The sequence below is a fragment of the Oncorhynchus mykiss genome, chromosome 18 (assembly GCF_013265735.2).
Source record: "Oncorhynchus mykiss isolate Arlee chromosome 18, USDA_OmykA_1.1, whole genome shotgun sequence".
In the NCBI taxonomy this organism is placed as follows: Eukaryota; Metazoa; Chordata; class Actinopteri; order Salmoniformes; family Salmonidae; genus Oncorhynchus; species Oncorhynchus mykiss.
Genome location: NC_048582.1, coordinates 41,973,941 through 42,095,836, shown reverse-complemented (window position 1 = coordinate 42,095,836; position 121,896 = coordinate 41,973,941). Strand labels below are relative to the sequence as shown.

Here is a 121,896-nt window from a genome sequence, read left to right as displayed (position 1 = left end):
GCTGGCAAGGTTGGTAGACTTTAGAAAAGCAAGCAATAACTAAATGTACTGAATAACTCACAATCCTCTCAATCTTTTACCCAGATTTGAGCAGATAGCAGACATTTTTTGTTTCTTTAAAAAAAGAGACACCAGAAAACTCAAAGAGGCATGCTTAGATAGGCAGAAAAATCAAAAACATTTTTTTTACATAGAATTAAGCATAATGATTATGGCTCTAGAGTGCAGGAATCAGCTATTTCCAGTGTAATTCTCCAAATTCCAGACAGCGGATGACCCTCCAGCCTCACACTTAGTCCCCCCTCAGATTTTTGGGGTGCATGACGCCCCTGAAATCAACTGTAAAGACTCAGTTCAACTTTAAATGTTACCAAGTGCAGGAGTTTATATATATATATAGCATGTACCACTGTGCATAGACTGGGTTTGGACAATAAAGGCATTTAGTGTTATCTCAAGCGGATGACTCGCTTTCACTCTGCGCTGCGGTCGCGTGATATTCCTGTGATGGTACAGTACATTCGGAAAGTATTCAGACCCCTTGACTTTTTCCACATTTTGTTACATTACAGCCTTATAAATAAAAAAAAATCCCATCATCAAGCAACACACAATACCTCATAATGACAAAGCAAAAACTGTTTTTTTTAATTTTTTTTAAATGTATTAAAAATATGACATTTACATAATTATTCAGACCCTGTGTGCTTAGGGTCCTTGTCCTGTTGGAAGGTGAACCTTCGCCCCAGTCTGAGGTACTGAGCTCTCTGGAGAAGGTTTTCATCAAGGATCTCTCTGTACTTCGCTCCGTTCATCTTTCTCTTGATCCTGACAAGTCTCCCAGTCCCTGCTGCTGAAAAACATCCCCACAGCATGATGCTGCCACCACCATGCTTCACCGTAGGGATGGTGCCAGGTTTCATCCAGACGTGACTCTTGGCATTCAGGCCAAAGAGTTCAATCTTGGTTTCATCAGACCAGAGAATCTTGTTTCTCATGATCTGAAAGTCCTTAAGGTGCATTTTGGCAAACTCTAAGCGGGCTGTTATGTGCCCTTCCTGAAGAGTGACTTCTGTCTGGCACTCTACCATAAAGGCCTGATTGGTTGTGTGTTGCAGAGATGGTTGTCCTTCTGGAAGGTACTCCCATCTCCACAGAGGAACTCTGGAGCTCTGTCAGAGTGACCATTGATTTCTTGGTCACCTCCCAGTTTGGCAGCACGGCCAGCTCTAGAAAGAATCTTGCTGGTTCCAAACATTTTCCATTTAAGAATAATGGAGGCCACAGTGTTCTTGGGGACCTTCAATGCTGCAGAAATGTTTTGGTACAATCCTGTCTCTGAGCTCTATGGACAACTTGTCCTCATGCCTTGGTTTTTGCTCTGACATGCACTGTCAACTGTGGGACCTTATCTAGACACGTGTGTGCCTTTCCAAATCATGTCCAATCAATTGAATGTAGCAACATGTGGAAAAAGTCAAGGGGTCTGAATACTTTCCGAATGCTCTGTATATGTTGCGACGCCTCGTGCTGTGGCGGGTGGGTCAATATAATCCTGGTATCGACACATATAGGCTATGTACCAGCGGTAAAAACCTGTACTTGCCTTTAACTAGGAATTTACAGGCGAGGGGTTTAGAAAAATGACTCAAATGAGATGATTGCTTTGCCTGTGGGTCACAGTGGGTGGAATTAGAAGAAATTATGTTTTGATTGGAATTTTCGGTGTATTTTGAAAATTAAACATGAAAGCCTTTTTGTAAGAGAGCGACGTTTATTATTAGGCCAAAAATATATATGAATCATTCTTCAACGATATTGTATTAAGAGAGATTTTTTTTCACACAAGGTGTCTGAAAAAAACAAATAAGTAACTCAAGTGTGATAATGTTGTGCCGAGACATTCATTTCTGATTTATTCACCATCATGAATCATGAATGATTATGCTTGTCCAGATGATTGTCCTTCTATTTCTCTCTATGATAACAGCTTGCCTTCTGAACTGCGACTCTTTTGTCTGAAGGGAAAATTGGAAAATCTGGGTTATAGACTAGACGATTTTTTTGTAAACTAGAACGGAAACCTAAGCAATCAAAAACCAAAAAAAAACGAAAATGTAGGCAAATCATTACAACCTGGCTGTAATGCTGTCTAATCTATGCTATGCGAGATCCTGGCTTCGCCTGGCTGCGCAACCTTTATGCAGGGAAATACCAGAACGGATTAGAAAAGGAGAAACGTGAAAACATTTTCATAACGACAACATAACTCTGTGGTTGTGAAACTTGCAGTGAAGCACAGTGTCAGAAAAAAATCATCTTTTATGATTTAAAGAAACTTGAAGAAACCAAAATGCCATTATTTTTATAGTCACATTTCAATTGCCTTCACTGAAACCTGTAGGCAAGTGCTTTTGTGATTTAAAAAAAAACTATGTGTATGCTTATTCTCTACATTTATTCACCCCTTGAAACCTGAAGTGTAATTAAATCAATTAGATCCGTTGGTTAGTGTGAGAAAGACCATCGGTGTGTGTGTGTGTTCAGGGAACCAGCCACCCATGAAACAAACTCACCACCGGGGTCATGAGGCATGTGACCGCCGTGCCAGAGATGGGGGGAGGGCGGGTGTGGGAGGAGAAGTCAAGTAAGAGCCGCGGGGACTCTGACATGGCTGGACTACTAGGCACATGTGTTTCCCCTTCTCTCACTTCTACTTACCAACTCCTCTCTCCATTACTATCAAGACACATCACCGGGCTGGTGTGTGTGACAGGACCGGACGGGACGGGACAGGTGTGATGTATTGCGATGCCGCTCCTTCTCATCCACGGTGTGTTTTTCCTCCAGTGTTTGCGGTTCTCCCAGCAGCAGTTTCCCAGGCTCTGCGCCACAACGGAGGCCCTGCTCTCTAAAGAGTGCTGCCCGGTCTGGGAAGGGGATGGTTCGGCCTGCGGGGCCAGCTCTGGCAGGGGGTTCTGCCGGGACGTGGAGGTATCGGATCTCCCCAACGGGCTGAATTACCCCTTCTCCGGCTTGGACGACAGAGAGAGGTGGCCTCTGGTATTTTATAACCGGACCTGCCAGTGCGCTTCCAACTACATGGGGTTCAACTGCGGAGAGTGCCAGTTCGGACTGTTTGGGGCTAACTGCGAGGAGAGGAGAGAGTCCGTGCGGCGGAACGTGTTTCACCTGTCGGCAGCGGAACGGCGGAAACTCATCTCTTACCTCAACCTGGCCAAGCACACCGTTAGCCAGGATTATGTCATAGCCACCGGGACCTACCGGGAGATGAATAACGGGAGCACCCCGCTGTTCTCTGACGTCTCGACCTATGACGTGTTTGTGTGGATGCACTACTATGTCTCCAGGAATGCTCTTCTCGGTGGACCGGGGAATGTCTGGACCGATGTGGACTTCGCCCACTGGGCTCCCGCCTTTCTGCCGTGGCACCGTGTGTACCTGCTGCACTGGGAGCGCGAGATCCGAAAACTGACCGGGGACTTTGAGTTCTCCATCCCGTACTGGGACTGGCGGGACGCGCAGGGCTGTGACATCTGCACCGAAGACCTGATGGGCGCCCAGAGCCCGCGAGATCCCAACCTCATCAGCCCTGCTTCAGTGTTCTCTTCTTGGAGGGTGAGACACCTTTCATCCTCTTCCTGTCTCTTCCATCATCTTCCTCTCTCATTTATCTTCACTCCTCCTCCTCTTTTCTCCTCCCTTCATCTCACTCTCACTGTCACCTTGACATTGTTCTTAGAAGTTCACAATAGTCTCCAAAGTGTTGCATTTTAATTCATGGTTAGGGGAGGTCTGGAGAGGAGGAGTCCACTATACAGGTTTGATTATATACGGTATTAATAGTCACAGTAGTCCAAACTGCTCCATGAACAGCAACCAAAGAGTGATCCAATTAAGAGCCTACATCTGTATGTATCACATCAACATGTGTGCCAGTTCAAATTGAACTCAAATTTAAACTTGAACTTAAACTAATGACACAGAGGCTCAAAGTCCCAGAAAACAAGTTAGAGTGTTGTTTCGTGGTATATTTGCTTGGTGCCTTATGCAAATCTCTGTCTATCTATATCTATGTATAGGCCCTTGACTTGGTCAAGGAGAAGAGACTATCGAGATGTAATCAACCACACAGTGTATGCTTCTCAACTCACAAAACGTGAAGAGACATTTTCATAATTTAACTTTTCTTCATTACTTTCCATGTGAGGACTTGAATGAATACTGTGATGATATACTATCATTGTTGAGCTCCGCTGTAACCTAGATAGGAGGGAGGAGGGGTGGAGGATAGGAGAGGACTGGGGAGAGGAGAGGAGAGGACTGGGGAGAGGAGATGAGAGGAGGAAAGAGGAGAGGACTGGGGAGAGGAGATGAGAGAGGAGAGGACTGGGGAGATGAGATGAGAGGGGAGGAGAAGAGAGTGGGGTGAGGAGAGGAAGTGAGGAGAGGGAAGGAGAGGAGAAAAGAGGAGAGAAGACGGGTAGAGGAGGGTGGTGATCAGGAGAATGTCTGACAACCTTATGTTTCTGCCAGAGGCCATGTTCTGTGAATAACACACAAAAAGTGAGATTTTTTTTAAAGTGAGATATTCACTGAACAGTTACTTCAATGCTTTGGCCTAGGCTTTAGCTTAGCAGGCTAACACAATCATGTGGCATGCAGTCGTCCTGATTAAATTATTTTGTGTGTGTGTGTTTGTGTAGGTGATGTGTTCACGGGCGGAAGACTACAGTGTGAGGGGGGTTCTGTGTGACGGTAACGACGAGGGGCCGTTGCTGCGTAACCCTGGCAACCACGACCATAACTTGGTTGCGCGGTTGCCGACGGCAGCAGAGGTGGAGTTCACGGTCAGTCTCCGTGACTACGACACGGGAGCCATGGACCGCTCCGCTAACTTCAGCTTCAGAAACACACTAGAAGGTAAGTAGGGGTGTATGTGTGTGTGTTTGTGTTTGTGTTATTAGTTCTAGACCTCTAGAAAGTCAGTAGTTCTAGAACACTCTAGAGAGCATTGTTCTAACCCTAACTCTGGTGTTGTATTCTGACCTCTAACCCTTGACTTCTAACCTATGACCTCTAGGTTTCGGCAGCCCTGTGACAGGCCTGGGTAACAGTGTGGTGATGGGGATGACATCTAACCTCTAACCCCTGACCTATAGGTTTTGGGAACCCTCAGACAGGCCTGGGTAACAGTAGGGTGGTCGGGATGACATCTAACCTCTAACCCCTGACCTATAGGTTGTGGGAACCCTCAGACAGGCCTGGGTAACAGTAGGGTGATCGGGATGACATCTAACCTCTAACCCCTGACCTATAGGTTTTGGGAACCCTCAAACAGGCCTGGGTAACAGTAGGGTGTTGGGGATGCACGCCTCTCTTCATATCTTCATGAACGGCTCAATGTCTTCAGTCCAGGGGTCAGCTAACGACCCTATTTTCCTACTGCACCACGCCTACGTAGACAGGTACGCATACACACACCTCTCCCACACCCTGTTTCTCTTTCTCTATATCTCTCTTTCTATTTCTCTCTGGCTCACTCTCTCTCTCTCTCTCTCTCTCTCTCTCTCTCTCTCTCTCTCTCTCTCCCAACACACACCCTCCCTGCCCCTCACTCCCTCTCTTTCTCTCTCGCTTACTCTCCCCAAAACACACCTCTCTCTCTCTCTCTCTCTCTCTCTCTCTCTCTCTCTCTTTCTCTCTCTCTCTCTCTCTCTCTCTCTCTCTCTCTCTCTCTCTCTCTCGGTCTCTCTCTCTGTTTTCAGTATCTATGAGCAGTGGTTGAGGAGACATGCTCCAGAGCAGACCCACTACCCAGAGTTCAATGCTCCCATTGGCCACAATAGGCAGTACCACATGGTGCCCTTCATACCTCTACACAGAAACATAGAATACTTTACCTCCAGCAAAGAACTGGGGTACCAATACTCCTACATGCTCAACTCAGGTAAGTACAGTGTGTGAGTGTCAGCGTGGGTATGTGTTGTTTGACTGACTAATTTAGTAATATGCATGTTTTAATCGTGAACAGCTGAATGATTTTAAAGGACTCCTCCCTCTCCCCTCCTCTACCCTTCTCTCCTCTCTTCCCCTCTCCTTCTCCTCTCCTCTCATCCCTTGCTCCTCCCCTCCAGATCAGAGGATATCGGAGGTTCTCAGTCCTTACCTGGAGCTAATGATGGAGGCGTGGCCCTGGTTGCTAGGGGCGTTGGTCCTGGGGGCGCTGGTTACCATGACTGTGGCTGCAGTAGCTGCGACTATGACCCGGATGTGTTGGAGTGCGTGGCCATGGCAACTCGGGGAGAAGAGTTCAGTATTCCACCTACCAGAGAGGGAACCGCTCATCATCAGCAGTGATAGTGATACCCCCAACTACCACACTATTTAGTCCCAACTACCACACTGTTTAGTCCCAACTACCACACTGTTTAGTCCCAACTACCCCAACTACCACACTGTTTAGTCCCAACTACCACACTGTTTAGTCCCAACTACCCCAACTACCACACTGTTTAGTCCCAACTACCCCAACTACCACACTGTTTAGCCCCAACTACCCCAACTACCACACTGTTTAGTCCCAACTATCACACTGTTTAGCCCCAACTACCCCAACTACCACACTGTTTAGCCCCATTTACCCCAACGAGCACACTGTTTAGCCCCAACTACCACACTATTTAGCCCCAACTACCACACTGTTTAGCCCCATTTACCCCAACGAGCACACTGTTTAGCCCCAACTACCACACTATTTAGCCCCAACTACCACACTGTTTAGCCCCATTTACCCCAACTACCACACTGTTTAGCCCCAACTACCACACTATTTAGCCCCAACTACCACACTGTTTAGCCCCATTTAGCCCAATGAGCAAGGAGAGTGTGCGACTCTCTTTGTTTTTCTAGCTTCCAGTTTATTCTCCGTTAGTCAGCACCTCAACACTAAATCATGTACTCTGGGGGTGCTCCAGCTCATACTTTTTATTGGGCTATGTTAGGAGTTGTGCCATGAACATATGTTATACTTATATTTTACAGTGCTATGTCAACTCACACTGCCTTTGACTTTAGTAGGAATATAGAGGAATGAAATATTGAAAAAGGAGTATTGCATTGGACGGCTCATAATGATGGCTGGAACGGAGCCAATGGAATGGCATCAAACATTAGGAGACCATGTGTTTGTATTTGATACCATTCCACCAATTCCACTCCAGCCATTACCACAAGCCCATTCACCCCAATTAAGGTGCCACCAACCTCCTGTGGTAAACATATACAATAAAAAGACACCCTTTTACAGTAGATGTGCTTGATTTACATCGGATTGTGCATTCTTGGGTCATTCTGTTGGCTCCAAAGCGGGATCTCTGTCTACCGGCACACCGCCCGAGCTCAACCAAGCGCACCAATTGATTGACAAGCACACAAATCAGGAGGAGCATGTGTCGGGTGCGTCACTTGAATCACCGGCAACGAGATGTGTTCTGGCACATGTGGAATGTTAGTTTTAGATTCCTCCCCCGTTAGTCTAAAAAGTGTGCAAGAGTTCATGGAGTCTCTCTCTCTCAAAAGGTCATAACTATGTTAAATGATTATGATATTAATAAAGAAAAAAGGCTAAAAAATAACTGTGGTGTGGAGATATAGTCTTATGTAATGTGTTTGACTATTATCTTGAAATAAGAGATTGAATGTTACATGTTGAGGTTGTTGATTCAGGTTGAGCTTACACACTGAAGTGGTATTACAACAGCGAGGACTAGAGTTCACAATTACACTAACAAGAGTTCCCTTCGCTCAGAGATGTTGTTCTCTTGTAGTGAAACAACATTCCCCCTCCCGGTTCAGTGATTTCATTTTAAGTGGATCGAGATTTTTTTTTAAAAACCCAACAACGATAGGATTGAATGGGGCATGCAGACCAAGTTTAACATTTCTGGCCAAATCATTTCAAAGTGGTAAACTTGGTCTGCATGCCCCATTCACTCCAATTGTTTCCATTGTTGTCTTATTCCACTCGATACGAAATCGCTGAACTGGGACCTGTTAATGTTGTTTCACTGCATGAGAATAACATAGCCTGCAATTGTGAACTTGATCCAAAAGCCCCATTCATTCCAACTTCCTGGTTAGAAGTGGCTTCAGTTGGCTTAATGGCTAGATGATAGCTTCTCCTGGCCCAATACACTACTTTCAGGTTAAATAGGAAAATAGAGATACATTAAGTCTAAAAAAAGAGTAAAGATGTCCTTTAACACATTCAAATCTAAGGATCAGTGAGTAAAAACACCAGACAATCAGTCTTCATTTATTGAAATCCATAGTAAAAAATTCATAATAAAAAAATATAGCAGCACAGTAGTTGTTACTCATTTATATCAAAGTGAGAATACATGGAGATGAATGGGAATGTACAAGACTGAAACATTGACTAAACATCAAGATATCGTCTTAAATCATAGAATGCAATAACTGCACAGGGTTAAAGTACATGATAAAGCACATCCAGTAAGGCAACCTCTACAACTTACACAGCTCTGCGGTATCTCCAAAATAACCAAAGCCAAACCCAGGATAGAGGGGCTGAGTGAATGTGGTCTGGACTCTGTGGAGGAGGCTCATTGTACCAGAAACACTGTAGAAGGACAGAGAACCTGCCTTGTGATCCAGGTACACTCCTACTCTGGATGACAGAGGGCCTGATACTTGAGTGGCAACATTATTGTGTCTGAAATGATAACCACCATGATGATGCCGTAAACTCCAGGACTTGTCATTGAGTCCTAATACTGAGTCCTGTTCTAATACCTGTTCTCTTAATATCTTTATATGAGGCTGCTATAGAAACACCGTTAACACTCCTCTCCACCTCCCAGTAACATCGTCCAGACAGACCCTCACTGCACAGCACCTGGCAGCGGTCAGTGAATCTGTCTGGATGGTCAAGATATGAATGGCCTGGTTTAGCTGTTATCTTTTTGTTCCCATCAGACAGAGATAGGTTGTGATGTGCTGTGTTTAGGCCCAGAGTCAGCTGACAGGAATCTGGAAGAAGAACAGAGTCCAATGAGGGGAGAATAATACTATAATATTATACTGTACCCTGGCCTGTACCCTGTGTTTGATTAGTGCAGAGCAGAGATCCAATCGGTGCAGGAGTCAGATAGCTACCTCGTTTTTGACTACATCTACCATTGCTGCATAATTCAATACGAGGGTGTGTGAGAAGTGTAAGATTGTAAGTTACGTCAGGATGAAGAGACTCACATTGTAAGAACTGTTCTCTGGTCTTGGGCTCAGGAGGTAATAGAACATCCACTGTATTCACTAGACACAAACATGTTCACAGAGAGAGGGGGAATGTTACCATCCCATCTACAATATTACACATGTATAACGTTAAGTCTGGGACCTTTGGTCTAAAGTTGAATGTTTTGACGACGTGTATTATTTCTGTATTGTTTAACCCACCTGCGCTGGAGATCTTGGTCCGTTGTCCTTTAAGGAAGCCTTGTAGTTTCTCCCTCAGCTCAGACACAGCCTCGCTCACGTCTCCAAAGAACTGATGAGGACTAGCAACGATAGCGGGTAAGTCTGAAGAAGATACACTAGGATTGGAGTAAGACTGAGAGAAGACAGAGACAGACACAGAGAGAACATGAAATAAATGAACGTAGAAACATTCTCAAGTATAGAACGTACTGTATTATCTGTCTTTTCTGAAATGATTTTTTTTTAAAAACACTGCAGACACAAGAAACAAAAGCCATCACTATTCTAAAAAACCTCAGACTTTCCTGTTGTCTTGTAGAGGAATAAATTATTAACAATGGCCTACAGGTTAATGCACTGACACATCAACGGAATATTCAACCCACAGCCCTGAAGTACAGTAATAGTTCAGAAGAGAAGAATCACAGACTTTAGTGAAGAACGTTTTGCCTTCAGCTTTTTCCGGAGGATTCTTAGGTGTTAGATGTTTGATGGCCTATGACCCCTGGGCTTGCCTCCCTTGCCTTGTTACGGGAAGTGTGCGACCGAGCAAGGGCATGCTGTATGTGGACAATCCAAATGTTACTTGCGAGCAGACATTTACATTCAGAAATGGACATTAGGCCTATGCTCCAAAGTACACAAGTAAAAATGAGTCCGAGCGAGAGAGAGACAGAGAGAGAGAGAGAAACACATAGTCGAAAGGTCATTGACAGAATTGGTTATTCCTTTTAACAAGGCAAATTGCAATATAGTTACTTGGAGGAAATTGATGTGATCCTCTGTGTGTGAGAGCTGCTCCAGCTCAGTGTCTTTCCTCTTTAGCTCAGTTATCTCCTGCTCCAGTTGCTCCAGGAGTCCTTCAGCACGACTCACTTGAGCTTTCGCCTGGGCTTTTATCAGCTCCTTCCGCCTCGGTGTGCAGTTTCTCCAGGGAGCGGATCAGCTCTGTAAAGATCCTCTCATTGTCCTCTGCAGCTTCCTGTGCAGAGCGCTGTTAGGACACACAGACAGAGAAGAGAAGGCTCCATGTTAAGCAGCATGCTGTATTCCCTAGCTAACTGGGAGCCAAGACAGCCTGTTCCCCACAGTGGTGCTCAGGGGGACTGAATCGTCGTCTCTCACTGGCTGACTGGAAGAAGGAAGTGACACGGTGCATCTCTTTTGGTCAACAATAATGTACTTGCCTTGAGAGACTCCACAGCCTGTTGGAGCTCCTTCAACTCCTTCTCTCTCCTCTGGACTCTCTGCTGGACTTTCTGCTGACTCATCCCCAGCTGTGTCTGTGGAGAAAAAGTGGAGCTACAGTGAACTATCCCTTTAAACTAAATGTGGACTCATAAAATATTATCTAGATTAGTTTAGAGTGCACATCACTGCACTCTATACTCCTCTCTGTAAACTGGTGATCTCTGTATACCCGTCGCAAGACCCACTGGTTGATGCTTATTTATAAAACCCTCTTAGGCCTCACTCCCCCCTATCTGAGAAATCTACTGCAACTGCCATCCTTCACATACAACACTCGTTCTGCCAGTCACATTCTGTTAAAGGTCCCCAAAGCGCACACACCCTTGGGTCGCTCATCTTTTCAATTCGCTGCAGCTAGCGACTGGAACGAGCTGCAACAAAACACTCAAACTGGACAGTTATCTCTTCATTCAGAGACTCAATCATGGACACTCCTGGCTGCTTCGCGTGATGTGTTGTCTTTACCTTCTTGCCCTTTGTGCTGTTGTCTGTGCCCAATAATGCTTGTACCAATTTTTGTGCTGCTAACATGTTGTGCTGCTACCATTCTGTGTTGTCATGTGTTGCTGCCATGCTGTTGTTTTCTTAGGTCTCTCTTTATGTAGTGTTGTCTCTCTTGTCGTGATGTGTGTTTTGTCCTATATTTATTTTTAATCCTAGCCCCCATACCCGCAGGAGGTATTTCACCTTTTGTTAGGCCGTCATTGTAAATAAGAATGTGTTCTTAACTGACTTGCCCAGTTAAATAAAAATAATAGCAATGGCTTTTGACTTTGTAAAATTGTGATACATTTGGAGAATCTAGGTTAAAATCGACATGCATTCAAGGTTTGAGGTTGGTAAATAGTATTAACCCAGCCAGGGCTGATTAGATGTTCATCAGAGATTCACCAACAGGTTGATCTGTTTCTCAGTCCTCTCTGCTGCTACTGACAGTGTATCATGGCCTTTATGTTCATCCATACACAGCACACAGATACACTTCTGGTCGGTACGACAGTAAACCTCCAGCAGTTTGTCATGATGAGAGCAGATCTTTTCCTGTAGTTGCGCAGTGGCTTTTACCAGCGTGTGCTTCTTTAGGCCAAGAATATCATAGTGAGGTTGGAGGTGAGTCTCACAGTAAGACACCAAACACACCAGACAGGACATGAGGGATTTCTGCTTTCTGGTCCCAGTGCAGAGATCCCACGCCACATCTCCAGGTCCAGCATAGCACAAAACAGGTGGAGCAGCCTGGAGTCCTGTCTTCTTCAGTTTCTCCACCACCTCAGCCAACATGCCATTTTTCCTCAGAGCAGGTCTTGGAGTGAAGGTCTGTCTGAACTGGGGGCAGCTGTAGACGCCCCTCTGGTCATCCTGATCACAGCAGCCCTCAATACAGCTCCTACAGTAACTGTGTCCACAGCCAGTAGTTACCGGCTCCTTTAGTAGATCCAGACAGACCGAACAACAGAACTGAACCTGGTCAAGCAGAACTCCCTGTTGAGCCATTTGGACTGCTTTTCACTCACAAAGACAGACTCGAATCAGTTTCTCTTTCAAAACGGAAAGGGGGGGGGGGGGGGGGGGGGGGGTTGTAGGAGCGACTTCCTGGTTCTGCCAGAGGGGTGGGGTTAGAAAGAGCAAGCAACTGAAAGACATAGGGGGTTTAATTAGGTGTAAGGCCTTTTAACATTAAGTAAACATGGAAACATTCTCAAATATAAATCATTAGAATGTATATCGGTCCTTTCTGAAAGGACTCAAAGCAGACATACTATTTGGCACTGCGCAGCCATGGAAGAACAATCAGTGATATAAAAACCTAAGACTTTCCTGTTAGTGGGGCAAAAAAGTATTTAGTCAGCCACCAATTGTGCAAGTTCTCCCACTTAAAAATGAATTTTCATCATAGGTACACTTCAACTATGACAGATAAAATGAGAAAAAAAAATCCAGAAAATCACATTGTAGGATTTTTAATGAATTTATTTGCAAATTATGGTGGAAAATAAGTATTTGGTCACCTACAAACAAGCAAGATTTGTGGCTCTCACAGACCTGTAACTTCTTCTTTAAGAGGCTCCTCTGTCCTCCACTTGTTACCTGTATTAATGGCACCTGTTTGAACTTATCAGTATAAAAGGCACCTGTCCACAACCTCAAACAGTCACACTCCAAACTCCACTATGGCCAAGACCAAAGAGCTGTCAAAGGACACCAGAAACAAAATGGTAGACCTGCACCAGGCTGGGAAGACTGAATCTGCAATAGGTAAGCAGCTTGGTTTGAAGAAATCAACTGTGGGAGCAAATATTAGGAAATGGAAGACGTACAAGACCACTGATAATCTCCCTCGATCTGGGGCTCCACGCAAGATCTCACCCCGTGGGGTCAAAATGATCACAACAACTGTGAGCAAAAATCCCAGAACCACACAGGGGGACCTAGTGAATGACCTGCAGAGGGCTGGGACCAAAGTAACAAAGCCTACCATCAGTAACACACTACGCCGCCAGGGACTCAAATCCTGCAGTGCCAGACGTGTCCCCCTGCTTAAGCCAGTACATGTCCAGGCCCGTCTGAAGTTTGCTAGAGAGCATTTGGATGATCCAGAAGAAGATTGGGAGAATGTCATCTGGTCAGATGAAACCAAAATGGAACTTTTTGGTAAAAACTCAACTCGTCGTGTTTGGAGGACAAAGAATGCTGAGTTGCATCCAAAGAACACCATACCTACTGTGAAGCATGGGGGTGGAAACATCATGCTTTGGGGCTGCTTTTCTGCAAAGGGACCAGGACGACTGATCCGTGTAAAGGAAAGAATGAATGGGGCCATGTATCGTGAGATTTTGAGTGAAAACCTCCTTCCATCAGCAAGGGCATTGAAGATGAAACGTGGCTGGGTCTTTCAGCATGACAATGATCCCAAACACACCGCCCGGGCAACGAAGGAGTGGCTTCGTCAGAAGCATTTCAAGGTCCTGGAATGGCCTAGCCAGTCTCCAGATCTCAACCCCATAGAAAATCTTTGGAGGGAGTTGAAAGTCTGTGTTGCCCAGCAACAGCCCCAAAACATCACTGCTCTAGAGGAGATCTGCATGGAGGAATGGGCCAAAATACCAGCAACAGTGTGTGGAAACCTTGTGAAGACTTACAGAAAACATTTGACCTCTGTCATTGCCAAAGGGTATATAAAAGTATTGAGAAACTTGTTATTGACCGAATACTTATTTTCCACCATAATTTGCAAATAAATTCATTTAAAAAAATCCTACAATGTGATTTTCTGGATTTCTTTTTCTTCTCATTTTGTCTGTCATAGTTGAAGTGTACCTATGATGAAAATTACAGGCCTCTCATCTTAAGTGGGAGAACTTGCACAATTGGTGGCTGACTAAATACTTTTTTGCCCCACTGTATGTAGATGAATAAATTGTTTTATAAATGGTTAAAACAGAATATGATACTCAACCCACAGCTCTGAAATAGAGTTCTACTTTAGAAGGCATTTTTTTGTGTCTTCACAGGGATAATTTAAATAAGACTCTGAAAAACACTTCAGCTTTTTCCATGGGATTCTTATAAGTTAGCCTATGGCCCCTGGGCTTGCCTCATTATTGGAAATGAGCAAGGGCATGCTGTATGTCGACAAGCCAAAGTTACTTTCAAATATTGACAATAGGCCTATACGCCAAAGATGAAAGTAGACACTAAAAACTAGTCTTAATGGAAAGATGAGACACGTATTAAAATAAATTTATTTTGACAAAGCTCACAAAAATGACATACATTTGGATTGAAACAAATTGGACTGGCACCGTTGTAGCAAAATGGGCCCCTAGCTCTCCTACGACCATCCATGGGCTTTGACCTGGTCCTTCCGTCTACGCACTGGTGTTAAGGCTTTCAAAGCAGCGAGAGGTTTGGTGAACAGTACCTGTAGACCAGCCACTCTACCGGTCTTCTCCTTCTGTTCAGATTCTGAAGGGGCTGCCGTGCTTGGGGGCACGTCAGCCAGGTTGGAGTTGGTGCTTGTGGTCCTGCGCTGGTCTCCAAGGTCTACAGAAGAACTCGGACAAGTTGTGCGAGAGAGACAGTCCATGTTGGTTTCAAAGGAAAGTCCTGTGGCCGTCGCACCCTTGTGGAATAGCGATTCCCTTCGCCGCGTACATGGACTCTGGGCGAGCGCACGGAAGCCGTATGAGGTGGTGACTTTGTCAACGTGTGGCAGGGACATTGCAGCTCGGGTGGATGGGTCAGATAGGTCCTCTCCAGGTGAGAGGTTCCGGTGAAGCTTGGCCCTCATAGTTGGTGTCGATGGTAGTCGAGGGAGCCGAGAGGACGGAGTAGATGTGGACAGGTGTTGGTTGGGGCTAATCGGGGACATCAGTCTTGACTGATCCGTTTCTGAATCTAGCTGTGCACGGGGATATCGCAGCCTTGAGGGAATTATAAAGGTAGGAATCCTTTCAGGAGTTAGAGCAATGTTACGCAGAGACACACCTGCCTTTGATGCTTGCATGGTCAGAAAGCTTCGATAGTTGGTGTGCGTAACGTTCAACTTAAGCTGGTAAAACAATGTGCGACAGACTTCGAGCCAAACCTACTTGTATATTTTCAAACAAAGACCTTTCTAAAAATGTCGTAATGACCGTAGTATTCAATTGGGCAACCCACCTGGTGTTTTCATAGCCTATGCTAATGGAGCACCAGGTGAATTTAATTAACCAATGACCTAAACTAATTAGACAATTTCACAGGTTCTGTTAATTGACCGAAGTCTGGCCAAGGCATTCCAAACGTTTCTGTAAAAAACAAATCTACGATCACACCGACAGTGTCATTGCATTTTGGTACACCGGACGGTACACTTATTTCCAATGGAACGCTGAGTTTGCCTTGCAGCATTGCGTTGTAGTGCGTTCTGTGTGGTGCATTCGTTGGATTTATCGAACATGTGCGTCAAACTGTATGCGTAGACGGCTTGACAGAAATGGTAGCAGAAGGTGACTGTTGAATTGTTGTTGCACACATATCCAGATGATGCTGCTTACTATTTTGCCCAATGAACCTCTCGGTATTTGTGATGCTCTGGGTACCAGCTCATGTGGGAGTAGAGGGGAATGAGGAGGTGGATGTTATCACCAAGCAGGCTCTTTTTAAACATCCTAATGTTGACATGGAATTGTCCATCAGTAAAGCAGAAGCCAAGGGGTTGATGATAGCAGAGGTTAAAAATAAATGGCAAGAGTTGTGGAAAGGGGAAGGTGCCTGTATAAGATCCAGGAAAAGGTGGGGGCAGCGAGGTCATCAGGTCAAGAGAGAAGGGAGGAAAGTGTGAGACTGAGACTGGAACGTACAAGGCTCAGTGGGGACCCATCATTCAGGGCACCTGTTTTGAGCCCCACCTGTTTAGCAACATAAATAAATAATAATAATACATTGTTTTGCATGGTATTTTGCCATTAATACATGTCACATATCAGTTTGCAAACCATGTAACAAAAAAAAAGAATACATCTTTGAATTAATAAAGCTGCATACAAACATGGTCTCTTTTTTTTGTTGCTTTCTTGAGTAAGGCAGCTCCAAAGGGCAGGTGTTTTAGCCTAGCTCAGTGCTTTCTGTGGTGGTGGGTCAGCCATCCAGCAAATACGGAGCATAGGGGTTGATGATGTTCTCTAGTTGCGCCGTGACTGGCTCAGTGTTCTGTCACACATGGGGACACTACGTCCCCGCAGAATCTAGAGGGAGAGCTCGACAATTCAAGCCCCTTGGGTGCTGCCATAGAGTTACATTAGAAGTGCCCATCCAAGAAGTCTCGAGGTCATTGGCCACAGATAGAAGGATGTCAAATCACATTATATCTACCGTAGCTTTGATTGGGCTGATCATGTCGGCATCATACTTTCAATCTTACATCAATCTTAGCTAGCTAAGCTGGACAAGCAGTCATCATCATGAACCAAGTTGACAATCTACTGGCAAATCCATTTCAATCCTTGTCATATGAAGAGAAATGATAGATAAAATGTATCCGTGCTCATCGGCCATTGTACATAAACATTACACAACAAGTTGGAAATTGCAAATTCAACAATGAGTGGTTTGAAAGGAATCAGTGGCTAACTGCAAGCGTTGCAAAGCAATCACTAGCCTGTTATTTTGTGTAGTGGGTGTGTGGTCCAAATGTGGGTTTAAGGGTCTCTTTTCCAAGCTGAAAAATATAAACATTCAACACCATGGACCAGAAAAGATTGAATACATTGGCCATGCTGTCAATTCAGCATGACTTCTGCCGCGTTCAAAAAACTAGAAACTCGGAACTGGGAAATCTCAGACTTCAGTGAAGACAAGACAACTGGGAACTTGGGGAGAAAACTAGCTCCGACTGGGAAAAAAAGTTTTGAACGGTCATCCAACTCGGAATTCCAAGTCGGGAACTCTGGCCTCTTTTTAAAGCATCGACCTGAAGATCACTGACGTCATGATTCGACCCAGTTGTCTTGAATGCACCATAAATCCAGAGAATGACAGACTTTGATGAAAGTTTGATGAAAAAATATTCACAAAAGGTCAGTCCAAAAATGTATTGTATGCTGCTGCATAAATGATGTAATATGCCAGGGAGATATGTAGACTGTAGCTATTAAGTATGTTGCGTAGTAAGCTGTTAGTTGCCCATGTGCATTTTATGAGTGTTACACCAATGCCATGATTACTGTGTATATATGTGATAACCTTTGTATGCTTGCACTGCGCAATGATGGAAAAGTACTGGGCAAATGGAGATGTACTGCTTTAGTTCTCAGGTTGAGAATTGTCTGCACCTGCTGATAGTCACGCAGCCTCAAGGCCTGAGATAGTAGAGTGACAAACCAAAGTCTAGACATGTTTTTCTCATCTTAGATACTTTGTATCTAATCCAATGCAATGCAAATAGTCTGGGTAGCCATTTGATTAGATGTTCAGGAGTCTTATGGGTTGGGGGTAAAAGCTGTTTAGAAGCCTCTTGGACCTAGACTTGGCGCTCCGGTACCACTTGCTGTGCGGTAGCAGAGAGAACAGTCTATGACTAGGGTGGCTGGAGTCTTTGACAATTTTTTATTTGTATTTGTATTATTCTTTTTCTCCCCAATTTCGTGGAATCCAATTGTTAGTAGTTACTATCTTGTCTCATCGCTACAACTCCCGTACGGGCTCGGGAGAGACGAAGATCGAGAGCCATGCGTCCTCTGAAACACAACCCAACCAAGCCGCACTGCTTCTTAATAAAGCGCGCATCCAACCCGGAAGCCAGCCGCACCAATGTGTCGGAGGAAACACTGTGCACCTAGCGACCTGGTCAGCGTGCACTGCGCCCGGCCCGCCACAGGAGTCGCTAGTGCGCGATGAGACAAGGATATCCCTACCGGCCAAACCCTCCCTAACTCGGACGACGCTAGGCCAATTGCCCCATGGACCTCCCGGTCGCGGCCGGCAGCGACAGAGCCTGGGCTCGAACCCAGAGTCTCTGGTGGCACAGCTAGCACTGTGATGCAGTGCCTTAGATCACTGCGCCACCCGGGAGGCCTCTTTGACAATTTTTAGGGCCTTCCTCTGACACCACCTGGTATAGAGGTCCTGGATGGCAGGAAGCTTGGCCCTGGTGATGTACTGGGCCGTACGCATTACCCTCTGTAGTGCCTTGCGGTCAAAGGCTGAGCAGTTGCCATACCAGGCAGTGATGCAACCAGTCAGGATGCTCTTGATGGTGCAGCTGTCGAACCTTTTGAGGATCTGAGGACCCATGCCAAATCTTTTCAGTCTCCTGAGGGGAAATAGTTTTTGTTGTGCCCTCTTCCCGACTGTCTTGGTGTGCTTGGACCATGTTAGTTTGTTGGTAATGTGGACACCAAGGAATTTGAAGCTGTCAACCTGCTCCACTACAGCCCATTTGATGAGAATGGGGGCGTGCTCAGTCCTCCTTTTCCTCCTTCTCCTGTAGAGCGGCCCGTCAGGAAGTCCAGGATCCAGTTGCAGAGGGAGGTGTTAGTCCCAGGGTCCTTAGCTTTTTGTTTGATGAGCTTTGAGGGCACTATGGTGTTGAACGCTGAGCTGTAGTCAATGAATAGCATTCTCACATAGGTGTTCCTTTTGTCCAGGTGGGAAAGGGCAGTGTGGAGTGCAATAGAGATTGCATCATCTGTGAATCTGTTTTGGCGGTATGCAAATTGGAGTGGGCTAGGGTTTCTGGGATAACGGTGTTGTGAGCCATGACCAGCCTGATCCTAAGAGGATCCTTGTGAGTAGGCTGAGACCAATAGAGAGAGATAGGAATAACATGTGCTTCAAGGAGGTTGTTTGTTTTGGCGTTCGTGGCCATGGTTGTCAACTGTAGTGCAGGAATGGGACGTAAATCACAGATGATAGATGATGTGGTGGCAGCTGATTTTAGAAAAGTAGGCTGATACACAGCCAATACAGTAGGTGGCAGCATACACCTATAACAATTGTTTGAGGACCACCATTCTATAGAAGAATAAGAAGGAGAAGAAGCAGCAGCAGCATTGTATGGCACTTTATGGGGTGGGAACAGAGATATTAGATCAAGGAGGAGATAGAAATCCCATTGGCCAATAAATGAAGGAACGTATAACGCCCAACACAGCAGACTGTCGACCAATCGTGTTCACCTTGTCATGTTGCGTTGTGGTTGCTAATTTAATCATCATGCAATAGAGTACCACAGTATGAGTCATAATACCCATACAACCTAGCAGTCAAACAGGGAAATGGTTCCAATCGTTTTCCCACCATTCATTTTTCCCATAAGGGATTTTAGAAACACTTCAAATAAGGGCTGTAGTTTGATTACCGTGTAAATCTCTCTAGATAAGGTGACTTATCAATATATTCGCTTACCCCCCAAAATGAAATGCTAATTAGCTGCTAATGTGGCTATGATAAAGAACTACAAATGCTATAATGATCTGGACGAGACTGCCGAATAGAGGCAAAAGTAAGAATCTCTGTATTAACCATCTAATATTAACTAAATGTAGTAATAAAAAAATTGGCAACATTTCTTTAAATGGACAATTCTGTGAACTGTCTTGTGCAAGTTTTAAATGGTCACAATACCTGTTAGCAAAGGTGTCAGCTAGAGATGACGTGCAGGAGCTTGCAGGGATTATGTCTACTTTGATGCTAATTAGCATTTTCGAATCTGAGAGTAAATAGAACCGAATAAATTTATAAAAGTCATCTTGTCCTAGAGAGATTTACATGGTTATCAAAACGTCACGCCAGGGTAAGCCTACACAAAACACTACCCTTATTTTAAGTGTTTCTTAAATGGTGGGAAAAAAATGTGGACCATTTCCCTTTTTTGGGGGTATAATGACACCACTGTGGGACTCTATTCCTTCTCAGTGTATGAGTCAAGAAAGTGCCTATATTCCTATATACGATATTACATATAGCAAGTCAATTATCTCACATCTCTGAAAATATTTGTAATGTTGTACTTCTTGTTGACGAAATTCATGCTAATGTTGGGTTTTCGAGCTAGCGCTCAATAGACTCCCATTCCCTCTTTGAAGGAGAGCTCTCCTTGTCACATAATCGCCCAGAATGCACCGCGCGGCCCATTGACCTCGCATGGGCAACGGACACAATGGGAGTTAATACGATTTGAAATTGAGTTTCCCATCTCCTCAAAAGTGTATCTGACAGGAATTAACTCAGTGTTGCACCCGGAAACATAATGTTAGTTGTAGTTTTCTGCGTTTACTGCTGATGGAGCTAGCGGTTTTGTGGCGGGTAAGATGAAGTGTTGTTTTGAAAACTCCTATTCATCAATTAATTTGAACATAGTAACGTTATTCGTTTGTTTAAATGTTGTTCTGTTGAGAATAACTTCCAAGCTAGTATCAAAGGCAGTTTGTTAGCTACTTAGCTAGCTAGCTTAGGTTGCTAGCCGTCATACCATCACAACTGGCACTATGAGGATGCCATTGCCACTGATTGATGCCATGGCCAACACCACTCACTCAATGAGAGCTAACATTTCTCAACTAAAGCTAACTGTATGCAAACGTGTTCATATACATACCACCTCTAGCTAGCTAACGTAAGTACTTTACAGAAGGAGCTGGGCAGATAAGTATTTACATTTAGATTTGAGTGTTAGATAATACTAGTAGGAGTAACGTTAGCTAACACTAGTGCCCATATGTGTACAAAACATAGTGTGCGTCTCATTTAAACCAATCTTAGCTGACAACTGGACAGGTAAAATCGAATTATCTGTACTTACAAGCTAGGATATTCTATTCTGCCATATGGCTTCCCCCCATCTTGTCAGACCAGTGCAGATCAAAGGTTCCAGAGGACACAAGGATGGGGAGATACTCGAGACTAGTTGTACATGCACACCATAAACTCTTTCCATGGTTGTTCTCAATCAATCTCACAGATGGTACTACACAATGAGTCTGGTCCGCAAACGCAAGTCCAGCTCTCTCAAAGGCGGCCCTGCCAAGTCTATTAGGACAGGGAAACTACAGTCTACTAGAACACCAGCATCCTACAATGCATCATCACCACTCACAACAGAGGCCAGTGCCATCGTTACCATTTCCACGGAGGAGAGAGTCCCGGAGATCCATGGGACATCATCGCCATGGAGACGGTCTCCCAGGTTCAAGAGTCATGGCCTGATTGGCCAGGTTCCCAGCTCAGACCTTTTAGTTGCTGAGGGTAAGTAGAGGAAAGGGAGATGGGCAAAGGAAAGTAGTTCTCACTTCACATTTAGCTTTTAATGATACGTTTTATCTATATTTTGTGCCTCCTACCTAAGCAATTGATATATAGGTAAATATGTGAGGCTCTTGGCTTTGCAGGATCTCCAGGTCAGGTAGAGAATGAAGAGGAGGCAGGCCAATGCAGCCCTGCACAGTGCCCCCCTCAGACAGAAGAGGAAACAGACCTGGTCATCACAATGGGTGAGGAGAACCTATATCTATTAACTATTTGCAACTAATACTGAAACAGTACTCACATCTTGTATACAACATGAACAAGATAAGGAACGGTGCACAAGGACCTTAACCACAATCGATCCTGAAGTTATCTCAGCTAACCATTTTCCTTTTATAGTATGAGTAAAGCATACTGTAGGAAGGCAAGACTGATTGACTCTCTCTCCTTCTCTGTCAGATGACAGGCAGGGCGGGGGACACAAAGGCAGCAGGAAGAAGGGAGGGGTAAAGAGGAAGAAGAGAGCTGCGGACGGAGAGGTGGGGGGCGGAGAGCAGGAAGGGGCCAGTCCAGAGCTGGAGATTGACAGGGAGCTGGACCGTGACCTAGAGAACAAGTCCAGACAACACAACTTGACCACGGCCAACGTCCGCAACATCATTCATGTGAGTGCAGAGAGGGACCACTCACTACGACCCTACCACTAACTCACTCATAGCTGCAACCTTGCCAATGTTCCTTATGCAGCTAGTGTGGACTGTGGAAACGTTGATTTCCTACAAAAACAATTTGCCTACAACCTCACATACTGACAGACAAATACAGACAGACTGATTGTATGCCTGGTTTTTGACCTTTGACCCACAGGAAGTGATCACCAATGAGCATGTGGTGGCTATGATGAAAGCCGCAATCAATGAGACGGAGGCCGTGCCTGTCTTTGTGAGTGTCAACCATTGCATTTCCATGTCCCAAATGAAGACTTCTTCAGTTGGTTTCAGTTGAGAATTGACACGTTCAAGTCTCTGTGTGCACTTACATTTAACATCTTTCTCATCTACCTCTTAGGAACCCAAGATGACACGTTCCAAATTCAAGGAAGTGGTAGAAAAAGGAGTGGTGAGTTCACTGCCTCTAGTGTGTGCGTTTTAGCATATATATAGATTTGCCATGTTAAGCTATTGAGCCTCTTGAAATTCAATCTTTGTGTAATTTCAGGTAATTCCCACTTGGAACATCTCACCCATTAAAAAGGTCAATAAAGAGAAGGTAAGGGGATACCTAGTCAGTTGCACAACTGAATCCATTTAACCCAACACAATCAGAGAGGTGCGGGGTGCTGCATTATTCGACATCCAGGTCATCGGCGCCTGGGGACAGTTGTTGGTTAACTGCCTTGCTCAAGGGCGGAACGGCAGATCTTTCCACCTTGCCTTCTCAGGGATTCGAACCAGCGACCTTTCGTTTACTGGCCCAATGCTCTTACCCTCTAGGCGACCTGCCACCACCAATGAAAATCAATCAATCGTCCTGCTAATGCTGTTAAAGTTTAGTATCAAACACTTAATACCTGACTGGAAAGTATGGCACCGTACTAGAAAAGGCTGAAGTGCTTGTCCATTTTCAGGCCCCACAGTTTGTTGACATTCAACTAGCGGAGGAAGACTCCTCTGATGAAGAGTACTGCCCAGACGAAGAGGAGGAGGACGAGACAGCGGAAGATGTAAGAGATTCATAGGATTTGTCTGTGTCTTGTTGTGAGCTTGTGGCCTGAAAATGTTAGTTTTTTTAATGCATTGTAAGGCATTCATCATGCTTACGGAGTCATTGTTGTAGTTAAATAACCTATACAAAGTGGTTCCACTGTATCACCTTTAGAATGCCATAGATACGTTATGATTGTATATTTCAGTTCTTTAAATAGAAAATATTTCAGTTCTTTAAATAGAAAATGTGTTATTTCTATCTTGCTCTCTCTCTCTCTATATATATATATATATATTTATTTATTTAAGTGACTGTATTGAACTTTGTGTGTGTTGTAGACATTTCAGGAGAGTGACATGGAGAGCATGGCCTTGTCTCCTAGAGGAATCAGAGGAGGCTTCTACAGGGGAATACACACACAGTGGGACGACGACAGGAGCGTCAGCCCCATGCAGGTGACACACTCTAAAATACAATTTTAAAGATTTTTTTATTTGTAAAAATATTTCTTTTTTTATGTCAAATTTAATAAAATCCAGAATATTGCTTTTTGTAAATAGCATAATATGCTCTTGTTATTCTATTCTTGTGAGATATGTTTATGGAACTCCTCCTTTCCTCTTAGGTACAACGCAGCAGGTCCAGACACCTGACGGTGGAGGTAGTCCCCATGGGCCCTCCCCCTCCCCCCCAACCTTCCTCCTCCCATGGCCCCCAGGGTCCTTCTACCACCAGGGCCCCTCCAGACTTCAGCTTCCTGGAGAAGCTCCATGCCGTCGAGGAGGAGCTAGCCATCAGTCCAGTCTGCCTGGAGCCCTACCAGGTACCAGGGTGATTCCACGCCATGATAGGGTGAAAATATTTGCGCTGTCTCAGATTGTTCGGGCAATTCTCACATAGAAACTTAATTGGGAGGAATGATATTTCACATGCTTTTTTACATTTGTATCACCATTTTTTTTGTTGGGAAAATCTTAATTTTAGGTTACTTTTTAGACCTATACTGTACATGCCTCCTGTAAAACCCTATGATTTGTCAACCGAACATGATACATACAAACTCTTGGTGTCATTATCCTCCTTATATTGTGCTCTAAAATGTCAAAAAAATTCACATTCATTTATTCAGCATTTATAATTATTAATATCTCAAATACCCTAATTGATTTTGTTTATTGTAAGACATATTGCTGAGGACAATATACTCTATCACATTTACAGTGGGGGCTTTCTGCTAATTCTGACGGTATGATTTGATCTGGTAACCTCCTGCTTTTGCTCTCCCAACCCCGTCCACCTCTCCATTTTGTCTTTCCTATGTCTGTTCCCTCCCTATTCCTCTCCCTCCACCACCCTCTGTCTCCCTCCCCCTATCACAGCCACCCATGGCGGACGGTCTGATGGCGTGTCGTACTCGCTCCAAGAGGCCCCTCCGGGACGTCCCCATGGGCCAGCTGGAGGCAGAGCTCTGCGCCCCCGACATCACGCCTGACATGTACGGGTGTGGCTCCGCCCCCGAGGACCTTGAGTGGACCCACTGGCTTCAGGGCATCATGACCTCTGACATGTACAATGATGGTGAGTGGGTGGAGCGTGTGTGCGCTGCTCAATTCCAAATCCACTCCAAACTACTATTCTCGGCAGCTAGTGAAGATGGGACATTCTCACGAAGCTGTCAAAAAACAAAACCAATTCTCAAGTGTCATTTTTCACAAAATGTCCTCTTGAATCACTGCGATTAGGATCTGTACTTATCTATTTCATAATTTATTATAGTTTTTTTATCATATGTGTTTTACCAACATTTTCACAAAATTCGCATTATCCTATAAGTCCAAAAATAGCAAACCAATATTCCTAAGAATTTTTACATTGCTCCCCTAATGAGTTAAACATAACACTGAAAATAAAATTGAAGTTTTTCCCAATTTGAGCTCTTCAGCCAGTTCTGTAATGAGAAGGACAAGTGGGGTAAAAGGGGTGTTTTGAAAATATAAACCTAATTCTGAAGACCTATAAGCAAATAAGTTAACTTATGCAGGTGGCAGGTAGCCTAGTGGTTAGAGCATTGGGCCAGTAACTGAAAGGTTGCTGGATCGAATCCCCAAGCGGACAAGGTTAAAACCCTGTCATTGTAAATAAGAATTTGTTCTTAGCTGACTTGCCTAATTAAATAAAGGCGAAATAAACTTTGGGAAACAATTACCCAGATGTGAAAGGACTGGATATAAGCACTATGACAATTCTATTCTATCTATAATCAAATCCAACTTTATTAATACAGTACATTTCAGACAGGAACAAGGAAAAAACAAATGAAAATAAAAGCGGAAATATTTACAAACATAAAATAAAAAAATATTGAACAAAAATATAAATGCAACATGATTTTACTGAGTTACAGTTCATAGAAGGAAATCAGTCAATTGGAATAAATAAATTAGGTCCTAATCTATGAAATTCACATGACTGGGCAGGGGTGGGTGGAGCCAGGTCCAGCCAATCAGAATGAGTTTTTTTTCCACAAAAAGGCTTTATTACAGACATACTCCTCAGCACCCGGATGTCGTCCTTGTCTGGCATGGTTACACATGGCCTGCGGTTGTGAGGCCGGTTGGATGTACTGCCAAATACTCTAAAATTATGTTGAAGAGAAATAGTAGAGAAATTAACATTCAAATCTCTGGCAGCAGCTCTGGTTGACATACCCGCAGTCTCCCTCAAAACTTGTGTTGTATGACAAAACTGCACATTTTAATGGCCTTTTATTGTCCCCAGAACTTTAATCAGCTTCTTGATATGCCACGCCTGTCAGGTGGATGGATTATCTTGGCAAAGGAAAAATGCTCACTAACAGGAATGTAAACACATTTGTGCATTTGAGAGAAATACGTTTTTTGTGTGTATGGAACATTTCTGGGAGTTTTTTTTATTTCAGCTCATGACACATGGGACCAATATATATTTTTGTTCAGTAGTTGAATAGCCCTGTCATAGCTCAGTATATATCAGGGATGGGCAACAGTCCTCAGGGGCCTGATTGGTGACATACTTTTGCCCCTGCTAACACTCCTGACGCCAAGAATTAACTAATGCAATTTGTTTAATCAGTTGTGTTAGTTATAGGGCTGAGGAAAAATTGACACCAATCAGACGAACGAGGACTGGAGTTGTCCATCTCTGATCTATATAATATATAGTGTTACTACTGTAGTGGAAATTTCCTGTATTTACCAAATCATGAGAGCAAACCACACACAAGTCAGAGTTATCATAAAGTCCATCTTTAATTATATGAGCTCCATCACAACCCTGTGACTCTCAGATCAATTCAGTGTCTATAAATGAATTCTCTGTGAGTCCTTACACATTGCAACTGAGATCCTTTATAGCAATGACACACATAGCAAGACAGCATTGGCTATAAATTATCGTTCATCTTTGTCTCCTAAACTATGTTCTTATCTCGCTCTCAGGACCATAAAACAAAACCTCATCAACAGGCATATATCAAATACACCCCTCCTGGACAAGATCACAGAGACACAGTGACTGGCACACAGACATTGTGGAGCCAAGAGATAATTGGTTTAAAAGATATGTTTACATATGAAGACAAGCTTGACCTCTCCCCTCTCTGCGACCCAAGTAACTGAAACCTGACAGAGAACAGATAACTGCAACCGGCCAACAGTATTATCCAAAAATAGACATTCTAATGACATATCTCACATAAGCCTGCAATAAAAATAATAAAGCATATCTATAAATGTTACCTAAATAATTCTGATTCCGCCACGACACTACTCTCTGACTTACTGACTCTTGCACACAAACTCTTGCACTCTGTTCCTCTTTCTCAAATGTCTTTTCTCTTATTCTTTTCAGAGGAAGGCGACGATGACGACGACCCGGAGTATAACTTCCTGGCAGAGATTGACGAACCCGACGTGGAGGATTATCGTAACGACCGAGCCGTCCGCATCCCCAGTGAGTTACCATGGGGACCCTAGGGACGGAGCTGCCTAGCAGCCAAGAGATGGAGTCAACTCATCTAGGCTGTGACCATGTTGGGCGCTGACCCTCATCTCCCATTCTTCGTAATTATTTTTCAGAAAAGGAAGTGAACCAGTTGATGGAGGAGTTGTTTGAGACCGTAAGAGATTCTGTGTTATGTTGTTTCGTTAGTCTCTTTCTTTACCCCTGTGTTTCTGTTGTGTGGTTGTCTATGTGTTTCTGTTGTGTGGTTGTCTATGTGTTTATGTTGTCTGTGTGGTTGTCTATGTGTGGTGTATTTATCTCTCTCTGTGTGTTCCAGTTCCAGGATGAGCTCACTGCTCAGGAGCAAGATGAGGAAGGACACGAGGAAGAGGAGGAGAGGGAGGAAGAGGCGCCTGCCCTGGGGAAGCCCGCCTTCAGTACCCCGCCAGATATCCCGTTAGTATACCCGCACACTTGTGCACGTCATATACACACTGTTCTGCTGTTGTTTTTGTTACGGTGTCATCTTCACAAGTACACTCTGCTGCAGGAAGTTTTGGGGTCAATTGAATTCCATTTCTCAAATCACATTTTTAATTGTGTAGACTAACAGTAAAATGCTTACTTACGGGTCATTTTCTAACAATGCCGTGTTAAAGAAGCAACAAAAATAAAACAGAAATAGTGACACAAGGAATAAATACACAGTGAATAACAAATTCATAGTCGGTTCAAAATGTAATTCTGAATATTCATGTCAACCTCTAATCTCAACCTTCAACTCACCCACCAACCTTTATACCTTCAACTCACCCACCCAGTGACATTTTTTCAATCTCCAATCACAACCTTCATACTTCTGAGTGACAACTTTCAACCTCGTCTGATTTGACCGCTGTATAGCTGACCCAGTTTGACCTTTGATCTCTAGGTTGGGGGACCCCATGGCGGTGGTGACAGCAGGGCGCTACCGTACGGTGAAGGAGCAGCTGGCCGCCATCCGGCATCACCGGGCCCTGCTGGAGAGCCAGGGCCTTTTGGCCCCCAGGGCCCTTGTCACCAAGCCCCGTGAGCCCCCACCTCCATTCACACCCACCCTCTCCCACTGCCAGAGACTCCAACTGCAGCAGCAAGTCCAGCAGGTCTGTGGTCCTTGTCTTTGTTTTGGGGTTAATTCCACAAATTCAATTCTACTTAAATTCCCTGTAAATTAATTGAATTCAATTCAAATTCCAGGTCAGTCTTTGAATTCAGAGATGATTCAATTCCTCTCAATTCCAATGTTAGGTAAATTCCAAGAATTCTATTCCCAATTAAATATTATCCCAAACAATTACACAAGTATGAATTAAATAGCCTCAGGCTTTCGGGCTGATTATGTCACTGTTTAGACAGCCTAGCTATACTGGAAATATAGGAATACATGTTGAAATAATTGCAGTCAATTGTTTTATACTAAGTGCATTAATTCCATTAACTGGGAAATTTACAAATATTTAATTTCAATTCTAAATTCCAATTGAATCCAAATTCGAATCCAAATTCTGCAATTGCAATTTAAAATTAAATTGGAATTGACCTGAACCCTGCGTTGGTTACAGTTGAAGTGGGAAGTTTACATACACTTAGGTTGGAGTCATTAAAACTCGCTTTTTAACCACTCCACACATTTCTTGTTAACAAACTATAGTTTTGGCAAGCCGGTTAGGACATCTACTTTGTGCATGACACGTGTAATTTTTCCAACAATTGTTTACAGACAGATTATTTAACTTATAATTCACTGTATCACAATTCCAGTGGGTCAGAAGTTTACATACACTAAGTTGACTGTGCCTTTAAACAGCTTGGAAATTCTAGAAAATTATGTCTTGGCTTTAAAAGTTTCTGATAGGCTAATTTACATAATTTGAGTCAATTGGAGGTGTACCTGTGCATATATTTCAAGGCCTACCTTCAAACTCAGTGCCTCTTTGCTTGACAACATGGGAAAATCAATAGAAATCAGCCATGACTTCAGAAAAAAAATTGTAGACCTCCACAAGTCTGGTTCATCCTTGGAAGCAATTTCCAAACACCTGAAGGTACCACGTTCATCTGTACAAACAACAGTATGCAAGTATAAACTTCATGGGACCACGCAGCCGTCATACCACTCAGGAAGGAGACCCGTTCTGTCTCCTAGAGATTAACGTACTTTGGTGCGAAAAGTGCAAATCAATCCCAGAATAACAGCAAAGGACCTTCTGAAGATGCTGGAGGAAACAGGTACAAAATTATCTATATCCACAGTAAAACGAGTCCTATATCGACATAACCTGAAAGGCCGCACAGCAAGGAAGAAGGCACTGCTCCAAAACTGCCATAAAAAAGCCAGACTACGGTTTGCAACTGCACATGGTGACAAAGATCATACTTTTTGGAGAAATGTCCTCTGGTCTGATGAAACAAAAATATAACTTTTTGGCCATAATGACCATTTGTTATGTTTAGAGGAAAGGGGAGGCTTGCAAGCTGAAGAACACCATCCCAACCGTGAAGCACGGGGGTAGCAGCATCATGTTGTGGGGGTGCTTTGCTGCAGGAGGGACTGGTGCACTTCACAAAATAGATGGCTTCATGAGGATGGAAAATTATATGGATATATTGAAGCAACATCAAGACATAAGTCAGGAAGTTAAAGCTTGGTTGAAAATGGGTCTTCCAAATGGACAATGACCCCAAGCATACTTCCGAAGTTGTGGTAAAATGGCTTAAGAACAACAAAGTCAAGGTATTGGAGTGGCCATCACAAAGCCCTGACCTCAATCCTATAGAAAATTTGTGGGCAGAACTGAAAAAGTGTGTGCGAGCAATGAGGCCTAGAAACCTGACTCCGTTACACCAGCTCTGTCAGGAGGAATGGGCCAAAATTCACCCAACTTATTGTGGGAAGCTTGTGGAAGGCTACCCAAAACATTTGACCCAAGTTAAACAATTTTAAAGGCAATACACTCAATTAGTATTTGGTAGCATGTAAACTTCTGGCCCACAGGGAATGTGATGAAAGAAATTAAAGCTGAAATAAATCATTCTCTCTACTATTATTCTGACATTTCACATTCTTAAAAATAAAGTTGTGATCCTAACTGACCTAAAACGGGGAATTTTTACTAGGATTAAATGTCAGGAATTGGGAAAACTGAGTTTAAATTTATTTGGCTAAGGTGTAAACAACAACAAAAATATCTAAATCAACCTACGTAGTAAAATCCTGGAATCACAATGAAGATAACCTTTGTTTGTTTCTTGATCAGTAATGACTGTATTTTCCTCTGTCTGCAGCACGTCCAGCTCTTAACCCAGGTCCAAATGTTGACCAGCCCAGTGGCTGCACTGCAGAGCGAAGCTGCCACCACCAAGCAGTTCCTGGTGAGAGAAACATACTGACAAACACACTTTCACTGGTGCCTTTAGCTGCACCAACTTATAAACATACTCTCATTCTCTCGCTGATACTCCCACCATATCTCCCCCCTTTTCATCTCTCTCAAAATATATATATAATAGTTAATGTACTCCTTCCCTACCTCTTCCTCAGATGGAGTTACAGATGTTTGCCCAGCGTGGGGAGTTGACCCGGGGCCCAGTGGAGCCAGGCTTCACCAGTGTGTTCAACGCCTGTAACCTACAGGGGGCACTGTCACTGCTAGAGGAGCTCTCACTGTCCCCAATCCCTTACCAAGAAGCCCCTAACGAGCCACGAACACGCAGGAGAGGTAAGCGATCGCGAGAGCAATGGCGACTTCTGACAAACATATACTGTTTCATTACAACATACCCGTCTCAATTGAAAATATTTGGACTCACTTAGGATGTTGGGCCTAATTCATGTTTGTTTTAATCTTTCTCACACTAACTGGTTCATTGTGTGTTACCAGTCCGGAAGCATCCGTCGATGCCCCCCCAGCTGGCATGGCTGTTTGCCACGCGGCCCGTGTTCCTGTACCCCGAGCTGCTGCCCCACGTCAGCCTGGACCCAGCCCTGCATTCTGCTCGCTCCGTCAGCATGTTCACCGCAGGAGAGGACTGGTAAGAATCACCTATTAAATATAATGACTAAACGTTATACCCGCCTAGAATGCCATATTACACTGTATATGCTCTGTTATATGCACACCGTCCTAAACCAATTTGTTTCCATAGTCCGTAAACTTGGAATCTAAATTAATTTGATTTCTGTATGCTTTTTTGTGTTAACAACTCTGAGAAATAAACTAAGTCCGTAGGCTGAGTCTTTTGCTCTTCGCCATTTTGTTTTTCCAGCCTGATCGTCCTGGGCCTGAGGAACCTGGAGGAGACCCTCCAGCCCAAGGAGCTGCTGTGTCACTACCTGCTCCGTGCCAAGAAGGTCTCTCAGCTCCGTGACCACATTTTGGAGAAGTGTAAACCCACCCATGCCAACAACGTCATCAAGGTAGAACCTGGATCTACAAATTCTATACAGTATTACTAAAGTAAGTGTTAGTGGGACTATTTATTGTTTGGGGTAGTGCACACATTTTTCTAAATGACTTGTTTCTAGTTAGTTAGTTTGCCAGTTTCTTTAACTTGGACCTGTTCTATAGGCCAGGAGAGATTACAATCTACACTCTAGATTTCTTCACATAGACATACAGTGGCAAGAAAAAGTATGTGAACCCTTTGGAATTACTTGGATTTCTGCATAAATTGGTCATAAAATTCGCAACAATAGACAAACACAGTCTGCTTAATCTAATAACACACAAACAATTATACTTTTTCATGTCTTTGTTGAACACACCATGTAAAAATTCACAGTGCAAGGTGGAAGAAGTATGTTGAACCCTTGGATTTAATAGTTAAATTAAAATAACTGGTTGACCCTCCTTTGACAGCAATAACCCACTCCAGAAGGCGTATTTTCTTCTGTTGAAGCCATTCTGTTGTTGATTTACTTCTGTGTTTTGCATCGTTGTCCTGTTGCATCACCCAACTTTTGTTGAGCTTCAATTGGTGGACAGATAGCCTTACATTCTCCTGCAAAATGTCTTGATAAACTTGGGAATTCATTTTTCTGTCGATGATAGCAAGCTGTCCAGGCCCTGAGGCAGCAAATCAGCCCCAAACCATCTTTCTCCACCATATTTTACAGTTGGTTTTTATGTTGGTGTGCTGTGCCTTTTTTTCTCCACACATAGTGTTGTGTGTTCCTTCCAAACAACCGAACTTCAGTTTCATCTGTCCACAGAATATTTTGCCAGTAGCGCTGTGGAACATCCAGGTGCACTTTTGCGAACTTCAGACGTGCAGAAATGTATTTTTTTGGACAGCAGTGGCTTCTTCTGGGGTGTCCTCCAATGAACACCATTCTTGTTTAGTGTTTTACGTATCGTAGACTCGTCAACAGAGATGTTAGCATGTTCCAGAGATTTCTGTAAGTCTTTAGCCGACAGTAGGATTCTTCTTAACCTCATTGAGCATTCTGCGCTGTGCTCTTGCAGTCATCTTTGCAGGAAAGCCACTCTTAGGGAGAGTAGCAACAGTGCTATCTCCATTTATAGACAATTGGTCTTACTGTGGACTGGCTTTTAGAGATACTTTAGTAACCCTTTCCAGCTTTATGCAAGTCAACAATTCTTAGTCTTCTGAGATCTATTTTGTTCGAGGCATGGTTCACATCAGGCAATGCTTCTTGTGAATAGCAAACTCAAATGTTTAGTGTTTTTATAGGGCAGGACAGCTCTAACCAACATCTCCAATCTCGTCTCATTGATTGGACCACAGGTTAGTTGACTCCTGACTCCAATTAGCTTTTGGAGAAGTCATTAGCCTAGGGGTTCACATACTTTTCCCAACCTACACTGTGAATGTTTAAATGATGTACTCAATAGAGACAAGAAAAATACAATAATTTGTGTGTTGGTAGCTTAAGCACACTGTGCTTGTCTATTGTTGTGATGAAGATCAGATCAAATTTGACGACCAATTTATGCAGAAATCCAGGTAATTCCAAAGGGTTGACATACTTTCTCTTGCCACTGCATCCACTACCATGAACTAATACTCAACTAAATGTTAGCGTTGACCATCAACAATACGAAAGAATGGGCTTCAAAAAGTGCCTCTCCCTACGTCTTTTTCAGGCCTACCGGCTCCAGAAGGTGGTTCAGCCCATGCCAGTGGCCTGTGAACGAGTGAACCCGGGTGACCTGCGCCCCTCAGTGGAGAGAGAGGAGAGAGCCATGCCCGGATGGCTGGGGGTACCAACCAACATTAGAAACTATATTGTTGGCTATCTAGCATTCCAATTTTCTTAGGGGAGCTTCCACCGTATTGCAAACACTTATTGTCTGCTAACAATAAAGGTTGTTTCGGACTGAAAGTTTGTTTGTATCAGTTAAGATAAAAGTCAACTTTGTTTGGATATTTGGATAACTAAATAGTTCATATTGATTTAAATACATGTTCTATTCCTACAGAGAAGTTTGCCTTATATCTACGAGGCAATCGAAGATCTCAACAGCTCGCCAGATACAGAAACCATGTCGGCTTGTCAATCAAAGAAAGCCCCACTCAACACGCTTCTCTTCAGTTCTTCCAGGACCTTGGACTACAGCTTCCCACCCGCGACTCGCTACCCGCCCCAACTCCCCGACAGCCTTTCATTCCAGCGCTGTGGCTTCAGGCGCTGTCACCCTCCACCAGACTGTGACCTCTCGCTGTCCCTTGCTGTATCGCACAGTGCCCCCCACAGTCTGAAAAGTGGAACTACACGCTCAGAAAATAATTTGCAGACGGGTGCTGTGATTCAGCACGAACTGCAACCCATCCACCCTGCAACATCCAAACCTCCTCCTCTTCAGCATCCCACCAAGCCTCATCTGAAACATCCCCTCAGGCCTCAACCCAAACCTTCCCAGAAGCCCCTGCAAGTCATTCTCAATTTGCCTGCCCCAGTGGCTGCAGCTGTCCTTTGTCCCGCTCATTCCGCCAGGGTATTGGCCTCCCGATTGTCCCATTCCGCTCCATTGGCCGAAGACCAGGTTGCTGGGAAGTTCAGCACGTTCGCCAACCTCCGCAGGCTGCCCAGGCTGCTGCCAGCTCCTCCACCCAACAACAAGAACCCTCCACAAACAAACCTGAATACTGTGACCCCTAACAGTGGCGCAAACCTCCTTTGGTTTTCACATATGAATAGTAGAACCGCCTCCACTAGTACCGAAACCCAAACGTCTGTCTCTACTACGAGTCCCATCGAACAATTCAAGGACAAATCCACCAGGACCAGCCGGCGGGTGACGAAGGAACTCAAAAGCAGCCTGAAGAGTGAGGGTCAGCCCCAGCCTTCAGCCTCCCCGGAACCCCCTGCCCTGGACCAGGCTCTGACCCCTGACGACTATGTCACAGCTGTAATGGAGGAAGAGGGGAGAGATGAAGAGAAAGAGGACTGTGGCAGGGAAGAGGAGGAAGGGGATGATTTTGGAATGACCCTCCTGGCCCTGTCTGAGTCCTCGGCCAGTCCCCTGGGGAGCGTTGATTGCATTAACCCCATGGAGGAGTCAGAGGAGGTGCAGGAGATAACGCTGACCCTATCACCTAGACCGTCGGGCATGGGGGACGGAGGGAGAGAGGGTGACGAGGGGATGGGAGATCAGGAGGTAGAGGAAGCGGTATCACCAGCCTCCGAGGTGTCCACGTTGTCCGTGCCAGAGCTGCAAGTGAGTGAGATCATGCGACACGTTGATATTACAACATATTAATAAATTGTAAGTTCTTTACACGTATATCACACGCCTCATAGTTTTGGTTTGTGTGTTATCTTACCTTTTAGGAGACGATGGAGAAACTGTCATGGCTGGCGTCGGGGGGGAGGTCAGAGGACTCGGAAGAAGGCGAACGATCAGGCACACCCTCAGGTTAGCGTCCCGCCAATCTTTAAAAACCACAACATGTAGGGGGAGACACACAGTTTTTCCACTAGGGTTTTTTTCAGCAGCAGTGTCAAAGTTAGCAAGGGAGGCGGATGCGCTCTTCCTGGGGCATATAGGTCTCCATTATAAATATTATACATTTTTTGCAGTATAGGCCACAATTTGCAGATGCAGCCGCTGCTAAATGTGTATAGGGGGGAACACTTCACATAGAATTGAATAGGATTATGAAATATATCAATGCTATCAGATTTCTACAAAGTCCTAGGGGTCTGTTTGGAATTAGGGGGGAGTCTTTCTCTTCTCCCATCTAACCACACCTGCTGGATTTGATGTCCTTCCCAGGCTGCTGTAGTAACACCCTCAACCCTCCCAGCTCAAAGCACGAGCAGCATCACACGGGAGAAGTTGGCAGCGAGGGCATGTCCAAAATCCCACCATTCCTCTGTGACTATGACGACGTACTCGACAGCGACCCCCTGAGGGAGAAGAAGGAAATGGCTTTCGCTCAGAATTATCTCAACAGGGTAAATAATAATTAATTTTATTTATAAAGCTCATTTCTCGCACCCAAAGTGCTTAAAAGGCTTTGGGCTACAATTTCTGTCTGATTAACACCCCTAGCATTGAGCGAAGTTGGCCAAAATAACCATTTGAAATGGACTGGGGTAGCATTCAATCCGATATTACATCGGAATAAGGCAGCTTGCGATTGCATGCAGTGTATCACTTGCAATACGTTGTTGCACTATTTACAGTTATAGCCACCCTCTCATCAACATCATTTAGATTTCTGTCTAAATAGACATACCCAAACGTGATTATTTTTCCTGAGATGGCTGTTAACAACTGTTGCGTAGTTTCAGAAAGGTCTGGAACTCACCTTTCTGGTAAAAAAAAGTTAGAGTTATAAATTGCTGAGGTGTACTCACTTTGAGGACACAAGTTCAAGTACGTTGCACTAATATCAGATTTTTCATAATGATTTCTAAATATAGAAACAATCCAATTTTAAGCGACTTACTATAAGATTTCACCTTAGAACAGTGAATGATCCTACTTAGTGACAGTACAATATTGGCACAGGTTCATATAACTGACGAGAGACCTTTCTCCTAAACGTCCACTGAGCGGCGTAGAGACGCCATTCAAATGTGTGCAGATTTGTTACAACTGCAGCTTTAAGCAGGAATTAATTTCGGCCATCTGTGACCCAAGAGAAAGTGGTCTTGTTTAAATTCTATGAAATGTAGTATTTTCCTGTTGAGAGCTGTCAATCTGACTGAGAATATCACAGTGAAATGAAACCTCAACTGTTGTATTCGCTAGACTGTCCCCTTTCATATACCGTCTCCCAGGCTGGGCTCAGTCACTCAGAGGAAGAACAAATCGATTATTTGTCTGAATAGGCCAGAAAATCACTCCTTATGCAAATGTGGGGTCTAAAACCTGACACTTCAAGTCAGCGCCGCTGAGAGAGTGGTAGCACAGAGCAGACAGATTGGGGTTTCTGGCACTAGAAGGAACAGGACCTTATGACATTCACAGAGCACTTTGTACACCAGAATGTCAGTCGGAACCAGTCCAGAACCGCCCAAAATCTCCTATATAGGAGACTTGACAGCTAAGAGGTTAAGAAATCCTTAATCCTACAGCAAATATAACTCTCTTGCTCTTTATGACCAGGTGTGCCATGCCCTGCAGGAGGTGCCGGGGCGTGTGAAGGAGTTTCTGGAGGTACTTTATGAGTTTGAGCAGGACGGAGATGAGCACACCTCTGTGGAACTCTTCACCAGGCTAAAGCCTGTTCTGAATGAGTGGCCGGAGCTGCTCCGAGACTTTGCTGCCTTCCTCCATCTCGAACAAGCCCAGGAGTGTGGACTTGTATGTGCTGGCTTGGCCTTCTATTCACTTTGTAAATACACACTTTGAAACTTGTCGTGTGTGTGTAATTTCATCAAAACTAAAGCCCACTGGTCTGTTATTTGTGTGTGACAGACAGTGGTCAGTGTTAATATTCCTTCTCCTCCACCTGCCGTAGCTCGCAGAACAGCAGGCATTTGAGCGGAGCCGGCGCTTCCTGCGACAACTGGAGCTGAGCTTTGGGGAAACCTCCTCGCACTACTGCAAGATAGTGAGCGTCCTTCAAGGAGGCCCTACTCTCAGCCCTGCTGGCATCAAGGAGGTGTGCTGGGGGGTGCTACATTGATTTCACATGAGCAGCAAGTTCTGCTTTTTGTCTTGGAAAACGGCAATATAACATAATATCAAAGCTAGCGAAGCAGACGGGAGTGAAATATCATAGTGGAGGAGGGTCCATTTATTCATCAGATTCGAAAGGTAGTTTATTAGGACATTAGATGTCTCTTTCTCTATCTTTCAGATGAAAGCTCAGGTGGCCACCCTTCTCCAAGGTCACACCCACCTGCAGGGTGAGTTCTGGGGTTTTTTCAACGAGCTCCACATACGGCCCTCGCCACAGTGTCAGACTGAGAACAGAGGCTGTGGTGATGTGACCAACACAAACTCCACTTCCCAGAGGTCATCAGCAGCAAATGCCAAGAGATGCCAAGGTCCTAAAACCCCAAAAGCCAAACGAGTAAGGGAGGATGAAGCGGACGAGGAGAAAGAAGGGGATCGCTCTAACCGCCCAGTCTGTGCTAAAAACATCTTGCTTACACCCAGTGGAGAGAAAGTCATCCTCTGGACCAGGTTAGAGCCATTGTCCTCCTGTTGTATGCTCGTTTTAAGGTGTGGGGTGCAAAGTGTGTTCTACCATTCTGGTGGATTGTCAAATAGATGCTTCGCAATAGAAATAATTGTATTAAATATGGTTTCATTATTGTTATGTTTTAACAGGGAGGCGGACCGTGCCATCTTGACCGCCTGCCAACAGAAGGGAGCTAATAAAAGCACCTTTCAGGCTGTCTCCACCCAACTTGACAACAAGACAGCCAATGAGGTGAGCGAGAACCACACCCACTTCTATTTCTACCCCATAGCACTTCCCATAGCCCCACTATGGGGCTGAAAGAACAGGATAGAACCATAACCATGTTACTTCCTATTTAGATCTGTGAAGGGCCAGCAGCTAGACCAATGGGTACTAAAATGGAATTGGGTCTGTGTGTGATTTTTAAGATGTTTCCTTTGAGGAGGTGGCCATTTTACCCTTTTATCCCTTTACTGTAACTTCCCTAAACATGTCTCCTCTAGGTTGGCGCCCGTTTCCAGGACCTCATGCGCCTGTTCCGTTTCTCCACGCAACGGGTCTTCTCCGATGAGGACGTTAGTGACACAGAGCAGCCAACCAGCAGCAGAGAGCCAGAACTGGACTGAACCGGACCCAACACCAAGGCTGCGATCAGCGGGGAAAAATGTGGAACGTTCAAATGGACATATACTGAGCGTGGCCCAGGGGAGGAGTACTGTTATAACAGTCAGCTGGACTGACCTGGGAGCAGTCCAAGCTACAGAAAAGGAGGAGCACTTGATTTAACAATCTCTGAATACTTGGCTGGGACTGTATAAGAATCTCTGACTCAACACTATAGGGGACTGCAAAGACATGTCTCCCTTTGATGGCACTATATGGGTCCACTAATGAGATGATTTTTTACTATTATGTGCATGAGTGCCATGTGCAGGCCACATGAGGTTCCTGGTGCTATGAACCATGTAGGTGGGAGGAGGTGCAGCAAATGTGAAGTACAATTGTCTTGATTGTATAAAAAAGGCCGATTGCAGAATGTGTTAATTTGGTCGTGGCTCCACATAATATTTAGTTTGCTGTTGAGGGGATTTAAATGAAAACGGACACATATACAGTAGCACAATCATGTTGAAATGATCAGCTGAAATATATATGTAATATTTTGTTAAAGGGGAAAACGGGTCATTGATTTCCAACAACCAGGTCAGGCCCCATGCATAAGCGACATATTCGGTCGCCTTGGGATCTCAACTTACTGTTACTTAAACTTACTGTTGAGTTAGAATAGTAGAATACACAAGGTGCAATTTCGAAATTTGGTTGTGCATCAGCAGTTTTTCTCATATCAGTTACTGACAGTCACTAAATTAGCTATGTCAGCTAACCATTTTTAGATTGGGTTGGGGGGGGCTGGCAAGACTAATTTACCATTCTTGCCTAGGGCAGCCCTTTTTCCAATTGTACAGTTTGCCATTGTGTTTTGTAATGAATCTACTGGTATTGAGTGGGCAATTGTGTATATTTGAATAAAATATGCACATTTGTTTTACAGTGGTGCCTTCCAGTTTATTGTTGTGTTGAAATAAAACATGAATGTGATTCTTACTTATACTATTTGATGTCTGTAAATTGATGGCGTATATTTGGGACAGGTGCTCTGTACTTGAACTGTATGAAGCCTGTCATTTGGTCATGTGTGATGATATGGACCTTGGTTGCACTATGATTGACATCAAAGTGGACCGATGTACTACTTACATCGCATCAATGTATGTACTCATCGACCAATGACAAGGTCAGTTTCCTTCATATTCCGTTTATGTCCCGCCTTTCAATTGTCCACTCGTCTTTTTACGGAAAGAGGAGCCGCAGGGTGACAGCAAGGGTCCTCTTTTTCCACAACATATGTGCTCTTTGTTTCTGTATTTTATTTGATAATCCTGTTCACTTGAAGGATTTAGAAATATGGCTTCCTTTTTGTCGCTCATCTCTGCTTTCATGTTATCGGTTGTAATATTTTCTGGCGCGGTAGTCGCACGGGGTGATGTGCTAGAGCTAGGGGACGCGGATTTCGATTACCTGGCAGCGGAGCACGAGACGATGTTAGTGAAATTCTACGCTCCGTGGTGAGAAATAGAAACGTTCCCTTATGTCTATATCCATTGTCATTTATAGACGTGCAATGTAATTTAAGGCAAATATGTAGTACATTATCTACTCTAGGCAACTGTCCAAGACGTGTTCCGTTAGCCAGCTAACTATATTCTTTGTTTCAGCTGTCAAACTCAAGGCAAGTAACTACTGTATCAACGCAAGCTAGCTAGTAGCATGTTGGCCGCTCTGTGCAAATAGTATCAGCTATTGATATGTTTTCAAAATTGGTAATATTATGTCTTTATAACCCCAATTTGCTTATGAGTTTTACAGGTATAACACATTTATACCCACGCATAACTATGGTAACATTTGTATTGCCTGTCAGTTCATATTCAGTTCCTTGGATTATATCTCCAGTAATCTATTTGATCATTATTTGCTTCGCAGGTGTGGACATTGTAAGAAACTAGCCCCAGATTTTGAGACCGCAGCCAGTCGACTGAAAGGGACAGTGCCACTTGCTAAGGTATGATAAAGCTACCACACCACTTTGTCAGAATAGTTACCAATTTATTTTGTTTGCCAATTTGTGGTACAGTTGCTATTTATATAACCCAGGCACATTATATGAAAGGGGCTAATGTACTTTATATAGACCCCTTTCCAGTGCACGACACAGTGACGTCGACGTTCACGCACAGATGCACCCTACTCTTGGCTGCAGTAAAAAAGGCATCGACGTATGCGCCCATGAAACATCATGTATTTACGTTTTTATTACTTCTAAACAAAATCACTATTCGGGGTTCTCATACGCTTACAATGATGTTTCGATTCTTGCTTGAAAAGTTGCTACGTTTCTGTTTGGTTTTGATCTTTGCAAAATAACTTGGATGCAGCAGTTGTTTTGCTACATAGGCTGTAGCTAAAGCTAGCCAAAGAGCAATCTTTCTGGTTGAAGTGTTTAAAAAAAAAAAGAGTATAATGCAGTTTATTTGCGATGATGACACTATATTATTAAGCAGGACATTCACGCGAGCCTTAAAATATAATTGTAATCCAAAAGTAGTGTGAAATGCACTCCAAAATAGAGCCTTTCCCCCAAAAAAGAACTCCAATGTGTTTTGCCACCAACTTGTGCATATCGCCCTCCTGCAGCAATGTTTGAAAACACAGATGGGTCTATTGCCATTGGCATCTCCCTATCGTTTTCTTTCTCCCACATTTTCTCACTCCTCCTTTGCTTTCTATAATTGTTTTACTCTGACTATCTATCCCTTTCTCTCTCTCTACCTCCCCATCTTCTGTATCTCTTCTGTCCATCTCACTCTCTCACCCCTCAGGTGGATTGCACAGCGAGCCCAGACACATGCGGGCGTTTCGGAGTCACAGGGTACCCCACGCTCAAGATATTCAGAAACGGAGAAGACTCCTCGTCCTATGACGGACCACGCTCAGCAGGTGTGTGTGATTTTAAGCGTTATTTAAAGTACACTAATCACGTAGGCCTACTAATGCATTTGTCTGCATACAAACAGATGGGATTGTCCACTACATGAAGAAGCAGGCTGGGCCCAACTCGGTTACCCTGCGTAGCGAGGCAGATGTCGAGGCCTTTGTCAACCACTTTGACGCCAGTGTAGTGGGTACGTCATACTCTAGAAGAGTATAGTTACCTGTTTGTTCTTAACTGAATCTTTGGTTCCCTGAATCTGTACTTTTCACATTGGCCATCATTTAATTGATGTCCACTGCTCTGAAAAGCCTTGTGAGAGGTGAATGCAACATGGTGGAAGCTAACACTGGCAGTGTTGGAATGGGCTAATGTACTTTCTCTCCATACTTATCTCTCTCCTCCCAGGTTTCTTCTCTGGGCCTGACAGTGCTCAGCTGGCAGAGTTTCTGAAGGCGGCCGGCGTCATGAGGGACCACTTCCGCTTCGCCCACACCATCAACATGACCCTGGGCCTCAAACACGGGGTGGACACTGAGTGAGTGAGTGAGTGAGTGGGAGGAAGGTGTAGAGAGATGGGGAAGGGATAGGAAGAGAATGGGAAGAAGTGAGCGTGATAGAGAGTGAGATCAAGATAACCCCGTTGAGGTAAATCAGGTGTCTTAGTGCTGGGCTATAGCAAAATTGTGTACACCCAGGAATGGACGTAGAAACACTGCTCTAGTGTGACTGTACAAGGTGTTACCAACAGACTGATCAACTACCGTCTTATCGCTCTCCCCTGCGTCTCTCCAGGAGTGTTCTGCTGTTCAGGCCTCCAAGGCTGAGCGGTAAGTTTGAGGAGAGCGTGCTGCGCTTTACAGAGACCATCACCACCCACACACTGCGCCGCTTCATCAGAGACAACATGTAAGACTACTGCTCCTGTCTGTTTACTCTAAATCCATCACCTGAATGTCTGTTACATTAGTGTCTCTATCTCTCTATCATATCACTCTCTCTTTTTCATATCCCCATCTCTCTTTCCCTCTCTACCTCTACTTGAGTGTCTAACGTTATTGGTCTTCCTGTTTCCTTTTGTCAGTTTCGGAATGTGCCCCCATCTGACCAATGAGAACAGAGATAAGCTGAAGGGGCAGGACTTGTTGACTGCGTACTATGATTTGGACTACCTTCGGAACCCCAAAGGCTCCAACTATTGGAGGAACAGGTTGGTACACCTCCAATACCACAACACTTTAACACTTTAAACCACACTAATATTAGATGACCCACACTTAATAGCAACTTTCTCTTTTAGTTCAGTTCTGTTTTTAATTTGATACTGAATTCATAGTAGGTATGTTATTATTGTATTGGTTACAATTGTTACACAATTTTTTTTATTTTTATGGGATGATATTGAGAGACTATTATTACCTTACATGGTCATTGGGCAACGTAAAGTGTGACCAAGTAGTAATGTAGATATGTATTTTGATTTTATCCTACATACAGTACATATAATACCTGAATTCCAAATATTGTATACAAGGTGGTATATAAGTCTCTTATCATTATTATTAAATGTCGTTCATTTTCTCTTCTCAGAGTGATGAAGGTGGGTTATCAGTTTGCGTCCCAGGGCCTGAGTTTTGCCGTGGCCAATCGCAGGGACTTTGTGGATGAGCTAGAGGAGGAGTTTGGTCTGGGTGCATCGGACGGAGGAGATCTGCCCTTCGTAACCATCAGAACACAGCAGGGCTTCAAGTACACCATGAGGGAGGAGTTCACGTGAGTTAGACATATACTCAGCAAAAAAAAGAAATGTCCCTTTTTCGGGACCCTGTCTTTCAAAGATAATTTGTAAAAATCCAAATAACTTCACAGATCTTCATTGTAAAGGGTTTAAACACTGTTTTCCATGCTTGTTCAATGAACCATAAACAATTAATGAACATGCACCTGTGGAACGATCGTTAAGACAATAACAGCTTACAGATGGTAGGCAATTAAGGTCACAGTTATGAAAACTTAGGACACTAAAGAGGCCTTTCTACTGACTCTGAAAAACACAAAAATAAAGATGCCCAGGGTCCCTGCTCATATGTGTGAACGTGCCTTGGGCATGCTGCAAGGAGGCAATAGGACTGCAGATGTGGCCAGGGCAATAAATTGCAATGTCCGTACTGTGAGACGCCTAAGACAGCGCTACAGAGAGACAGGACGGACAGCTGATCATCCTCGCAGTGGCAGACCACGTGTAACAACACCTGCACAGGATTGGTACATCTGAACATCACACCTGCGGGACAGGTACAGGATGGCAACAACAACCGCTCGAGTTACACCAGGAACGCACTATCCCTCCATTAGTGCTCAGCCTGTCCGCAATAGGCTGAGAGAGGCTGGACTGAGGTCTTGTAGACCTGTTGTAAGGCAGGTCCTTGCCAGACATCACCGGCAACAGTGTCACTTATGGGCACAAACCCACAGTTGCTGGACCAGACAGGACTGGCAAAAAGTGCTTTTCACTGACAAGTTGTGGTTTTGTCTCATCAGAATTGATGGTCGGATTTGCGTTTATCGTAGAAGAAATTAGCGTTACACCGAGGCCTGTACTCTGGAACGGGATTGATTTGGAGGTGGAGGGTCCGTCATGGTCTGGGGCGGTGTGTCACAGCATCATCGGACTGAGCTTGTTGTCATTGCAGGCAATCTCAGTGCTGTGCGTTACAGGGAAGACATCCTCCTCCCTCATGTGGTACCCTTCCTGCAGGCTCATCCTGACATGACCATCCAGCATGACAATGCCACCAGCCATACTACTCGTTCTGTGCGTGATTTCCTGCAAGACAGGAATGTCAGTGTTCTGCCATGGCCAGCGAAGAGCCCGGATCTCAATCCCATTGAGCACGTCTGGGACCTGTTGGATCGGAGGGTGAGGGCTAGGGACATTCCCCCCCAGAAATGTCCGGGAACTTGCAGGTGCCTTGGTGGAAGAGTGGGGTAACGTCTCACAGCAAGAACTTGAAAATCTGGTGCAGTCCATGAGGAGGAGATGCACTGCAGTACTTAATGCAGCTGGTGGCCACACCAGATACTGACTGTTACTTCTGATTTTGACCCCCTCCCCCCATTGTTCAGGGACACATTATTCAATTTCTATTAGTCACATGTCTGTGGAACTTGTTCAGTTTATGTCTCAGTTGTTGAATCTTGTTATGTTCCTACAAATATTTACACATGTTAAATTTGCTGAAAATAAAGGCAGTTGACAGTGAGAGGACGTTTCTTTTTTTGCTGAGTTTAGTTGAGGTTCTAAGTCTAACCTTTAAGTTCCACCACGTACAACCCTACTAATTATGTTTGTTGTTGAATCTATTTAACAGGAGAGATGGGAAGTCCCTGGAAAGATTCCTGGAGGATTACTTTGCTGGACGACTAAAACGTTACATCAAGTCGGAGCCCATCCCTGAGAAAAACAAGGGTCCCGTCAAGGTATGTTTGTTTGTCTATGTGAACGAGTGTCTGTATTTCTGTGTTATTATTCAATACTCAATCACAGTACATTTGTGTTTCTGATTTTGTTGTCGTGACAATTCACATTAATTGTGTGTGTGTGTGTGCGCGCCCACTCCCAGGTAGTGGTAGCAGAGTCATTTGAGGAGATTGTGAATGACCCTGAGAAGGATGTGCTGATTGAGTTCTATGCCCCCTGGTGTGGTCACTGTAAGAGCCTGGAGCCCAAGTACAAGGAGTTGGCAGAACAGGTGAGAAAGACTACATACACAGACCCACCAATGCCACATTTTAAGTAATTTAAATATAGAACAGAATATTTTATTTACTGCCACTGTTTACTATTATGGCTTTCCTCAGAACAATTGTATGCATTAAAAATTGTGATTTGTCAGTAAACTAAGGAAAAGAGCTAAAGCCAAGTAACCCTTTTGTTCTCATTGGTTATTTCTTCTGTTTTCTTCTCAGCTCTACTCTGACCCTAATATTGTCATTGCCAAGATGGATGCTACAGCCAATGATGTTCCACAAGGCTTTGATGTGCAAGGGTGAGACACCACACTTTATCACCTGGTTATCCTTTCCCTTCTATTAGCTCTCACTTATCTTTCCATTCATTTTCACCCTGTCTCTGGTCATTCATTCATTGTGTTTCTCTCACTCTCTCATGTGTTGTTCTGTAGGTTTCCCACCATCTACTTTGCTCGGGCAGACAAGAAGGACCAACCCAAACGATATGAGGTGAAATCTCCCAAAACTGTTATTTCCATTTTACATAAGCAGACACAAACTAGTCATATACCAGTGTTTCCCCTATATTCATTTAGCAGTGGCGGCCCACCACTCCCCAAAAATATATTTAAAAGATTTATATATATATATAATATTTATTTTTATTTATATATATATATATATATAGAGATATTTTTTTGCATCTATAGATATTTCTGCCGAAACGTGCTTTTAAAGGGATAGTGCACGATTTTCGCAATGAATCCCTTTTTGTACTTACCGAGTCAAATAAACTAATGGATACCATTTTTATGTCTGTGTGCAGTTTGAAGGAAGTTGCTAACTGGCGTTAGCGCAATGACTGAAAGCAATGGCTCACAAAACTACTTCACCCACTAGATTTGCCACCGCTGCTGAAAAAAATCCTAGGGGAAACACTGCATATACTGATGTATCAAAGATTGTATATGTCGGGTTACAAAGGGAGCTTAAAATGTTTTCCTCTGTAATTCCAGGGAGCCCGTGAAGTGAAGGACTTCATCAAGTACTTGAAGAGAGAAGCCTCGCACATCCCCGTTGTCAGCGGCGTGAGAGAAGACTTGTGAACAGAAGTTAGGCGATGGCAGGGGTGTATGATGGGAAATGTAGCTTGAGACCCCTGGAATTGCGATTGTGGATACGCTGTTCCTGAAGAGTCACAACTTCTGCTGAGATTCTTTATTTCTGATGAAATAACACTCCAGAAACTCTACCCACAAAGTTTTTTTCCCTTGAAACAACAGATTTGAAGGAAATCCAAGTTACATGTTTGACTCTCCAGGAACAGAGCTTCTTGTAATTGATCAGGAGGAGGAATAGCATTTCTACAGAAGAAGAGAAACAATGAGTGAGGACTGAAGGCTTCTAATGTCAAGTGACCTGGAAGAGAGATGAGGCTGATTTTCTTGTCATAAGACTGAACCAAACCTTCCCAATTTCCATTCGTATAAAGGCTAAATCAAAATTTACATCAACGGCATGAACTCACCAAGGATCAGTGTGTTGCAGGTTTGTCATGCATCAAATACAGTGAGATTAATATATGCTGTATAATGATACTGTAATAACATCTATTTCTATATAGATCTTGACTTATCGTCTCTCCTCTATCTCAGAACCATCCGTCTTCCTTACCATCGTAAGCCATACCATCCATTCCACCAATGATGCTTACTTGTGTAAAATACTCTGAAATGGCTCCATATTTCCTAGTTCTAAAAAAAAAAAGTTCAGACGGGTATATACCCGCTGGTCTTTTTATATGTGCGCTTGAGCTACTGAGTTGGTGTCATTCCAGACAGCACCAACAACCAACCAACCAACCACTTCACTCCTGATCTGCCTCCTGACTGCATACAAAACCCAAAACATCCCAACCCATTCTCCTTCTTTTTTTTTCCCATGCCAATATCAAATTAACCATATTGGAAATACTGTAAAGGCAATATTCAGATTGGCAAAAATTACAAGTACCACCATGGTGTTCTTGAAAACAAATGTTTGCACCCTATGTTTTTGAATATTCAGGTTTCTATTTATGTTTCTATCATTATATGCCATTTTGCCAGGAATTTTTAGAGCAACTAACTTCTGAAAGGCCTATACGATGTCTGGATGTGGCTATGAAGGACAGGTGTGTGTGTGTGTGTGTGTGTGTGTAGTCGTCATATTTATTGAATAGAGTATACAGGAAGCAACATACTTTGTACATAATGTGTGAAAACGAAGGATATTTGCTATCTTAATTGTCTCTTTTTGGACAGAGCCTTATAATTTATTGATGTATATGTTGCTAGAGTTTTCCACTCAGAGGACCCATTATCCTTAGTATATTTATTTTTGATCTGCTAAGAAATTGAGATATGTCTTTGGCGTTTTCTCACTTAAAAGATTCTGGTACCATTTTTTAAAAATCGGTCTTTGTTGTTTCTTTGACTTTCTTCTGGAAAACAGTCAGACAATAGTCTACTGTCGTACAACGTAGTAAGACAGTTACCATACTTACCATCAGTGAATACATATTTTGTTTTCTGGACACAGTGCAGCGTTCCCCAACTGGCGAGCCCCCCCCCCCCCCCCCCCCCCCCCAAAAAAAAGATATATTTAAACAAACATGTTTTTTTGTGTTGGACATACTCATTGTCGGATATACTCTGAACAAAAATATAAACGCGTCATGTAAAGTGTTGGTCCCATGTTTCATGAGCTGAAATAAAAGATCCCCGAAATGTTCCATACGCACAAATTTCGCTCAAATTTTGTATTTCTCCTTTGCCAAGATAATCCATCCACCTGACAGGTGTCATATTAAGAAGCTGATTAAACAGCATGATCATTACACAGGGGCACCTTGTGCTTTGGACAATAAAGGCAACTCTAAAATGTGCAGTTTTGTCACACAACGCAATGACACTGATGTTGAAGGAGCGTGCAATTGGAATGCTGACTGAAGGAATGTCCACCAGAGCTGTTGCCAGATAATTTAATGTTACTTTCTCTACAATAAGCCACCTCCAAAGTCGTTTTAGAACATTTGGCTTTCTGTCTAACTGGCCTCACAACCGCAGACCACGTGTATGGCGTTGTGTGGGCAAGTGGTTTGCTGATGTCAACATTGTGAACAAAGTGACCCATGCTGGTGGTGTGATTATGGTATGGGCATGCATAATCTACAGACAACGAACACAATTGAATACAATTGCATTTTATCGATGGCAATTTGAATGCACAAAATACCATGAAGAGATCCCGAGGCCCATTTTTTAAGGTATATTTGACCAACAGATGCATATCTGTATTCCAATTCATGTGAAATCCATAGATTAGGGTCTGGTGAATTTATTTCAGTTGACTGATTTCCTCATATGAACTGAAACTCAGTAAAATCAATGAAATTGTTGCATGTTGCGTTTATATTTTTGTTCAGTATAAAAAACTAAAAACACTAGGAAATCAGCTCAAAGTTATTTTAATTTTAAGAAATCTGTTCCGAAGTGTTCCCACACATAATAGAGAGACGTGATCGTATAGAAATGTAAGGAAGGTCTGAAATGATTGTTTTAGACAAATATATGTTTGGGCTTCTTGCGGTCAATTTGCAGTCTACAAATTATTTGTAATTATGTTTCGCTCCAGAAAAAATGGCTTGCTTCTGAATCTAGTTGATCCCAGCATTAGTAGGGCGGCGCACAATTGGCCTAGCGTCGTCCGGTTTAGGCGGTCATTGTAAATAAGAATTTGTTCTTAACTGACTTGCCTAGTTAAATAAAGGTCAAATAAATACAACATAGTGGTTTGGTATTGTCATTATATAAAAAAAAAATATTCAATAAAATAACAAGAAGCGAAACATCCTGTAATACAGGTATCCTTGAATTTCAGAAAAGGTCTAGCCAATATTGGATTACTGAATATGGAGTTGCTTGGTTTTGTACAGGGCAATGAATATATGGTACAGGGTGTGTCTCACAATGATGCCTGTACATACTCGCCTCCCCTTTAATCCTGTTGCGTTTACCCCGGTTCCCCAACTGGTGGAAGTCACAGTACATTATGATTTGCTCGAAGGTTATTGGTTAACACACTGGAAGAAATCCGCCCCGCATCTGGATCTTCTTCCTCTTGTGCTGCCCAGAAGGTTCCAGGCCGTTGTCCCACACACACTGTCACGATGATGGGCCAACAGGTTCTCGTGCTGAGTAAGTTGATAGAAAAATCATAAGCAACGACAAATGTAACATCTTAAATTTGATTTCGGTGGAAATGTGACGCATTTGGATGTTTTTGTCGTTTGTAATATCCTGACAAGCGGCCAGTACCGGCTACACAGGTAGCCAGCAACAAAGCATGTGTTTCTGCTTCCTTGCCGACCACTGACAGTGCTAGCTAGCGTTAGCACGGTACTTAGCTAGTAGGCTAATTTGCTCTTTGTATGACTTTCTTGGCCGTAACGTTACAAAAACCTATCTGGCTGGTTACAGTACATTTTACACAACCGCTAACGTTAAGTGCTCAACTAAAATGTCTGTTCTCAAGAATAAAATTTGCAATGACGTTACACATTGACAATTATTGCTAGCAAATTTGAGCTAGTTTGGTTGCTGTTGACCAATTGGGGCTAAAAACATGGGAGTCCTGCCCATCTGTTCGGCAACATTAGTGAAACTCAAAGTTTGACTCAAATCACTGCAATTTGAACCTGATCGTCGGAGCTTCCAGGCATGTGAACATCCGACAGCTCCTGCATGTCAGTAGCTAGCATGTCAGATGATTTAAGCCAACTTTGGTGCTGTATTTGTGTGTCGTTTAGTAACTATGTATATGTTAGCTGCAAGGCATATTATTACAGTGTAAAATGTCAGCCTTCCAAAATACGAGACATCCATAATCCACACACGATACGCCTAGCTAGCTATTGTATGATGTAGGTAGGTAGCTAGTGAGCTACAGATGTGGGATCTTAATTTGTACATGGAAATCAAAAGGTGTAGAACAAACGTAGACTGGTTGGATCATAGAGGTAACTAGACTCATTGCTGTAATGATGTTTTGGTCTGCTGTGTTTTTGCAGCAATATTTTACACAATATAGTATTAACTCCGTTCTCATGTTCCCTACAGGCCAGAATATGAAGAGGGAGTCTGGACGGAAGGTTCAGACCGGAAATATCAGTGCAGCCAAGGTGAGGTCCCATTAGTTGGTGTCTTCCACTGTACTTGGTTGAATTAACATGGTTTCTAGCTATGTTATTTCAACATAATTGTATGTTTAATTGCTGACTATGGGGCCCAGTACTAGGGCTGGGATGATACCAGTATTGTGATAATTGCTAGCATGGGGGGGGCATGAAGCGATCTAAACTTATTTTGGAAAGCAGCCCTAGTGTTGGAAATGAACATGTTGTCATCTAGAGTCACATTTATTTTCCAAGCTATAGCACACATTATTTTACATACAGCAGGTGTTTAAGGACCAAAGAGAGTCTGCTTTTTCATTTTTGCCATGGAAAAAATATTGCGATACTGGTGTCTTCACATCCCTCCCTACCCATTACATTGCTTCTGTAGCTCAATTGATGAGGAATGTAGGATAGCTATGATGCATTGCTTGTTGACACTATATAGATAAACCTTTTTTCGTGTGTGTGTTGTAGACGATTGCAGACGTCATCAGAACATGCCTGGGACCAAGGGCCATGATGAAAGTGAGCTATAGGTTTATTTTTATCCTCAGGTTTTTGTCACAGTTTTGCTTGAAACATACTTTATGGTAGCACTTGAATTGGGGAAACCATAACATGCTTTGTGTGTAGATGCTTTTGGACCCCATGGGTGGGATTGTGATGACCAACGATGGCAACGCTATCCTGAGAGAGGTGAGAAGAGCACACTTGCTATGATTCCCAATACTTCTACTTCCATACAGAAAATATCAATGTTCAGTGCCCCAGTGCAAAGCCCACCTCCTTCCCCCTGTCTCTGCTTCCACAGATCCAGGTCCAGCACCCGGCTGCCAAGTCCATGATTGAGATCAGCCGCACTCAGGACGAGGAGGTGGGAGATGGCACCACCTCTGTCATCATCCTGGGTGAGTCACCACATGCCCAATACTGTGAATAAATACACTGCACCATCAGGTCTATTCTCATAGTAGTAGTACACTAGTAATCCAATCCAGCCTATTCTTCATGTATTACTCCTGTGTCTCAACCAGGCCAATAATTTAGTGGTTTTAGGGGCAAGGCCATTTTTTAGATTTTTAAAAAAACATTTTATTTAACTAGGCAAATCTGTTCAGAAAAAATTTTGTTTAAAATGCCGGTCTACACCAGCCAAACCCGGGCGATGTTGGGCCAATTGCAGACCTGCCAACATGCACACGTTTTGCGTACCAACTACGCAATTATCTGTCCATGTACGAGATCTGAGTTAAAAGTTTGCAGAAATGAATAGGGCCTGATTGATGTTATTTTAATTTTTTTTTTTTTTAAATGTACATTTCTGCATCCCATTAGTTGTGTTTTCCACGCAACCTGATAGACCGTTCCTGCTAATAGTATGTTGGAACATTTATAGCCTGCTGCCGTGTGCGCATTGCTGCGCTTATAATGTGAAGAAATAATAGGTTATCAACATTTTTAATATAGAAATTCTGATCTGTTGCATCAGCCTCATTGCTTTTAAAATGTTGTTTTGATGTACGGTAGTAGTATTCATTTGGGGTCTTATCATCCCACAACTGTCCCAGAGCGTCTGTTTGGAATGTTTCTTTCTTGTACAGAACGACAAGCTGACCCATATAATAGGTCAACTTATGTAATATGTGAGATAGTAGATTGACATAGGTTAGTGCTTTTGCTGTTTGTTACTCATCTTGTTAGCTGACAAAGTAAACATGGACAGATCTAACGTCTTCAATATGTGACTCGGAATTCCGTAAGGATGCACGCGCCGTTGCATCCCCAATGTTTCTTACATCACTAGTAGTCTACTTCGGAGCTGCGATGCCTGTGAAAAGGCCCTGATCACGTGACGGGCATTGACTAATAAGAATATAAATATCTGAGAGAGCCATGTGAGTGAGGGGTGCTTCGGAGCAGGGCGATTGGCATCTGGGAGAAGGGAATTTGTATTATTATATTCAGTCCAAGGGCACACCGGCCACTTTGGCCGCAAGGCAGGGATTTTTTTAGGGGGCGTTTCGGCTACAGAAGGGGGCATCGACAGCCATGGCCGGGGAGACATCCATACATTTTGTGCATCTCTCTAGCGGGTGAGATGCTGTCCGTGTCAGAGCAGTTCTTGGAGCAGCAGATGCACCCGACGGTTGTCATCAGCGCCTACAGACATGCCCTGGATGATATGCTCAACCTGCTCAAAGATATCAGGTACTGTTCCAGCCTCTAACGCCCACACACACACACACACACACAACCTTTTAATCGTTAAGGGCTGAATTCTAACTTGACATCTGTATAACTTCACTTATTATGCAAATCTGTGATTGACATTCATCTGTGATTTTATATGAAGTCTAGAGCTTTGGCCCAAATACTTTTCTGGTCACTGCATGTTTCATGTCAAACAGTGATCCACTTTCAAAATGCAAGATATGTTTTAGACCTGCATTTTAAGGTGAAAGTCATTCATTTTAGCAGCCATTGTCATCTTACTTCTCTGGAGTCCAGAGCAAACAGGTTATGGCCGAGTTGTATGTTGCAGGATCGGCTGGAAAGCATGGTCTGTCTGCAGCCTTCTTCCTCACAAATATTGTAACATATTCTGGTAAATGTATTACATCTTCATCCCATAAGTATTGAAGGCAGTGCGACGTTACAGCCATGTTATCTTTAGACAGATAGCCAGTTGCCACCCAAACTTGGCCTAGATCTGTCTGAAGTATGAAAATGATCAACGAATCGCCAGAAAGCCTATTCTGGCAAAGATGCGTCTGTAGCACATTGCTAAACTTTTTATTTATTTAAACATACTATGTTTTTGCCAGCAAAAACTGGAGAAAATTAAACCAGTGCTTTCTGGTCATTAACCTGGATATGCATGCCTGCCTTTGCGTGCCAAATGCTGATGACTGGTCAAGAGTCAAGACACTTTTTGGTTCTGAGGCACAGATGAGATGTTTTTGAGACAGGCCTACAGTATTGTACCAAATAATTTTGTTAGTAACCAGATCGAATAGGCAAATGTATAAATATACAGTACATATGGTATCTGTAGCCTATTAAATTGTAGGGAAAATATGTATTTTTTCCCATTCAGTTTTAACCCCCCCACAAAAACCTTCTCGTGCCCCCAGGTTGAGAACCACTGTTTTAGGTGGCAACCGCTTTCACACTCATAACGTTTGTTTAACAACTCTCTTCTCCTCCTCCCAGCACCCCAGTGGACGTGAGTGACAGGGAGATGATGCTGAAGATCATCAACTCTGCCATCAACACCAAGGCTCTGAGCCGCTGGTCTGACATGGCCTGCAGCATCGCCCTGGACGCCGTCAAAACTGTGGAGATGGAGGAGAACGGACGCAAGGAGATCGACATCAAGAAGTACGCCAAAGTAGAAAAGGTAAGGGTCAAAGTGTATTTTTTAATGTTTGTTTTCCTGTGCAGTCCAAGTTCTGCTTCATCCTCTGTGTTAATGTGTTTGTCCAGGTTCCCGGTGGGATCATCGAGGACTCGTGCGTGCTCAGAGGTGTGATGGTAAACAAGGACGTGACCCACCCGCGCATGCGCAGAATGATCAAGGATCCCCGTATTGTGCTGTTGGACTGCTCCCTGGAGTACAAGAAGGGAGAGAGCCAGACTGATATTGAGATCACTCGTGAGGAGGACTTTGCCCGCATCCTGCAGATGGAGGAGGAGTACATCCAGCAGATCTGTGAAGACATCATCCGCCTCAAGCCAGACCTCATCTTCACAGAGAAGGGCATCTCGGGTATCCCACGCTGCTTCAAAATGCATTGTTCTTGTTAAGGCCTATGTCTGATGCAACTGACTTTCTTTTTTTTTTTTTTACCTCAACTATATTTTGCCTCTTTCTTCAGACTTGGCTCAGCACTACCTAATGAAGGCTAACATCACGGCTATTCGCCGTGTAAGAAAGACTGACAACAACCGGATCGCCAGGTAAGCCAATTGAAAGCAATTTTTTAAAATTTGTTGACGTTACATCAATTATCGGAGACAATTATCGCCAACAAAAACATGTTTACATTTCACCGTTTTGCTCTGTGTCAAGTTACTATGTACATAGCTAGCGAATGAACAAGCACTTTCATTGCGTATTGGTTTATTTCTGCTTCTTTAACAGGGTGTATGGTCTTCACAACTACTGCTCTAACCTATTTCCTTGTTACCCCTCAGGGCGTGTGGCGCACGCATTGCCAGCCGTACGGACGAGCTGCGCGAAGGGGACGTGGGCCTGGGGGCGGGCTTGTTTGAGATCAAGAAGATTGGAGACGAGTACTTTGCCTTCGTCACAGAGTGCAAAGACCCTAAAGCCTGCACCATCCTGCTGAGAGGAGCCAGCAAGGAAATCCTGGCGGTGAGAAACTGAGAATAAAGCTTTCAAAATAATATGCTCTTTTTATTGTGCAACAATCACTAAGTGCTAAAAGAGAGGGATGATAATGTAAAGAATGACATTAATGGGATGAGTCTCTGCTTCCCCCACTCCCCTCCTAGAACCTGTTGTTTTTTTGTTTTTTTTTGTAAGTCACAAGTTATCAGTGCAAAGATGACTAAATTAGGTTTTACTTGTGTTCTGAAATCTCTCTTTCCCCCATTTACGTCTCTCTCCCAGGAGGTGGAGCGTAACCTGCAGGATGCCATGCAGGTGACCCGCAATGTGCTGCTGGAGCCCAGCCTGCTGCCTGGCGGTGGCGCTGCCGAGATGGCTGTATCCCAGCGGCTGATGGAGCTCTCCAAGGCCCTCACTGGCGTGGAGCAGTGGCCCTACCGTGCCCTGGCCCAGGCCCTGGAGGTCATCCCCCGCACTCTCATCCAGAACTGTGGCGCCTCCACCATCCGTGTGCTCACCTCCCTCAGGGTAAGAGAGCGACAGAGACTGAGAGAGTCAAAGGTAGAACCTCATACCATCTCGGAGGAAGACCGATGGGAGCGTGTGTGTGCAAGTGTGAAAAGGAGATGGAGGTTTTACTGTACATTATAGTGGCCTTTTCACTGAGATCCATCCCCACTCCAGGCCAAGCACACCCAGAAGGGCAGTGTGTCGTGGGGGGTGAATGGAGAGACTGGCACCCTGGCTGACATGACCTCCCTGGGCATCTGGGAGCCACTGGCCGTCAAGGCCCAGACCTACAAGACTGCAGTAGAGGTGAGACTTCCAACCACCTGCTCAATACAATGTTGAAGGCATTGATGCGCTACACAAGTGTTCATTAGTTACAGTGCCTTCAGAAAGTATTCACACCCCTTTACTTTTTCCACATTTTTTTACAGCCTAAATTTAAAATGGATTACATTGAGATTTTGTCTCTGGCCTACACAAAATACCCCGTAATGTTAAAGTGGAATGTTTTTAGACATTTTTACAAATAAATGAAAAGCTGGAATGTCTTGAGGCAATAAGTATTCAACCCCTTTGTTATGGCAAGCCTAAATAAGTTCAGGAGTAAAACATTTTCTTAACAAGCGCCATAATAAGTTGCATGTCAATACTAGAATTTAACATGATTTTTGAATAACTACTTTATCTCTGTACCCCACACATAGAATTATCTGTAAGGTCCCTCAACTGAGCAATGAATTTCAAACAGATTCAACTACCAAGACGGAGGTTTCCCAATGCCTCACAAAGGGCACCTCAAATCAAATGTTGGTTGCGTAAACATATTTTGCAGGTGCAGTGAAATGCTTGTTTCTAGCTCCAACAGTGCAGTAATAACTAACAAAACTATATATATGAAATATCACAACGAGCAATGTCAGTCCAAAATAAATATATATTTATATGATGGTGTGTGTATAGACATTATGGACAGTATATGAATAGAAAAGGTGTGTACAGCAGTAGTTTTATAGGATGAGCCTTGACTAGAATACACCTATTGGTTGATGGGTATAAAATAAAAAGCACACATTGAATATCCCTTTTGTGCATGGCAAAATTATTAATTACACTTTGGATGGTGTATCAACACACCCAGTCACTACAAAGATACAGGTGTCCTTCCTACCTCAGTTGCCTTAGAGGAAGGAAACCGTTCAAGGATTTCAGAGGCCAATAGTGACTTTAAAACAGTTCGTGTTTAAAGGCTGTAATAGGAGAACTGAAGATGTATCAACATGCATTAAAAGTAAAACTGCAAAGAAATTTGTTTTATGTCCTAATACAAAGCGTTGTGTTTGGTGCGAACACAACACAAGAGTACCACTCTTCATATTTTCAAGCATGGTGGTGGCTGCATCATGTTATGGGTATGCTTGTCATTGGTGAGGACTACAGTTTATTTTTATCCTAAAAAAATTAAGTAATAGAGCTAAGCACAGGCAAAATCCTGGTTGTCTGCTTTCCAACAAACACTGGGAGACAAATTCACCTTTCAGCAGGACAATAACTTAAACACAAGGCCAAATATACACTGAGTGAACAAAACATTAAGAACACCTGCTCTTTCCGTGACATCGCTTTCACCTTGTCAGTCTATGATCCCTTATTGATGTATCTTGTTAAATTCACTTCAATTAGTGTAGATGAAGGGGAGGACACGGGTTAAAGATATTTTTAAGCCTTCAGAAAGATTGTATGTGTGCCATTGAGGGTCAATGGGAAAGACAAAATATTTAAGTGCCTTTTCAACGCGGTATGGTAGTAGGTGCGAGGCGCACCGGTTTGTGTCAAACTGCAACACTGCTGGGTTTTTCACACTCAACAGTTTCCCATGTGTATCAAGAATGGTCCACCACCCAAAGGACATCCAGCCAACTTAACTCAACTGGGAAGCATCGTAGTCAACACAGGCCCACATCCCTGTGGAACGCTTTTGACACCTTGTAGAGTCCATTCCTCGATGAATTGAGGCTGTTTTGAGGGCAAGGAGGGGGGGGGGTGCCACTCGTGGTTATGAAGGTGTTCCTAATGTGTTTTTACGCTGGAGTTGCTTACCATGATGACATTGAATGTTTCTGAGGGACCTAGTAAAAGTTTTGACTTAAATTGGCGTAAAAATGTATGGCTAGACTTGAAAATGGCTGTCTAGCAATGATCCAAACCAACTTGACGGAGCGTGAAGAATTAAAAAGAAAAAAGTGCAAATATAATACAATCCAGGTGTGCAAAGCTCTTAGACTTACCCAGAAAGACAAATGTGATTCTAACATGTGTAAATGTACTAAAATATCTAAACATGTTGTCATTATGGGGTGAGATTTTTAATCCATTTTGAATTTAGGTTGTAACAATGTGTAAGTCAAGGGGGTATGAATACTTTCTGAAGGCACTGTACATATTGTTTGGCTATGCAGTTCTATTCTCTTGGACTCCTTCTTTCTCTCTCCAGACAGCCATCTTGTTGCTGCGCATCGATGACATCGTCTCTGGACATAAGAAGAAGGGAGATGAGCAGACAGGAGGAGGACAGGGCGCTGAGTAGAGGGGTAGAAGGATTGGGAACAAAGAGGAGGAAGAGGGTAATGGAGGAATAGGCAGTCTGAGCTATTTCTTGTTGTTGCATTGTTGAAGGAACCTGCAAGTAAGCATTTTGTTGGACGGTGTATACCATGTGTATCCTGTACATATGATTAATAACTTAACAGCACTTTTATAAACCTCTCACTCAGATATTACATTTGTTATGGTCACTAAGCAGACTGGGATAGGGTTGTTGCATGTATTACATACTGTATGAATGTACTGGATTTGGTACCAAGGAACTCAAGTTTAGTTTGGTTTGTTTGTGTGGTGTGTGTTTGTGCAGTATTTATGGCAGTAAGTGTAAGATGTGACTGAATATGTTCTCCTGGGATCAAGGTTTACCTCGGTTAGTCTCACGAGGCATTTCTTTGTTTGGAAGAGCTCCTTCGTGACTTGAGTTGAAAAACGGTTGCCAATGGATGGTGACCAAATCATGTGACGAAGTCATTTGAATGAACTACTAAAGCACTGTGATCCTATAGAAAAATAGACCTTGCAAATTATTTATAGCCTGCAATGTCTACCTCTGAAGGTCCTTTTTTAAATGCTGCATTATATGGATTGGATCGTCTTGCATTTCAATGAGTGAGTGCTTTTTTTCTGCAAGAAATAGTTGGAGTTACGGTGTCTCTGGTTCTGAATCCTGTTACTCCACCAGACCATTTCCCTCCATTACCCTTTACCTGGGGCTGTTACCTGTGATAGAATCAACCTCAATAAAAGTGGATACAAATGACACAGGCCTATGTTTGTTTCATTCACTTTGACGCCCATGATGTGTGTTTGATTATGATTCTCTCACCACTTTTGTTAACAATGTAGCTTAGCCTATGGTGAAATGTTTCATTAATTGCTAAGGTGGCATTACATTTGCTGCATCGTGAAATCCAGAGTACTTGAGTAAAAAATACTTTAAAGTCCTACTTAAGTAGTTATTTTGGGCTGTATGTACTTTACTATTTTATATTTTGACAACATCGACTTCACTACATTCCTAAAGAATGTACTTTTTACTCCATACATATTCCCTGACACGCAAAAGTACTTCTTACATTTTGAATGCTTAGCAGGACAGAATATGGTCCAATTCTCACACTTATCAAGAGCTCATCCCTACTGCCTCTGATCTGGCGGATTCACAAAATCAAAAAATGGAATTAAGAAAAATCAAAAATATTAGGATGAGCAATGTCAGTGGCATTGACTAAAATACAGTATATACATATGAGATGAGTAAAGCAGTATTTAAACATTATTAAAGTGACTAGTGGGTGCTGTAGATGTCGTGGAGGGCAGGCAGTGTGCCCCCAGTGATGCGTTGGGCGGACTACACAACCCACTGGAGAGTCCTGCGGTGCAGTTGCCGTACCAGGCGGTGATACAGCCCGACAGGATGCGCTGTTGCGCCGCCTTCACCACACTGTGGGTGGACCGTTTCAGATCGTCAGTGATGTGTATGTCGAGGAACTTGAAGCTTTCCACCTTCTCCACTGCAGTCCTGTCAATGTGGATGGGGGCATGCTCCCTCTGCTGTCCACGATCAGTCCACGATCCACGATGAGCTCCTTTGTTTTGTTGACATTGAGTGATGAGAGGTTATTTTCCTGGCACCACTCAACCAGGGCCCTCCCCTCCTCCCTGTAGTTTCTCGTCACTGTTGGTAATCAGGCATACTACTGTAGTGTCGTCTGCAAACTTGATTGAGTTGGAGGCGTGCGTGGCCACGCAGTCATGGGTAAACGGAGTACAGAAGGGGGCTGAGCACGCACCCTTGTGGGGTCCCTGTGTTGAGGATCAGCGAAGTGGAGGTATTGTTTCCTACCTTCAACACCTGGGGGCGGCCTGTCAGGAAGTCCAGGACCTAGTTGCACAGGGCAGGGTTCAGGCCCAGGGCCCCGAGCTTAATGATGAGCTTGGATTTCACTATGGTGTTGAATGCTGCGCTATAGTCAATGAACAGCATTCTTACATAGGTATCCCTCTTGTCCAGATGGGATAGGGCAGTGCGATGGCGATTGCATTGTCTGTGGATCTATTGGGACGGTAAGCAAATTTAAGTAGGTCTAGGATGTAAGGTAGAGGTGATATGATCCTTAACTAGCCTCCCAAAGCACTTCATGATGACGGAAGTGAGTGCTACAGGGCGATAGTAATTTAGTTCAGTTGCCTTTGCTTTCTTGGGTACAGTAACAATGGTAGACATCTTGAAGCAAGTGGGGACAGCAGACTGGGTTAGGGAGAGTCAGTAAACACTCCAGCCAGCTGGTCTGCGCATGCTCTGAGGATGCAGCTAGGGTTGTACGTCAGACATGGAGAAGGAGAGTCCGCAGTCCTTGGTAGCAGGCCATGTCGGTGGCACTGTTTTATCCTCAAAGCAGCGAAGAAGGTGTTTAGCTTGTCGGGAAGCTAGACATCAGTGTCCACTTAACACAAATGCTTAATTTGTAAATTATGTCTTGAGTGTTGGAGTGTGCCCCTGGCTATCTGTAAAATAAATAATTAAACGAGAATTGTGCCTATTGGTTTGCCTAATATAAGGAATGTGATATTATTCATACTTTTGATACTTTTTTATATATTTGTTTTATATTTTAGCAATTACATTTAGTTTTGATACTTAAGTATATTTAAAACCAAATACTTTTAGACTTTTGCTCAAGTATTTTACTGTGTGACTTTCGCTTTTACCAGAGTATGACAATTGGGTACTTTTTCCACCACTGCTGAACTCGATACTGACGAGTCAGCTGAATACAAATCAGCTGATCAAATAAAGTACTAGGCACGTGATTCCTCCATGTGTATGCCGTAAAAGAAAGATGGCGGCGGATATTTTGTACACAATCCACGTTTGTCTTATTTATGCTTTTAACGGTTCGGTTTTCTTCTAGTTTTATCGGCAATGGTAATAACTACCGTCGGAATGTAAGTTGGGTAGTACATTGTTGTTTACATTTCTGTTGTACAGTGATAAAGTGCTATAAAAGGTTGCTAACGTTAGCTAATCTTTTACTGACCAGATAACGCGTTACAGTACGTTATTACTACTTTAACGTTAGCTAGTTGACGCTATGAGAATTTAGTTAGCAAGCTAACTAACGTTACTGCTAGATAGCTAGTTATACATTTTAGCTAGTTGGTGATTACTAACATTTTGGATATACGTGTTTGGGTTTGTATTTATAGCTCTAGCCTTATTGTAATGATGACCAACCATCTATAAAACTGTAATTTACCAGTGGTGTGAAGTACTTAAGTAAAAATACTTTAATGTACTTAAGATGTTTTTGGGGGTATCTGTACTTTACTATTTACATTTTTGACTACTTTTACTTCACTACATTCCTAAATAAAATGCTGTATTTTTTTTTACTCCTTACATTTTCCCTGACACCCAAAAGTACTTGCTACATTTTGAATGCTTAGCAGGACAGAAAAATTCAAATTCATGCAATTATCAAGAGAACATGCCTGGTCATCCTTACTGCCTCTAATCTGGCGGACTCACTAAAGACAAATGCTTAGTTTGTAAATGATGTGTGAGTGTGCCCCTGGCTATCTGTAAATAAAAACAAGAAAATCGTGCCATCTGGTTTGTTTAATATAAGGAATTTTAAATTATTAATACTTATACTTTTGATACTTAAGTAGATTTAAAACCAAATACTTTTAGACTTTCACTGAAGTATTTTACTGGATGACTTTTACTTAAGTCATTTTTTATGAAGGTATCTTTATTTTTACTCAAGTATGACAATTGGGTACTTTTTCCACCACTATCATTTACCCATTGTTGGACCCCAGCCAACAATGCATACTGTAGCGACATGTGGCTGGCTACACAATCCCTTCTGGTTGTGGTGGGTGTGATTTTGAACTAGGGACATGTGAAAAGTTGTCAGACCCCTTGACTTTTTTCACCTTTTGTTACGTTACAGCCGGATACTAAAATGTATTCGATTTTAATCCATCTACACACAGTATCCCATAATGACAAAGCAAAATGTATTTTGTTGTGTGTGCAAATTTATAAAAATAAGTATTCAGACCCTTTGCTATGAGATTTGAAATTGAGCTCCGGTGCATCCTGTTTCCATTGATCATCCTTGAGATGTTTTGACAACTTGGAGTCCACTTGTGGTCAATTCAATTGATTGGACATGATTTGGAAAGGCGCACACCTGTCTATATAAGTTCCCACAGTTGACAGTGCATGTCGGAGCAAAAACCAAGCCATGAGGTCGAAGGAATTGTCCATAGAGCTCTGAGGCAGGATTGTGTCGAGGCACAGATTTGAGGAAGGGTACCAAAACAATTCTGCAGCTTTGAAGGTCCCCAAGAACACAGTGGACTCCATCATTCTTAAATGGAGGAAGTGTGGAACCACCAAGACTTACTTGACCTGGCTGCTCAGGGGAAAAGGGCCTTAGTCAGGGAGGTGACCAAGAATCCGATGGTCACTCTGACAGCTCCAGAGTTCCTCTGTTGAGATGGTTGTCCTTCTGGAAGGTTCTCCCATCTCTGCAGCTGTCCACCAATCAGGCCTTTATGGTAGAGTGGCCAGGTGGAAGTCACTCCTCAGTAAAAGGCACATAACAGTTTGAAGTTTGCCAAAAGGCACCTAAAGACTCTCAGACCATGAGAAACAAGATTCTCTAGTCTGATGAAACCTAGATTGAAGTCTTTGGCCTGAATGCCAAGAGTCACGTCTGGAGGAAACTTGGCACCATCCCTACAGTGAAACATCGTGGTGGCAGCATCATGCTGTGGAGATGTTTTTCAGTGACAGGGCAGGGACTGGGAGACTAGTCAGGATCAAGGGAAAGATGAATGGAGCAAAGCACAGAGATCCTTGAGGAAAACCTTCTCCAGAGCGCTCAGGACCTGACTGGGGTGAATGTTCACCTTTTCAACAGAACAATGACCCTAAGCACACAGCCATGTCAACATAGGAGTGGCTTCGGGACAAGTCTCTGAATGTCCTTGAGTGGCCCAGCCAGAGCAGGAGCTTGAACCCGATCAAACATATCTGGAGACACCTGAAAATGGCTGTGCAGCGATGCTCCCCATCCAACCTGACAGAGCTTGAGAGGATCTGCAGAGATGAATGGGAGAAACTCTCCAAATAAACTCCCCAAATGCCAAGCTTGTAGCGTCATACCCAAGAAGACTCAAGACTGTAATCGCTGCCAGAGGTGCTTCAACAAAGTAGTAAAGAGTCTGAATGCTTATGTAAATGTGATATGTGCAAAAATTTCTAAAAACCCGTTTTTGCTTTTTCATTATCGGGTATTGTGTGTAGATTGAGAGAAATTTGGAAAAAGTCAAGGAGTCTGAATACTTTCTGAATGTTTGGGTTTTGCATTTTTCTTAATTTTTTATTTAATTTAACCTTTATTTAATTAGGCAAGTCGGTTAAGAACAAATTCTTATTTACAATGATGGCCTAGGAACAGTGGGTTAACTGCCTTGTTCAGGGGAGAACGACAGATTTTTACCTTGTCAGCTCAGGGATACTCTAGCAACCTTTCGGTTACTGGCCCAACGCTCTAAAAACGAGGGTCCCTGCCGTCCCAGTTGCTGAGATAGCTAAATCAAATGGTGCTGAAACAAATATAAACCAAACACTACTCTGTGCTGGCAATCCAGCCATGTCAAATATGAATAAAAATTGATTAGGAACGATCTCATTTGAGACCTGCTTTCTTACCAAGTCAGGAGCAATCAGTATGTTTTTAGCGTTGTTGGCCTGAGCAGGACTCTGTGCAAATCTGTTATTGATTCATGAATCACCTCTGTTTACAATTTCAGTTTGCTTGTATGATTCTCACCTGTGTCGCTATAGAAAAATGAGAAAACATACTCTCTGTTTTACTTACCTCTTCCCAGGTATCCCTGGAGCTGAACCCTGGTCTGAACTCCTTGCTGACACCGCTGCCCCCTGGTGTTGGCTTGCTCCATGTGCGGGCGCTCGGCAAAAACAACACACTGCATTACCTCCTCTGCAGCCAGGGGGCGCCCGCGTTACTACTGGTGCACACAAGCTCCATTTCATCCAAGGTGGAGGTAGACTGGCCTGCCTTCCTCATGCAAAATACCACAGGCAGCCTGAAAGTGACTCCAGAGAGCAGTGTTCTGTACAGCAACGCACTCGTCTTTACCAGGGTGAGTCACAAGTAGTTCTAAATGGATGGTCATCGTTTTCATAAGTGTCAGTTGAGGTGATATTCTGGTGGCTGATACAGGTCACATGACTGTATTTCATCCAAATGCATAAAACATAAAGACGAGGTGCTAGGTTTTGAACCATAATCCACGTTATGGAAAGTAATCTTTTGCATGGTCAAATTCTAGCTCTAGACATTTCTTGTAGATCATAAATGTTTGGATGGTTGTTAGCAATATGGTAACAGCTCTAACAAACAACTGGGTTTTAAAAACGGGTTGATTTCAGACTGGGCAGCCATACGTAACTCCTTCACTAAACCAACTAATTTGTCTGTCATCAGCTGTGGGAGTATGACGATGTCAACGACACAGCTGACCCTGAGCACCTACCCCCCTCCAGCTTTTTCCAGCCCTACGAGCTGCAGAATTTCACCTGGGGCGACCTGAACAAGACATTGGACCCCACAGGCCACACCGCCCTGCTTTGTGGAAGAGACGCCAGCGAGAGCTTCAGCAATGGCTTGCTCTGTCTGAAGGTAGGTGGAACTGGATCATCTAAAGCCAGCATGATGAAATTAGACATTTCATCATGTGAGATTCAGACCGTTGTCTGGATCCACTCAACAGATAGCATGGGACATGGTCTCATCTCTACATTACACAACTTTTAAAGTTCTGAAAATGTCTGACAAACTTTGATTTTATGATTTTAAACTTACTGAAGTGAGTACTACTGATCAGGCAGATTGTACATTTTATTGCATGTTAGCTAGCCTGTATTCAACCATTATTTTCCTAACGTAGTTCTCAGCCTTTGATTTTGAGGGGCGTGACCAAGGCTGGCCCAGTCTCCTCCACAACGCTAACTCCTCCCAGCTGAGGATGGGGCTGGACGTCGTGGCCCCGAGGTCCAATCGCTCCCGCTTTTCCCTAGAGCTACAGGCCGTGGGAGACTCCCAGCCCATGAGCAGAGTGGACATGCTCCGGTCAATAGATGACGAATACACACCCTCCATATTCAAGGTAATGTTTGTGTGTGTGTTTATAGACATGCAGTTATACTATAGTAAGTGTTACTGAGTAACAGAGTGTTTAGATGTTTATATTTCAATTTTTTTTGTGTGGTTGATCATTTATGGTTGATTCACTGTTCTAAACCTTCTCTCTGTAGACTGTCACTAAAGCTGTCAGATTCTACAGTGATCTTGTCTTTCCTCTCCCTTAGGTATCTCAGTGGGTGTCCTCTCCAGTCAACTCCACCTCCCCTGTTCTTGGCTACGCCCAATGGAAGCCCGTGGCCTACCGCAGGCCGTCGCCTGTGTTTGAGGATGCCACTCCCTGCCGGCACTCAACGCCTGTCCCTGTAGCCCAGCTTCCCCCCTCCGGCCTGGTGCGGGCTTATTTTGGAGGGGAGCACCAGACCACCGGGCTCAACATGACCTTCAGTATCACTGGAGACCCATTCTACAACACCACCTGGCAATTTTTCCAGAATGGCACAAATTCCCCGATATCAGGGTACTCCTACCTACCTTAGCTGGTAGGTAACTGTTTACATTCTATTGGTTCATATGTTGCATTTTAGCAAATTGAAATGAATTATACAGTAAATTGCAGTTTATAGCCCCACTGTTAACCAATCATCTCACACCACCACCAACTACCTGAAATTATAATTAAATTGTCATCACTGATGATATTCTTCCTTCTCTTGCTTTTTCTCTGTCTTATTGCCTAACCTTTTCTTCTTCCTAATTCAGGACTGTGTTGGTGGGACTGGGCTCTCCTCCTGTGGACTTGTTTTCTCCCCTGGTTCTGGTCATCATGGTGGTGGGGCTGGGCACACCCATGCTGATCATCCTGCTGGGCGGGGTGTGTGCGTGTGTCCGCAAGAACAGGCCCCAAACGCAGGTTTACGAGCCAATCCAGGCCAAGCCAGGATATGTGTCCCGCCTTTAACCATTTTCTAGCCAATGAACAGAGACACCTCTGGGCACAGTTTTTCAAAAGTTTTCTATCTGGATTTACCCTATCGGATACGATTAAATGCATAGAGAAAGTGTCCGGCAGGTGTCAATCTTTTTAAAAATATGAGGTGCACTGATACATGTGGAATACACCACTTGCACGGAGCTCTGTCTAATACGGCCATCCATTGTTGGCACAATCAACCAATAAGTCTTTGACAGAAACTCATTTCTAACCACTTGCATAATTTGGGAATAGGCTGAATCATCCTGTGGACGAGAGTCAATTAATGAGTGCGTTTATTTCTGCTTGTGAATACAGCAAATTGTGAAAATGCTTCTTACTGTAGTTATACTTTATTATTATAATTTTTTTAAACTCATGATTAAGTACACACTTTCAGTTCTGTGTAAAACAATATATTATCTTATCATTGTTGCTCAACAAACAGTACACGATGACATGTTACACTGAAGCTGTCTGTTTGGCACTGCCAAGATAGGATATACTGACCTCACATGGGTCCTACACTGTCTAATGATCGACTCACGCACATATAAATATCTGACGACATTAGAAGAGTCAGAAGGGAGCAGGGTTTTTTTTTTCTCAAACCCTGATCTGAGGTCAGTTTTTATTGTAATGGTTTAATAATTGGTGAAGATAAGCTAATCCTGGATCTGCACCTGAAGGAGACCCACACCTGGAGCAGTGAGAGGAAAATAAATCTCAGGGAAGAACCTTATAGAAACAAGGTTTGTTGCTTTCTTTCCAAACCCCCTGGATGTTAGTTATTCTTTGGGGAAATGGGAAGCATAGTTTGGGTCCATGTGCTCTTCAAAGTAAACTGAAATGTGATCATTCTAAAATATGTTTTAGGCTTGTTTTAAATTATTGATTAATGTTTATTTGAGATTCAATGTGTCAGTTAAATTAAGTTAGAAATCGGTATGGGATTAGAAAATGTTTTGTATGATCTTGTAATTAATGTTACTTTGACACCCAGTGTTGATTGTTGCCACACAACATTTTTTTGTCAAACTTCTCCTTTGGAATGAATTTAAAACATGCTTCATAATCAGGTTGTAATCACAGAGTAAATTACCTTGTGGAGTTTTTACCTGTGCTTTTCTATTAGGCAACAATATGTTACCTTAATTTCAGAGCTAAATGCAAAAACACCAGTACCTGAAATATTATTATGCAATCTAATACACAGGTCATGTTCATTTTATTTTGAGGAGACTTTTAAATGAACTGAATGGTAATGTATTGTCTCAATCCATACAATTGTATTTTTTTTTAAAGAAGAAATGGATAGGCAAGTTATTTACTGCTCATTTATTTTCTTTGTTAAACAATGTCTGGTACACAATGTCATTACAGAAATGTCAACATGTTTAAAAAAGCAACAAGGACCTCTAAATATAACTGGTTTCTTGGCCACATTTTATGTACACAATATTGTTTTAGATTATATATATATATATATATATTTTTTTTTTCCATCTCTACAAGAGATGGGAAAAGGCAGGCTGTTAGAATGTACATAATTGTATTACAAAATATATTTTTTCTTTACAAACTACACATCTGTTTTCATTATTCAACTACATTATCACTAAGACGCAGATGATGCCAGCTCTTGGCTGCATTTTTCCATTGCAGGCAAGCATTAAATAACAACTAAGAAAAAGTGCAGTCAGCTAACCAGTCATGTGAGGCAGTCAATGTCCAGTGACATGCTTTTCAAATCCCATGACATGGGACCTGTCCAATCACATGAGGATGCTGTAAGAAATACCATGTCCAATCAAATTATGTCCAGCAGTGAGAGATCCTGAAACGCATAGTTGGCTGTAATTTATCTACAACTGACATTGCTGCCATCAGAGGATACCAAGAACGCCATCTTAGTTGAAAATAGTGTTCCTGGATGCATCCAATTCCCCAGGTCACCTAAGTAGGTTAGAGCAGTGTCCTTTCACAGAGTCCTCGACCATGTCTCCATCTGCCAGCTTGTTAAGCTCCTCCAGGTCTAGGGGATCGATCTGAAGGGGGTTATCCAGGGCAAAGGGGTCTGCATCAAATCCCAGCATAGGCAGAACTCCAGAGAAATCCTCAAAAGCTGTTTTGTCTATTAAGTGGGAAACAAAGATAAAGTGGATAAGAGAGAAAGATTATGACCGGGATTAAATCCCGAATGCGGGTTACAGGCATTGTGGCTTTTAAAGGTAAGCTCCCGTACGCAGAGTTCCCATTCATGGTAAACGCATATGTCGGCTCAATCGGAAATTGCCTTTACAAGCCGCAATGCCTGTAACCCGCAATCGGATTGAATCCCGCCTAAAGTTTTAAAATAGACAAGATAAGCTTTATAAAAGGTTAAAATCGCGGTGGCAATTAAAAAAAAAAAAATGCTTATGATTCAATTGCCATGTCCAACATTTCAGGAAATGGACTTGTAACTGTCTAGATGAAACAACACCCTGTGTAAATTAAAAAATAAGGTAACACTTCCCCCAAATGTTAACTATTTAACTGCAGCAAGCGATTAAAAATTATAAGAGGGGGGAAGGAGTGGGTCTTACCTGTCATAAGGATGTTATGACAGTCCACACTGTTTTGGTTATGGCAGTGGGCGGACATCTGAGGTACTTGGATCCCACAGTAAACCCCTCCATCTTTCCCAACCACAGATTGAGGCCCAGAATCTCCCCAGAGAGGCTCCTTACTCAGTTGTCCCAGCTGGGCAGAGTTGTGGACAACCAACAAAGATTAGAGACCGTTAGATTAAAACTATGGACACTGAATGAATCGACAGGTAAAATAGTTGTCCTTTCAATACTGTTAGATTATTTACAGTTTTAGGTCTTAGGTTACCTGCTGGGAAAGCGCCTGAGTCTGGCTGGGTGTGAGGTGTAGGCCCATGTAGGACTCATTCTGGAAATGATCCAGTATGGAAGAGTCCTAAGAAAGCAGAAAGGGGGCGAGTGAACCATTAATAGGGCTGCACATTGAAATTGCAATATTGACATGTGCAATACCCATATCGCAAGAGATCGATATCGCATGCAATACATCCGTTTTGATAGTTGACTTGTTTTTTCTATCTTGCGGCTGCTTCCCTCACACAACAAGCCCGCCCCCTGTCACTCTAGCAGCACAGTTCCCCAGTTAGATTCACTATACAGATGTAGCATCTTAATTTGAGCCAGTTTGCTACAGTAGGAGAATAATCCTGCAGCAACAGGACATTTGAATTATTATGTGGATTATAATTAATGGACATGTTTCTAGGGGTTGATACATTTATGGTAAGGGAAAAATAAATCAAAAATCAAAGTGGAAATTACAAACTTCAAATGCCTTTTTAAACCTCAAATACAATACAAGTTTTACAGGTATGTTCTCCTGTAACAGGGTTATCAAATTAAAATCCTACATCTAAGTTTGCCTGCAGTTATGTTAGGTCAAATGCATTCAACTGATTGTTCCAAACAAGAACGATGCTGTTTTCCACTTTTCTTCTACATTCTATTCCAACAGTTCACCAAAGTGTTTTGATCTATATCGCACATCAAACCGCAAAATTTGATAAAAAAAATTGCAATTCCATTTTTTGCGGCCCTACATTACCATCCCTTACTGATAGACCAAACATCAAATAGCCTCTTACTGATCCTAAACATAGCCTAAACTGACCCTAAACATAGCCTAAACTGACCCTAAACATAGCCTAAACTGACCCTAAACATAGCCTAAACTGACCCTTAAACATAGCCTAAACTGACCATAAACATAGCCTAAACTGACCCTTAAACATAGCCTAAACTGACCATAAACATAGCCTAAACTGACCCTTAAACATAGCCTAAACTGACCATAAACATAGCCTAAACTGACCATAAACATAGCCTAAACTGACCATAAACATAGCCTAAACTGACCCTTAAACATAGCCTAAACTGACCATAAACATAGCCTAAACTGACCATAAACATAGCCTAAACTGACCATAAACATAGCCTAAACTGACCATAAACATAGCCTAAACTGACCATAAACATAGCCTAAACTGACCCTTAAACATAGCCTAAACTGACCATAAACATAGCCTAAACTGACCCTTAAACATAGCCTAAACTGACCATAAACATAGCCTAAACTGACCATAAACATAGCCTAAACTGACCATAAACATAGCCTAAACTGACCCTTAAACATAGCCTAAACTGACCATAAACATAGCCTAAACTGACCATAAACATAGCCTAAACTGACCATAAACATAGCCTAAACTGACCATAAACATAGCCTAAACTGACCATAAACATAGCCTACATCACAGACAAAACAAAGAGGCTGATAAAAGTGCAAAATGTACACTGACACAAAGTCAAAATAAACAAACTCAAACTAGTGAAAACAGATGGGGTTATTCTCACATTGTAGAGGTCCGGACTGTTGTCCATGAAGGAGTTCATCTGTGAGGAGAGTTTGGTCGACTGAATCTGGTCCTTCTGACCTTGCACCTTTTGATGTGCCCAGCTCCTTCCCTGGACTTGGGTCTGATGCTTACGAGTCATCTGCATCGTTGGTACTTTTTGTGGGTTTGTCATGTTCTGCCCACTCAAGTTGAGGCTCTGAGATGGCGGGTATGCACACTGGAGATGCCACTGATGTTGCTGCTGCTGGTTGCCATTTTGCCGCTGCTGCTGTTGGTATGGTTGAAACTGCTGAAGCTGCTGTTGCTGCTGTAGCACCTCATCTTGTCGAAGTGCTCGGTGTTGCTGAGGTTGTCTTTGGCATGCTTGTTGTTGATACTGTTGCTGATGTGGGTTCTGCTGGTGTGGGTGTTGCTGGTGCAGCTGGTATTGTTGCCTTTGCTTCTCTTGCTGTTGCTGTGGGAGGTTTTGGTACACTTGTTTCTGTTGTTGCTGGTGCTCTTGCTGTCGTTGATGCTGTTCCTTTTGTAATTGATGTAAGTGTTGCTGCTGTAAGTTCTCACACTGGTTTGACACACTTTGACGTTGTTGTTTTGTGTCCAGGTCCTGACCTTCTGTCTGGACATGCTGGATCTGGCATTGATATACTTGATTTGGGTGTTGGTACTGTTGTTGATGGTGATATTCCACTCGTTGGAGATTGTGTGTCTGTGGGAGCTGTTGCTGTGGGTGTTGTTGAGGATGTTGTTGTTGCTGCTGCTGCTGCTGCTGATGTACACCTCGTTGTTGTAGATCCCTGGATTTCTCGTGGGGTGGTGGCGTTTTCTGCGGTTCCTGCCTGGGTTGCTGCTGCCCCTCTGTCAGAGAATGCTGCCGCTGTGGCAGACCTCTATGCATGGGCTGCTGAGCTGCTGGAGTACCCTCGTGTTGAGGTTGGCAGTGACGATACCCTGGTGGCCTTGATTCCTGTGGTAATTGGTTGGTGTTCAGGAGAACTCCCTTGGAATTTAAATAAGAGCAATACATCAAACTGTCTTAATATGGAATTATATGAAATAATCGTATTAACGAAAACAATGATGTCACTTAAATTCCAGTTTTCTGGAGATACCTGAGTTATAGAAGATAACTTTGGAGACCCAACCGGTGAAAACTGTTTAGATTGGAGCCAGCGAGACTCTCCACCAGTGGGAACGACCAGTGGGCTGAGGGGAGTCCGCCTCCTTGATGGCGGCACCTGCGTCTGGCTCGTTGGACGTGGGGAGCAGGATAGCGAAGAGGAGGAGCAAGAGCGGGATCCACCAATCCCACTGCTGTAGCTACAGTGGCTAGTTGTGGATTGCAGGGATAGGCCGCTTAGGGAAGAACTGCTGAGGAAGGACTGGAGGGATTGGTTGCTAGGGGATGACTGCAGGGAAGTGTTGCTGAGTGAGAAGTTCAAGGAGGTGGAGCTCAGAGAGCTCGAAAGGGAGTGGCTGCTGAGAGAGGATTGGATATTGGGGATGCTGTGGGAGGACTGGAGCAATGGGTTACTGTATGAGCCTTGGAGAGGCAACGACAAACCTGAGAATACAGAATAAATGGACACCATCATCACCATGTGAACATACCTCAACTGGCACCGACATACAGTAAGAACTTAGCACACAGACAAACACACCTGGCAAGGGAAATTCATCGTCCCTGGCTCCAAGGTGAGAGGGAGTTCCAGGTAGGTGGCCAGTGCTGCAGGCTGTGGGTTTGTCTGGGTCCACACCTACTGGCTGTGGGGAGGGGAGGTGCAGGCTGGAGAGGTCGGGCAAGGAGCCACTCACATTGAGAGCGGACGGGACGTTGAGAGCACTGAACTGCTGATCTGGCGAGGACAGGATGCTGGAGAAAACCACAAGAGGGAAAGATGGGAGGTTCAGCTAGGGCCCAGGGGTTGACTTTCCTTTTGACCATATTCATTTGGAAAAGCGGATCTTACTTTACACCAGGGAATTTACGTGATTTGATTCCAGTGGGAAGTGCAGGACACTAGGATGAGAAACAATTAGCAAGGAAACATCAGCTACATCAATGGGAAAAATAGTCACGCATCTGCTAGACTCAATAGAGAAATATCGCACCCGTTCGTTCGCATAAGAAATATGAAGCATTGTGGATGGTTACATTGGCAGGAAAAAGGAGAATAATACCTTCTTGGTATTTCTTAATGGTTTTCCCTCTTCTAGGACATTCTCCTCAATCGGAGGCACTGGATATGGAAAGACTGAGTTGACAAAGAGGAAACCATCCAATTGGATTAACGCATGGCATAGAAAATAAAGGCATTCGCTATAATTAACTAAGGACTAACGCAAGAACACCGAACACAATGCTATGACTATTTCAATATGACCGGAGGCATTGTGGACTTACCACCACGTCTGTTCCGTGAGGTTAAAGCCTGCTGGTTGGGGCTCAAATGGTCCCCTGTGTGGGTGTTCCTCACACTGGTGTGCAGGGCCGAGTCTGAGTTAGTTCTGGGGAGGAGAGCACACATCTTAGAGGGGAAAGCAAGAGCGTAGAAGAACAGCAGAGAAACACCATGGATACATTGCTCACCTATTAAGTGCTGTGATGGGAAGGTGCATCTGTTGGCTTTTGTCCACTGTGCTTGACCAGTTCCTTTTCGTGTGACAGAATCAGAGTCAAAATATGTATTAAGATATTTATTACGAAGTGAACTAAATATATCAGTTTGGATCCGTTACCTTCTCCAGCTGGGCTCGGGTGGTGGAGACGGATGAACTGAGCGGTAGGGAGAGTTGTCAGTCTGTGACGGAGTGTTAAGGCTACACACAGTGTCCTTAGAAAAACCTAGGCATAGACCTACTGTTGGCAAACAATGGTACGAAAAGTTAACAGGGCATTGTCTGCACTGTGCGGTGTGCATGATTAATCCCCTCCATCTGTTTCTTAAGTGGGTCAACTTTTAACCTCTTAGAAAAAAAGGTGCTATCTAGAACCGAAAAGGGTTCTTTCGGCTGTACCCATAGGAGAACCCTTTGAATAACCCTTTTTGGTTCTAGCTAGAACCCTTTTGGTTCCAGATGGAACCATTTCCACAGAGAGTTCTACATGGAACCCAAAAAGGGTTCTACCTACAACCCAAAAGGGTTCTACCTGGAACCAAAATGGGGACAGCCGAAGAACAGTAGTGTGGCATTTGACCCCAGCCTGCTTTTTACACACAATAGATGTTTGATCATCTTGCAATAGGCAGGAAGTAGGCTACTGTGGATTTAAGGCAATAGTTCACCCCTTTATTGCAATATATTTATTGCAATATATAACTATTGCTTTACATTCACTTTTATGGTTGTCCTCCAGTGCTTGACTTGGGCAGGAGCTCACCGGTGCTGAGTACTGGCACCACCATTTTACTACTGTTTGAGCTCCTGTTCCTCTTCTAGAATATTAGCTCAAAAGTATTGTGGAGCTCCTGCACCTAAATGTAAACAGTGCTGGCACCCAAAATGAGCACAGGCCCCTATTTTAGTCCAAGTCAAGCACTGTCGTCCTCCATGCACTTCAGATATCTGGAGTGCATGGAGGACGAGCATCATTTCTGTGTGCTTACTTTACTAGAGTAGCAAATGGCTAACGTTAGCATTGACCATTAGAAAACCCTTAATAGCTTCTGTTTGTGCTTTAGCCAACTATGAATCACAGCCAGTCCTATGTTAGTGTTCACCAATCTTTTCTTAGTCAAGATCACTTTCTAAGTCAAAATGCAAGCCGAGATCTACCGCTCAGATTTAAATGAAATAAAAAATGTAAAAAATAAATAAAAACATGACTTAAAAAACATAAGCCTATACAACATTAACCCATTGAAAACAGTTATGTAGCAATGAGGTTTGTGCAGTAGGCTATAGGCCCAATACCTTATCACTGCATATTGGCGACGCTTGAATTGCCCTGCCAATGTTGTTCTTCTCAGACCCTTTTGAAGTTATATTTAAAATAAATGGTATATAAGGTATAGGATCACACTGATAATATATCGCTTAATGTATTACTTGTGAAAAACATTTTTTTTACTGGACTGAAGGCCTGCATCTGATGCTCAGTCTGAGGGGAGGTATTGGTATTTGGTATTTTATTAGGATACCCATTAGCTGTTGCAAATGCAGCAGCTACTCTTCCTGGGATCCACACAAAACATGAAAAATAATACAGAATGACACAATACAGAACATCATTAGATAAGAACAGCTCAAGGACAGAACTACATACATTTTTAAAAAGGCACACGTAGCCTCCCGGGTGGTGCAGTGGTTAAGGGCGCTGTACTGCAGCGCCAGCTGTGCCATCAGAGTCCTGGGTTAGCGCCCAGGCTCTGTCGTAACCGGCCGCGACCGGGAGGTCCGTGGGGCGACGCACAATTGGCCTAGCGTCGCCCGGGTTAGGGAGGGCTTGGTCGGTAGGGGTGTCCTTGTCTCATCGCGCACCAGCGACTCCTGTGGCGGGCTGGGCGCAGTGTACGCTAGCCAAGGTGGCCAGGTGCACGGTGTTTCCTCCGGCGCATTGGTGCGGCTGGCTTCCGGGTTGGATGTGCGCTGTGTTAAAGAAGCAGCGGCTTGGTTGGTTGTGTATCGGAGGACGCATGACTTTCAACCTTCGTCTCTCCCAAGCCCGTACGGGAGTTGTAGCGATGAGACAAGATAGTAGCTACTACAACAATTGGATACTACGAAATTGGGGAGAAAAAGGGGTAAAATTCCAGCTGATGGCGAAACTTAAGTCGAACTGCATTACTTCTGCCTCGTGCACCAATTCATGTTGTTAGTCCTATGACCAGAGAAAGTGAAATATTCCTCGATATTAAAAAAGACACAAGCCGCAAATAATAACGCAATTTTATCGAAACAAACATTTTATGGCTTATTAAACTTTTGAACAAAGTGTTTACAGTGCTGAATAACAACTTACTCATGAAAACAGCAGCTCTTTTCTATATTCATTGAGTCTCTCTCTAGTCATGATTTTAAAAGCTTTGAAATTTCACATGATCAACTTCGCTGTGCGTTTGAGGCTTCTTTTTACAGTCTATGGCGCGAGGAAACTGCTGGGACACAGTGATCTGAGCTATCTGATTGGCCTATAGGTGCACTTGATTTGCTATCTACTATGCAGGCTGGGCCTGCCGGGTAGGCGGAGTTCTACCTTCATAGATATGAAATAGTTCAAAATGGGAACACCTTGCCTTCCCGGCGCTAGGGCTGCTGAATCAAGTGCACCTACCGTCAACAGCACGAAACAAATACGAAAATAGAAACGCAAGGCTTTATCGTTGTTTTTTTAATGAAATGTTTGGTGATTGACTAGGACTGGCTTGACCGGTTGGTGACCACTGTCCTATGGGATCAACTAAGCAATACAGACATTGTTACACTAGTAATGACCTCACTTCACTTTGTCACTTTAAGTGACCCGTCACTGCCTGCCCTTGACTGAGCATAAAGGATACATGTCTCCTGTTTGGCCTGACTGGGAAACTGAGCCGACCCTCTCCTGGTGTCCGCTCTGACATTGGGTGAAGTCTTATGGGGCAGCCATTGTCTGGACTACAGGGGAGCTGAACCTAACAGTCAGACAGATCAAGGGTTCATTTGACTTTCAGTAGCCTACAGTTGAAGTCGGAAGTTTACATACACTTAGGTTAGAGTCATTAAAACTCGTTTTTCAACCACTCCACAAATTTCTTGTTAACAAACTATAGTTTTGGCAAGTCTGTTAGGACATCTACTTTGTGCATGACACAAGTCATTTGTCCAACAATTGTTTACAGACAGATTATTTCACTTATTCACTGTATCACAATTCCAGTGGGTCAGAAGTTTATATACATTAAGTTGACTGTGCCTTTAAACAGCTAGGAAAATTCCAGAAAATGAAGTCATGAATTTAAAAGCTTCTGATAGGCTAATTGACATCATTTGAGTCAATTGTAGGTGTACCTGTGGATGTATTTCAAGGCCTACCTTCAAACTCAGTGCCTCTCTGCTTGACAACATGGGAAAATCAAAAGAAATCAGCCAAGACCTCAGAAAATAAATTGTAGACCTCCACAAGTCTGGTTCATCCTTGGGAGCAATTTCCAAACACCTGAAGGCACCACGTTCATCTGTACAAACAATAGTACGCAAGTATAAACACAATGGGATCACACAGCCATCATACCACTCAGGAGAGAGACACGTTCTGTCTCCTAGAGATGAACGTACTTTGGTGCGAAAAGTGCAAATCAATCCCAGAACAGCAGCAAAGGACCTTGTGAAGATGCTGGGGGAAACAAGTGCAAAAGTATATATTTCCACAGTAAAACAAGTCCTATATCGACATAACCTGAAAGGCCACTCAGCAAGGAAGAAGCCACTGCTCCAAAACTGCCATAAAAAAGCCAGACTATGGTTTGCAACTGCACATGGGGACAAAGATGGTACTTTTTGGAGAAATGTCCTCTGGTCTGATGAAATAAAAATAGAACTGTTTGGCCATAATGACCATTGCTATGTTTGGAGGAAAAAGGGGGAGGCTTGCAAGCAGAAGAACACCATCCCAACCGTGAAGTACGGGGGTGGCAGCATCATGTTGTGGGGGTGCTTTGCTGCAGGAGGGACTGGTGCACTTCACAAAATAGATATCATCATGAGAAAGGAAAATTATGTGGATATATTGATGCAACATCTCAAGACATCAGTCAGGAAGTTAAAGCTTGGTCGCAAATGGGTCTTCCAAATGGACAATGACCCCAAGCATGCTTCCAAAGTTGTGGCAAAATGGCTTAAGGACAACAAAGTCAAGGTAATGGAGTGGCCATCACAAAGCCCTGACCTCCATCCTATAGAACATTTGTGGGCAGAACTGAAAAATTGTGTGCGAGGTTTGAGGCCTACAAACCTGACTCAGTTACACCCAACTTATTGTGGGAAGCTTGTGGAAGGCTACCCAAAAAGTTTGACCCAAGTTATACAATTTAAAGACAATGCTGCTAAATACTAATTGGCTGTATGTAAACTTCGGACCCACTGGGAATGTGATGAAAGAAATAAAATATGAAATAAATCATTCTCTCTACTATTATGCTGACATTTCACAGTCTTAAAATAAAGTGGTGATCCTAACTGACCTAAGACAGAGATTTTTTACTAGGATTAAATGTCAGGAATTGTGAAAAACTGAGTTTAAATGTATTCGGCTAAGGTGTATGTAAACTTCCCGACTTCAACTGTACTTCATATAACCATTTCTATAGCCTACATGTACGTAAATAGGCTAATAAATAGACAAATGGTTGTAAAGAGTAAGTCATGTAGTTAAAAGTCATATGTTAGTAATAACTCTCACCTGTACATCTGAGGTGCTTCTCCCAATCTGGTTGACATTGGGAAGGGAGCCTCCGTAATAGGTGCCAAAGCTTCTGGCCTGCCGCGCTCTCTGGACCTGAATCTGAAACCCGGAAAGAGTTGGGCGATAAAGGAGGAGTGAATAAAGACAACAACTAGTTTAATTTGGTTAATTACCAGAAAAAGCTAATGGCATTTACAGTCAATGTTATAATAGTCTCACTTGTATAATGGAATTACTGGTAATTGTAAAACTGAGACAAAGTATATTCCGTATATAGTGACACTATAAGAGTGAGTCAAGGTTACTGTTGGCTCAGTCTCGGAAAGAATACCCCCTGACTGCCAACCCTTGGCATGAACATGGAAATCAGATACTGCAGTAGAAATACCCTGGCATACTTCAAAAGCCAATGTGTAATAAACCATAAGTGTAGCTGACTACCGTCTCCTATTTCTATTTTAAGGATAGTGTTGCATGGTGGTTAGGTAACATGTCGAATTAGGGTATTAATGATATGTAAAGTGTAGGCTATGCAAGAGGTCAAATATCTACATTAAAACAAGTGCCATGAAGTCTAGGCTCCTCCATTTCAAGCCAGAGCAGTGGGCTGCAACTCATTGCACCTGACACCCAGCCTGGTCTCGTTGACTAAACGTAACATAGTAAATGTAAATCCAGGACACTCAAATTTGTATATGTTTTTCCATTTGGTATGGTTACATAAGACAGATGGTTACTTAAGGAAAAAACAAAACTAGGGTGGAACCCGAATATCTAGCAACCCAAAGCTTACGTGTTTTAATCTCATCACGGACAACTTTAGCATTTGAGCTAATTAGCAGCTTTTCAGCTACTTACTTATTTTTATCCAAAAACTTTCCTTATCCCAGGATACTTCAACTGGTGACTATCCAAAAGAATAAAGAAAAAGGAGAATTCAGTTGCTGTGTAAATCTGATACATTTTTTGACGGGACAAGCAAACAATAGGCTTACGTTTTTGCATGAATCGCTTACGCCATCGGCATGGTTCACCTTCATCGGCCACTCTGATGAAGGCAATTCATGCCAAAACGTAGGCCTATTGTTTGTTTGTCCCGTCAATAAATCGATCCGGTTTATGCAGCAACAGAGTGCTCTTTATTCTCCCATAGGGTAAGGGATGTTTTTTGGAATTTCAAGTCCTTCAGTCAAGCACCTTTTTCAAGCACCTTTTTCGTTTAAGCTGTGCTGAAGCGCATTTGGGTATACCTTTTTACCATTGTTCTTTTTAGCTACTTTGCAACTACTTAGCATGTTAGCTAACCCTTCCCCTGACGCTAACCTTAACCCTTTTAACTAACACTAAGCTTAACCCTTTTACCTAACCCTAACCCCTAGCCTAGCTAATGTTAGCCAGCTAGCTAACGTTTGCCACCTAGCCTGAATTCGTAACATATCAAACGTTTCCCAAATTCGTAACATATTGTAGGTTTTGCAAATTCATAACATATTGTACGTTTTGCAAATTCGTAACATATCATACCAATTGTAATTTGTATCATGTCATACGAAATAGGTGATGGACATCCACAAATTAATACATTCTCATACGAAACGTAACATATCATACTAAATGGAGTGTCCCGGATTTACATACAGAATAATACAAAATGCTCTGAGACCAGGTTGCGACACCAGATAGGATTCTGCATTGTGTTCACAACATTGAAGATTGAGGTGCAATGTAGCCCAGCTATAACATGGACAGTGCGCTCTATAACGCAGAATAGGGGAACGCAAACTTGCGCACTTTACACATACGTCTACCATGTTTCAAACATATATGTATTACACCCCCGGCAAAAAGCTGGAGTCAAATTCACAGAAGGCAATTAGATTCCAAAACGATAACATAAAGTATCATATTATCCACTACTTAATACACTCACTGAACTCTGAGGTTGTAGCACTCCAACTGTGTACTGGGACAATGACACACACTCCCATAGAAATAGAATAGTAATTATATTTAATATTGACACAATAACAAATCAGCACACTCCTAGCCTAATAGACACCCCCATGAATAGCAACGTGAAGACATAGCCCATAACTCTTAACATATTTACATTGTTCAAATCTACTATGCAGGCTACCCCAAGATTGCAATTTGTAATTCTTGCCTTGGAGGTTGTGGGAAGCCTGCACTCCATGCAGCTCTATGGCAAATCAACAGGTGTTATAAGCATGCAATAAATGTGGTATAAGTATATATAAAGCATATATTATGTTTAAAGATTACAGTTAGAGTGTTTTGAAGTTAAATTATATCGACACTTTGGATTAAACTGAGATTTGTCAACCAGGGAATAGACTATTTGCGGTGATAGTCTCTATATTGCAAAATCGAGCGCGCTGCTTAATATGGCCTGGAATTTATTGCGTCTCTGAAAAGTAAAAACAAAGTCCTCTGACTGTCTGGTGGTCAACATCACTGACGTTTGATTTTTTTTCACGGCTTTGTGGTTACTCAAGTTTTATCAACACAAAGCGCGTAGGCCTGTACTCTTGACTCACCCTGGTGGAAGTGATGTCCATCATAACCTCCTGGAAGGCTGCGGTGTCCTCAGCTTGCCGCTGGGTGAGGAGTGCTATCTTCTCGCTAAACTTTCGCGGATTGCAGGACCCAGAACTAGAGCCTGGCCCCTGGCCTACCCCGCAGCCCCCGCTGCCTGTACCTGCCATAAACATAATAGATCACAATTAGTGTACAATTAACTTGACACAAGCCCCCAGAGAACAAGTTGCAAGCCGAGAAGGACGACTTTATTCACGTCATTTCGAAGCGCTTTGTGGGATATGTTGTTCTTTAATAGAAGCGGAGGCGTGTAAAACCACAAAATTAAACTACAAGACCCATGCTTAGTTTTTTCATCACAGACAATAACAACTTTGTGGATATGGGATATGTGGTTTTGAGTGTTGTGTCCCATGACATTGTGACGACGTTGTAATTACATTGTTGTTACATAGTGCCTGTTTATAGTTTCTTACAGGTTAACTATGGCTAATTTATTATAGATGTATATATCAACCTCACCATAGAACAATTGTCCTTTTTTTTATCACTTAGTCCTCTCTTTTGTGAGTTTATTTCCAAATCATTGGCCACAACCAACCTGGTATAATTGTATTATAGAATCTAGTATCTACCATTGTTTCTACCATTATAGTTATATATTATATCTACCATTATAGTATCTACCATTGTTTATGAATAGACACAGCCATGGTCTACCAGTATATAACATTATTGGAGACACAGTGGACCTGTATCTCCAATAATCTGATGTACCTGCTTATGTATCACCCTTACAAAAAAAAGATGGCAGTTTTGAAACTTCAGTTAAAAGTGCAGTAACTGCTGTCAACTGTGGTATTTAGGATGCAGTAATTTCAGAATAACTGCAGTTGAACAGCAGTTATGCTGCACTGTAACTGCAGACACACTGCAAAATTAATGCAGTACAAAAAACGGTTATTTTGGAAGCAGTATTTGAAGCATACTGCAGTTACACTGCACTCTCAATACAGTTATACTACAGTTTTTTTTTCCCCCATAAGGGCAGGTATTGGGGACGTGCATTGGCTACGGTCAACTGGAAATGAAGTAGGCCTACATTTGATCTGACATGATCAAATATCAAGTTAGATACTACAGAGCAATATTATACATAAGGCCAATGTATGCCCAAAAGATACCTTTGAATGAAAGTGTAATAGAGTAGAGTTGGTCATCATCTGGGCAGACTGGGCCCCTAGTCATTTCAGTTATCCAACATCATTTGTCATATAAATTGTTTTCCAGTTCTTTCACTAGCAGCAGACCTAGACACAGGTTATTAAAGGCCTGCTTTCAAGACGAGTGCTAGGGGGCGCTGTTGGTACTGGGACCGGGTGCAACGCATTTGATGACGTGCGTATTCATCAGCGTTTACAACATGACTCAAAATGGCTGTGCTCTTCTCCACTGGACGGCTACTCGGGAACTGAAAGAAAAAGCAACCTAATTACACCAACAATTTGTTCGACATCTGTTAAGGTTTGTTTTTCAACGAATAATATCGTAATCTAAGGGTACATTTTTATGTTAAATCCTTTCCGCATGTGTATGAGAAGGGCTTTTGGTGAGTTATGCTGGCTAGCCATCTTCTCACTCTATAACGTTGTTACTAGCTAACGTAGAGTAAGTAGTTAACATAGCGAGACTATTTGGAACAAAATAGCCAGCTGCTAATCATCTGCTTTGGTATGTCATGTAGCTAACTTGGTTAGTTAGTGCCTAAACGAATTATTACCTTCACGTTGTCAAAAAAAGAGAACCCAGCTTACTATTGACGTTACCTAGCTAACAGCTAGCTAGCTTCGTGATGCATACATTGGCCAGGCGTGGTTTTTACGTTAAATGCTTTCAGCATTTGTATAAGGGCTTTTGGTGAGTGTGCTATTATGCCATCTTCTCACTATATAACTGATAATAGTTAACTAACTTAGCTAGCGTTGTAACTGTTTCCAGCTGTTAGCCAGCTAACGTTAGTTGGCCACAACTGCACTCCCTAAAAGCGACCCGCGTTATCCGCTTTGCTCACAATGTTAAGGAGCTACCTAATATCGCTAATGGAAAGATGAGATCAAGGTTGAAGTCCAGTTGACTGTTGAAATATTTACTGCATTGTCTCATTCACTGGTGAGTTCAGAGATAAATTGCTGGATAAACCACACCTGGCTAATGTATTCATCATGAAGTCGGTTACAGCTGTTTAGCAGCAGACCTTCCCCACAGAAGTAACGTTAGGTGTCCACAGTCGACCTACGCTGTTACTGTGTGTGTGTGTGTGTGGGGGGGACTGGAAGACAGAGGTCTGAGGTCCAGCTCTAGACACAGTTGAACTTGAACCAGCATGCTTCAATTGGACATGTAATGAGATTAACAGTGGCAACTAGATAAGCTTCTTTGACCTTTAAACAGTGTCTTAGTGGTTGCTAATTATAAAAGGGATAAAGAGGTGTTTAGTTGTTGAACATGAGCATCGCCCTTGCCCATTGTTTGTCTCTTAGTGGTCATTTGATTGTGTGACAGGTATCAGCCATTTTGGACCATAGAGGATAATTCCACTATGACAAGCTTCCAGCCTTGGTTGTAATTGTGGCACACATCTCACACACCTGCATGGGGAGGATGGAGAGCGATTGCAGAATCCCCATGTTGTGCTTGAGGCCCAGAGTCCTGGCTTTGCATGCACTCTTCTGGGGTTTGGTGTCTCTCAGGTGAGTGTACTGGTGTTGTACTTCTTGCTGATAAGCTCTGAAGCAATGCAGAGCATAACGCATTAACTGTCATTACTGTCTCTTTCAGAGTGTTTGGTGCAGCTCTGCTGAGTGAGGAGAAGACCACAGGTACTATACTTTTATCTGTATTTAAGAATGAGTTGGAGAACAGGATTGATGTGGTGCTGCAAACACAAATGAGTGCTCATACATTTTTAGTATAGCAAGTTAGCAACATGTTTCACGGAGAAGCAAATGTTTGTGCGTGGGGCTGATATGTGCATCTACTATTTGCAACATATATCAATGTTCCAGTAGAAGCTCCAGTTTGCTTGACTCCTGTCAGGATAAGAAAATGTGTGCCTCTGTTCGTGTCATTAAGCACAATTTCTGTCATTAAGCACAATTTCTGTCAAAACTATTCTCAGCCCTTTTCAGATACTGATTCAAGGCTTTTTGTTTTGCCTGTCTTCTAGTGGCCAGGCCGGTAACCACCCCCTGTTGGCAGATGGAGGAGTTTGTGGTTGCGGTGGAATGCTCCCGGTGCGACGCTTTCCAGTCGGTGAGATCTCTCTCTTTGTCCATCTCCCTCCCCACACTTCCTTTCGTCCTCCAATAGTTCTCTGCTTAATAGATAGTTTATTGTTGGGTGATGTGAATGTATGCCATTAATGTAGTCATGGTTTATGCCACCTCACAGTCCAAATGGTTGCTTATGACAGTGGACTTCAAGCTGCAACAAGGCCTTTTAACTGTAAGCTATAGAGAAACTTAGATACTCGTATCTGATTTTAAAGTGGACAGATTTTGAGATAGCTCAGTGAAAGAGAACACTGGTATTGTAATCTGGTTTAGGATGCTTCCCAGCCAAAATAGAACCCTCTCCCCAACTTTTCTGTTGGACTTGTAAATTCGGTGTAAACCCATCAAATTGCCTTGCACCTTCCACCAACACATTACTGTAATTAAAACATTGTTTTGTGTTTGTTGATGCATCATTTGACAGTTGGTAGACTAGGCACCCTTAACCATCCTGTCCTCACTCTAGAAGTCATGGGCAGCATGTACTCAGACGGGATACGTGGAGAGGATCAACTGCACCAAGTCTAATAAAGACGAGTACAAGAGGTGAGTCCCTACAGCTGCTATTGACATTTCTTTGCGATCTTTGCTGTGATGCCGAGCGATCTCTTGATTTGACAGGTTGGATCCAGATCTTGTGTGAATTGAATGTAATTAACCTGAGTAAACAGTTGACTAATAATAAAAAGTACACTATGAAGCACTTTCTCATCATAGATTACAGGAGACAAACTCAAATGTTTAGACTACTACACAGACTGATTTAAGTTTGAATGAAGCTCTATTTATGATTTTTACATATCAGAAATACTATTCAGTCAAGCTAATATTTCCATAATAAAGACGCTTGTTTCCCTCCTGCGCATAGCTGCCGCTCTACCCTGATGGAGGAACACCTTTTCTGGAAGTTTGAGGGAGCCATGTTGGGCCTTACCATACTGTTCGCCCTCGTAGTGGTCGCTAGGCAACGTTCGCTGGACCGGCTTGCCTCCGAGAAAGTCCGCAGGCAGATCGAGTCCATCTAGCACAGTACACCAGAGTGAAGAGACTAATAGACCTCAACATAGTCGCTCAGCTCATTTCAAACTCTTAAGAATGAACAGAGACAATGAATTTCAACAGCATGGAGGTCTGGAGAACGGTATATCCGACAATGGGCCAGGCTTACTGGAAAACGGTTTCTAAATTTTGTTATTGAAGAAATGAAAATTAAATCAAGATTGACAATGAAACTCCAGCCCTAATTATAACCCTGCCAAAGGACAAATGATGAACAGTGTCTGGCGTTTTGTCAATGGAATTAATATCCCTAAAGGGAATGGCTCTTCTGAGCAGTGAACTTGCGTTACTTTGATCTAGACAAAGTCTGTGAAATTTATGAATGTTGGGAACTGGCTGCATTCTAAGTAGAAGACAATTGATGGATTCGTTTAAGCCACATACATGGTTCTTTAATTACGTTTGAATTTTTTATTTTTTTGCCTGTATACAGAATTGTCTGACAAATGGCAAACAAGTTTCTGGCACATGTTTCTGTTCTCTGAGAGAACCAAGAATATAATATAGTGTCAAATGCCCTGTCTCACTTGGAAACATGGACTAATAACTAGGTCTGTGACTCGAATGGATCAAAAATAAGTCTTATTGGGGCATAAATAAGAATTTGTTCTTAACTAACTTGCCTAGTTAAATAAAGGTTACATAAAAAAAAAAAAAGGGGATGGGTTTGCATAGTGTTATTGTGTACTGGAGCATGAGTGTCATGCTGCAATGCTGGTTTCATATTTCCAAATTTCAGTATTGGTGTTCTACCGAAAGTCTACAATCACTATGTTGTGAAATCTTGTGTGTTTGGAGATTCCATTGCAGACATGGTTCTAAATGCAAACACTAACATTTGACTACTAGTGTTTTTGATAGGCTATAGAGTTTCCAATATACACGACACACATTCATTTTAAAAACTGTTGGATTTCCACTGATTGTGACTCTTTTTTTTAATGTTGGTTGGTCTCTGAGCTTAGTGATTGAACAAATCTGGAAAATCTTGGCAAACTAATGATTTTATCATATTTTTACATTTCAACTGTAGATAATGTATTTTTAGGAAAGGTGTAAGATGTTTTCAAACCTCAGCAGCTGACAGATTACAAAATAAATGGGGGGGGGAATCTGGGTTTTTGTTGTAATTAAGTCCACTTTTCAGGGATATAAGGGACAACACAAGTTGAATATGAAAAAGATGCTTCCCAGAGTCAACTTAGCCTACAGTATTCGTATCAATACACTTTGATGTACCAGGAAAGCATTCATTGTATTTTTCACTTGAAAATGTGCAGTTTTGTTAACAATGGTTTGAGGGAGACAAAACAGCACAACTGACATGGGCAATCTAGATTGAGCTCCAGACTCTCTTGGACAGCAGCAAATGTGGCCATGTTGAGCTCCATCTTTGACAGAACAGTGCTTGCCCATGTTGCAATTGCACTAAAAGAGAAAAGTAAATGACAAAGTTGATTCCTTTGTTGATTTTGTTTGTGAGCGATTGCAATAACCAAACAAGGGCACTGAAGTTGGTGTGGGTTTCCGAGTAACCACTAGATGCTGCTCTAGTACCACAGAATCAAACTGAAGGCAACTAGAGAAACTTGGAGCTGGTGGGCTTAACTGGGATATCCCAGGAACCTGGTTAAAGGTTTTGATTGGGCCCTTAGTTTATAAAATACAAAAATTAGGAAAGGAGACAGGGTTAGGCTACTAAAAACAACTTGTCCAACTGCATATTTTTTTATATATATATTTTTTGATACAAAACGACTCAACAAAAAAGCAGCTCTATGAAGCATATAAGATAGGCCTAAGCCTGTGGTTAGTTACAGACCATAATGTACAATAATTGTGATTCGCTTTCTGCGTAACGTTGAGATACTCCAGGAATGCAGTTGAACGTATTTCTCAAAACTTAGGAAGACCATTCCGTCTGAAGCTGTCCCCTATCTTGGAACTAGAATAGAAGAGTGAAAATGACAGCTACATTGGGGCCGAGACCATAATAAAAATCATCATACTCTTACCATTAAACAATTATACTAGACAATTGATTTGTAGCATTAAGTTATTCTCTTAACCTTATCAAATGACTATGCTGTTTGAATCATAGCCAGGATACCTAACCTAATTTACCAGTTTATGCTTGTGTGAGTCACGCGTTTCCAACGACGGGACGTCTGGTAATCTTGCCTCTACTCCAACAGACAGAAAGTGCACAACACAGCAGAAATGATACACTGATGAATTTCATGGTAATTTCCACAGTGGTCAGACAGTTGCGCTGCTGATCTGTACACGCCACGCGATTCACAACACGCGAGAACTCTCCAAGGTGCTGAGCGGATTCCTGGTCAAATGTTGAGTCGTTTGACTCCGTTGTCCCCAAACAATATTTTGTCTCGATGTCGATTACCGACACGATCACTGTCCTCTGCACAGTAATCTTCCTGTTTCTTATGGCTCAAATCCCGTTAACGGGATCAATTTGACAACATCCGGTGAAATGGCAGAGCGCCAAAATTAAATTATAAATATTAAACTTTCATGAAATCACACATGCAATACACCAAATTAAAGCTACACTTGTTAATCCAGCCAACGGGTCAGATTTCAAAAAGGCTTTACGGCAAAAGCAAACCATGCGATTATCTGAGGATAGCACCCCACCAAACTAACACAGACAATATTAATTCAACCCGCCAGGCACGACACGAAACTCAGAAATAAAGATATAATTCATGCCTTACTTTTGACAAGCTTCTTCTGTTGGCATTCCAATATGTCCCATAAACATCACAAATGGTCCTTTTGTTCGAATAATTCTGTCGTACTATATCCAAAATGTCCATTTATTTGGCGGTGATCCAGAAAAATACTGGTTCTAACTCACGCAACATGACTACAAAATATCTCAAATTACCCGTAATCTTTGTCCAAACATTTCAAAAAACTTTACGTACTTTTTAATGTAAATAATTGATCAAATTTAAGACGGGATAAACTGTTCCAATACCGGAGGAAAGCAAAGTGGAGCGTGCTTTCAGGTCACGCGCCTCAACCACAACAGTACACTTCATTCGACCCTCGTTCTGAACAGGGCTACTTCTTCATTGCACAAAGGAAAAACATCAACCAATTTCTAAAGACTGTTGACATCCATTGGAAGCGATATGAACTGCAAGCAACTGCCTTAGAATTCTAGATTCCCATTGAAAAGAGAGTGACCTCAAAAAAAAGAAATACTGGATGGTTTGTCCTCTGGGTTTCGTCTGCCAAATAAGTTCTGTTATACTCACATCATTCAAACAGTTTTAGAAACTTAGTGTTTTCTATCCAAATCTACTAATAATATGCATATCCTAGCTTCTGGGCCTGAGTAGCAGGCAGTTTACTTTGGGCACGCTTTTCATCAGGACGTGAAAATACTGCCCCCTAGCCTAGAGAAGTTAACGGATTTAATGATCACATCAGGTTGACACAAGCTGTAGGCCTTGGCGTTTAACTCAAATGAATCAAACATGGTTTGACAGGACAAACATTGCCTATTAGCTAATCACACAATTTCATTTTTGTTAATCTACAGTCACAATTTGCATGGAATCACTGTGTGCAATAAATAGTGTATCATTTTTATCACTATCCAATCATTTCTGGGTAACAACCTTACTAGCTAGGTTTCCATCCAGTTTGTGACATTTTCATGCCAATAGTCAAAATAATCTGCATAAAAACAATATGCTCCGTGTTTTTCCATCTAATTTACTTGTTGCGGATAAAAGCACGATGAGGTAGTGGACATAACTTTTGTGTTAAATTCCCACATTTAAATGGGTTTCCATCACATTTTAAACTCTACTGTTGGTTTTGGCACAAACATTTTGCGTTATATAGTATATGTGTCCTCCATGGTCTTGGCACGTGCGCTCAAGCCAACACCTTGCAGATATAGCCTACTACATGATGAGATTATTATGGACAAAAGGACTAGAATATTTTTATTTGTCAAACGGCAGTCAAGCATCTATCCTCCATTTAGATTGGGAGTGGCAGTGAACAACAATCTTCAAGTCTTTCTGCAGATGTTCAACTCTGAAGCAAGTTCTCATCAAGTATTTGCTTTTATTTGGCTCCTTTCATTGTTCCCTCTATACTTACCAGTCTGCCAGACCTTGCCGCTGAAAAGCATCCACCTAGCATGATGCTGCCACCGCCATGCTTCACATAGGGATGGTGTTAGAAGGGTGATGAGCTGTGCCTGGTTTTCTCCGGACATATAGATTTGTATTCAGGCCAAAGAGTTACATTTTTGTATCATTAGACCCCAGAATCTTTTGGCCTCATGCTCTGAGCCTTTCACATATTTTTGCAAACTCCAGAAGTGCTGTCATGTGCCTTTTTCTCAAGTGTGGCTTCTATCTGGCCACTCTCCCATGAAGCCCAGATTGGTGAAGTGCTGTAGAGACGGATGTCCTTCTGGCAGGTTCTGCAGTCTCAGCCAAGGAACTCTGTTCTTTGCGTTCTTTGTCACCTCCCTGACCAAGATCCTTCTTTCCCGGTTGCTCAGTTTGGTCAGACGGCCAGCTCTAGGCAGAGTCTGGGTACTTTAATATTTTTTCAATTTCCTAATGTGGAGACCACTGTGCGCTTGGAAACTTTCAATCTACAAATTATTTTTATACCGTTCCCCAGATACTGTATATGCCTCATCACAATTATATCTTGGAGCTCTACGGATAGTAAATTAGACTTGGTATATAGTCTCTGCTCTGACATGCAATGTTAGCTTTAGGACCATAGATATATATATATATATATACAGGTGTGTTCATTTCTAAATGTCCAACCAATTGAATTGGTCACAGATGGACTCCAATCAAGTTGTAGTGGCATCTCAAGGATGATAAATGGAAACAGGATGCAACTGGGCTCAATTTGGAGTGTCATACTGGTGTAAATGAGATATATCTGTATTAAATTTTCAATACATTTGCAAAAATGTCAAACATGTTTTCATTTTGTCATTATGGGGCATTGTGTGTAGATAGGTGAGATGAAAAACTGTCACACCCTGATCTGTTTCACCTGTCTTGTGCTTGTCTCCACCCCCCACCAGGTGTCTCCAATTTTCCCCTGTGTATTTATACCTGCGTTTTCTGTTTGTCTGTTGCCAGTTTGCCTTGTTAGGTCTTACTAGCGGTTTTCCTGTTCTCAAGTAATTGTTATCTACTCTTCCCGGTTCTGTCATTTCTGCCTGTCCTAACCCTGAGCCTGCCTTCCGTCCTGTACCTGCCTGACTCTGACCTGGTTTACAAACCTCTGCCTGCCCTGGACCTGCCTTTTGCCTGCCCCTTTGTTATAATAAATATTCTGAGAATCGAACTATCCGCCTCTCGTGTCTGCATCTGGGTCATATACTGAGTCATGATAAAAACATCTATTTAATCCATTTTGAATTCAGGCTGTAACACACAAAATGGGATTAATTCTAGGGGTATGAATACTTTCTGAAGGCACTATTTTATTTTCATAAAAATATTTGAAGGAAACATGGTTTCTGTGATTGTTTTCAATTAAAATGGTCAAAAATAACTTCTTAGAAATAAGCTATTTCTCTAGAAAGAATTTGGCCAGAGTGGTCTGAGAGTGGAGGGGAAACTGAAAACTAGCTGTTATTGGTAGAGAGGTTTGGAACTCTCTTTCTTATTGGTCTATCCACTAATTTACCACCTGGTGATGTCACCAGGCAGGCCAAAACTCCATCCCACCAAAACAGGCTGATATTTCAGTTGGTCTTTTCCAACAGCTCTTACACTTAAAGGGCATTATCATAATTTTAACAATTTCACAGTATTATTCCAACCTTATAGTGTGGAAGTAGATATATATAATACATGAGAATCACATTTTTGAAGACACCTGGCCTTTAATATCTGAAATCTGCTGGTTGAAAAGGCCATAGGTCATCTTCATATCTCACGCATTATTACATTATTTTCATATTATCTCAGCCAAAAGGTCAGACAGGTTGATATAAACTATTGGTGAAAGAAATGTGCATCATATAAATGTTTGTATATACACTGGCCCAGTAACCAATGACTGAGACAGACTCCAAATCCATCTGGTATTAAAGATCAACACTTGTCCATCCAGGTCAACTCAATTCTTGAGAGCTTGATTCATATTTGATTGTAAAGTCTTATGATGGTAGCACAATTAGTCATAGGCCTAGTCATTATGGAGCGAAGACATCTGCAGCAAGACAGCAGTGAATGCATCTCTCGGGCAAGATTAAGGCCTAGGATCTATTGCAACAATGTAAAATTACTTCCAAACGTGCAGTTATCACCTTGGTATTTTATCCATGAACTAAAATGTGTTAAAAATTCCGACCTAAAAAAAATGTAGGCCTAATAAAAATAGCATTTTAGACAGTATTTCTGATGGACGAAACTTAATCCAATGTTTCGATTTTCAATGTCATTATAAGCAACCCATTTGGAGTTTAACCTAAACTGATTCAAATGTAGGTGTAGGGCTACAAATGCAATAGGAAAATAGTAAGTGAACTGTTTTTTCAATGGGTCATCAAAAGGCTAGTACTCTACAATGCAAGAGGACGCGTGGAGCTTAAGAAGACGTTTTAATAAACAAAGAAATACATTTACTTATACTTCGAGAAGACAAAGGAACTCAAGACAGTCATACATGCAGACTGACATTTACATTGGTAATGGCATGCGTGCATGGGAGTATCACAAGCCTGGGTCTCGGAAACGTTGTGCGTCTGAGGGTATAGGTATGTGACCGGGGTCAGTAACAACGCAGGAAAAATGTGTTGCACGCGGTGCCTCGCAGACAGTCACAAAGCCTTCCAATGCGCGGCCCGTGCTTCATAGCGCACCTCTCTCCAACATCACACTGTATATATGAGAGAAGAGAGAAATTCCCTAAATTCATTAGGTCCTACTTGCACATTTCTGTTCCCAAATCAAAGCATCTTCAATGTAACAGACTTCTCACAGCACCATAGGCTATGCAAATAGATGGCTCTGGTACAACCTGTTGCGTTTTGGAAATGAGAGATATGAGGTAGATGTGAAAGAACGAAGGTTCTTGACTTAATTTACTTACCCTTGGAATGAGACTTGCTTTTTTCTCCACTGATTGACCTATCCTGTTGTCTTGCTGTACGCCTTCCAGAAGCCTCTCGAGCGCATTAGCCTGAAAAAAAGTCCCCAATAAAGATTATTAGAACCATCTTCATTATCAGACCAAATAATGTCGATTTTTCGACATTAGCTTGAAGTTGGGACAATAGAATCGGCTACTTTACATTGGGAAAGAATGGGCACAAATGTATCATGTAGATCTGCGATTCTCAACTGGTGGGTCATGACCCACATTTGGGTCGAGTGAAGTTTTGAATGGGTCATTGGTGTCTGAGTAAAAAAATGTTTTATTTTTTTATTTTATTAAAAAAATAATAGTCTGAAGTTAAACGACTTCAATTCCAGTGTGTAGAAATTATAATTGACGTAATTTTTAAAATAATGTATTCTCTGAAAATAATTATTCAATCACAGTATTGTCAATAAAGAGCAGCACTATTTTGGTTGATTTTGTGGTCTCAAACCAGCGAGTTTACTAACATTCTTCATCAAGAATATGGGCCAAATTGTATTATTGACAATGAAAGAGGTGGGAATGTTGTTCCCTTGTCATATAATTGCTACATTTAATATCAATATAAGATTGAGAACCAGTTGAGAACCACTGATGTAGATAACATATAGCCTACATAGCTAATTTGAATAAGTAAGGTAAAAGTAGACTATTCTCCATCTCTATCAAAGAATAGTCACACATCAGTTGATGGTAAAAAAAAAATAGATCAAACTTGAACAAGTTCTGGATTGGTTTGAATCGAAACAAACTGCTTTATCCTAAAATCCTCAAAAAGGACAAAACCAAGTGACTTACCAAATCTCTGGTGACATATCCCAGTGGAAATTGTTCCTCTTGTGAAGAGAGTCTGTTGTCATCTGACATCTGCCCCTGGCAAACAACACTGAAGACAGACAGACAGACGCCCAGGTAGAAGAGTGCTCGAACCCTGATGCTGTCCATGGTGCTCAAAATCTTGCGCTTGAACTGAGAGAATGCGAAACAAGTCGAATTTCAGCTAATTTCTCTTGGCAACTATCCGTGTCTTTGGTATTATTCTCTCCCTTTCTATTTCACAGCTCAGGTCCTCACTCTTTCTTCTCGTGGGTACTGCACTTGCTTCTGTTGTTGCTTGGAAACTTTTGATGGCTATTTATACAGAACCAACCCCGTGCTGCTCCCGTTTCGCTCAAACGTCACACCGTCGTCTCCTCAGACTTTTTTTTGTTGCATGGATTGGGTGAGATTGATATCTCGGTCAATGATATTAAACATTCACGCGACACCAAGGAATTCATCGACCAGGGTGAAACTTTAGGAGCCTATCCATATATTTCCATGATGTTTATATTGTGCCTCCAAAGTTGCAGCCTGGCCTCAGATTAGACGTAACATAGTACATGTAAATCTGTGACACTCAAATTAGTATGATATGTTACTTTGTTATAGTTACATAAGACAGAAGGTTACTTATGCTAAAACTAAAAGAGGGAGGTTGGTCGGGGAGGATGCACGCCATATAACGCAAACGTCTAGCAACCCAAAGGTTGCGTGTTCAAATCCCAATCACAGACAACTTTAGCATTTGAGCTAATTAGCAACTTTGCAGCTACTTACTACTTTTTAGCTACTTTGCAACTACTTAGCATGTTAGCCAACCCTTTCCCCTAACTCCTAACCTTAACCCCTAACCTCAACCTCTAACCCTAGCCTAGCTAATGTTAGCCACCTAGCTAACGTTAGCCACAACAAATTGGAATTCATAACATATCATACGTATTGCACTTTTTTTTTTTTACATATTGTACGAATTGCAATTCGTAACATATCATACGGAAATGTAACATATCATACTAAATGGAGGGAAACAGATTTATATTTACTTTGTTACATCTATCCCTGAGTCCAGGTTGAAAGGTGTCATGTTACCATATTGCTATGGTGCTACATCAAATAAGAGAAGTCAACATTCTGTAGGAAACTACAACATGCCTTGTGCAAATGCATATCAAGCACAACTTACTTTGCAATTGTTTCATTTTGATGAATTACGTTAATTCATTTATGGATCACTTGGACATAAAGTGCCTTCTGATACCGTCACGAATAGGACAAGATTATGTAATGTAGCCTAATGTGAGATTACTGATCATCTCATTGTCAGTCAAAAATGACCTACACTACACCACAGTTCCCCGGGCGCCGAAGACGCGGAAGTTGATTATGGCAGCCCCCCCCTAAATGGGTTTATGGATGTTTCTCAATGTTGTGTGAATGACTCTGCCTACAGTGCCGAAAGTACCTAAGCAAATGGTACATATGTAATTTGCTGGGATACTTCATGCATGCCTCCCTTGCTAGACGGTGGCATCACTCTAGGCTTTGAGGCTTGAATTATTGCCTCTGTGGAATTTCCTCTCTTTAATGTTATTCTAGTGTGATTGAATCCAATAAGTATCTGCTAGTGTGTAAGGGCAATCAAGGCTACGGTTAGAGAATAGGCCCACCATAAATGTCAAATGACTCAATCTATGGTATCCAGCAGATATATCCTAGGCCTAGGTAACATCTGAGCAATTTCTGGTCCGTAAACAACTTGCCTACAGTCAATACTGATTTTTTTCCTTCGTCAATGTAAATCTGGAAGGAAGAGCACCGGTGTCAGGTGCACAGCTTGTTTCAGAGAATGAGGGCAAGTTGTGCGTTTCTCAAATTTAGTAAGGCGCGTTGGGATTGGACTCCCGAGGAGCGTTAAATGGGACCAAGCATGCACTGGCCTCTCTTCGCATCAGGACTTTGATGAGTCAGAAAGCAGCTTGCGCTTCGTGGACCTCAAAGTGCATGGAGCCTCAGGCCTCTATGGTGCGCACCACGTGGGTCTTGATACATCCTATATTAGACCTAGAAGTTATAAAGACATCTACAGACTCGTCCTCACTGTTCGCCTCCAGGTCTTTGTCAAAAGTAGCATATTATCCCTTCTTGGTTTATATAGACAAGAAAAATACAATCATTTGTGTGTTCTTAGTTTAAGTACACTATGTTTGTCTATTGTTGTGACAGATGGAGATCAGATCAAATCTGATGACCAATTTATGCAGAAATCCAGGTAATTTCAAAGGGTTCACATACTTTTTCTTGCCACTGTAGTTCAACAGCTGTCATCACTGTCGTCTCATTATAATTCACTGCAGAAGGTTTAGCTCAAGGATCCCTCTCCATCACCAAGGCGTAATTAAGTTCCTACTTTCCTGACACTCCCCAGCCACAGACAAGTGGAGGTGGAAACTGGACTGCAGTGTTGAGCCATGATGGACGTCCATTGGGAAAGTGGCTACAGGTGATATGCAATTAGCACTTGCTGAGTAGAAAGGCACATGTTGTTGTGCAAGTGATGTGGACTTTCACATTTGGTCACCTTTGGGCTGCTGCTATCCATTGTTGACTAATTGACAGGTCAAGTAAAGTTGTAAGTAATGAAAGGATTCAGTCATTCCAAAGTGAACCGCTTGGCCTCATCACAGTGGTTCTTGATGCGATAATTTGGGATTATATTGGGTATTTGGATGTGGGGGAGTTTAAGAGGGGTGAGGGTAAGGGTTGAGCCAGAGTTTAACAAAAGACTCATAATTAGGGCTAGGGTTGAGCCAGAGTTTGGAACAAGGGGCCAGGGGAGCACGTTTTTGACTGCTCCTACAGTCTTGCTTCGGTACTGCAGCTTAACTGACGCCGGGCCCAGAAAGACAATCTCCGTAGATGACTACATAGAGAAGTCAGATTTGAAAATCTATAATAAGACACTTCATTAATCCAATTGAATCCATTGAATTATTCTAACAATTGTTGCTGAGGCTGACAGAATGACTTTAAAACAATAACGATGATTCAAATATACCATTTCGCTATCAACATTGAAACAAAGTCAAATAACCAACCTGTAATCGAATCTAAAATTCTGCATTTCAAACACCCAATATACACTGAATGTACAAAACATTAAGAACACCTCACCAATATTGAGTTGCCCTCAGAACAGCCTCAATTCATCATGCAAGGTGTTGAAAGCTTTCCACATGGATGCTGGCCCATGTTGGCAGTCTGTGAGTTCATTCTGACCTCGCTATCACAATTCCTAACTCCATCTCTACTTCCCCTGAATGTGGAATGGCCAGGGCCTTGCTGGCCAGTTCAAAACCAGTTTCTAATAATGATTCCCAGGTCAATTCTTGGTCCACCCTTACTACCGCTCATTATACTACTATAGGAATGGACAGTTGGTCTTTAGCCTGCAGTGCATCCTCGTGTATAGGGAATAGAGAGGGATCCGCTCCCCCAGCCTTTTATTGATTATTGAATGACTTACAATTGTACTGACTAGATGACTCACTCTCCCTCGTTTTTTTGGAGTGACCCAGCTTACAAATTAACTACTCAATTTCAGTGATGCAGTCCTGTCGAAATGCAATACGGGAAGAAAAAAAACATGCCACACAGCAATTGGCTGAAGTATTTGAAGTAATTGGCTGAAGTATTTGGAAGATATTACTGAACATGTTTGCAGTCGAAGATCACTAAGAGAGAATCATTTAGGCAAAGAGCAGAAAGTAGATTGTTCACCAAGACCATAGTGTAAATTAAAACTTGGCAACATATATTGGTCGATTTTGATTGTTGACATGTCTGTGTGTGCACATATGTGTGAGTGTGAGCCCTTGACAGACAGCCCTGCATTATTCAGAGGTGTGGGGTCTGCCATGTCCCCCGTCTACAAGATGTCAGGTCATTTTTCATTCCCTCACCTGATTATCGCAATAACCTTGTGAAACACACTCACAGAGGAACAAACACTCTGAAATATGTAAAGGCAGTGCGTCACCGGCACCGTGCGAGGCCTCCCAAGGACCTCTCACATCGGAAGGAGTTGCACTCTGGACTGGGTTCTATGAAATACTAACTGACCCAACAAGTCTGCAATTGTCCACCAAGGACTTATGTTTTACTACACTTCACTTCTGAGTTGCCATAGCCATTTAGTCTGCACATCACCACACTCACATGTAGTCGGGTGGGGATTTAAAGCTGCTGAAAGCTGGCACAAGCATGTCTCAATATATGTATCCTTAATTCCGAACTCCATAAATACAGTACTGTATTCTAACAGAAGCTAGTGAAATGTGGATTAAATGGTATTTGTTTTCAAAGAAAAATCCTAAAGAGCTGTTTAATCTGACGAGGCACATCTACATGAACAGTTCGGGTTGTGTAATTCAAGGGCATGGGATGATATCACTCTGAATCTTATGGTATTCTATTGTGAACAAGCCTATATTTACGTGTGCTTAGTGGGTGGGATTTATTACCCAACTCAAAGACGGTCTCTTTTAACAAGCCTGGGCTTATTGATTAAAATCATTGTATCAGCAGGTGGCAATGAGTCAGACATTTTACACCTGCATTCAGGTGTGCCACAGGGATCAATTCTAGGCACTTATTATTCATTATAAACAACATTCGGGAAATACTCATTCCATTGTTTACTGTAGTGGCAGTAGTTATTTTGGAAGTGTACAGTGGGCAGTATCGATGATTATAAACATTTTGTAGACAGTCCTCCTTGTACTGTTATTGTAAATGCTAGGTATTGTTTTGTCTGGCCAGAACTTGCCTCAGGAATGATCTTGGTCTGGGAGCTGTGAATAGAGACAAAAGTATATCAGAGGGACATCTCCATGTCTCTGTTGGTTCACTCGCATGTACTGTTTTAGCCGAGAGTATTCAATGTTGATGGAGCCTGACTTAAGGCAGTTGGACAACTACAATGAATTTCTTCACATTATCATCCAGTGATAGTAACTTAAACAATTTTCTTTTGAGTAGAGATGCATTCTAAAAATGTCATGGAAATGGAGGAACATAGTCCTGTACTGTAGTTTGAATGCCATGGCATACGAATGTTAATTTATGCTCTGCCATGTCATGGTGCCGTTCCAATGTGTGTGTGTGGGAGGTTTTCTGCTGAAAGTGGATCGATAATGACATGATTAGCATGTGTGAAAATAAAGGGGGAAGGTTCTACATCTGTTGTGGGCTAGCATCTCTACCATAGGTGTCTACCGTAAGCAAAGACGTCTAGATGTTCTACTATAGACAAAGACTAATTTATCTCCAAAGAACAGCACCTATTTTGTTTCCGTTTTTTTAGTACGTGCTCAATTGTTCTAGGGAATACGACAATTCATTCAGGGCAATGAAAAGGACCAACAGATTATGTTACACTATTGTTTCTCAAATAGGAAATTAATGAGGTTGCTGGTTTAAAGACGAGCCCCTTGTTACATTGGTGTCAAAAGTGGAATTGCAGACCGCAGATAAGACAACCACATATTTGTATGAGAGACTTGAGATGAATGAGACAATGTGAGGGGACACTGTGAAAGCCATTTCGCTTCAGTTGGGGTCCAGTGTTCTGCCCAACAATTAGGTTTGGGTAAGCATGACTGCAATACCTTTCTCTGTAAACCCAGAGGTCTTGCTTGGTTTTCTTCTTAATGGGGACATGGTGTAGCACCAGATGAATGATATAATAGAGCTTATATTGAGTTATTTGCACAATGCTTCGTCACGATGTTCAGATTTCAGAGGAATCCAGCTGAAAAGAGCTGATTAATAAACGCTTCTGGCTGACCCGTCTTATCTCTCCTCCACATCAATGCGCCGGCCAGGTACATCTCTGCTGACCTTACCGTGCGTTTGTTTTTAAATGCCTTCTGACACCTCTATTCTCTCTCTGACACCGCTATTCAGTCTCTGACCTATTGACACTGACGCTGCTTCTCCAGTCCGTGCGGGCGTCCTGAATATTATGCTCTCCCAAATGAAAGTATCTGACGCATGATTTCCGAAGCAGCGGGACAGTTTCAATGCCCATTTCCCCATTTGTTTTGTTCCTTAATTATCTGATCAAATCCAACTTTATTCGTCACAGGAAATGCTTACTGACAAGCCCTTAACCAACAATGTAGTTCAAGAAAGTGAAAGAAAATATTTAGTAAATAAACTAAAGTCAAAAATAAAATAAAAAGTAACAAAAGAACAATAACGAGGCTATATTCAGGGGGTACCGGTACCGAGTCAATGTGTGGGGGTACAGGTTAGTCGAGGTAATTTGTACATGGAGGTAGGGGTAATGGGATTATGCATAGATAATGAACAGTGAGTAGCAGCAGTGTAAAAACAAGGGGGGGGGGGGGGGGGGGGGGGGTGTCAATGTAAGTAGTCTGGGTGGCCATTTGATGAATTGTTCAGCAGTCTTATGGCTTGGGGGTAGAAGCTGGAGTGGCAGCAACTAGCTATGTACTATAGTACAGTATATAGAAAGATAGACGTTATGACAGTGAGTTGATGCACCGTAGTGGCTGTTTTTACATGTACAACCTACCATCAGGCAAAGAGATGATTTAAATAGCTTCTCAGGTTTGACTAATTAGACATTGTTGACTGACTAGTTCCATAGACGTCATGGTGAACGTGCCCTGAAAACAAGCGCTACAACCCCATTTAGGTGTTTGTCTTGGAAATAGTCCCCCCAAAAATGGCGTGTTTCTGAATACTGAATAGTCAATGTGTGCCCTGGAGGCGTCTTTTAGTGTATTACAGAATTCAGATGGGGCAACTTTATTCCACAATAAATAAGATGGGCAAAACCTCGTGTTAGTGTGAGACTGCTACAAATTCATAAGATTAGTCATTTCTTTATGGCACGGTAGCACAGTGTGTTCCCCTGGCTTGAAAGTTCAGGTCAGACAACAGGCAGCATGCAAAGTGAAGATTAAAAAGCCAAGCTGGGGAAATGATTATAATTGCTGCCTGAATCTAGGTCATTTTCTAAGTGACCAATGTCAGGCATTCTCTCCGGTGTGACTTTTCATGTCCATTTTGGCAGACAGTTGCTCGGGCCACTGACTGTTTTTAGCCAGTCAAAGGTGATGTGTGTGTGTGCTCTTCTTTAGACATACAGTACCAGTCAAACGTTTGGACACGCCTACTCGTTCAAGGGTTTTTCTTTATTTTTACTACTTTCTGCATTGTAGAATAATAGTGAATACATTAAAACTATGAAATAACACATATGTAATCATGTAGTAACCAAAAAAGGGTGAAACAAATCAAAATATATTTTTCAAATTCGTCACCCCTTGCCTTGATGACAGCTTTGCCCACTCTTGGCATTCTCTCAACCAGCTTTACCTGGAATGCTTTTCAAACAGTCTTGAAGGAGTTCCCACATATGCTGAGGACTTGTTGCCTGCTTTTCCTTCAATCTGCGATCCAACTAATTCCAAACCATCTCAATTGGGTTGAGGTCGGGTGATTATGGAGGCCAGGTCATCTGATACAGCACTACACTCACTCTCCTTGGTTAACTAGCCCTTACACAGCCTGGAGGTGTGTTTTGGGTCATTGTCCTGTTGAAAAACAAAAGATAGTCCCACTAAGCACAAACCAGATGGGATGGCGTAACGCTGCAGAATGCTGTGGTAGCCATGCTGGTTGAGTGTGCCTTGAATTCTAAATAAATCCCTGACAGTGCCTCTAGCAAAGCACCATCACACCTCCTCCTCCATGCTTCACGGTGGTAACCACACATGCAGAGATCATCCATACACCTACTCTGCGTCTCACAAAGAAACAGTGGTTGGAACCAAAAATCGTGAATTTGGACTCACCAGACCAAAAGGACAGATTTCCACCGGTCTAGTGTCCATTGCTTGTGTTTCTTGGTTTCTTTGCAGCAATTCAACCATGAAGGCCTGATACATGCAGTCTCCTCTGAATAGTTGATGTTGAGATGTGTTACTTGAACTCTGTGAAGCATTTATTTCAGATTGCAGTTAACTCCAAATCAAATCAAATTGAATTAGTCACATACACATATTTAGCAGAAGTTATTGCTGGTGTAGAGAAATGCTTGTGTTCCTAGCTCCAACAGCACAGTAGTATCTATCATTGCAGTAGTATCTAAAAACAATTCACAACAATACACACAAATCTAAAAGTAAAAGAATGTAATTAAGAAATATATGAACATTAGATTGAGGAATGTCGGAGTGGCATTGACTAAAATACAGTACAAAAGAATACAGTATATACATATGAGATGAGTAAACATTATTTAAATATTATTAAAGTGTATAGTGTTCCGTTGTTAAAGTGGCCAGGGATTCCAAGTCTATGCACATAGGGCAGCAGTCTCTAAGGTGCAGGGTTGCGTAACCGGGTGGAAGCCAGCAAGAGATGGCTGTTTAACAGTCTGATGGCCTTGAGATAGAAGCTGTTTTTCAGTCTCTCGGTCCCAGCTTTGATGCACCTGTACTGACCTCGCCTTCTGTATGATAGCGGTGTGAACAGGCCATGGCTTGGGTGGTTAATGTCCTTGATGAACTTTTTGTCCTTCCTGTGACATTGGGTGCTGTAGGTGTCCTGGAGGGCAGGTAGTTTTCCCACAGTGATGCGTTGGGCAGACCGCACCACCCTCTGGAGAGCCCTATAGTTGCGGGCGATGTAGTTGAGACTTAGAGACTGCTGCCCTATGTAGCAGTCTCTAAGTAGCAGGATGCTCTCAATTGTACACCTGTAAACGTTTGTGAGGGTTTTAGGGGCCAAGCCACATTTCCTCAGCCTCCTGAGGTTGAAGCGGAGCTGTTGCACCTTTTTCACCACACTGTCTGTGTGGTTGGACCATTTCAGATCGTCAGTGATGTGTACGTCAAGGAACTTGAAGCTTTCACCTTCTCCACTGCGGTCCCATCCCTCTGCTGAAGTCCACGATCATCTCCTTTGTTTTGTTGACGTTGAGTGAGAGGTTATTTTCCCTGGTCCAGTTATTTTCCCGGGCCCTCACCTCCTCCCTGTAGGCTGCCTACTACTGTTGTGTCATCTACAAACTGGATGATTAGGTTGGAGGCGTGTGTACAGGAGGGGGCTAAGCGTGCACCTTTGTGGGATTCCATGTGTTGAGGATCAGCAAAGTGTTTCCTAACTTCATCACCTGGGGGTGGCCCGTCAGGAAGTCCAGGACCCAGTTACACAGTGCGGGGGACAGGATGTAGGATGACATCTAGGATGTCAGGTAAGGTAGAGGTGATATGATCCTTAACTAGCCTCTCAAAGCACTTCATGATGACAGAAGTGAGTGCTACAGTGCCCTAGTCATTTAGTTCAGTTACCTTTGCTTTCTTGGGTACAGGAACAATGGTGGACATCTTGAAGCAAGTGGAATCAGCAGCCTGGGATAGGGAGAGATTGAATATGTCTGTAAACACTACAGACAGCTGGTCTGCGCATGCTCTGAGGACATGACAAGGGATGCCATCTGGGCCGGCAGCCTTTCGAGGGTTAACACGCTTAAATGTCTTACTCATGTCGGCCACAGAGAGGTAGAGCCCACAGTTCGAGAGCCCACAGTTCTATCCTCAATGCGGGTGAAGAAGGTGTTTAGCTTGTCTGGAAGTAAGACGTCAGTGTCCGAGACGTGGCTGGCTTTCCCTTTGTAATGTGTGATTGTCTGTAGTCCCTGCCACATTCGTCTCGTGTCTGAGCCGTTGAATTGCGACTCCACTTTGTCTCTGTACTGATGTTTTGCCTGTATGATTGCCATATGGAGGGAATAACTACACTGTTTGTATTGGGCCATATTTCCAGTCACCTTGCCATGGTTAAATGCGGTGATTTGCGCTTTCAGTTTTGCTGAAATTATGAACTTATCCTCTGCAGCTGTGGCGGTCCTCATGAGAGCCAGTTTCATCATACCGCTTGATGTTTTTTGGGACTGCACTGAAGAAACTTTCAAAGTTCTTAAAATGTTCTGTATTGACTGACCTTCATGTCTTAAAGTAATGATGGACTGTCGTTTCTTTTTGCTTATTTGAGCTGTTCTTCACATAATATGAACTTGGTCTTTCACCAAATAGGGCTATCTTCTGTATACCACCCCTACCATGTCACAACACAACTGATTGGCTCAAACGCATTAAGAAGGAAAGAAATTCCACAAATGACCTTTTAACAAGGCACACCTGTTAATTGATATGTTTTTCAGATGACTACCTCATGAAAGCTGGTTGAGCGAGTGTGCAAAGACGTCATCAAGGCAAAGGGAAGTGACTGAAGAATCTCGATTATAAAATATATTTTGATTTGTTTAACACTTTTTTTTGGTTACTACATGATTAAATGTGTTTTTTCATAGTTTTGATGTCTTCACTATTATTCTACAATGTAGAAAATAGTAAAAATAAAGAAAAACCCTTGAATGAGTAGGTGTGTCCAAACTTTTGACCTGTAGTTCTACCCTGCAAAGCCTGCCCAAGTCTCCCTCCCCTCAGACACTATTTATGGTGCAATAGTTTGGTGGAATAGTCAAGGGAAGAAATGTAACATGATTGCACAAACTGATATTCATAAAAACAAAGTCAAGAAAAACAATTATTTGCCACTTTTCTTCAATAAAGCTGTCATGAGTGGAGTGCACAAGTGTACCCAGGTGCTGAAATTTGCTGAATGTATCAGTTGAGAAATTCACAAAATACGAGAAAGTACACAAATGCTTCCCTTAACAAATACATGAAACCCGGGTGGATTACTCAATGTAGGAAGTCAGAATTTAACACATCTTAGTGGAATTTCACAGAGTTTAATCTTTTGAATACACAAAAATGAATTATATAATGTGAAAATGAATAGGTCCATCAGACAAATAACAATCATTAAAAAGGAGAACAAATGTATTCAAAAATATTCATTATGAAATATAAACAATATGTATAAATGCATACACTACATTGACAAAACCATTAACCAGTTGACATGATTAACCCTGTGTGTATGACTGCCTCTGTAGAGTTAATTTATTCACTGTCTATAAAACACTTATAAAACACTTGTAAGAATGATAGAAAACACAACATGGTAATAAGAGTGTGCTGCAGAGGGTCACCGGCCCCTTATGAGGGGGGGTGACTGGTGATGCAGAAGTGCCATTTTCTAAGGAAAGTGCCTGTGTGTGTGGTCAACAGCATGGCTCAGATTAGGATGCTGTGCCATGTTTGTGTGTGATGTTTCTTACATCCTAAACACAGACAAACCAGGGTAAATGCGCCACACACGGGAAGTAGTGAATCTCGGAATGAACACGTGTAAAACGGAACAGCAGATATATTTGTGCTCATGGTATCGAGATTCACAATCTTTTCAAACCGGTCTTTTGGGAGCTTTTCATTAACAGAATGACAAATTTTCTCAACACAAAGCCACATGAATCAAAGTAGTTCCAAAACAGAAGAAAAATACGATTGAACATCCTGATGGGCAAAGCGCGTAACAGGTAATGCGTTGCTTCGGTATTGTAGATATTTCCAAGCTGTTTCTTACTTTTCGAGCAACACTTTAATATCATCTCACTAACCTGGCCTCCTTTCTCTTCTAAGACCTGCTGCCCTTTAATACATCGTGGTTGGGCATTTCTTTCTATCAGCTTCATATTGCCTGTACCAACTTCACAGATCAGCTACCTCCCTGAATGATGCAAAACCATATGAATATCGTGCGGTGGTAGCGTTTGCTACATAAGCAGTGTTGCGTGCGTCTTAACACATAAAAACAACAGGATGTGAAGTGGTTTATCCTATGTAGTGGTTTTCGTCTCTTGACTGCTATAGAATACTACGGGTGATGTGTTGCAGTGACATGTCCAGTGGGAGCAGTGGTTTGAGTCCCCGGTTTGGGCTTCAGGTCCTGAGGGGGGCGCAGTCATAGACTGAGGGGTTCTTTTACATACGAATGTTTGAGTTCACAGTATTTAGGTGAAATTTCCCCCAGAGTCACTGCTGTCCTTTCACGCTCTTGCCTTCATGCTTCGATCCATGGATATCTGAAATGTTCGAGGAAAAACAGTCATGTTTTTCCGCCAAATAAGAATGAACTCAACGCCCTATACACGATGTAATGCACATAGGTTGAGAAAGAGGCATGCTACTAATGGCGTCCATTTCATAATCAACACGTAGGTTGCAAATAGCTCTGTAGCAATCAGACATATTCACCACATTTAGTGTGCAGAAAGCACCATCAACTTGATCAAAATATCACTACATCTACCTACCATGTTATTATTATTATAACTGTAGAACACACTCATTAGAACCTTTCACACTTAAATCTGTAGCATGCACTATTATGCATTAGTGTCTTTGACCCGCCAATGTGTATACATACTGTATGTTCAAGTTTGTATTCAGTACATGTATTTTAGCGTGGGTCTGACCCACCTCCTAAGTGTGTGTCCTATAACGTCATTGGTCCCGATCCGCTCATAGGAGTTGGCCCAGGTGGTGCACGGTTAAGCCCACGGCCAGCAGCAAACAAGGACGAGCGGTCCTGGAGCCCTGGACAAACCAATACACAACACCAATGTAAGTCATTCTCAACCGTAACCAGATAAAATAGTCCTTCCAAGGATAAAAACAGAAGATAACCGTGCAAGAGAGTTATAAACTGAGGAGTGGCAAGGTGACCAGACGAGAACTGAGTGAGATGCAACCACTGCCACCGATGTCCACCAGTGCCATGAACAGCTGAATGTTCAGCTGAAAGATTCGACGTAATCTACTGTGGGAGAGCTGTATGGTTCAAGTCTGTCTTATAAATGCAGTATGTTTTTGTTGGGCTAGAAGGCAATAATAACAGTTGCCTTTAACATTCAGACAGTTATGTGAATGTGTTTGCATGTATGTATATACATAACACTTTACTATGTATACAATACACTGAGCACACCAAACATTAGGAACACCTTCCTAATATTGAGTTGTACCCCTTCCCCGTTTTCCCCTCAGAACAGCCTCAATTCATCGGGGCATGGTCTCTGCAAGGTGTCGAAAGCGTTCCACAGGGATTCTGGTTAATGTTGACTCCAATGCAGGTGTTCTTAATGTTTCGTATACTCAGTGTCTATATTCTTTGTATTGCAGTCTGCATCTTCAGTGCTTACTCTATATGAATGTGCAACGCTCAAATTAATTAATCACACACCCACTAAAGAAGGGCGCTGGATTGTTACTTAACCTTAGTGTTATATATACTAGACAATTCTTGGAAAGGTCCTGTATGAGCCTTGAGCAAGGTGGCCATCCCCCACTCTCTTTATTCTTGCACAGACACAGAAAGAGTTTCTATCTAAACATGAATTCCAATGATACTAGTGTTTGTTTAAATGTCAAGACTAAAACCCCCTAGAGTTTACATTAAGAGATACCACAAACGTTTATGTGTAAGGTATTACAGCTGGTCACGCACATTCACGCGCACTTGTAACATCAATAAGATGCGATCACTTTATTGGTCAATTGCACACGGGGTCAAACCAAAATATGACTTCCGCTTTTAACCCAACCCCTATGAAAGACACACATACACGTACATATACAGGTTTTAGACAGGCTGTACTACCACACTGGGTGCCTCCCCTTTCGGAGGGGTTGGGTTATAAGCGGAAGTCAAATTTTGGTTGGACCCCGTGTGCAATTGACCAATAAAGTGATCACATCTTATTGATGTTATAAGTGCGCGTGAATGTGCGTGACCAGCTGTAATAACTTACACATAAACGTTTGTGGTATCTCTTAATGTAAACTCTAGGGAGTTTTAGTATTTTCATCACTATTATTATTGGAATTTATGTTTGTATGAATGGTAAAGCAATACAAGAGGACCAACATAAAATAGTGACAAAGTAGTAACACACACACACACACACACACACACACACACACTGACTGTTGGCAATTGATATTGCTTTTTGGCAGAAGGTCCACCTGCTTTCTCATGGTTGGGAGACTTTGGACAAATCCCAGAGTGTTTGTTGATAAGGGTTTCCTGGACTTGAGTTTACAGATATAAAGCGGATGGGGCTTTCAGACAGACCCGTATCGATAATAGGATCCACCTGTTGAGATCTTGACTAAGCCACTGAAATGGGCTGAATTTGTACTTCTAAAATAAGTACCCTCAAAGCAATATGTATCAGATGTCATCATTAAGTTGTATTGTCTTTCCAGGGAAAGTATGCCTGTCTGAGGACTTAAAATGTTCAATAATCAAGTACAGTTATCAGTTTGGTAAAGCTATCCACTCATTTTGGACTAGGTTTACTCAGCAAAAGTGGGTTGCCATAGTTTGTTCTTGCTGTCAGTTAAGATTTGGATGTAGAAATGCTGTTTATTTGAAATGAACAAAAACAAAGTACTGTGGTGGAAATAGCAGGAGAAGCGGCTCTAAAAATTGCTGTGATTCTTAGTAAATGTATTGTTTCGAATGAACCCATAAAATTCCCCAGTGCTGGTTTGGCCCTGGGTAATCCACACACCCACGTAAAACACAAGTAACCATCCTCGTAACATCCGCAAGCATGGAACAGGTCAGTGTGACATAAGTGTTCTCGGGGCAGAGGTATGTGGTTTTGGTTTAAGCCTCCATCTTAAAAGATATGACTCAAAGGTCGACCATTTCATTTGGGAGATAAAAAAAGGGAGTCTAATCAGACACAAACGACTGCAGCAATATGATGGGATACCTTCGCCATGACTATGCTGCTGTCTGTGGTCGACATAGTGGTCGAGAAGGTTGTGTCTTCCTCTTCCTCCATATCTTCTCCCTCATCATCCTCCTCTTCACTCCCACTTAGAAACTTGTCCAGGTCCTCAGTACTAGTGTTACCTAGTGAACAACATTTTTTATTTGTGAGGTAACTTTCCAGTACTTACTGTAATTCAAAATAATTAAACAAACACAAAGAAGCAGATTCAAGTTTTTTCTGTTGTAATTCTGTTGTCCCCAAACGGGAATAAACACATCGGTCAAAATGTATAAAAGTAAATGTTTTAACATACTGAAAAATGTGTATTCAAAGGTGGCATTGTAGTCGTAGTCCGGTGTCGGCGTTGTGTCACCGTAGTCATCATATTCATTTTGGCCTGTAGGGAAGGAGCAGAAACAGAAGGTTATGTCAATGCAGTGAGTCAAGAACAGATTGTGTTTGGGTCAAACAAAAAAAAAGAAAGAAGAAATAAAAAGATTTAACGAAAATCAAGGTCAAAGATGAGAGGGGGAAAGCTGACCTACAATGTTTTATTTCCCATGTGCTGACTGGAACATGGCTAGCGTCAGCATTGCTTAAAGGGATAGTCCACTCAAAATGCAAAGTTTATCAGATATTTCCAGACCTAAAAAGGGGTCTAATGTTAAGACGAGTCCCAAGCTATCGGTTGTATAGATACAGCTACAGTGGGGAGAACAAGTATTTGATACACTGCCGATTTTACAGGTTTTCCTACTTACAAACATGTAGAGAGGTCTGTCATTATTATCATAGGTACACTTCAACTATGAGAGATGGAATCTAAAACAACAATCCAGAGAATCACATTGTATGATTTTTAAGTAATTAATTTGCATTTTATTGCATGACATACGTATTTGATACATCAGAAAAGCAGAACTTAATATTTGGTACAGAAACCTTTGTTTGCAATTACAGAGAACATACGTTTCCTGTAGTTCTTGACCAGGTTTGCACACACTGCAGCAGGGATTTTGGCCCACTCCTCCATACAGACCTTCTCCAGATCCTTCAAGTTTCGGGGCTGTCGCTGGGCAATACAGACTTTCAGGTCCCTCCAAAGATTTTCTATTGGGTTCAGGTCTGGAGACTGGCTAGGCCACTCCAGGACCTTGAGATGCTTCTTACGGAGCCACTCCTTAGTTGCCCTGGCTGTGTGATTCGGGTCGTTGTCAGGTAGGTGATCAAATACTTATGTCATGCAATAAAATGCAAATTAATTACTTAAAAATCATACAATGTGATTTTCTGGATTTTTGTTTTAGATTCCTCCTCTCACAGTTGAAGTGTACCTATGATAAAAATGACAGACCTCTACATGCTTTGTAAGTAGGAAAACCTGCAAAATCGGCAGTGTATCAAATACTTGTTCTCCCCACTGTATATGCCTCAATTCCAAAAGAATGAGAAACATAGGCACCAAATAAAATCAGTAAATTAGACAGGGCCTATCTTATATTCATTTAGGGTTGAGGCATATAGCTGTATATATACAACCGATAGCTTGGGACTTCAGAGGTCTGAAAATGTCTCGCAAACAGTGATTTTAGAGTAAATGATCCCAAATGGACAGTAAAAAAAGGTTGGAAATAGATCATGGTGCCAATCCTAAATCTCAGTAAACCTTTAAAATGGGTTAATCCATCTCGCCCTCTGTCTAAATTCCCTGAGCTCTTTAATCGTCAAGCATTATTAAAGTGTTTTTAATCAGTATTTACAGTCACCCCATTAACACTCCTAAAATTATGTGATAAACCTTTATATTTTGAATAATCTAATGCCATTTGGTCAGTAAAGATTCAGCAGAGGCTGTTGAACGTTAATGACAGCCGTAATAATTTACGAGGATTCGTGCATGTAGAATCCAGCGCTAAACAAAGCTGATCGACTCAAAAACAGAAGCTGACTCAAGGGAAATCATGCTTAGTTTTGTCACACAAGCAGGGGTGTGAGGGTGGAGCTTAGCATGGGATCCATGAATCGTGCCTGGCCAACAGACGTTTCTGTGAGGGAAATTTCTCTCTCTCACGATATGTCCAAATATACCGGGTGCTGAATGCCATCTCTCTAATTGTACGTCGCTCTGGATAAGAGCGTCTGCTAAATTACTAAAAATGTACGTACATGTAAAATCTGTGCATCTTTTACAGCTAAAAGCAGTGGTTTCACAAAATGTTCTGTCAGCTGTTGCTCAAACTTAATTTAGAACAGCTTATCGGGTAAGGCAATATTTGAGACAAACTCAGGTTACTTAAGGTGGGTCAGGTAAATAAATAAGGAAGCGACAACAAAAGCCACAGCAAAGCTGGTTCTGTCAGTCAGTCATGATGGTGGACACGTGGCAAAAGGGTTACAGGAAGTCAGCTTTTAACTGGACAGCACTGATGTCACTCAAGGAAATAATGTACTACCCCAATATAAGTATTGACATAATTGTTTTGTTGGAATATCCGTCTGTCATTCATTTCACTGCATCCCCAAATGTTGTGTTGAAACAGTTACGAATCGGTCTCGCTCAGTTGAGAGTATTTTGTATGATTAGTTTAGCTTTGTAGGTCTGACGAAGATTGTAAGGCCGAAACATTGGAATTAAATAAGTGACACAAGTGCAGTGTGCACTTTTCTTTACTGCACCAACATTTTTCACCAGCGATCTGTCCACCTCAAAGTTACTGGGACCCCTAACTTCCTCAAGCACTCAAGCATTCAAGCTGCAGGACTTCCATCCAGTCACCTGGACATCAGGGAAAGACGATGGCAGCCAGGGGACATCTCGTCATCAAACGGTTAGGAAGGTCACACTTCACTTAGGCCATGCGAACCAGGGCTAGAGTTCAGGAAAAGAAGACATGATTGGCTGCTTCTAAAAATAAAATAAAAAAAAACTCCAGGCTGTCCCGCATGAGAGATATGGGAGACCTCAGGACAGGGGCCACCCTGCCCGCCAACGCTGTGGTGGTTCTGGGACTATTAGAAATCACAGAAGCTCTAGACCCTCCTCTGGTGTTTCGGAGGTTCTGAAGAACAGACGATGGGAACTGAACTGACCCCCCCACTTCCTTGTCCCCAAAAAATGTCTATCTAAATAGGGATCCACCAGTTGCACGTGATTCATTTATACAGCTGTATTCGTTTCACTGTGAGTCGAGTGCCTTTCCCGAGGACACAATATATACTGTATCAGCCTGCCTCTGTGCTTGAACTGGGACTCCCTGCTATGAAGTTTACATCAACTTTTTTTCCAGATGTGTTCAATTGCTCTCAACATCAGTGAGACTTATCATGATCATCATGGGTCATTTTTTTTCTGTGCTAATTTCCCTCCTCATTCCAGTTTCCCACATGCAACCACTGCCCCAAACATCCTCCTGCTTCAATCTGTCTACTTGAGCCGACCCCAATAAATCATGCACCAGTCCCGCTCCCGGATCATCTGTTTCTGGTGAAGTCATAACGACTGCCTTGAAGTAGAAGAGATAGCCTACATTACAATGACTGATGGGGAGGGTCAGTGTAAAACGATAAGATACACGTGGGAAATGTTATTACCAAAGAAATAGTATCAGATGGGCTTTGATTCTAGCTTCTCTTTTTGAAACTTAAAAAAAAAAAAAGAAAGTTGAACCCAGAGATGAACCATACTCCTTAGCTTGTGGCAGGCTGCCATCGTGACTTCAGATATACAATCCCATTCTCTTTAAACACGCCACGACTCCACTGGCAGTGGAGTGCTACGCGGAGCTAAACATCAATGCACTAGTATCATTGCCATTGTGTGGACCACTTAAGAAAACCGTTGAATCTCGGGTCAAGGCTAACTACGTTGAAGCTCACATGCATCATTAATGAGGCAGTGTGTGGCCTCCTGTCCTCTATATTCAATCCCTCCACAATGCTTGTGAGTCACAGTCTCCTCTCAGGACCGAGATGTATGCTACCTCTATGAAAGTCAATGAACAAGTGTTGAAAAACCCTCCCATACACAACCGTGAGTGACACAACCCTTTAAATAGTGAGTATAAGTGGATCTGTGCTTCATCTGAGAAGACAGGCTGCTTGTTTTAACCATGCCCTCCAGTTTAGGAAGACGAGGTCCCATTGTGGTCACTGTCTGTGTTGTTCAGGGAAAGAACTGTGGGAAGAGAATCTCACTCCTGCTGCTTTGCATGCTGCAGGTTCAGCTGATTCACCTAGTGGGCTCTGATACCAAACTAGATACAAGTTCAGAATACCCACCACATCACATGCTAAGCCCGTAGGGGAAAATATATTAGCAAACAGACAGTAAGGTCTGGAAGGACTGTTTTCCACACACCCTATTATTAAAAGGAGTGGTCCTTTCATGTCTCCCTCCAACAGGGAACATTAATGAAGTCATTTAAAATGTTGCCTCGCATGAAACACTGGGAGCCAACAAACAAATTAAGAAAAAAAGTAGGGCATTTTCTCTGTACATCCATGGATGGGCCAGTCACGCTTCATATGGGGCGGCAGGGTAGCCTAGTGGTTAGAGCGTTGGACTAGTAACCGGAAGGTTGCAAGTTCAAACCCCCGAGCTGACAAGGTACAAATCTGTCGTTCTCCCCCTGAACAGGCAGTTAACCCACTGTTCCTAGGCCGTCATTGTAAATAAGAATTTGTTCTTAACTGACTTGCCTAGTTAAATAAAGGTAAAAAATAAAAAAAATAAAAAAATGTAATGTAGGCTATGGGATGGTAGACACAATGCACACAACACTTAATACTTCCTCCAAGCTAGTTAACCACTGTATTTTGTATCGACATTATAATTAAATTACAATGGACTAGTGAGTTTCCATGAAACTGCTGCCTGTGTTAGCTGCCGAGTGTTGTGCTACCTAGCGAATATGCTAACGTTAGCTAGCTAGTTAAACATTTGGCTTTGGCCTTGCACTGGCATTATGGGATTATGGAGGGTGAATTTAATTGTTTCTTCATCATCTTGCTAGGTAGTTATCCAGCTGTGGCCATCTAGCTAGTACCAACAAGGGATTTCTACAAAATAGCAACATTAGCGCAGATAGCTTGGAATCTAGACCATAAGCAATTTGCACGGATATGCATTGCCAAACAACGCTACTGCCATCTTCTGGTTTGGAGTATTTTAATAAGGCTGAGTGACTGACGACTTCCAATGTCTTTGCTGTGTGAACACAAAAGAGATTGACTGCCGACACTCCCCTTACAAAAAAAAAAAGATTGCAGTATTGAAGCTGCAGTAAAAGTGCAGTAACTGCAGTCGACTGGTATTTTGGACGCAGTAATTGCAGAATAACTGCAGTGTACTGCACTCTGACTGCAATCTTTTTTCAGAGGTGCTAAATACTGTCAGCAGGCAAACATCTGACAGTCCTACCAGTGTGTCTGACATTTTAATTAGGCATCAGCTTAAAGACGTCCTCCATCAATGTTTTTAATCGCAAGTATAAATACAGTACAGGACACACACTAAAGGGTAAAGATTTTTTGGGGACAAAGCAGTGTGTTTTAGACACAACTTCAAACTTCAAGGAGTAGGGCATTCACTGAGTTGGACTGATGGGGAGACGTGATGTCATCAGCCTCCCCCTTGCTTAAGGAACACACTATCTACCAAGAGAGTTCTCATCTGTATTATTCGTAGCCGTCTATTTACCACCACAAAACGAAGCTGGCACTAAGACCGCTCTCAACCAACTCTATTAGGCTATAAGCAAAGAAGAAATGCTCACCCAGAAGCGGCGCTCCTAGTGGCCGGGGACTTTAATGCAGGCAAACTTAAATCAGTTTGACCAAATATTTACCAGCAGGTCACATATACAACCAGAAAAAAAATCCTAGACCACCTTTACTCCACACACAGAGATGCATACAAAGCTCTCCCCCGCCCTCCATTTGGCAAATCTGACCACAATTCTATCCTCCTGATTCCTGCTTACAAGCAAAAACTAAAGCAGGAAGTACTAGTGACTCGCTCAATACGGAAGTGGTCAGATGACGCGGATGCTACACTACAGGACTGTTTTGCTAGCACAGACTGAAATATGTTCCGGGATTCATCCAACGGCATTGAGGAATACACCACTTCAGTCATCGGCTTCATCAATAAGTACATCGATGAAGTCGTCCCCACAGTGACTGTACATACATATCCCAAACAGAAGCCATTGTGTGAGGCAAGCAACACTGAAGCATGCACAAGAGCACCAGCTGTACTGGATGACTGTGTGATAACACTCTTGGTAGCTGATGTGAACAAAACCTTTAAACAGGTCAACATTCACAAAGCCACTGGGCCAGACGGGTTACCAGGACGTATACTCAAAACATGCCTGGACCAACTGTCAAGTGTCTTCACTGACATTTTCAACCTCTCCCTGACCGAGTCTGTAATACCTACATGTTTCAAGCAGACCACCATAGTCCCTGTGCCCAAGGAAGTGAAGGCAACCTGCCTAAATGATTACGGCCCAGTGGCACTGATGTCGGTAGCCATGAAGTGCTTTGAAAGGCTGGTCAACAGCATCCTCCCGGACACCCTAGACCCACTCCAATTCACATACCGCCCCAACAGATCCACAGATAACACAATCTCAATTGCACTCCACACCGCCCTTTCCCACCTGGACAAAAGGGACACCTATGTGAGAATGCTGTTCATCGACTACAGTTCAGCGTTCAACACCATAGTGCCCACGTAGCTCATCACTAAGCTAAGGACTCTGGGACTAAACACCTCCCTCTGCAACTGGATCCTGGACTTCCTGACGGGCCGCCCCCAGGTGGTAAGAGTAGAGTGTTAATTGCAGTGAAAAGTAGCCTGGTGTAGGACTTTAACACCCCATACAGCTTTGTTAGGCTTTTAGGCCTTCATTTCAACCTCTATGTGTCATTCCCACCAAGGTTTGCAAGATGATCAAATTTCCTAAATCTGGCAGGTGGCCAATGTCAAGGAACATTTATTCTAAGGAGCCTGAAAACAGCCTGAACATTGCAAAGCACGGGGAAAAGATTCTCACCAACAACATTTGAGACTGGCAAAAAGGGTTAGCGTGACACATGGCATTTTTCCCTCATTCGCTCTAATCTAATCTTTTATGATTAATATAAAAGAAAAAAAATCCCTGTCGGTACAATCTGTCACACCCCCACAAGAGGAAGTTGCCAAGCCTCATGAAAACCCCATGCCATGTTAAGCCTCAAACCATAATGAAATGGGGGAAAACAATCAAACACTATGTGCACTGTGTACTGAGATTTCAAAACAAAAAGACAACCGTCAAGTAACACATGCCATTCATCATCATTAAGATGAGTAGCATCCGGTCATGTCAGAAGATGCAACATGTTTTTCATCCAGACTTGAACCCACAACTGCTATCCGTTTGGGCCGAGGGTTTGACAGGGACTTGCAGACATATCCTGAGAACAATCAAACTTCCCACTCACTGACTAAAAGCCAGCTCAGCCCACGGTGGGACATTGGTGTGAGGGGGAGAGAAGGAGGATGCTGGGATAGCGTGCTCACTTTACAAACATGTCTACACAAAACAGCTGTGCTGGGAAGTAGAGTGGGATTACATCGCCGGCTGATTGTTCTGCCCCCAGGTTTCTCTTGTGCTTGAGAGAGGAGCCTTGTTCCGCGCAACGTTAATTGTTACGCTCGGCTAGATTCACTGGCTTGTGTGTTTTCAGACTTTTCGCAGACTTTTAAGCATTTTAGCTGTGTAGCCCTCTGATAAAATATTTTGATGGAAATTAACTAGATTTGTAAATCTGATAGTCGGCAATACCTCATCCCGCTATTACCCTGTAACTCCAATTGTACAAGTCTGGCAATAACTTCAGGTAAAAAAAAAAACGTTGACATGATCTTGCAGCAAGTTCCCAGTCTCTTAAAATTCACCTACATACACAATCCACTGGGCAAAGACATCAATTCAACTTCTATTCCACATTGGTTCAATGTAATTTCATTGGAATGACATGGAAACAACATTGATTCAACCAGTGTGTGACCAGTGGGAAAGCTCTTACACCTGCCCCCCTCAGTACTCACTCAAGCTATGTTCTAGATCACCCAATAATGCTCTAACACACATGCCTGTCTCTATCAGAGGTCAATGCAAACAGATACACATGCCACAGGTTCTCAATTCTTACATTCTGTTTTGTTCATGTTACTCAATCTCCGCACAGACAACCGTACTATTCACCCGCAAACAAACACCCTGCCTATTGCAGTACTCACCCCAGCAGAGAGGTAGCAACAACAGCACTCCAGTCAAGCAGACCAAGAGAAAGCGGTAGTGGGTCAGCCTGTGCATGTTGCTCCAGACAGAGAGAGTGAGTGATCAGACTCCAAACTGGGCTCTGAATGAATGTGGTGTGTGAGTGTGTGTGATTAGGGGAGGGAATGAGGGGTGGGGGAAGAGGGAAAGGAAGGAGGCGGTAGTAAGTCTCCTTTGCCTCAATGTGCCAAGGGGTGTAAACCAAACATACTCAACAATTGTCAGTGGCACACAAAGTGGCTGTGGTCTGGATTAGGGTGAGGTAAAATTATTCCGGATCCATCGTGACTTTTTAACACTGATGGGTTGAGGTCAGGATTACAGAGGATTAATCAGATTTTTAGGCAGCACCACTTTTTTACAAACTGTAGCTGGGGTTAGGGATTATATTTGGATGACCTGATTCTGGGTTGTAAAACTTTAGGTTATAAAGGACATGGAGTTGTGGTCAATTGTTAAGTCAGTGGGTCCACTAAACGAACAACGTGTTCAGTTAAACAGACTCCAGTACAAAAGGCACTGAAACGGATCTGCCTTTCACAACTAGTGGAGAGTTTAGGAATAATATTCGGTGTTTCATATAATTTACACAATACATGAATATACATTCTAACATGATCATTAGATAACATAGTATAACGACGCGTATCCAGTCATCCATATTTTACATGTGTTTAAATTGTGCCTATAAAAAAAAAGCCATTGTGGTTTGGACATCTTGCTGTGAGCCGGCCAGTTAAGACACAAGCAACTACCCTCTCCCTATTGTATCTGTAGTAGAGGAAATGCTCTTTACCAAATGCCAGATGTTTTTGAGTTTTACATAGGAGAGGTGGGGGTTGACTGCCCCCCCCCCCTCCCATCCTCTCCAGTCAGCGGGGGGGGGGGGGGGGGGGGGGGGGGGGGGGGGGGTCGCGGAGTAAGGTATATTTAAGTGTGCCCCATGAGGAAGAGAAGGGGGTTGGGTAGGTGTAGGAGGGGTGGGTATGCCTAAATCCTGCCCCCTCCATCCCATGGCTCTCTCAGCTCTCCTGATGATTGTGTCTTGGCTGTGTTCCCCTGTCAGCTCTATGACTCAGTGAGAGTTGGCCTGGTTTCTGTTGTTGCTGTAAAGCACCTCCGGCTGTGAGCAGGACCGTGGGACCATGTAGGTGACTGGCTACGGTAGTGTATACGTGAGCCATCGCGTTCGCCTCCTACAAGCAGCTCTTGTTTCTCGCCGCCAGTGAGCATCAGGGTCTGACTGGTGTCCAAGTCCAACCCATCTGCTTGCATCACATCACAGTAAACTAAGAGGCCCCACAAACTGCAAGGGATGAAAGCTCATATCATTTGTGTGGGTACGAGAGCAAGGACACTGTCGTGCATATGGGGAGTGTACGGGCGATGACCTAGAGTACACCGACCCAGAGCCAAGTCAAACTTTCCTCACGAGATCAGCTTCGACTCCCGACAGGGGTTGAGTTCCAAAGAACATCTCGGGGTCAGAGTTTGGTTCGGTCTTAAACTCTTTTCTTGCTCCCGCTCTCCTTGAGGCCTGTTTTATTTCCCCATGTGAACAAATGCCCAAACCCCAAGGGTCTCGTCTGTTTCCCTGCAGAGTTGGCAATGGCGAGTGCAGCAGCCTGGAAAAATCTTTACAGAACTGTCCTCTTTGTTATTTTTTACACAGAGAACCGCTGGTCAAGGGATGTGAATGGTCCACTGCCAGGGGCAGATGGTACGAACGGAATACGCACAAATGCACCCTTCTCCAAGTCTCCAGTTCCAGGACTGCAGGGTGACCGGGGGATGTCTGGGAAACCAGCCCCGAGAGCAAGAGTGACATCCCTGACCTCAGCATTAACAACGTGGCGGGGAAGGGCATGTAAACAATTCACGCTGCTGACACCCTGACGGAGAGATATGGGACAGGAGTGGGGGGAAATGGTTTTGAAAATAGTCATGGACAGGGGGATTGGCAGGGACGCCCAACATGCCCCAGGCTGGCTGTAAGGCAGTGTTCAATGAAGTGGACAAAACTTGGTTCGAGGCCATGTCCTGGGACTGGTTTTTGTGGTTGTCACTGTGTCGGCTTTGCAGGCTGATACATATTCCAAAGAATCTAATTTAATCCACACGGCTTGTCAGCATCCTGCAAGAGTGTGCTCCTTTAGAGCAAGTGTAACCTAGCCCAGCTTGAAGTGCTATCTACCAATGAAGTACAAATATGAAAGGCAGATGAGAGGACCCCTGGAGGACAGGGAATGGTAGTTTAATGAAGTGTTTGGGTAGCAGGTGATAGACAGGTCTGAGGTGTTATTTCCTTTCTAGGGCTTCCTTGGCGGCCCTATCTATTATGTGCATTGTTGGATGGTCCTGTTGGACATTCATTGAACGTTCGACAATATGATCCGAGTTCTTAGAGACTTGGATGATATTCACTCTTAAAATTCATTATCCACACAACACTCAAGCCCCCATTCATTATTATCCCAACGTCCTACTGCCATAAAGTCCAAACACCCTGTGTAACTATAAATACCAGAGCTCTTTCTCTGAAGACTGAGTCAGCTTTTGTTCTCTCCCACAGAAAAACGTGTGTGGGTGTGAGGGAAATCTACAATCTTTTTTTTTCTTCCGTGGGAGCATCCAGAAGATAATTCTCTGGGCTCCAGGGGGCCCCTGGGGGTGGGGTTGTGATGGATCTGTTGCGCTTGCAGAGGGTCCAACCCAGCGGGAGAACACATTTGTGAATGTTTACCATTGGACATTTGCATGGAATCTGGGCACGGTTCCAGCAACTGTTTTCCATACGTGCACTCCCTCTCCATCATGGCTTCTCAATCATCTCCTCGTATAAAATCTTCCCAATGCTCATTATATACATGAAAGATCAGTGAGCCTGTAATACACCCACGGTGGCCCATCTAATAGCCAAGGCTTTCTCAAATGAGACTAAAAGGGTTTTTGATACTTGAGAATAATGAACTGTTGATATCTGAGAGTGAACCTATACTGAGCACTAGGCTTATATTTTCAAGCAAACACATGAATTAGAAAGTCTGGACTGCAGTGTTAAACATGCTCAGATTTGCCATTTTTGTTCAAAATTAGGGACAGACGTTTGGCTACTACCATAAAGAGGAAGTCACAACTATCCGCCTCTTTTCTTAGAGCCCTGAATCAAATCTAGCCACAGATAATAGTGCCTGTTTGCCATCCTCAAGACATCCTCTGAAACTAAAGCTGATGGATGGGGGCTTACACCAGTGATAAGAATAGCCATCAGACTCATGATCTAGGAGATCCAGGGAAGCATAAACACAAAAGGAGAGAAGACAATGACAGGATTCAATGGTGGTAAACTGGAACTACCCTTCACTTTAATTCTTTGTGACTTATACAGATGGGGTCATATTAAACAACTATATGTAGAAGGGGAATGCAACTCCCTTCACTGGAGGACTCAGCACGTAACCGAACAAAAAAACTCTGAAATGTATTGTTCAGCCCATCCCGATCCAACCCTATCCCCAACATCTGATGTGGGTGGAAGAAAAAAACTTGGAAACTATTTCCAAATGTTGAGGCAATGTGGTTCAGTCATTACCGTGGCAGGATTACATTTGTATACGGTCTGATTCAACAAATCTCTAATCATTGTGTGGATAAAGATCAATTGCTACAGTATTGCTACAGTATATATATATATATATATATATATTGTTGTTGTTGTTGAATTTTACCCCATTTTCTCCCCAATTTCCATGGACCGCCCGGTCGCGGCCGGCTGCGACAGAGCCTGGGCGCGAACTCAGCGTCTCTGGTGGCACAGCTAGCACTGCGATGCAGTGCCCTAGACCACTGCGCCACCCGGGAGAAATTGCTACAGTATTTTAATGGAATAATTAGGTGGGATAAAAATCTGATTCAAATGGAATTTGATAGGGGGTTTTGCCTGTGGGTATGTTAGGCTCTGAAATGTCTGTTCCCATTACTGCCCACAGAGGCAAAGGACTGAGGCTATGACGTGAAAGAAGAGTGGGGGACTGGGAGTTGGATGAGATCCCAGACTCAGGCACCTACAAGGCCTCCCGTTCCCACAAATGCTGGTCAGGAAATGTGTTGCAGTGTAAACTGTCAAGCACAAGGATTAATTCTTTGAAATGTAGACTGTGGCGTTTTTTTTTTTCAAAAGAAGTTAAACATTGTCATGGTAAAGAAAACATTTAATACATCATGAATGGGCTTAACTGAGAAGAAAGTGACGCCTGAGTTCTCAACCTCTTATGCCGTTACAGGAGACTAAAGCATATTTTGAGTAGGAAGAGTGTTGGGGAAGCTAGTCTGAAAATATAGTTTACCAAGCTACCAATTACTTCACACTGGAGGAAGTTAAGATACACTAAAGCCAGCTTTAAAAAAATATATCGGTTTACTAAACTAAAGTTACTTTGAATTACTTTGTGAAAAAAACGTACTTTGTGGAAAGATTATCATAAGGAAATCTGAAATGTCATAGACGACAAATTGCAAGACAGATCACTTTGAGGTCATATGCAATTTTGCCTATTAAACACTAAGGCGATTTTCAAGTGAGATTTAGGCAGGTCTGATGGAGAAAAATTAAGTAAATTGTCTATTTTACCCATATTTTATTTTATTTTGAAAAAGTAGTTTGTAGTTCCAGTAGTTAGCTACACCTCTACATGGCCAAATAAAACGAATTGGCTACTGAAAATACTACCTAGATTTGAATTTAGGTCAACTATGAACCACCAAGCTACTGCAAAATGTAGTTACATTACTAGTTGAGCTACATGTAGTTCACTACTCCCCAAACACAGAGTAGGACGTCATGAAAGTCCCTACAGTATATTGGTAGGAGGTACATAAAGATATTATTGATGGCTTCTCTGGGAAGAAAGGAGTATCCTGTACATAGCAACCTGCAATGTACAGCATCCATTACAGGACATAAATAGTCATTTTCCCCACAATAGAGGACAACTTGGAATCATGAATGTACAACTGTATTTACAATAAACTAAAGGAAGTGTGAAACTAATTGACCAGATGTTTGTCTGACCAAGAGTTTAAGAGTGAGACTCTTACGTCCTTGGTCTGACGTGTTGAGGATGTGTACAAAATCCCCCAGCTGTGAAAATGACTCAATAGTCCCTCTGGGCTTATTGTGATTTCAAACAAGCTACTTATTCTTAGGAATTAATACATTAGCTGCTCTCATTACAAATAAATCCACTACAGCTTTTAACGCCTATTATGTTGATCAGACAAGGGGAATGTGCATATACTGTGAAGGGTTTCCTGATGAACCACTGGCTGATGGTTTTACGTGCACATGACATTGAGCTGCCTAAATATAGTCATGGGGTCCCCTGGCAGAAGTTGTTGAGAACTAACAGGCATACAGATCCCACATACAGATCCCACATGAATGGAATTGGAACTGGGATGAACTATACAAATACAGTGGGGCAAAAAAAGTATTTAGTCAGCCACCAATTGTGCAAGTTCTCCCACTTAAAAAGATGAGGGAGGCCTGTAATTTTCATCATAGGTACACTTCAACTATGACAGACAAAATGACAACAAAAAAATCCAGAAAATCACATTGTAGGATTTTTCATGAATTTATTTGCAAATTATGGTGGAAAATAAGTACTTTTTTGCCCCACTGTATATTAGTGTCATTTAATTGGATAGCCCCCTAGGGACAATGGTAAGAATCCACAAAATGTTGACGTTGAGAATGGTGTTTTGCGGCTACGGTTCAATGAAGCTGCCAGTTGAGGACTTGTGAGGTGTCTGTTTCTCAAACTAGACACTCTAATGTACATGTCCTCTTGTTCAGTTGTGCACCGGGGCCTCACACTCCTCTTTCTATTTAGGTTAGAGCCATTTATTTTAATGGACAAAAAAATTGCTTTCTTTCAAGGACATTTCTATGTGACCCCAAACGTTTGAACGGTAGTGTAAGTATTCAGACCCTTTGCGATGAGACTTGAAATTGAGCTCAGGTGCATCCT

At 42.7% G+C, this 121,896-nt stretch overlaps 8 protein-coding genes and 1 pseudogene across 14 annotated transcripts; 6 read left to right on the top strand and 3 right to left on the bottom strand.

Annotated features, from left to right (window-relative positions):
* Nucleotides 1–2,636: 2,636 nt before the first annotated feature.
* Nucleotides 2,637–7,658, top strand: LOC100135825 (tyrosinase). 2 transcript variants are annotated; one of them, NM_001124219.1, is given in 6 exon segments: nt 2,637–3,639; nt 4,728–4,944; nt 5,342–5,489; nt 5,790–5,971; nt 6,159–6,633; nt 6,709–7,658. In NM_001124219.1, coding segments are annotated over 5 exon segments (1,629 nt in total). In that variant the 5' UTR covers nt 2,637–2,811; the 3' UTR covers nt 6,413–6,633; nt 6,709–7,658.
* Nucleotides 7,659–8,311: 653 nt separating this feature from the next.
* Nucleotides 8,312–12,306, bottom strand: LOC118941168 (annotated as a pseudogene).
* Nucleotides 12,307–20,404: 8,098 nt separating this feature from the next.
* On the top strand, nt 20,405–39,450 carry LOC110496296 (GON-4-like protein). 2 transcript variants are annotated; one of them, XM_021572109.2, is made up of 28 exons: nt 20,405–20,562; nt 21,218–21,501; nt 21,645–21,746; nt 21,961–22,166; nt 22,369–22,443; nt 22,570–22,620; nt 22,720–22,770; nt 23,129–23,224; nt 23,547–23,663; nt 23,834–24,031; nt 24,588–24,786; nt 27,097–27,198; nt 27,324–27,364; nt 27,527–27,645; nt 28,121–28,331; nt 30,514–30,600; nt 30,770–30,947; nt 31,110–31,260; nt 31,495–31,645; nt 33,336–33,452; nt 33,672–34,910; nt 35,024–35,108; nt 35,469–35,650; nt 36,810–37,007; nt 37,165–37,308; nt 37,507–37,835; nt 37,983–38,085; nt 38,340–39,450. In XM_021572109.2, the coding sequence occupies exons 2-28, from the start codon at nt 21,231–21,233 to the stop codon at nt 38,460–38,462; spliced, it is 4,926 nt and encodes a 1,641-aa protein (XP_021427784.2). In that variant the 5' UTR covers nt 20,405–20,562; nt 21,218–21,230; the 3' UTR covers nt 38,463–39,450. The 2 variants fall into 2 exon arrangements, with proteins under 2 accessions (XP_021427784.2, XP_036808756.1); XM_036952861.1 differs by lacking the exons at nt 20,405–20,562; nt 21,218–21,501; nt 21,645–21,746 and having other exon boundaries at nt 22,028–22,166; nt 22,373–22,443.
* A 207-nt stretch (nt 39,451–39,657) lies between these two features.
* LOC110496294 (protein disulfide-isomerase A3) lies at nt 39,658–47,736 on the top strand. Of its 2 annotated transcripts, XR_005037487.1 has the most exons (14): nt 39,658–39,962; nt 40,381–40,459; nt 41,277–41,394; nt 41,472–41,579; nt 41,795–41,924; nt 42,182–42,295; nt 42,471–42,596; nt 42,977–43,159; nt 44,758–44,866; nt 45,010–45,138; nt 45,356–45,435; nt 45,571–45,628; nt 46,135–46,666; nt 46,774–47,736. XR_005037487.1 is itself a non-coding variant. In XM_021572108.2 (13 exons), the coding sequence occupies exons 1-13, from the start codon at nt 39,802–39,804 to the stop codon at nt 46,222–46,224; spliced, it is 1,485 nt and encodes a 494-aa protein (XP_021427783.1). In that variant the 5' UTR covers nt 39,658–39,801; the 3' UTR covers nt 46,225–47,736. The 2 variants fall into 2 exon arrangements, 1 of the variants encoding a protein (XP_021427783.1); XM_021572108.2 differs by having other exon boundaries at nt 46,135–47,736.
* Nucleotides 47,737–49,203: 1,467 nt separating this feature from the next.
* Nucleotides 49,204–58,563, top strand: LOC110496293 (T-complex protein 1 subunit gamma). The gene is made up of 13 exons (XM_021572107.2): nt 49,204–49,356; nt 50,278–50,339; nt 50,811–50,861; nt 50,970–51,032; nt 51,148–51,244; nt 52,427–52,544; nt 53,550–53,736; nt 53,823–54,105; nt 54,215–54,296; nt 54,534–54,714; nt 54,973–55,218; nt 55,375–55,506; nt 57,692–58,563. Exons 1-13 carry the CDS (start codon nt 49,329–49,331, stop codon nt 57,782–57,784), a joined length of 1,623 nt encoding a protein of 540 aa, XP_021427782.1. The 5' UTR covers nt 49,204–49,328; the 3' UTR covers nt 57,785–58,563.
* Nucleotides 58,564–60,621: 2,058 nt separating this feature from the next.
* LOC110496292 (glycosylated lysosomal membrane protein-like) lies at nt 60,622–67,547 on the top strand (the record flags this gene model as incomplete). The annotated part of the gene is made up of 7 exons (XM_036951048.1): nt 60,622–60,750; nt 63,715–63,990; nt 64,335–64,529; nt 64,798–65,016; nt 65,219–65,471; nt 65,521–65,533; nt 65,754–67,547. Coding segments are annotated over 7 exons (1,284 nt in total), but the record flags the coding sequence as incomplete, so codon positions are not given.
* LOC110496291 (CREB-regulated transcription coactivator 2) lies at nt 67,457–80,617 on the bottom strand. Of its 3 annotated transcripts, none has more exons than XM_021572104.2 (14): nt 80,351–80,617; nt 77,790–77,891; nt 75,910–76,023; nt 73,148–73,209; nt 72,999–73,061; nt 72,813–72,916; nt 72,590–72,663; nt 72,379–72,428; nt 72,070–72,281; nt 71,521–71,972; nt 70,410–71,408; nt 68,845–68,931; nt 68,553–68,709; nt 67,457–68,098 (listed from the first exon to the last, which is right to left on the bottom strand). In XM_021572104.2, exons 1-14 carry the CDS (start codon nt 80,522–80,524, stop codon nt 67,917–67,919), a joined length of 2,832 nt encoding a protein of 943 aa, XP_021427779.2. In that variant the 5' UTR covers nt 80,525–80,617; the 3' UTR covers nt 67,457–67,916. The 3 variants fall into 3 exon arrangements, with proteins under 3 accessions (XP_021427779.2, XP_021427781.2, XP_021427780.2); XM_021572106.2 differs by having other exon boundaries at nt 70,410–71,375; XM_021572105.2 differs by having other exon boundaries at nt 72,590–72,648.
* A 1,105-nt stretch (nt 80,618–81,722) lies between these two features.
* Nucleotides 81,723–85,988, top strand: LOC110496289 (protein JTB). Of its 2 annotated transcripts, none has more exons than XM_021572103.2 (6): nt 81,723–81,875; nt 82,914–83,101; nt 83,190–83,230; nt 83,578–83,663; nt 84,153–84,229; nt 84,552–85,988. In XM_021572103.2, exons 2-6 carry the CDS (start codon nt 83,004–83,006, stop codon nt 84,706–84,708), a joined length of 459 nt encoding a protein of 152 aa, XP_021427778.1. In that variant the 5' UTR covers nt 81,723–81,875; nt 82,914–83,003; the 3' UTR covers nt 84,709–85,988. The 2 variants fall into 2 exon arrangements, with proteins under 2 accessions (XP_021427778.1, XP_021427777.1); XM_021572102.2 differs by having other exon boundaries at nt 84,150–84,229.
* Nucleotides 85,989–91,361: 5,373 nt separating this feature from the next.
* Nucleotides 91,362–93,129, bottom strand: LOC110496935 (cocaine- and amphetamine-regulated transcript protein). The gene is made up of 3 exons (XM_021572940.2): nt 92,717–93,129; nt 91,868–91,957; nt 91,362–91,654 (listed from the first exon to the last, which is right to left on the bottom strand). Exons 1-3 carry the CDS (start codon nt 92,861–92,863, stop codon nt 91,547–91,549), a joined length of 345 nt encoding a protein of 114 aa, XP_021428615.1. The 5' UTR covers nt 92,864–93,129; the 3' UTR covers nt 91,362–91,546.
* Between the last annotated feature and the right edge of the window lie 28,767 nt (nt 93,130–121,896).

Bases quoted from the DNA above. Each gene is read 5' to 3' on its own strand.
- LOC110496294 (XM_021572108.2), top strand. From the start codon at position 39,802: ATGGCTTCCTTTTTGTCGCTCATCTCTGCTTTCATGTTATCGGTTGTA. The intron at 39,963-40,380 runs GTGAGAAATAGA...TTTGCTTCGCAG, and splicing joins GTGAAATTCTACGCTCCGTG to GTGTGGACATTGTAAGAAAC. The intron at 42,296-42,470 runs GTAAGACTACTG...TCCTTTTGTCAG, and splicing joins CGCTTCATCAGAGACAACAT to TTTCGGAATGTGCCCCCATC.
- LOC110496935 (XM_021572940.2), bottom strand. From the start codon at position 92,863: ATGGACAGCATCAGGGTTCGAGCACTCTTCTACCTGGGCGTCTGTCTG. The intron at 91,958-92,716 runs GTAAGTCACTTG...ACTTTTTTTCAG, and splicing joins GATATGTCACCAGAGATTTG to GCTAATGCGCTCGAGAGGCT. The intron at 91,655-91,867 runs GTAAGTAAATTA...TCATATATACAG, and splicing joins AAGCAAGTCTCATTCCAAGG to TGTGATGTTGGAGAGAGGTG.
- LOC110496291 (XM_021572104.2), bottom strand. From the start codon at position 80,524: ATGTTTATGGCAGGTACAGGCAGCGGGGGCTGCGGGGTAGGCCAGGGG. The intron at 72,917-72,998 runs GTGAGCAATGTA...TCTCCTCCCCAG, and splicing joins CCCATCACAGCACTTAATAG to AACTAACTCAGACTCGGCCC. The intron at 71,409-71,520 runs GTATCTCCAGAA...TTAAATTCCAAG, and splicing joins AGTTATCTTCTATAACTCAG to GGAGTTCTCCTGAACACCAA.
- LOC110496293 (XM_021572107.2), top strand. From the start codon at position 49,329: ATGATGGGCCAACAGGTTCTCGTGCTGA. The intron at 54,715-54,972 runs GTGAGAAACTGA...TCTCTCTCCCAG, and splicing joins CCAGCAAGGAAATCCTGGCG to GAGGTGGAGCGTAACCTGCA. The intron at 55,219-55,374 runs GTAAGAGAGCGA...TCCCCACTCCAG, and splicing joins GTGTGCTCACCTCCCTCAGG to GCCAAGCACACCCAGAAGGG.
- LOC100135825 (XM_036951025.1), top strand. From the start codon at position 2,812: ATGCCGCTCCTTCTCATCCACGGTGTGTTTTTCCTCCAGTGTTTGCGG. The intron at 3,640-4,727 runs GTGAGACACCTT...GTGTTTGTGTAG, and splicing joins CAGTGTTCTCTTCTTGGAGG to GTGATGTGTTCACGGGCGGA. The intron at 5,972-6,158 runs GTAAGTACAGTG...CCTCCCCTCCAG, and splicing joins CTCCTACATGCTCAACTCAG to ATCAGAGGATATCGGAGGTT.
- LOC110496289 (XM_021572102.2), top strand. From the start codon at position 83,004: ATGGGGAGGATGGAGAGCGATTGCAGAATCCCCATGTTGTGCTTGAGG. The intron at 83,231-83,577 runs GTACTATACTTT...CCTGTCTTCTAG, and splicing joins GAGTGAGGAGAAGACCACAG to TGGCCAGGCCGGTAACCACC. The intron at 84,230-84,551 runs GTGAGTCCCTAC...TCCTGCGCATAG, and splicing joins AATAAAGACGAGTACAAGAG to CTGCCGCTCTACCCTGATGG.
- LOC110496296 (XM_021572109.2), top strand. From the start codon at position 21,231: ATGAGTCTGGTCCGCAAACGCAAGTCCAGCTCTCTCAAAGGCGGCCCT. The intron at 23,664-23,833 runs GTGACACACTCT...CTTTCCTCTTAG, and splicing joins GGAGCGTCAGCCCCATGCAG to GTACAACGCAGCAGGTCCAG. The intron at 35,651-36,809 runs GTAAATAATAAT...CTTTATGACCAG, and splicing joins CTCAGAATTATCTCAACAGG to GTGTGCCATGCCCTGCAGGA.